At 40.0% G+C, this 144,179-nt stretch overlaps 1 protein-coding gene, 1 long non-coding RNA gene and 3 pseudogenes across 3 annotated transcripts; 2 read left to right on the top strand and 3 right to left on the bottom strand.

The window, feature by feature from the left end:
* Positions 1 to 27,606: 27,606 nt before the first annotated feature.
* Positions 27,607 to 28,535, bottom strand: LOC140628319 (myosin regulatory light polypeptide 9 pseudogene; annotated as a pseudogene).
* Positions 28,536 to 37,401: 8,866 nt separating this feature from the next.
* LOC140628524 (GTP:AMP phosphotransferase AK3, mitochondrial pseudogene) lies at positions 37,402 to 37,874 on the bottom strand (annotated as a pseudogene).
* Positions 37,875 to 77,716: 39,842 nt separating this feature from the next.
* LOC140628523 (centromere protein V-like protein 3) lies at positions 77,717 to 83,699 on the top strand (annotated as a pseudogene).
* Positions 83,700 to 89,064: 5,365 nt separating this feature from the next.
* Positions 89,065 to 132,212, top strand: LOC140628746 (uncharacterized). The gene is made up of 3 exons (XR_012026731.1): positions 89,065 to 89,297; positions 125,317 to 125,488; positions 127,513 to 132,212. It is a non-coding gene; the product is annotated as an uncharacterized lncRNA (long non-coding RNA).
* LOC140628745 (diphosphoinositol polyphosphate phosphohydrolase 3-beta) lies at positions 116,820 to 124,315 on the bottom strand. 2 transcript variants are annotated; one of them, XM_072818257.1, is made up of 3 exons: positions 124,300 to 124,315; positions 122,998 to 123,532; positions 116,820 to 118,911 (listed from the first exon to the last, which is right to left on the bottom strand). In XM_072818257.1, coding segments are annotated over exons 2-3 (495 nt in total). In that variant the 5' UTR covers positions 123,492 to 123,532; positions 124,300 to 124,315; the 3' UTR covers positions 116,820 to 118,910. The 2 variants fall into 2 exon arrangements, with proteins under 2 accessions (XP_072674358.1, XP_072674359.1); XM_072818258.1 differs by lacking the exons at positions 116,820 to 118,911; positions 124,300 to 124,315 and adding an exon at positions 123,820 to 123,942 and having other exon boundaries at positions 120,655 to 123,532.
* Positions 132,213 to 144,179: the final 11,967 nt, after the last annotated feature.

Genomic DNA, 144,179 nt, shown 5'->3' with positions numbered 1-144,179 from the left:
GACTATTTACATAAGGAGATAGTTTTCAGACTACATCCTGGAGCCTATTGAACATGGCTAAAATGCACTTATAGGAAGAGCAATACCCTTTAAAATGCATGTAATTACATAGATAATACATTACATGAGCATCCAACATAAAAGATAAGAAAAACAAGAAGCAACGGAATAAACCTAACAAAAAGGAAAGAAGTACTTAATAAAAGGTATGAAATATTAGTAAAAGGAAAAATAATACAGCTAATAAATCAGGAAGATTGTTCTTTTAAAAAATATTTATGAAGAGTATCCACTAGTTTACATAATCCTGAAGAAAATGAAATAAAGAAGTGTACACACTAAGGAACATGAACAAGATATAACAAAAAGTATTTTATATAATTGAAAGTGAATACGTTCTTGAACTCAATATTTTCAAAATATGAAGTGGTTGATATATTAGGAAAACTTATATATCTCAGTAGTACCTGAACATTGCAGATACTATAGGAAAACTTCCGAAACTTGTCAGAGTTGTCCCTCAGAAGCGCTTACTTTTAGTGAATAATATGATATTGTATACTCGAAAGGTGATGAGAGTAGATCTTAAGCATTCTTACACACAAAAAGTTAACTATATGCAATAATGGATATGTTAATTCCTTATGTTTATCTGGTAACCCACAATGTATACATAGCAAATAATCATGTATACTTGAAATACATATATTTGTCAGTTATTCCCTCAATAAAGTGTAAAAAAGCACTTACTTTTAGAAACAAATGTTTGACTTTTCTAGATATCTTTCCCTCTCTCCATTCATTTACTTTTTCCCTTCCTCAATCCATTCCTTCCATTTTTGTGTCATGTTGTAAGACACGGTATATATGTGCTTCATATTTTAATTTCAGAAATGATGGTGATGACTTAAAACTAATATGACCATGTAGTTTATTACTGTCAAGTGTGAAAAAAGGCATTATTTCTAATCACAGTAGGATTACAGGTAGAAATGGGGACAAATGGTTACCGATCACATATGGGCTAAACTAGCTCAAAAAACTTTTTTGCACTTCTGCACAATAGAGACAAAATGGATGTAGTACTGGCCTTTGTATTCACTTAGCCAAGCAACAATATGACGTTGATTTAGCTATCTTATATTTAGAATGTTATTTCAAGTGGGAGCTTTTATTTTGTTTTTAAAATATTTGTATTTACTTTAAGAGAGAGCACAAGCAGGGGAGTGGCAGAGGGAGACAGAGAGAGAGAGAGAATATCCAGCACACTCACTGCTGAGCATGGAGACCTACAGGGCTTGATCTCAAGACCCTGAGATCTTTCATGAGCTGAGCTAAAGTCTCCAGTCAATCGCTTAACCACCTGAGATACCCTGGTGCCCCCAAGTGGAAGCTTTTAAATGACACATATTTATCAATTTCTTTTGTCAAGGTTTTTTGTGTGTTGTTTGGATTTTAGTAAAAGCATAAGCAATTTTTAAATTTTCATTTAAAACTCCCATTTAGGGGCTCCTGGGTGGCTCAGTCAGTTAAGTGTCTGCCTTTGGCTCAGGTCATAATCCCAGAGTCCTGGGGTCGAGCTCCACCTTGGGCTCCCTGCTCAGCAGGGGAGTCAGTTTCTTCCTCTCCCTCTCCCCCTGCCCCTGCTCAAGCTCATTCTCTTGATCACTCTCTCTCTCTCTCAAATAAATAAATAAAATCTTTAAAAAATAAAACTGCCTTTTAATAAGTTCCATTCCTTTAGTATGTTCTGAACTTGAATAGTCTTCTTGTTTTCTTGCACCAATAGAAAGAGTGATGTGGGGATCCCTGGGTGGCGCAGTGGTTTGGCGCCTGCCTTTGGCCCAGGGCGCGATCCTGGAGACCCGGGATCGAATCCCACATCGGCCTCCCGGAGCATGGAGCCTGCTTCTCCCTCTGCCTGTGTCTCTGCCTCTCTCTCTCTCTCTCTCTGTGACTATCATAAATAAATAAAAAAATTAAAAAAAAAAGAAAGAGTGATGTGTTTAAAAATATTGATTAAATATTGCTTAGAAATTTATCTTATAAAACCAAAACTGTAGTGTTTTTTGTATACCTTTAACATACTATAAATAAAATTCTGCTAAGTAATGTTCCCAACTGCTTTGTTTACCTTACAGGTGAAGGTCAATCACAGATTTATTTTTTAATTTATTTTTATTTTTTTTATTGAAGGTCAATTTGCCAACATATAGCATAACACCCAGTGCTCATCCCGCCAAGTGCCCCCCCTCAGTGCCCATCACCCAGTCACCCCAACCCCCCACCCACCTCCCTTTCCACTACCCCTTGTTCGTTTCCCAGAGTTAGGTGTCTCTCATGTTTTGTCACCCTCACTGATATTTTCACTCATTTTCTCTCCTTTCCCCTTTATTTCCTTTCACTAATTTTTATATTATATTTTATATTCCCCATATAATGTTTGTCCTCCAGGCAATCACAGATTTAAAGGAAGACAAGCTGAAACCATGCAAACTGTTCTTATGCTGGATATTTCACTGTTAAAATTCTCTCAATAAAGTTTTACAACTCTCCGCAAAGAATCATGCAGATATTTTGTCAATCTTATTTCTAAGCATTTGGTGCTATTGAAAATTATATCGTTATTTCATTTATTTCCCTGGGAGAGAACATTTATTGAGCATCTTCTTTGTAACTTTCATGTCATTTTTTTTTATTCAAGTATAATTAACATTCAGTGTTACTTAGTTTCGGGTGTACAATATAGTGATTCAGCAATTCCATACCTCACTTGAGGCTTATCAAGATAAATGTACTGTTAACCCCCTTTATCTATTTCATCTATCCCCTCCACCCACCTCTGCTCTGGCAATCATCAGTTTGTTCTCTGTATTTAACAGTCTGTTTTTTATTTTTTCTCCTTTTTTCTTGTTTTTTTTTTTCATTATTTTAAATTTTATATTGTGATTTATCTGGTATATACAGACATATTTGTAAATTGATGTTATCTCCGGCAACTTTGCTAAACATGCTTTTTAATTTTGAAAGTTTATGTCTAGCTTCTTTTGGGTTTTCAACATACACAGTCATATAACCTTTGAATACTAACAGTTAGCTTCTTCTGTTTTAAACATTATAACTTTTTTTCCTTCTCTCATTTTACAACATTGGACAGACCCACCCAGTACCATGTTGAATGGAACTGGTAATATTGGACATTCTTGTCTTATTCCTGATAGGAAATAGAAATTTTCAAATGTCACCATGTTTACTGTGTACCAAAGAAAGCTCCATTCTAATCTATTTTGCTAAAAATATTTATCTTGGATATATGTTGATTTTTCTCAAACACTTTCAGTGCATTTATTGAGAAGATCATAGGATTTTTTTTCTCCTTTAATCTGTTAATGTTGTGAATTACATAGATAAGTTCCTATGTTTTAACCAACCATACATTACTGGGGGGGATGGTCATGATTTATTATTCTTCTGAATAATCTAAGTCTTAATAATTTGTTTAGAATTTTTATGTATGTCCTCATGAGTGACATTATCCTGTACTTTTATTTCATGTACTCTCTTTCTTGGACTTTGATATCACAGTAATACTAGTTTCATAAAATGAATTGGTATGTAAAACCTCTTTTTCTACTCCCTGGAACTGAAGACCCTGAAAGGCTATGAGTAATGCAGGGCTAGACTTTCCCATGTTTAGTTGATTCTGAATTGCATCTCCTTTTTAGCATTGGACCCTACTTAAAGTATAGTGAATAAGGGGAAACTTCAGGTTCCTATCTTTTCAAGCTTTGTAAGTTGCCCATCTTTTCTATCAAATACCCCATAATAAAGCTGTCACTATGCAAGCTACCTACTCCTGTTTCTACGCTGATACTAATCTTCTATACCTAGAAAGTTAAACATCATGGCTCTGTTAACTTGCCTAGATAATTTTGATCTGTGTTGTATGGTTGTGAATGACTGACCAACCGAGAGCTGTGAACAGTTATAACAGTAACTCCATTTATTGCATTCTTTAATAATAACAGGAGTTATTATAAAAACATGTATTTGTAACATATGTACTAAGTTAGCCACTTCTCTTTCCTAAGTTTCATACATTATGACCTCATTTAATCCTCACAAAAAAGGTCAGAGTGGACCCAAAACTTATGTCTGACTCCAATAAGATTTGGAGATTCAAGTTCTAAGTTAAAAGATTTGCTCTATCACAAAGTAAATATTTCTGAAAATGTTGAATCCATGAAAACTCAACAGTGCACATTATGACTATCATGGTAACCTGATATTTTCATAAAAATTTAGTAATAGTAATTTTTTCGCCATTTGACATTAAAGGTTTTGTTCTTCTCTTGAAGAATATATGATATGTGGCCCACATATCATATAGTATCCCAGATGAAATCATTTATAACAAAAAGAAACATTAAAAATGTTTTAATAACATACTAAGTTACTGTGCTATAGAAAAATGTAACTAGAATACTAAAGCCATTTGGAATGGTTTGCATGAAAAAAGAGAAAGGAACTAATGACACAAGCCCCCATGGCAAAAGACCACAACATTGCAGAATTTCTGACCTCTCTTCAAAAGTTACTTAAAGGCAGGTAGGGAAAAGCCAAATCTTTTTCCCTCTGCATACATCTCCATCAATCTAACAATCACTACATCTCAGAAGCATCTCGAAGCTACTATTAGCCTTACACCTCTATTACTCTGCACAATATAAGAATTCCATCACTGAGTTCCCCCCCGCCCCCCCCATTGCATCCTCATACTCCAAAAAATTACTTCTGCAACTAAGGGCACTACTCAAAATTCACCACCTTCAGGGAATGGCAGGGGATTACAAGCAGCAATTGTTTCCCCACTTTACAGAGGATGAAAAATATTCCCTAGTCAAAAATACTGAAAATCTAAGGTTCAAATTAAAAGTAAGACTAAAGGCAGGGTGTCACACTTTGCCACAAAATACATGAGAGGTCCTAGGTTGTGGAGCTGGATTTTTAAAAATGAGGGCCTAAGTAAAACAAAAGGGAAAGGGGGAATTGCTGAGGCAAATTAACTTGGTTCCTACCTATTCTGTCTCTCAAGGCTACAGCATGAAATACCCATGGGTTTCAATCCTGGCTCTGACAAACACTAACTTGTGTGATGATAGGAAAGGCATTTAGACCCATTGGATCTGTTTCTTTTCTTTTTTTTTTTTAATATTTTTTTTTCAATTTTTATTTATTTATGATAGTCATAGAGAGAGAGAGAGAGGCAGAGACATAGGCCGGGGGAGAAGCAGGCTCCATGCACCGGGAGCCTGACGTGGGATTCGATCCCGGGTCTCCAGGATCGCGCCCTGGGCCAAAGGCAGGCACCAAACCGCTGCGCCACCCAGGGATCCCCATTGGATCTGTTTCATTTCATTACAATATTTACACTGAATGGTTGCTATGAAGAATAAATGAAATAACATATGAATTAGGCATTACATTGCAAATGGATTTGGCTTATCCCTTTTTTTTCATTTAAACTTTCAAATTGTTTTTAATTCATTTATCATCACAATTACATCTCTAGCAAGTGATACTAATTTTGAATTTCAAGTAAGTATGATATAAAGCTAACATTTTAAATGATTTGAGTTTAGAAATTTATTTGATTTCAGTACATTTATTGATCGAATAACAATGTAGCTGGTGTTAGACATGGCATCCATTCTAAAGTGGGTTTGTAAATATCTGAGGTCTGACAAGGTTGCTCTAAGTCAAGAAATGTACTGAAAACGGTGTTCCTTGCTGTGTGTGATGCCAAAGAAAATAAGTCAGTATTCTGGTCATGCAGCCCACACAAGTCAACACCAGAGTCTGTCTGTCAAGTGGTCCCTAAGTAACACTGCAGAAGCCAACAGGACCGCAGGCTAACCACAGCAGCTATTTTGGCTTTTTACATTTCCATAGATTTGACCAGACAGGAAATGGTAAGACCAAATGGATTCAGAAAGTTTATTACATACAGACACAGCAAAGGCAATATCAACTCCCTGCACCAGTAGTTCCCCAGGGACTGACACTGAATGGGAGGTTTTCAGTGACAGGCAACACAGGTGGTAGGTCTCTCTGTCAGTGTGAAGTCTATAGCAGTATCCTAAGGAAGGAAACATTTTTGTAGTCCACAGCTGTATTCTCAGGGGGCACAAGGAGGAATGTCCTGTACCCAATTGAAACCAGAGATGGATGCGTATTGACCTTGTGTCAGCCTCCAGCTAGATAGGGAGGCAGATGAGAAACTACTTTGTAGCAGATCAGGCTGCTTATCTCCCCCTGCTCCAAGAGGAATCACAAGGTGTTCTACCAAGAATCAGGTGCCTGCAGTCTAGCTTTGCCTACAAGACCTAAGAGGGAACATGCAAATTCACCAGGGCACTAAAACTGAGCCAATTCCTGCAGTGTTTGGCACCAAAAAAAAGGTCATATGTATGGTGCCTACAAATATAAAATCTATAATGCTGACTCCTAAATGGAGGAGCTGCTTTTTCTGCTGGGAGTCATCACAAAAGATCAATTCAATACACATGCCTTGATTTTTAGCTTGTCTCAGGAAATATCTGGGATGCCAGAAATCAAAAGACGAAGGACTTGTGGTGCTTGCTGTAAGAGTTATCACACTGGTGAAACAGAGACACATAAACAGAAAAGCAATTTGAATGCCTTTAATGTCTTTTTGTTGTCTGATTGCTGAGGCTAGGACTTCCAGTACTATGTTGAATAGCAGTGGTGAGAGTGGACATCCCTGTCTTGTTCCTGATCTTAGGGGAAAGGCTCCCAGTGCTTCCCCATTGAGAATGATATTTGCTGTGGGCTTTTCATAGATGGCTTTTAAGATGTCGAGGAATGTTCCCTCTATCCCTACACTCTGAAGAGTTTTGATCAGGAATGGATGCTGTATTTTGTCAAATGCTTTCTCTGCATCTAATGAGAGGATCATATGGTTCTTGGTTTTTCTCTTGCTGATATGATGAATCACATTGATTGTTTTACGGGTGTTGAACCAGCCTTGTGTCCCAGGGATAAATCCTACTTGGTCATGGTGAATAATTTTCTTAATGTAGTTGGATCCTATTGGCTAGTATCTTGTTGAGAATTTTTGCATCCATGTTCATCAGGGATATTGGTCTGTAATTCTCCTTTTAACTCTCCCTCTTCGCCGATGACATGATACTCTACATAGAAAACCCAAAAGTCTCCACCCCAAGATTGCTAGAACTCATACAGCAATTCGGTAGCGTGGCAGGATACAAAATCAATACCCAGAAATCAGTGGCATTTCTATACACTAACAATGAGACTGAAGAAAGAGAAATTAAGGAGTCAATCCCATTTACAATTGCACCCAAAAGCATAAGATACCTAGGAATAAACCTCACCAAAGATGTAAAGGATCTATACCCTCAAAACTATAGAACACTTCTGAAAGAAATTGAGGAAGACACAAAGAGATGGAAAAATATTCCATGCTCATGGATTGGCAGAATTAATATTGTGAAAATGTCAATGTTACCCAGGGCAATATACACGTTTAATGCAATCCCTATCAAAATACCATGGACTTTCTTCAGAGAGTTAGAACAAATTATTTTAAGATTTGTGTGGAATCAGAAAAGACCCCGAATAACCAGGGGAATTTTAAAAAAGAAAACCATAGCTGGGGGCATCACAATGCCAGATTTCAGGTTGTACTACAAAGCTGTGGTCATGAAGACAGTGTGCTACTGGCACAAAAACAGACACATAGATCAGTGGAACAGAATAGAGAACCCAGAAGTGGACCCTGAACTTTATGGTGAACTAATATTCGATAAAGGAGGAAAGACTATCCATTGGAAGAAAGACAGTCTCTTCAATAAATGGTGCTGGGAAAATTGGACATCCACATGCAGAAGAATGAAACTAGACCACTCTCTTGCACCATACACAAAGATAAACTCAAAATGGATGAAAGATCTAAATGTGAGACAAGATTCCATCAAAATCCTAGAGAAGAACACAGGCAACACCCTTTTTGAACTTGGCCACAGTAACTTCTTGCAAGATACATCCACAAAGGCAAAAGAAACAAAAGCAAAAATGAACTATTGGGACTTCATCAAGATAAGAAGCTTTTGCACAGCAAAGGATACAGTCAACAAAACTCAAAGACAACCTACAGAATGGGAGAAGATATTTGCAAATGACATATCAGATAAAGGGCTAGTTTCCAAGATCTATAAAGAACTTATTAAACTCAACACCAAAGAAACAAACAATCCAATCATGAAATGGGCAAAAGACATGAAGAGAAATCTCACAGAGGAAGACATAGACATGGCCAACATGCACATGAGAAAATGCTCTGCATCACTTGCCATCAGGGAAATACAAATCAAAACCACAATGAGATACCACCTCACACCGGTGAGAATGGGGCAAATTAACAAGGCAGGAAACAACAAATGTTGGAGGGGATGCGGAGAAAAGGGAACCCTCTTACACTGTTGGTGGGAATGTGAACTGGTGCAGCCACTCTGGAAAACTGTGTGGAGGTTCCTCAAAGAGTTAAAAATAGACCTGCCCTACGACCCAGCAATTGCACTATTGGGGATTTACCCCAAAGATACAGATGCAATGAAATGCCGGGACACCTGCACCCCGATGTTTATAGGAGCAATGGCCACGATAGCCAAACTGTGGAAGGAGCCTCGGTGTCCAACGAAAGATGAATGGATAAAGAAGATGTGGTTTATGTATACAATGGAATATTACTCAGCTATTAGAAATGACAAATACCCACCATTTGCTTCAACGTGGATGGAACTGGAGGGTATTATGCTGAGTGAAGTAAGTCAGTCAGAGAAGGACAAACATTATATGTTCTCATTCATTTGGGGAATATAAATAATAGTGAAAGGGAATATAAGGGAAGGGAGGAGAAATGTGTGGGAAATATTAGAAAGGGAGACAGAACGTAAAGACTGCTAACTCTAGGAAACCAACTAGGGGTGGTAGAAGGGGAGGAGGGCGGGGGGTGGGAGTGAATGGGTGACGGGCACTGGGGGTTATTCTGTATGTTAGTAAATTGAACACCAATAAAAAATAAATTAAAAAAAAAACAGAAAAGCAGTTGAAATTTAAAGGAGAAACACAGGAAGGGACTCAGAAAACAAAACACGACAAAATGAACAAAACAAAAAATAGCGAGTGGGTTGGCCAGGAAGCTGGAGGAAAACTAGGAAAAGGAAGCTCATTGTCAGAATAAAAGAGGCCCCCCGGATTCCCACATCCACTGGTCCCTGAGTTTGCATATATAATCCTACTGATATGAGGCTGGGTAACAACTATGGCTCACACTTAAAACTAAACCAATCAACCTCACACTTAAAAACTAATAGTTGACCCTTGAACAACATGGGGGTTAGGTGCGCTGACCCTCCTACACAGACAAAAATCTGCATATAACTCTTACTCCAAAAAGTTAACTACTAAAAAAAAAAAGTTAACTACTAATAGTCTACTTTTGCCTGGAGTAGATTAATACATATTTTGTATACTGTACATGCTATATACTGTGTTCTTAGAATAAAATAAGCTAGAGAAAAGATGTTATTAAGTCATAAGAGAAAATACATTTATAGTACTCTACTGTATTTATTGAAAAAATCTACATATAAGTGGACCTGCACAGTTCAAACCTGCATTGTTCAAGGGTTAACTGTAATAAGAATGACCAATTTTCATTAAAAAAATAATCTATCTGAGACACCTGGGTTTTGCCTTTGGCTCAGGGCGTGATCCTGGAGTCTCGGGATGGAGCCCCACATCAGGCTCCTGCTTGGAGCCTGCTTCTCCTCTCTCCCCCTGTGTCTCTGCCTCTCTCTGTGTCTCTCATGAATAAATAAATAAAACCTCAAAAAATTATCTATCTGCTTGCTCAGTTATGTCCATTTTATTAAGGAAATAACTGAGAATAAAAAAAGATAAATATCTTATTATTATTTTTTAAGATTCTATTTATTTATTCATGAGAGACACACACAGAGAGAGAGGCAGAGACACAGGCAGAGGGAGAAGCAGGCTCCATGCAGGGAGCCCAATGTGGGACTCGATCCCGGGACTCCATGATCACGCCCTGGGCTGAAGGCAGCACTAAACCACTGAGCCACCCCAGCTGCCCAAATATCTTATTCAAGGTCACCACATTAGTCCTTTTAATTTCTTTGATCAGTATTTTATGGTGTTCACTTGTACAGTCTTTTGTTCCTTTGGTTAAATGTATTCCTAAGAATTTTATTCTTTCTGAGCTATTGTGAACAGAAGTTTTAAAATTCCCTTATCGAAAAAAGAGACAAACAATTAAAAGACCATGAAGATAGATTAAGGGAAATAAACGACAGCCTGAGGAAGAAAAACCTACGTTTAATTGGGGTTCCCGAGGGCGCCGAAAGGGACAGAGGGCCAGAATATGTATTTGAACAAATTCTAGCTGAAAACTTTCCTAATCTGGGAAGGGAAACAGGCATTCAGATCCAGGAAATAGAGAGATCCCCCCCTAAAATCAATAAAAACCGTTCAACACCTCGACATTTAATTGTGAAGCTTGCAAATTCCAAAGATAAGGAGAAGATCCTTAAAGCAGCAAGAGACAAGAAATCCCTGACTTTTATGGGGAGGAGCATTAGGGTAACAGCAGACCTCTCCACAGAGACCTGGCAGGCCAGAAAGGGCTGGCAGGATATATTCAGGGTCCTAAATGAGAAGAACATGCAACCAAGAATACTTTATCCAGCAAGGCTCTCATTCAAAATGGAAGGAGAGATAAAGAGCTTCCAAGACAGGCAGCAACTAAAAGAATATGTGACCTCCAAACCAGCTCTGCAAGAAATTTTAAGGGGGACTCTTAAAATTCCCCTTTAAGAAGAAGTTCAGTGGAACAGTCCACAAAAACAAAGACTGAATAGATATCATGATGACACTAAACTCATATCTCTCAATAGTAACTCTGAATGTGAACGGGCTTAATGACCCCATCAAAAGGCGCAGGGTCTCAGACTGGATAAAAAAGCAGGACCCATCTATTTGCTGTCTACAAGAGACTCATTTTAGACAGAAGGACACCTACAGCCTGAAAATAAAAGGTTGGAGAACCATGTACCATTCGAATGGTCCTCAAAAGAAAGCAGGGGTAGCCATCCTTATATCAGATAAACTAAAATTTACCCCAAAGACTGTAGTGAGAGATGAAGAGGGACACTATATCATACTTAAAGGATCTATTCAACAAGAGGACTTAACAATCCTCAATATATATGCTCCGAATGTGGGAGCTGCCAAATATATAAATCAATTATTAACCAAAGTGAAGAAATACTTAGATAATAATACACTTATACTTGGTGACTTCAATCTAGCTCTTTCTATACTCGATAGGTCTTCTAAGCAAAACATCTCCAAAGAAACGAGAGCTTTAAATGATACACTGGACCAGATGGATTTCACAGATATCTACAGAACTTTACATCCAAACTCAACCGAATACACATTCTTCTCAAGTGCACATGGAACTTTCTCCAGAATAGACCACATATTGGGTCACAAATCGGGTCTGAACCGATACCAAAAGATTGGGATTGTCCCCTGCATGTTCTCGGACCATAATGCCTTGAAATTAGAACTAAATCACAACAAGAAGTTTGGAAGGACCTCAAACACATGGAGGTTAAGGACCATCCTGCTAAAAGATAAAAGGGTCAACCAGGAAATTAAGGAAGAATTAAAAAGATTCATGGAAACTAATGAGAATGAAGATACAACCGTTCAAAATCTTTGGGATGCAGCAAAAGCAGTCCTAAGGGGGAAATACATCGCAATACAAGCATCCATTCAAAAACTGGAAAGAACTCAAATACAAAAGCTAACCTTACACATAAAGGAGCTAGAGAAAAAACAGCAAATAGATCCTACACCCAAGAGAAGAAGGGAGTTAATAAAGATTCGAGCAGAACTCAACGAAATCGAGACCAGAAGAACTGTGGAACAGATCAACAGAACCAGGAGTTGGTTCTTTGAAAGAATTAATAAGATAGATAAACCATTAGCCAGCCTTATTAAAAAGAAGAGAGAGAAGACTCAAATTAATAAAATCATGAATGAGAAAGGAGAGATCACTACCAACACCAAGGAAATACAAACGATTTTAAAAACATATTATGAACAGCTATACGCCAATAAATTAAGCAATCTAGAAGAAATGGACGCATTCCTGGAAAGCCACAGACTACCAAAACTGGAACAGGAAGAAATAGAAAACCTGAACAGGCCAATAACCAGGGAGGAAATGGAAGCAGTCATCAAAAACCTCCCAAGACACAAGAGTCCAGGGCCAGATGGCTTCCCAGGAGAATTTTATCAAACGTTTAAAGAAGAAATCATACCTATTCTCCTAAAGCTGTTTGGAAAGATAGAAAGAGATGGAGTACTTCCAAATTCGTTCTATGAAGCCAGCATCACCTTAATTCCAAAGCCAGACAAAGACCCCGCCAAAAAGGAGAATTACAGACCTATATCCCTGATGAACATGGATGCAAAAATTCTCAACAAGATACTGGCCAATAGGATCCAACAGTACATTAAGAAAATTATTCACCATGACCAAGTAGGATTTATCCCTGGGACACAAGGCTGGTTCAACACCCGTAAAACAATCAATGTGATTCATCATATCAGCAAGAGAAAAACCAAGAACCATATGATCCTCTCATTGGATGCAGAGAAAGCATTTGACAAAATACAGCATCCATTCCTGATCAAAACTCTTCAGAGTGTAGGGATAGAGGGAACATTCCTCGACATCTTAAAAGCCATCTACGAAAAGCCCACAGCAAATATCATTCTCAATGGGGAAGCACTGGGAGCCTTTCCCCTAAGATCAGGAACAAGACAGGGATGTCCACTCTCACCACTGCTATTCAACATAGTACTGGAAGTCCTAGCCTCAGCAATCAGACAACAAAAAGACATTAAAGGCATTCAAATTGGCAAAGAAGAAGTCAAACTCTCCCTCTTCGCCGATGACATGATACTCTACATAGAAAACCCAAAAGTCACCACCCCAAGATTGCTAGAACTCATACAGCAATTCGGTAGCGTGGCAGGATACAAAATCAATGCCCAGAAGTCAGTGGCATTTCTATACACTAACAATGAGACTGAAGAAAGAGAAATTAAGGAGTCAATCCCATTTACAATTGCACCCAAAAGCATAAGATACCTAGGAATAAACCTCACCAAAGATGTAAAGGATCTATACCCTCAAAACTATAGAACACTTCTGAAAGAAATTGAGGAAGACACAAAGAGATGGAAAAATATTCCATGCTCATGGATTGGCAGAATTAATATTGTGAAAATGTCAATGTTACCCAGGGCAATATACACGTTTAATGCAATCCCTATCAAAATACCATGGACTTTCTTCAGAGAGTTAGAACAAATTATTTTAAGATTTGTGTGGAATCAGAAAAGACCCCGAATAACCAGGGGAATTTTAAAAAAGAAAACCATATCTGGGGGCATCACAATGCCAGATTTCAGGTTGTACTACAAAGCTGTGGTCATCAAGACAGTGTGGTACTGGCACAAAAACAGACACATAGATCAGTGGAACAGAATAGAGAATCCAGAAGTGGACCCTGAACTTTATGGGCAACTAATATTCGATAAAGGGGGAAAGACTATCCATTGGAAGAAAGACAGTCTCTTCAATAAATGGTGCTGGGAAAATTGGACATCCACATGCAGAAGAATGAAACTAGACCACTCTCTTGCACCATACACAAAGATAAACTCAAAATGGTTGAAAGATCTAAATGTGAGACAAGATTCCATCAAAATCCTAGAGAAGAACACAGGCAACACCCTTTTTGAACTCGGCCATAGTAACTTCTTGCAAGATACATCCACGAAGGCAAAAGAAACAAAAGCAAAAATGAACTATTGGGACTTCATCAAGATAAGAAGCTTTTGCACAGCAAAGGATACAGTCAACAAAACTCAAAGACAACCTACAGAATGGGAGAAGATATTTGCAAATGACCTATCACATAAAGGGCTAGTTTCCAAGATCTATAAAGAACTTATTAAACTCAACACCAAAGAAACAAACAATCCAATCATGAAATGGGCAAAAGACATGAACAGAAATCTCACAGAAGAAGACATAGACATGGCCAACATGCATATGAGAAAATGCTCTGCATCACTTGCCATCAGGGAAATACAAATGAAAACTACAATGAGATACCACCTCACACCAGTGAGAATGGGGAAAATTAACAAGGCAGGAAACAACAAATGTTGGAGAGGATGCGGAGAAAAGGGAACCCTCTTACACTGTTGGTGGGAATGTGAACTGGTGCAGCCACTCTGGAAAACTGTGTGGAGGTTCCTCAAACAGTTAAAAATATACCTGCCCTACGACCCAGCAATTGCACTTTTGGGGATTTACCCCAAAGATACAAATGCAATGAAACGCCGGGACACCTGCACCCCGATGTTTCTAGCAGCAATGGCCACGATAGCCAAACTGTGGAAGGAGCCTCGGTGTCCAACGAAAGATGAATGGATAAAGAAGATGTGGTTTATGTATACAATGGAATATTACTCAGCTATTAGAAATGACAAATACCCACCATTTGCTTCAACGTGGATGGAACTGGAGGGTATTATGCTGAGTGAAGTAAGTCAGTCAGAGAAGGACAAACATTATATGTTCTCATTCATTTGGGGAATATAAATAATAGTGAAAGGGAAAATAAGGGAAGGGAGAAGAAATGTGTGGGAAATATCAGAAAGGGAGACAGAACATAAAGACTGCTAACTCTGGGAAACGAACTAGGGGTGGTAGAAGGGGAGGAGGGCGGGGGGTGGGAGTGAATGGGTGACGGGCACTGGGTGTTATTCTGTATGTTAGTAAATTGAACACCAATAAAAAAAAAAGAAAAAAAAATAAAAAAAAAATAAAAAAAAAATAAAATTCCCTTATCAATATTTCAGTATTAATTATAAGATAAAACTAGTTTCTGTATGTTTAGTTTATATGCTGCAATTTACTGAAATTGTTTAGTTTCAAAATATTTTTGTTTGAGTCTTTGGTTTTTTTTTCATATATATATATATATATATATATATATATATATATTTTTTTTTTATTGGAGTTTGATTTGCCAACATAAGCATAACACCCAGTGCTCATCCCATCAAGTGCCCATCACCCAGTCACCCCATCCCCCTTCCCACCTCCCTTTCCACTTTCCCTTGTTCGTTTCTCTTTGGGGTTTTCTATACTCGAAATCATATCTTCTACAAATAGCAACAATTTTACTTCTTCCTTCCTGATCTTGAGTTTTTTTGTTTGTTTTTGTCTCCCTATTGCTTCAGCTAGGACTTAAAGTGCTATATTGATAACACTGGTAAAGAGGGGGATCCTGGTCTTGTTCCTGATCTTGGAGGAAAAGTTTCAGTTTTCTCCTTTGGGAATAAGATTAGCTGCAGATTTGTTGTATATGGTCTTTGTTATGTTGTGGTATGTTTCTTCTATTTGCAGTGTGTTGAACGATTTTATTGTGAAAAGACATTGAATACTGCCAAATGCTTTTTCTGCATCTACTGTGATGATCATGTGATTTTTTCAAATTTTAATTCCAGTGGAGTTAATATATAGTGTTATATAAGCTTCAAGTGTACAATACAGTTATTCACTAATTCCATATATTACTCAGTATTCATCAAGATAAGTGTACTCTGAATCCCCTTCACTTATTTTACCCATCCCCCTCCCATCCCCTCTGGTAACCACTGGTTTGTTCTCTAGGGGTAAGAGACTGTTTTTTTGTTTATCTTTTTTCCCTCTTTGTTTATTTGTTTTGTTTCTTAAATTCCACATATGAGTGAAATCATATGGTATTTGTCTTTCACTGACTGGTTTATTTCACTTAGCATTATACTCTCTAGTTTCATTTATGTTGTTGAAAATGGCAAGATTTTGTTCTTTTTTATGGCTGAATAATAGTCTATTATATATATACATACCACATCTTCTTTATGTATTCGTGTGTCAGTGGACATTTGGGCCACTTCTATAATTTATCTATTGTAAATAATGCTGCAATAAACATATAGGTGCATATATAGCTTCAAATTAGTGTTTTCTTATTCTTTAGGTAAATACCCAGTAGTGCAATTACTGGATAATATGATAATTCTATTTTTAATTTTTTAGAAACTTCCATACTGTATTCTACAGCAACTGCACCAGTTTGCATTCCCACCAACAATGCATGAGGGTTTCTTTATTCTCCACAACCCCACCAATACTTGTTTCTTATGTTTTTGATTTTAGCCATTGTGATAGGTGTGAGATGATATCTGACTGTGGTTTTGATTTGCATTTCCCTGATGATGAGATCTTGAGGATCTTTTCATGTGCCTGCTTTGGAGATGTCTTCTTTGGAGAAATGTCTGTTCATGTCTCCTGCCCATTTTTAATTGGATTATTTGTTTTTTGGTTGTTGAGCTGTATACATACTTTGTGTATTTTGGATACTAACCCTTTATCAGATGTATCATTTGCAAATATCTTCTCCTATCAATTAAGTTGTCATTTTTAAAAAAATATTTATTTATTTATTTGAGGGAGAGAGAGAGAGATAGAGATTGAGTAGGGGAACAGGCAGAGGGAGAGAATCTTCAAGCAGACTCCCCACTGAGCATGGAGCCCAAAGTAGGGCTCGACCCCATGGCTCATAAGATCATGACCTGAGCTGAAACCAAAAGTCAGACACTTAACCAACTGAGCCACCCAGGTGCCCCCAGTAGGCTATATTTTAGTTTTGTTGGTTGTTTCCTATGTTGTGTAGAAGCTTTTTATTTTGACATAGTCCCAATAGTTTATTTTTGCTTTTGCTTCCCTTGCCTCAGGAAACATACCTAGAAACAAGTCGTTATGGCTAATGTCAGAGAAATTAGTGCTTGTGCTCTCTTCTAGGAAATTTATGGTTTTGGATCTCACATTTAGCACTTTAATCCATTCTGAGTTTATTTTTGTGTATGGTATAAGAAAGCAGTCCAGTTTTCCCAGCACCATTTGTTGAAGAGGCCGCCTTTTCCCATTGCATATTCTTATCTCTCTTTTCAAAGATTAATTGACCATATAATCAATCGTGGGTTTATTTCTGGGCTTTCTATTCTGTTCCATTTAGTTGATCATGTGATATTTAACTTTTACTCTATTAATGTGATATATTACATTTATTGATTCGCATATGTCTGAACCATCCTTGAATCCCAAGAATAAATCCTACTTGCTCATGGTGTATAATCCTTGGTCATGGTGTATAATGTGTTCTTCAATTTGGTTTGATAATATTTTGTTGAGAATTTTTACATTTATATTCATCAGCGATATTGGTCTATAGTTTTCTTTTCTTGTAGTGTCTTTATCTGTCTTTGGTATAGGGATAGTGCTGGCCACATTCAATGTGCTTGAAAGTATTCCCACCTCTTCAAAATATTCACTGAGTGTGAGGATTAGCATTAATTTTTATTCAAATATTTGGTAGAATTAACCAGTTAAGTCATTTGGTCATGGGCTTTTATTTTGGGGATATTTTTATTTATATTCAACCTCTTATTTATTGGTGTGTTCATAATTTCTATTACTTTGTGATTCAGTCTTGGTAGATTTATGTTTTGAGGAATTTATTCTAAGTTATCCAATCTGTTGGAGTATAGAAGTTCATAGTATTTCCCTTTGATCCTTTGTATTTCTATAGTATCCACTGTAATGTTTCCACTTTTTTCTCTAATTTTATTTCAGTCTTCTTGTTTTCTAACTTGGTCTGCTAAAGATTTATCAATGTTATCTTTTCAAAAAGCCAACTCTTAGTTTCATTGACCTTTTCTATTTTTTTCTAGTTCCTATTGTTTTATTTTTTAAAAATACATTTATTTTTTATTGGTGTTCAATTGACCAATATACAGAATAACACCCAGTGCTCATTCCGTCAAGTGCCCCCCTCAGTGCCCATCACCCATTCACCCCCACCCCTCACCCTCCTCCCCTTCCACCACCCCTATTCGTTTCCCAGAGTTAGGAGTCTTTATGTTCTGTCTCCCTTTCTGATATTTCCCACACAGTACTTCTCCCTTCCCTTATATTCCCTTTCACTATTATTTATATTCCCCAAATGAATGAGAACATATAATGTTCGTCCTTCTCCAATTGACTTACTTCACTCAGCATAATACCCTCCAGTTCCATCCACGTTGAAGCAAATGGTGGGTATTTGTCGTTTCTAATGGCTGAGTAATATTCCATTGTATACATAAACCACATCTTCTTTATCCACTCATCTTTCGATGGACACCGAGGCTCCTTCCACAGTTTGGCTATTGTGGACATTGCTGCTAGAAACATCAGGGTGCAGGTGTCCCGGCATTCCATTTCACCTGAATCTTTGGGGTAAATCCCCAACAGTGCAATTGCTGGGTCGTAGGGCAGGTCTATTTTTAACTCTTTGAGGAACCTCCACACAGTTTTCCAGAGTGGCTGCACCAGTTCACATTGCCACCAACAGTGTAAGAGGGTTCCCTTTACTCCGCATCCTCTCCAACATTTGTGGTTTCCTGCCTTGTTAATTTTCCCCATTCTCACTGGTGTGAGGTGGTATCTCATTGTGATTTTGATTTGTATTTCCCTGATGGCAAGTGATGCAGAGCATTTTCTCATGTGCATGTTGGCCATGTCTATGTCTTCCTCTGTAAGATTTCTCTTCATGTCTTTTGCCCATTTCATGATTGGATTGTTTGTTTCTTTGCTGTTGAGTTTAAGAAGTTCTTTATAGATCTTGGAAACTAGCCCTTTATCTGCTATGTCATTTGCAAATATCTTCTCCCATTCTGTAGGTTGTCTTGTAGTTTTGTTGACTGTATCCTTTGCTGTGCAAAAGCTCCTTATCTTGATGAAGTCCCAAGAGTTCATTTTTGCTTTTGTTTCTTTTGCCTTCCTGGATGTATCTTGCAAGAAATTTCTTTGGCCAAGTTCAAAAAGGGTGTTGCCTGTGTTCTCCTCTAGGATTTTGATGGAATCTTGTCTCACATTTAGATCTTTCATCCATTTTGAGTTTATCTTTGTGTATGGTGAAAGAGAGTGGTCTGGCTTCATTCTTCTGCATGTGGATGTTCAATTTTCCCAGCACCATTTATTGAAGAGACGGTCTTTCTTCCAATGGATAGTCTTTCCTCCTTTATCGAATATTAGTTCACCATAAAGTTCAGGGTCCACTTCTGGGTTCTCTATTGTGTTCCACTGATCTCTGTGTCTGTTTTTGTGCCAGTACCACACTGTCTTGATGACCACAGCTTTGTAGTACAACCTGAAATCTGGCATTGTGATGCCCCCAGATATGGTTTTCTTTTTTAAAATTCCCCTGGCTATTCGGGGTCTTTTCTGATTCCCCGCAAATCTTAAAATAATTTGTTCTAACTCTCTGAAGAAAGTCCGTGGCATTTTGATAGGGATTGCATTAAACGTGTAAATTGTCCTGGGTAACATTGACATTTTCACAGTATTAATTCTGCCAATCCATGAGCATGGAATACTTTTCCATATCTTTATGTCTTCCTCAATTTCTTTCTTAAGTGTTCTATAGTTTTTAGGGTCCAGATCCTTTACCTCTTTGGTTAAGTTTATTCCTAGGTATCTTATGCTTTGGGGTGCAATTGTAAATGGGATTGACTCCTTATTTCTATTTCTTCAGTCTCATTGTTAGTGTATAGAAATGCCATTGATTTCTGGGCATTGATTTTGTATCCTGCCACGCTACCAAATTGCTGTATGAGTTCTAGCAATCATGGGGTGGAGGCTTTTGGGTTTTCTATGTAGAGTATCATGTCATCGGCGAAGAGGGAGAGTTTGACTTCTTCTTTGCCAATTTGAGTGCCTTTAATGTCTTTTTGTTATCTGATTGCTGAGGCTAGGACTTCCAGTACTATGTTGAATAGCAGTGGTGAGAGTGGACATCCCTGTCTTGTTCCTGATCTTAGGGGAAAGGCTCCCAGTGCTTCCCCATTGAGAATGATATTTGCTGTGGGCTTTTCATAGATGGCTTTTAAGATGTCAAGGAATGTTCCCTCTATCCCTACACTCTGAAGATTTTTGATCAGGAATGGATGCTGCATTTTGTCAAATGCTTTCTCTGCATCTAATGAGAGGATCCTATGGTTCTTGGTTTTTCTCTTGCTGATATGATGAATCACATTGATTGTTTTACGAGTGTTGAACCAGCCTTGTGTTCTGGGGATAAATCCTACTTGGTCATAGTGAATAATTTTCTTAATGTATTGTTGGATCCTATTGGCTAGTATCTTGTTGAGAATTTTTTTTTAATTTTTTTTATTTATTTATGATAGTCACACAGAGAGAGAGAGAGAGGCAGAGACACAGGCAGAGGGAGAAGCAGGATCCATGCACCGGGAGCCCGACGTGGGATTCGATCCCGGGTCTCCAGGATCGCGCCCTGGGCCAAAGGCAGGCGCCAAACCGCTGCGCCACCCAGGGAACCCATCTTGTTGAGAATTTTTGCATCCATGTTCATCAGGGATATTGGTCTGTAATTCTCCTTTTTGGTGGGGTCTTTGTCTAGTTTTGGAATTAAGGTGATGCTGGCCTCATAGAACGGCATCTCTTTCTATCTTTCCAAACAGCTTTAGTAGAATAGGTATGATTTCTTCTTTAAACGTTTGATAGAATTCCCCTGGGAAGCCATCTGGCCCTGGACTCTTGTGTCTTGGGAGGTTTTGATGACTGCTTCAATTTCCTCCCTGGTTATTGGCCTGTTCAGGTTTTCTATTTCTTCCTGTTCCAATTTTGGTAGTTTGTGGCTTTCCAGGAATGCGTCCATTTCTTCTAGATTGCCTAATTTATTGGCGTATATCTGTTCATAATTTGTTTTTAAAATTGTTTGTATTTCCTTGGTGTTGGTATTGATCTCTCCTTTCTCATTCATGATTTTATTAATTTGAGTCTTCTCTCTCTTCTTTTTAATAAGGCTGGCTAATGGTTTATCTACCTTATTAATTCTTTCAAAGAACCACCTCCTGCTTTTGTTGATCTGTTCCACAGTTCTTCTGCTCTCGATTTCGTTGAGTCTGCTCGAATTTTAATTAACTCTCTTCTTCTGCTGGGTGTAGGGTCCATCTGCTGTTTTTTCTCTAGCTCCTTTATGTGTAAGGTTAGCTTTTGTATTTGAGTTCTTTCCAGTTTTTGAATGGATGCTTGTATTGCGATGTATTTCCCCCTCAGGACTGCTTTTGCTGCATCCCAAAGATTTTGACCAGTTGTATTCTCATTAGTTTCCATGAATCTTTTAAATTCTTCCTTAATTTCCTGGTTGACCCTTTCATTTTTTAGCAGGATGGTCCTTAACCTCCACGTGTTTGAGGTCCTTCCATACTTCTTGTTGTGATTTAGTTCTAATTTCAAGGCATTATGGTCTGAGAATATGCAGGGGACGATCCCAATCTTTTGGTTTCGGTTCAGACCCGATTTGTGACCCAGTATGTGGTCTATTCTGGTGAAAGTTCCATGTGCACTTGAGAAGAATGTGTATTCAGTTGAGTTTGGATGTAAAGTTCAGTAGATATCTGTGAAATCCACCTGGTCCAATGTATCATTTAAAGCTCTCGTTTCTTTGGAGATGTTGTGCTTAGAAGACCTATCGAGGGTAGAAAGACCTAGATTGAAGTCACAAGGTATAATTGAATTATTATCTAAGTGTTTCTTCAGTTTGGTTATTAATTGGTTTAAATATTTGGCAGCTCCCACATTCGGGGCATATATATTGAGGCTTGTTAAGTCTTCTTGTTGGATAGATCCTTTAAGTATGATATAGTGTCCCTCTTCATCTCTCACTACAGTCTTCGGGGTAAATTTTAGTTTATCTGATATACGGATGGGTACCCCTGCTTTCTTTTGAGGACCATTTGAATGGTAAATAGTTCTCCAAACTTTTATTTTCAGATTGTAGGTGTCCTTCTGTCTAAAATGAGTCTCTTGTAGACAGCAAAATAGATGGGTCCTGCTTTTTTATCCAGTCTGAAACCCTGCGCCTTTTGATGGGGTCATTAAGCTCGTTCACATTCAGAGTTACTATTGACAGTTATGAGTTTAGTGTCATCATGATATCTATTCAGTCCTTGTTTTTCTGGATTGTTCCACTGAACTTCTTCTTAAAGGGGAATTTTAAGAGTCCCCCTTAAAATTTCTTGCAGAGCTGGTTTGGAGGTCACATATTCTTTCAGTTGCTGCCTGTCTTGTAAGTTCTTTATCTCTCCTTCCATTTTGAATGAGAGCCTTGCTGGATAAAGTATTCTTGGTTGCATGTTCTTCTCATTTAGGACCCTGAATATATCCTGCCAGCCCTTTCTGGCCTGCCAGGTCTCTGTGGAGAGGTCTGCTGCTACCCTAATACTCCTCCCCATAAAATTCAGGGATTTCTTGTCTCTTGCTGCTTTAAGGATCTTCTCTTTATCTTTGGAATTTGCAAGCTTCACTATTAAATGTCCAGGAGTTGAACGGTTTTTATTGATTTTAGGGGGGGATCTCTCTATGTCCTGGATCTGAATGCCTGTTTCCCTTCCAAGATTAGGAGTTTTCAGCTAGGATTTGTTCAAATACATATTCTGGCTCTCTGTCCCTTTCGGCGCCCTCAGGAACCCCAATTAAACGTAGGTTTTTCTTCCTCAGGCTGTCGTTTATTTCCCTTAATCTGTCTTCATGGTCTTTTAATTCTCCGTGTCTTTTTTCCTCAGTTTACCTCTTTGCCATCAACTTGTCTTCTATGTCACTCACTCGTTCTTCCACCTCGTTAACCCTTGTCGTTAGGACTTCTAGTTTGGATTGCATCTCATTCAATTGATTTTTAATTTCTGCCTGATTGGATCTAAATTCTGCAGTCATGAAGTCTCTTGAGTCCTTTATGCTTTTTTGTAGAGCCACCAGTAGCTGTATAATAGTGCTTCTGAATTGGCTTTCTGACATTGAATTGTAATCCAGATTTTATAACTTTGTGGGAGAGAGGACTGTTTCTGATTCTTTCTTTTGAGGTGAGGTTTTCCTTCTAATCATTTTGCTCAGTGCAGTGTGGCCAAAAACTAGTTGTATTGGGAATAGGAGAAAAAGAGAGGAGAGAAAGAAGGAAAGAAAAGAGAAAAAGAAAAAAGAAAAAAGGACGAAAAAAGAAAAAAAGAAGAAAAAGAGAAAGAAAAAGAAAGAAAGGGAAAAAAGGGGGGGGAGCAATCATAAATCAAAAAAAAAAAAAAACACGGGGGAGTATCTTTTGAATCTGTATCCTTTAAGTCCCTTGACTTCCCCTGGACCTTGTCCTTTTAGCTGGTCTTCTGGGGGAGGGGCCTGTTTGTTGATTTTCAGGTGTTAGCACTTAGGGGAGCTACTCTGCTCCCTGCCTGGTGCAGGGCTCAGTGGGGGTTGTTTATCCCGTGAGGCCCCAGGAGGAACAACCCCAGTGGCGGAGGCCAGCTCTGGAGCCCTGGATTCAGCCCCCACAGTAACCCCGGAGCTCTCCGTCTGCAGGGCCTGGAGGCTCCGGGGCGGGGCCGCTGATCTTCTCATCTCGGGGCAGGAGCGTCCTTGCTGTCCTGGGCCCTCCCGGCCTCTGCCTGGGCGGGGCAGAGGAGGGAGGCCAGATCCTGGGCTGTGTCCCGGCGCCCTGTGCTCCCGGTCTGCGCTGTTGGATTCGCGCTCCCGCCCCGCAGCCCCCTCCGCGGAGCCGCCCCCCGAGCCCCTCCAGCTGCTCCGGGTCCCGCTGTGTGCGCTGCAGCCCTTAGGGAGCTCGGCGCACTCTCCCCGGGGCGCAGGTGTCTGTTAGTGTCCCAGGGAGCCCGAGGGCATCCCCGCCCTCCTGGGGTCCTGCTCTAACTCCCTGCGGGTGCCTTTCCGCCCGAGAAGGTTGGTGCAGCTCCTGCTTCTCCGGGACGAGGCTCTCCTGTCCTGGGGACACTCGCCCCGGCCTCAGCCTGGGTCCTCGCCGGGCCCCTCCCCCTTGGATGCCTTTTGTTTCTTTATTTCTTTTTCCCCGTCTTCCTACCTTGATAGAAGCGCAAACTCTTCTCACTGTAGCATTCCAGGTGTTCTCTCTTTAAATCTCAGGCCTAATTCGTAGATTTTCAGGATGATTTGAAGGTTATCTAGGTAATTTGGTGGGGACAGGTGATTTGGGGACCCTACTCTTCCGCCATCTTGCCCCTCTCCTTTTGTTTTAAATAAATTTATGCTCTGTTCTTTATTATTTCCTTCCTTCTCCTATCTTTGGGCTTAGTTTATTCTACTTTTTCTGGTTTCTTGAGATATAAAATTAAGTTGTTTATTTGAGATCTTTCTTCTGTATCTTGTGTTCATGTATTGGAAGTTAATATTATTAAAATGTTCATACTATTTAAAGCTGTCCATAGATTCAATGTAATCTTTATCAAAATCTCAATGGCATTTTTAAAGAAATAGAAAAAATGTTTCATTTCATATGGAACACAAAAGAAGAGCCAAAGCGATCTTGCTAAAGAAGAACAAAGCTGGAGACATCAAAATATATTATAAGCCTACAGTAATTAAAACAGTATAATAAAGCAAAAAGGTAGATATAGACCAATGGAACAGAATAGGCAATATAAATACAGGTATGTATGGTCAATTGGTCTTCAACAAGGATGCCAATAACTCAAATGAGGAAAGGATAATCTTTTTGACAAATGGTTCAGTGAAAACTGAATATCCACTTGTAAAAAGATGAAATTTGTTCTCTATTTTACACCATACACAAAAATCAATTCAAGATGGATTGTAAACCTAAACATAAGGTGACCTAAAATTGTAAAACGCCTTGAAGAAAACATAAGGGAAAAACTTCTTGACATTGGTGTGGCCAGTGGTTTCTTGGCTTTGATATCAAAAGACAGGTAAAAAAGCAAAAACAGATAAGTGGGCATCAAACTAAGAAGCTTCTGTACAGGAATGTTGTGCAATCAACAGAGTGAAAGGAAACCTTCAGAATGGGAGAAAATATTTGTTTTTTTTAATAAAGATTTTATTTATTTATTCATGAAAGACACAGAAAGAGAGAGGCAGAGACATAGGCAGAGGGATAAGCAAGCTCCATGCAGGGAGCCCGATGTGGGACTCGATCCTGGAACTCCAGGATCACGACCTGAGCTGAAGGCAGATGCTCAACAGCCACCCAGGCATCCCAGGGAGAAAATATTTGTAAACTATCTATCTGCTGAGGGGTTAATAACCAAAATATATAAGGATATCTTACAACTCAATAGCAATAATACCAAATAACTCAATTTAAAGATATACAAAGGATTTGAATAGACATTTTTCCAAAGAAGACATGCCAATGGCCACCACGTATATAAAAACATCACTAACCTTCAGAGAAATACATATCAAAACCACAATGAGATATCACCTCATATCTATTAGGATGGTTATTTCCAAAAATAGAAGAAAAGACAACAAGCATTGGTGAGCATGTGGAAAATTGGAACTCTTATACATTTTTGGTTGGAATATATATAATGATGTAGCCACTATGGAAAACAGTGGAAAGTTCCCACAAAAAAACCTAAAAACAGAATCACCATATGAGCTATCAATTTCACTTCTTAATATACACCCAAAAGAATTGAAATCAGATCCCTAGGAGATATCTGAACCCCCATGTTCATTGATTGCAACAGTGTTCACAACAGCCATGATATGGAAATAACCCAAATGTCCATTGACAGATAAATGGATAAAGAAAGCATGGTATATAGATGCAATAGAATATTATTCAGCCTTTTAAAAAAAGAAGATCCTGGCATTTGTGATAACATGAATGAACCTGGAGGACATAATGTTGAGTGAAATAAGCCAACTGCAGAAGGACAAATACTGCATAATTCCACTTATATGACTATCAAAAAGTCACTTACAGAAATGGAGAATAGAATGGTAGTTGGCAGGGGCTAGGGAAAGGCAAAATGGAGAATTGTTTTTCAATGGGTATAAAGCTTCTGCTATGCTAAATGAATATATTCTAGAGATCAAGCACCTATGGTTAACAATGGGGTATTCTGTACTTTAAAATGTATTTGATCATAGATCTCATGTAAAATGTTCTTACCAAAACAACAAACATACAGACAGAAACAAAAGAACATGAGGAGATTTTTGGAGGTAATGGACATGTTTAATACCTTGGTCATGGTAATGGTGTATGCATATGTCCAAATTCTTCAAGATGTATACAATAAATATATGCAATTTAAAACTATCAATTAAAAACAAAAAGACAAAGAAAATCTATCCACCAGCAGTAGTTGATATTAGAGAAGCTTGTCTGTTCGTGCAGGGCAGTTGGTCGTAAAATAATAAACTATAAAACAAAAGAAAATATAAGTAAGATAAAATCAGACATCTTGAGGATCAAAAAGAAAAAAATAACAAACAAAACCCCCCAAAACAAAAATACTAGTACTTGGTGTAGCCAGTTTTGAACCTAGGATTTTCAGAATCCCATGTGTACTTTCATTATAGCCATCGTTTTTGCTTAGAAACATGTTTTAATTCAAATTCACCATAAATACTTTTCCTTGCTCTGCTTGCCCCATAAAATTCTTTTTAAAAATTCATCTGAAGTTCTTTTTTACACCTTTATAGCCAAAATGCCAAAATATTTTTTCAAAGTGGGCTTTGGAATTCCAAAGCAATATATGAGGGTTCCAGTTGTTCCACATCCTCACCAACACTTAGTATGAGCAATTTTTAATTTAAAAAAGGTTTGTAGTGGTATTTCTTTGGTATTTTAATTTGCATTTCAACATGTTGGGCACATTTTCACATGCTCATTTGCCATCTACATATAGTCATTTGTCTTGTGTATGTTTTATTGAATGTTTGTCTTCTTGGGCTTTTTTTTTGAGGATTTACTATTTTTTTAGTTATTTTGGGTATTCTGAAAGTTTAAATTAATACCACTTTATCTAATTCTTTATACATTTTTGCTGCATACTCATGATCTTTATTTTTAAAGAGATTTCTTAAAATATATCTTTGATAATTTTCTCTGATTTTTTCTCTGTTCTCAGTAATTGGAAGTTTTCTTGATCTAACTCTAGATCACTTTTATTAAGACCTTTTTTCTTATTGTTTCACTTCTTTCACTTTTTCTTGTCGGCTTTTTAAAATTCAGCTTTATAAAGATTTGTTCAGAGGAGGGGCAAGATGGCGGAAGAGTAGGGTCCCCAAGTCACCTGTCCCCACCAAATTACCTAGATAACTTTCTTTTTTTTTTTTTCAGTGCTCAGACTTCTATTTAAGATTCTGTCTCCCCTGGGTCAAATGTCCAACCTACATGCATCTTCTGGATCACACTCCCGGTGGGGTGGGCTATGTTCTGGTGGCTGAGCAGGGCACAGAGGACATCCTGCCCTCTGAGAAAGGACCTTGGTGAGGTTAGTGGCTGGGAAAGAGCTGTCATGCCCTGCATGGGGGTGCATGTGAAGTTGCGTCCAACAGGACAGAGGGCCTGTCCTGTGAGAAGCAGCCCTGAGGCCCAGTTCCCTAGAAGACAGTTCTCTCTTGGGATGGGGGAGGTCATGGTGGAACACCTGCTTCACGTTGGCTGTGCGCCCCTTGCCTGGCACTATGTTTGCTCAGCCTGTTTCCCCACAAGGAGCTGGGCCCCTAGCCCCTCAGAGGGAGGATCCCCTGAGAGGGTCCTGTAGGATCACGGGCATGGAGCTGATACACAGTGAGTGGGGAACAGGAGTGGGACAGGGGCCTGGGCAGGGGCATCCGGGGTGGCCTAGTCGTCCTTGTCCTTGGCACCATGCTTGAGAATGCGGGTGAACTCCACGTAGTTGAAGTTGCCTTTCTTATCAATGGATGCCTCTCGGTACATCTTCCTCCTCCGTGAAGCGGTCACCTATGGTGGTGAGCAGCTCCCGAAGGTGGTCCTCATGGATAAAACCTGAGGCCTCCTCATCGAAGCAGGCAAAGGCATTTCAGATCACATCTTCAGGGTCTGTGCCATTCAGCTTCTCCCCAGACATGGTGAGAAACATGGTGAAGTTGATGGGCCCTGGGGCCTCACTCATCATGCCCTCGAGGTACTCATCAGTGGGGTTCTTTCCCAGTGAGGCCAGCATGTCATGCAAGTCCTCCTTGTCAATGAAGCCATCTTGGTTCTGGTCAATCATGTTGAAGGCCTCCTTAAACTCCTGGATCTGGGACTGGTCAAACATCCGAAGACATTGGAAGTGGCCCGCTGTGGCCGCTTCTTGGTGGTTTTGGCCTTGGCCCGCTTACTGGACATCTTGGCTTCAGGTGGGTGGGGCTTCCCTGGTGGGGAGAAGGCAGAAGGCGCTCGCTTGCTGCGTGGGGCTGGTGCGGGGCCCCCTAGATAACTTTCAAATCATCCTGAAAACCTACGAATTCGGCCTGAGATTTAGAGAGAACAGCTGGAATGCTATAGTGAGAAGAGTTCGCGCTTCTATCAAGGTAGGAAGACGGAAAAAAAAAGAAATAAAAAGCATCCAAGGGGGAGGGGCCCCATGAGTAGCCGGGCTAAAGCCATGGGGCGAGTGCCCCTAGGACAGGAAAGCCCCGTCCCAGAGAAGAAGGAGCTTTACCAATCTTCCTGGACGAAAAGGCACTCACAGGGACTTGGAGCAGGATCCCAGGAGGGGCGAGGATGCCCTCAGGCTCCTAGGGACACTAACAGAGGACCTGCACCCCGGGGGAGAGGGCGCCACACCCCGCGGCCGAACTCCCTAAAGGGCTGCAGCGCGAGCCTTGGGAGCGGCTCGGGAGGCGGCTTGGGCGGCGGCTCTGCACAGAAGGGGCTGCAGCCCGTGAGTGCAATTCCAGCAGCACAGGCCTTGGAACCGAGGGCGCTGGGGGACACAGCCCAAGATCCGGCGCTCTCCCCAGGACAGGCGGAGGCCGAGAGGACACAGGGCAGCAAGGACACTCCTGCCACTGGGCGGCTGGAGCTGTGCAGATTGGCGGACCCCAACCCGGAGCATCCAGGCCCCTGCAGACTGGGAGCTCCGGTAGTTACTGTGTGAGCTGACTCCAGGGCTGGGGAGCTGGCCGCTGCCACTGTTGTTGTTCCTCCTGGGGCCTCACAGGATAAACTACCCTCACTGAGCCTCACAGTGGCCTCACAGGATAAACAGGATAAACAACTCCCACTGAGCCCTGCACCAGGCAAGGGGCTGAGCAGCTCCCCCAAGTGCTCACACCTGAGAATCAGGACAGAAGGCCCCTCCCCCAGAAGACCAGCTAGACAGAGAAAAAGCAAGTTGTTGACCAAGCAGCACTGGAAAGTTCCAGGGGAAGTCGAGGGATTTACAGTATATAGAATCAGAGAATTCTCACCTTTGTTTTTTGTTTTCTGTTTGCTTCCCCCACCCTTTTTTCTCTTCTTTTTCTTCTTCTTTTTTTTCATTTTCCTTTTTCTCTTCTCTCTTTTTCTCATTTTCCCAGTACAACTTGTTTTTGGCCACTCTGCACTGAACAAAATGACTAGAAGGAAAAATTCACCTCAAAAGGAAGAATCCTCAAAAGAAACAGTCCTCTCCCCTACAGAGTTAAAAATTTGGATTACAATGTAATGTCAGAAAGCCAATTCAGAAGCAAAATTATAAAGCTACTGGTGGCTCTAGAAAAAAGCATAAAGGACTCAAGAGACTTCATGACTGCAGAATTTAGATCTACTCAGGCAGAAATTAAAAATCAATTAAATGAGATGCAATCCAAACTAGAGGTCCTAATGACAACGGTTACAGAGGTAGAAGAATGAGCGAGTGACATAGAAGACAAGTTGATGGCAAAGAGGGAAACTGAGGAAAAAAGAGACAATTAAAAGACCATGAGGATAGGTTAAGGGAAATAAATGACAGCCTCAGAAGGAAAAATCTACGTTTAATTGGGGTTCGTGAGGGCGCTGAAAGGGACAGAGGTCCAGAATATGTATTTGAACAAATCATAGCTGAGAACTACCCTAACCTGGGAAGGGAAGCAGGCATTCAGATACAGGAAACAGAGAGGTTCCCCCCCTAAAATCAATAAAAACCGCTCAACACCTCGACATTTAATAGTGAAGCTTGCAAATTCCAAAGACAAAGAGAAGATCCTTAAAGCAGCAAGAGACAAGAAATCTCTAACTTTTATGGAGAGAAATATTAGATTAACAGCAGTCCTCTCCACAGAGACCTGGCAGGCCAGAAAGAGCTGGCAGGATATATTCAGGGTCCTAAATGAGAAGAACATGCAGACAAGAATACTTTATCCAGCAAGGCTCTCATTCAGAATAGAAGGAGAGATAAAGAGCTTTCAGGGATCCCTGGGTGGCGCAGCAGTTTGGCGCCTGCCTTTGGCCCAGGGCGCGATCCTGGAGACCTGGGATCGAATCCCACATCGGGCTCCCGGTGCATGGAGCCTGCTTCTCCCTCTGCCTGTGTCTCTGTCTCTCTCTCTCTCTCTCTCTCTCTATCATAAATAAATAAAAATTAAAAAAAATCTTTAAAAAAATAATCTAGGAGTCGCATTTGCTGGGTCATGTAGTAAGTGTATGTTTCAAACTATAGGAAACTACCAAGCTGTCTTCTAAAGTAAGTGTATCTGCTGGGGATTTACCCCAAAGATACAGATGCAGTGAAACGGCAGGACACCTGCACCCCGATGTTTATAGCAGCAATGTCCACAGTAGCCAGACTGTGGAAGGAGCCTTGGTGTCCATCGAAAGACGAATGGATAAAGAAGATGTGGTCTATGTATACAATGGAATATTACTCAGCCATCAGAAACAACAAATACCCACCATTTGCTTCGACGTGGATGGAAGTGGAGGGTATTATGCTGAGTGAAGTAAGTCAATCGGAGAAGGACAAACATTATATGGTCTCATTCATTTGGGGAATATAAAAAATAGTGAAAGGGAATAAAGGGGAAAGGAGAGAAAATGAGTGGGAAATATCAATAAGGGTGACAGAACATGAAAGACTCCTAACTCTGGGAAATGAACAAGGGGTAGTGGAAAGGGAGGTTGGGGGGGGGGATGGGGTGACTGGGTGATGGGCACTGAGGTGGGCACTTGACGGGATGAGCACTGGGTGTTATATGTTAGCAAATCGAACTCCAATAAAAAATATACAAAAAAAATAAAGTGAGTGTATCATTTTGCATCCCCATCAGTAATGTATGAGAGCTCCAGTTGTACTGCATCCTAGTGAGATTTTCGTACTTTTGTTATATAAGTTTTCTCTCACTTTAGCTATTGGAATATGTATAGCGGGTAGCTGAATATGCTTTTGATTTCCCTAATGGTTTATGGTGTTAAGGAGTTTTTAATATTTTTATTGCTCATTCATTATCTTCTTTGGTGAAGTGTCCAGTTGTTCTATTTTAAGTTAGTTTGTTACTTTTTAAAATTTTTTTATTGGAGTTCAATTTGCCAACATATAGCAGTCACCCCAATCTCCCACCCACCTCCCCTTCCACTACCCCTTGTTCATTTCCCAGAGTTAGGTGTCTCGCATGTTTTGTCACCCTCACTGATATTTTCACTCATTTTCTCTCCTTTCTCCTTTATTCCCTTTCACTATTTTTTATATTCCCAAAATGAATGAGACCATATAATGTTTGTCCTTCTCCAATTGACTTATTTCACTCAGCATAATACCTTCCAGTTCCTTCCACGTCGAAGCAAATCATGGGTATTTGTTGTTTCTGATGGCTGAGTAATATTCCATTGTATACATAGACCACATCTTCTTTATCCATTCGTCTTTCGATGGACACTGAGGCTCCTTCCACAGTTTGGCTATTGTGGACATTGCTGTTATAAACATTGGGGTGCAGGTGTCCCGGCGTTTCACTGCATCTGTATCTTTGGGGTAAATCCCCAACAGTGCAATTGCTGGGTCGTAGGGCAGGTCTATTTTTAACTCTTTGAGGAACCTCCACACAGATTTCCAGAGTGGCTGCACCAGTTCACATTCCCACCACCAGTGCAAGAGGGTTCCCCTTTCTCCACATCCTCTCCAACATTTGTTGTTTCCTGTCTTGTTAATTTTCACCATTCTCACTGTTGTGAGGTTATTATTGAGATTTGAAGATTCTTTAAATATTCTGATAATAAGTACTTCATCAGATATATGTTTTGTAAATATTTTGTACCCACATGTGACTTGGCTTTTCTTTCTCTTAATCATGACTTTGAAGAGCATAGGTTGTTAATTTTGAATTGCACTTATCAAGTTTTTAAAACATTGTGTTTATGGTGTCTTATTTAAGAAAACTTTGCCTACCTGGGGGTCACAAATATCTTCTTCTATGTTTTCTTCTAGAAGTTTCATTGTTTTAAGTGTTACATTTAACTCTATGATCCATATTAGTTTAACTTTTGCATTTGGAATAAAGTCAAGGTAAAGGGTCTTTTTTTTTTCTTATGGAACCCACTTATTCCAACATTATTTCTTGAAAATTTTATCTTTATCCATTGAATTGCCTTTGCACCTTTGTTGAAAATTATTTGATCATATACTCTTCTGGCATGTCAATTTTTCCCCAATACCACACTGTCTTGATTACTACGAGATTATATTTAGTCTTGGTATTAGATAGTGTGAGTTCTCCAACATTGTCCTTCCTCAGAATTGTTTTGGACATTATACTTCCTTTGCCTTTCTATATAATTTTTATAATCAGTTCTGTGGGTTGAGGAATGAATGGTTTTAGGATAAACTGAAGCAGTTTTTCTTTGAAGGGCACAGATAAATGTGTCAGTAGCTACAGAAGGATATATGGGATGGGGTTAGTATTTTCCCCCTTAACTTGGGAACAAATCAATGTAGAGGAGGTAATTTATGGTTCAAGAGGGAAAAAGCAATAATTTCAGGAGCAAAGTCCCTGGGATGTAGAAGACATGGGATCCTGAGCAGAGGTGAGGAGCTGATTGCAGTCAGGAGCAAGTATGCAGAGAGGTGGCAGAGAATGCCCAAATAGAAACAGATAGATTGGGTTTGGGAAGCTCTGAGAAGTCTCACCTTATTACTTCTATCATCTCAATGAATTATTCAGGGAGGTTACTAGAAAGAAGGGGAGTTGCTAGCAATTGAGGAGTATTGTGGTATAGGTAGAATAAGAATGAAAGTAAGAAGCCATTTATTCATGGTCATACATTTGAGATAAAATAATTAAATATGGTTTTAAGGTTTTCTCATCACTGCTTGGTTCCTCAGACATAGGAATTGTTATATTATTATGTGGTCATTATATTAGTAGTAGTAGGAGGAGGAGGAGGAGTTGTAGCATAATAAATAGCTATAAAATCCACCTCCTCAAAGGTACCGAAAGTATGTGTAGTAGTTTGCTCAGGCTTCCTTAACAAAGAACCACAGACTGGGTGGCTTAAAAACAAATTTTTTTTCTTATAATTTTGGAGTCTAGAAGTCTGAGATCAAGGTGTCAGCAGAGTTGGTCCTCTCTCCTTGGCTTGAGGATGGCCATCTTTTCCTTGTGCCTTTCCATTGTCTTCCCTCTATTCATGTCTGTGTCCTAAATCCCTCTTTTTATAAGGACTCCAGTCATATTGGGTGAAGGCCCACCCTAATGACCTCAGTTTAACTTATTGATCTCTTTAGAAAGATCCTATTTCCAAATATGATCACATTCTGAGTTCCCAGTTAATAGCACTCCAAAATAGGAATTTTGAGGGAACACAACTCAGCCTGTAACAGTACTATTATTTATTCTAATACTATCTTTAGTTCTATTACTAATACAGTTAATTTTATTCTAGTAATGACCTTGTAAAGTAGGAAGTAGTCACTGAAGCTCAGGTATTGTATCTCTTGCCAAACCTCCATAGGGATGCAAATCAAACTGATAAAACTTGTGTGTTTTTTGAGTGGGGTGAGCTGACATTGAAAGTCAATCTATTTATCACCACTTCATTTGTGATCTTTAAACTAGAAATACTCAGCATCACTAAAGAAAATAATAATCAAGGATAATCAAGTTTTATGAATCTACAGATATAGTGGAAATCATACTGGATGTAGAATCCAATGAAATATAGCCAGTCAGGTATTGGAAGTAACCACTACCAAAAGTCCCCACCCCCTGCAGTCCTGAGGCAAATGATTAGCAAAGAAATCCTCAGGCCACTGCAAACATTCATACCTCCACACCTGCCAAAGCCATATATCTGTGATCACTTCTGAGAGGAATGAAAATGGCTTCTACTTCCCTAGAGAAGGGCATATGATTAGCAATACCTAAGACGTTGTGGAGTACCACCTAGAATACAAAGAATCTAGCACTAGCAGTACAGAGGAGATCAGAGAAGGAGGTGGGAAAGAGGAGTAGTGGGAGTTAGTCTTGAAGAGAATCAGCATTGTTTTGTATGGAAACTGCCTCCAGGGAGGCTATTACAGTTTCCTTATGCAATGTAGGGTTAATCTTCTCAGACACAGGTTTAGCTACTTCAATTGGCAAAGAAGACTCTTCAGAATTTAGGAGCTCAATGTCCTCAGCTTCATCAGGGTCTTCTGACATGTTCCCATTCTGACTTTCAGGATTCCACTGTTTTTAATCAATGCCTTCACTTCAGCAGTAGACACCCTGCAAGGTTGGGAGTTCAACTTGTGTTGTAATTCACCCAATCAGGACAATTTTTTTCTAAAATTTAATTTTATTCTAGTACATTAATACCAATGTATGCCTGGTAACCCAGTGATAATTCATAAGTTTAGTATTTTCACAAAATTTTTATAAAGCACGAATATTAACATTCAAACAAGGCTTTATAGAACATTTCATAAAGAATTAAATGTTCACCATAATCCTTTTTAAAAGGATTCATCCATTTTGAAAGATCAACATTGAATTTTTAAAAATCAAAAGAAAAGAAAAGGAATTTATTCCCACAAAATACATAAAGAACCACTTGCTTGCTGACATTTGTATTTTAAGTGCCTGGAACAAAATGGGTCAAATGCTCAAAGGCAGTTAATAACAGCTTGTACAAGGCTTATTTCATTTGTTTTAGCACCAAGTCAGGTAAGAATAAATATGCCATTGAAGATGTAGTTGGGTTTCTTCTCCACGTCTCATTGCCCCACTCTTCCTACCAGGCCACAGGACATAAGTGTGCATCATTGTTGCTCCACTAAGAAATCAAATCATCTTCATTTTTAAGTGGCTACTCAACTTATACACACAGGCAAGGTTCTTTCCCTGCCAGATGATAGGACGGCAGTAAAAGCTAGCAGATATCAACTTCTTTAATTAGGAATAAAGAACTTCTTCAGCAAACTCAATTACTTTCTGATCTTTTTAAACCTGTCTTGTAAATTCTTTTAATTGCTACACCTGTTTCTACTTATGATTGCTTTATATGTAGGGAATTTTCCCCAGGCATACCTGATCTATTTCTATTTCCTAATGACAAAGTGTGCTTGCTTTACTTAGGGCCATGGGTTTTCTTTTCTTTTGTTTTTGTACTTTAATTTGTTACTCATCAAGATGGATCACTCATAGTGATAAAAAACAGAAACTGGCAAGTAGATCCTAAAGCACATACTTCTTAACCTGAGTAACATTTGAAGACATTAAGCTATAATTACATTTTCCATTAAAAACTTGACTTCAGCGCTTTTGCAAGACCTTTTTTTTTAAATTTATTTTTATTGGTGTTCAATTTGCCAACATATAGAAAAATACCCAGTGCTCATCCCGTCAAGTGCCCACCTCAGTGCCCATCACCCAGTCACCCCCGCCCCCCGCCCACCTCCCCTTCCACCACCCCTAGTTTGTTTCCCAGAGTTAGGAGTCTTCCATGTTCTGTCTCCCTTTCTGATATTTCCCACTCATTTTCTCTCCTTTCCCCTTTATTCCCTTTCGCTATTTTTTATATTCCCCAAATGAATGAGACCATATAATGTTTGTCCTTCTCCGATTGACTTATTTCACTCAGCATAATACCCTCCAGTTCCATCCACGTCGAAGCAAATGGTGGGTATTTGTCGTTTCTAATGACTGAGTAATATTCCATTGTATACATAAACCATATCTTCTTTATCCATTCATCTTTCGATGGACACCGAGGCTACTTCCACAGTTTGGCTATTGTGGACATCGCTGCTAGAAACATCGGGGTGCAGGTGTCCCGGCGTTTCACTGCATCTGTATCTTTGGGGTAAATCCCCAGCAGTGCAATTGCTGGGTCGTAGGGCAGGTGTATTTTTAACTCTTTGAGGAGCCTCCACACAGTTTTCCAGAGTGGCTGCACCAGTTCACATTCCCACCAACAGTGTAAGAGGGTTCCCTTTTCTCCGCATCCTCTCCAACATTTGTTGTTTCCTGCCTTGTTAATTTGCCCCATTCTCACTAGTGTGAGGTGGTATCTCATTGTGGTTTTGATTTGTATTTCCCTGATGTCAAGGGATGTGGAGCATTTTCTCATGTGCTTGTTGGCCATGTCTATGTCTTCCTCAGTGAGATTTCTGTTCATGTCTTTTTGCAAGAACTTCTAATGTCAATTTCTAACATAAATCATTTTCCTCAATGCACATGTATTCTCAAAAGAAAATATGTCTTAGGAAAGTAATATTTTCCTATATACTAACTTAGTATAATTTTATAGCAGACTGAAACTTCTGAGTAAACTGAAGGTATGTTTAACAACAAAACAAATAAATATAGCATATATGGCCAAGCTTATGTTTCTTAGTGTAAAGGCAGCAGTGAATTTGCATCCTGAAACTAATCTGCATATCCAGTTGCTTTTTTCCTGAAATATAGTAGGCATGGTGTCTCACAAAACCATGTACCACAGTGCTAATGATGCCAGTTTTTTTGGCATCAGTCTATGCAAATTTCTCCAATGCGATACTTTCCCAAATGGCAAGGAATTTTTTTTAACTTTTTCAGAAAAAATAAATCTTTATCAACCATTTACTCTTCCAAACAAAAATTATACTACTACCAATTGCTCTTTTAATTATGCTTTAGAAGATTTTTCAAAAGTTAAGATGTACCTGATGTTTCTGATTTGCACATCCATAAAAGATAACTGGATACAACACACTAGACTAAAAAATGAATCTTAATATCTGACTTATTTGGCATATCCTTAATTTTCAGAATAAAATCAGAAGTGAAACTAGTAATTTTCAAAGAATTCATACATTCCAGTCTCAGGATAAAGAACTTCTAAATGCACAGAGGAGCCTCTGCCCATCTTACTAGTTATATGCATTTTCCTTTATTTGTGGAATTTTTTGTAGGAAAGCATAGACATAGGGCCAGATTTTGTCAGTTTCTGTTCCAGAGAATGTTTTCAGCATCCCAACACCTCCTTTTTCTGGTAATATTCCAGGACTGCCTCTATTTGGATTTTGTAAGCCTTCAGTCTCTCAACAACTGTCTCTGGCTTATTTTCCTCACACTGAATGAGAGGCTCTCCAGTTACGTCATCAATGCCCACAGTTTGAGGAGGGTTGAATTCCATGTTGTAGACTCAGCCACTGGCTAGATGAACCCAGCAAGAAGTGAGACATTGCTTAATGACCTCAAAAGGCACTTTCAGATTAATTACTGTGTCAATTTGATTAGCTCTATCTGGGGCTTTTGCCTACATAAGTGTCCTTGGAAAACCATCCAAAAGCCAGCTATACTGGGTCAGGTTTTTCAGCTCACGAAGGGCCAGTCGAGTCATGACATCATCTGAGATGAGCTTTCCTTGGTCAATAAAAGTCTTGGCGGGCAGCCCAGGTGGCTCAGAGAGAGGTTTAGCGCCACCTTCCGCCCAGGGCCTGATCCTGGAGACCTGAGATCGAGTCCCGCATCGGGCTCCCTGCATGGAGCCTGCTTCTCCCTCTGCCTGTGTCTCTGCCTCTCTCTCTCTCTCTCTCTCTCTCTCTCTCTCTCATTAATAAATAAATGAATCTTAAAAAAAAAGTCTTGGCTAACACACCAGTTTCTGTGCCTCAAAGCATGTTGTCTTGGAGCAGGTCCCCACTGGAGAGGTGCTTCAGCGTGAAGTGTTTGGTGATACACAACATCATGTTGCCCCCATTATCATTGCACTCAGCAACCTTGCAACCTTGCAGAAAACCCCATGGTCTGAGGGAGAGGCCCAGGCAGAGCCCCCAGGGGGCTCCAACCTGGCTGCATACTTCCCCTGCTCCAGGGCCCCAGATGGCTAGCTGCTGAATGTTAATCTCATACAAAAACACCCTCTAATTTGAAACAAGATTATCTATCTGCCATATATAAACGTAGTGAGAATGAAGATATAACTGCAAGTTGAGCCCCAGAATTGATTAAGGCCATGAAGTTTTGCCAATTTTGCATTTCAGCAGTTGTTAAAATTAATCCAGTACCTGTGCTGTAGAAGCACAAATGTCATTAGTGCCTCTTTATCTTTTTCTTGTATGAATAAATTTGGTAAATTTTGGGTTTCCAATTGGGTCAGATTCTGGACCTTTATTTCATTTTTTTCTTCTCCCTATACCCACTTTTTTCTTCTTTTTCTTCCTTTTTCTCCTCCTACTCTCCTCCTCCTTCTTCCTCTCCTCTCTCTTTTCTTAAACTTTATATTTTAATTCCAGTATAGTTAACATAGTGTATTATTAGTTTCAGGTGTACAATATAGTGATTCAATACTTCCATGCATCGCCTGGTGCTCATCCCAAGGGTACTCCTTAATCCTCAATTCTTTCTTTTTCTCTTTCCTTCCCTCCCTCTCTTTTTCTTTCTTTCCATATAGTTGGAAGCATTATCCCTATCCTATTTATTTATAAATTTCTTCTTCCAGAGAGCCTCAAATTCGTATCATGAGGATTAGGGGCTTCCCACATCACAATATTCGTTTTTTAGGGTTTAAGGACCTGGGCTTAAGTTGGGTTTGAATTAATCTCTTGGTATGCTACAGGAATGTCATTGGCATTTTTCCATAATTATCCTCAGAATTGGGATCTTTTTTTTGGTGACAGGTATAGGCAGCATCAGGAACTAAAGTATTTTGTGGAGTCCTAGCAAGCCATCTGCATTTAGGGCTGTGGACCTCATTAATTCAGATAGCAACTACTCTCCAAATAGTGATTGTTCTTCCTCCACACAAGTGACCACTTGACCAGTTCATAGACTGTATATTATTTCACAGGGTTTAGCCTTTTCTATAAATGCTCTATAGAATGGGAGACCAATGCCTGGTTGATACACACAATTAATTGGTCACAGGGTAAAAGTTATTTCCCTGAGCCTAGTGTTAAGCAACAGTTTATTCTAAATTTGAAACACACCATTCATTTTAAGACACATAGGTGGGTCTGGGCCATGACAAATGTCCCAGGGCTATTTTAAAGAGAATAACAATCCTATACTCCAATTCAAAAATGCTAATTATCTATCAAAACTTTCAACTTAGGTTGGTGAAATCTATAACAGAAACTTGGTAGAACTTCACAAATCCAACAAAAAGGAATACACTCAAAAGGCAAGCCAAGCCAGTAGGTAGCAGTTCAAATTCCATACTTTCTACCAAACAGCAGAACTAGTTATCAAGCCAAGGTAAGAGAAAAAAGATCCCCAGTGGTGGTGGTCATCACCTAGTCTATACTGCTCACATTGCCAATAGTTGTGCCCACTCTAAAGGTACAGGATGGACCCCTCACCCAAAATTAGGTTCGGATATTGCCACCTACACACCAAGAGAATATTCAAAGGTTTAACATTCACATAATGAGGATTTTTGAGAGAGAGCAGGGTGGGCTTCCTAAATGGGTCTGAAAATATCTTGACAGAACAAGAAAAGAAAACTGGCTTGGAGTTTCTATTGTGGTTAGGGGGTGGGATCACGGTGAGTGTCCCTATGCATGATTTAAAACTCCCATTGGCACCAATGAAGGGTACACTTTATCAGCTTGCCCAAATGTGGGTAGATGAGCAAGAGAGAGAGGCCTGGCTTAAAAGTTGCCAGTAGTCCACAATAATATAAAAGTGGAGTCAGATTCTTTATTGCGCCACCCAGATAAATCAATTAATTATACTTATAGGGGATTGTACAAAATCTGCTCTGTTTGACTTAGGCAACACTGGATAAGATTGGCAACTATAACTCCTACTAGATGATTGGAACAATCAGGAGAAGAGACCTCAGCCAGTTGCAGTCAAACCAGTTCAGTACGTAAAAGCAAAGAGTCCAGCCATAACAACATAAGGCTAAGGAGGAGCATATCAGATAACTAGAATGTTAATCTTGTTCTTTGTTTCAAGGCTGTTCTTTCTGGAGTCAGCAGATGTTGGATGGTTTCTGAGAATTTTTAAACTAAGATTTTTTTTCTTGGTCAGCAATTAAGTTATGGGTAATGGTGTAGCTCAGTATTAAATTGACCAGATATACTACGGATAAGAACTGACAAAAGTAGATAGAAATCAATAGTCTCTTTCTCCATTCTTGACCACCCAAGGTCAAAGATTTTCTCTCCCCACCAGCCAGATTGTTATTCTCTTTCCATACTCACATGATTGATGTGACTGGTTCCTGCCGCAATCACTTCACCATTTTTCCCAATCCTTCCAATGTGTACCACCATATCCCTGATTTCGTACCTGTGTGGTTCAGAAATTTCTTCTTTGTATTTCTTCTACCATTTGACATGATCTCATACCCCCTGACATGTGGGCCATGCCCAGATCACCTTAGGGGTTATTACCTCATATTAATGATTGTTATTATCAATATCCACAATTGCCCAAATCTAGCAAGCAGAGCCAGACAACTGAAAAAGCATCAGATTAGAATCTCCCATCCCCACAGTCTTGTTTCTTGCAAATTCTAATAGCCTGATTTCCCAGGAGCAGGTATGGAAGCAACAAACAATAGGGAGAAGAGTGAATTATGTAGTTTGGATTTTCTTACAGCTCATCTGGGCTTCCCCCCCAAAACCCCCCAACCTCATAATTAGGCATTTTATTTGAATGGAAGGTAACCTTCTGAGGAATTACCATATTTAGAGCCCAAACTGCCTATATAAGTGTGTGTTCCACTGGGAACTGAGCCTTCATTATCCAGTTATCTTTTTCACTTTCTCCTTAACGAGTTTACTTTATCTTTCAATTGCCTGGGGATGATATGGGGCATAAGATTTCTACAGAATGCCTATATAGCTTCCCATCATTTGTTATTTTTTGCTATAAAGACAGTGTCAATATATACACATGTTTAGAGAATCAAAATATGCAACATAGTCCACCTAAGAGGCTTTGAATAGTATGGTCCCCATTTGCTAGGTGGATAGGAATGGCAATGCCATACCCAGAAAAGGTGTCTATGAAGCCAATGCCCAGTGGTACTCTCAAGAGGAGAATAGGGGAGCTATTATAGTCTATTTGCCAGGACTGGCTGGATCTAGTACCTCTGGATATGTGCCCCAAAGCTCCTTTTGCCACTTGACTGTGTATCTAGCAGTTTGGGCACATTTGCCAGGCTTCTTAGCCCCATGTACTAGGTCTTGCTTTTGGGGTTCAGCCCTGAATTGTAGATGAATTATCCTGTGCAATGCTATATTCAGATGGATGCTGTAACCAGGTATCCTTTTATGGATACTTCAGATTTGATCAGTATGATGGGTACTTTTATGTGTCATCTTGACTGGATCACAGGATGTCCAGATATTTGAGTAAATATTATTTATGGGTATATTTGTAATGATATTTCTGAATAAGATTAACAATTTAATTGGTAAACTAAGTAAAGCAGATTGCCATTCCAAGTGTGGGTGGCATCATCCAATCTGTTGAGGGCCTGAATAGACTAAAAAAGCAGATGGGGGAAGAATTTGTCTCCTCTCTGCCTTAGTGTTTGAGCTGGGATACCAGTCTTTGCCCTGATACTGAGACTTAAACCATCACCTTCCCCTGGTTCTCAGGCCTTCAGAGCTTTCCTGGGTTTCCTGCTTACAGGTGTCAGATCCTGGGACTTCTTAGCCTCCATAATCATTTGAGCCAATTGTTCATAATAAATTAATGAATAAGTTAATATCCAAATGGTTTTGTTTTTCTGGAGAACCCCGATTGACACTAATTTTGATACTGACAGTGATTCTAGAGGAACAAATGTTAAGAATGAGTTTTATGAACTGTTTCAGAGTTTCTGGAATTGAATCTCCATACTTATTAGATTTAAAGATACTAATGACTATTTCCAGTAGTAAAGAAAGCTATGATAAACATGGCAGGATCTGGCAATACAGATAGGTGAAATATCTGTATTGTATATTCCTGATCAGCCACTTACAAGAAGGAGCTGGGTGACTGCATACATGATAGATTTGAATATTTTTGGAAAATTTGTGAATATAATGAGGTTGGCTCATTAGGAGATTGTTCCTAATGTCATGAAAAAAAAGAATAGGCTGAGGGATTTGAATTCCAAGCTCAAGCACCACATAAATTATCTGAAAATTTCTATGTGTGCCCTGAAGGAGACTCTTATCTCCTGCAGCTGCAGGGCTGAGATTGCTAAAAATCAAACACAAGCAATTAGCTGAATTACAACACAAATTGAACTCCCAGTCTCACAGGGTGTCTACTATTAAAGTAAGGGCATTAGTTAGGAAAGAATGGGATATTATAAGTTGGGATGGGAACATATGGGAAGATCTTGATGAAGTTCAGGACAAGAAGCCTCTAAATTCTTATGAGTCTTCTTTGCCAGTGAAAATGACCTCCCCAACCCCAGTGGCAGCAACTTTCTCACTCCCAGAATTAGCAGCCCTTCCACTCCTGAGATTAGCCCTGCATTACATGAGGAAATTGTAATGTCTTCACCCAGGCAGTTGCCATGCAAGACAGTGCAGATTCTCATCAAGATACTCCCACTACCTGTTTGCTGCTATACTTGTAACTAGATTCAAGTCTCATCAGATCCCTAAACATGAGGTATAAAGCATGACCCATGAAGAGATGTGCTACAATCCAAAAGAAATGAACTACAACTGGAGGCACCACCTGGTTAAGCTTATGATGATCCACTGTCATTCTCCAAGATCCATCTGTCTTCCACATAGGCCAAATAGTCAAGTTGATACACGTGTGCATATGTGTGTGTAGGTCAGCAACAGGGGCTGTAAGTCTTGTGTGATTTGCTGCCATATAATGTCTCTACAGAGGCTCAGACTTAATTATCTAGCCATCATCCTGCCAGACACCACACTGCCACCCTGCTGGCTTTTGCCCATTAGTCAGTGACCATGTAACAGGGTGCATTCTGAGGGGTGTTATACTTTTGAACAAAGTTTCCTTTTTCATGCAGTGCTGTAGTATAGTTTTCTTTGGGGCTGCACAGAAGCAGGCACCCAGTACACCTCATTGGCCTTGATACAGCTGATCCATCTGTGAACCAGGCCCAGGTATCCTCAGGAACCTCAAGTTACTAAAGCCTTCAAGAAGCCCAAGGTGCTGGCATAGACCCCATAATGGAGACAACCTCAACTGGAGAGCGACCAGACACTTTTTTATGTACTATTAGATGCCATAATGTCAATCTTACTTTTCCCCTGAATATACCACTACCAGTTAATAATGGATGCTTTTGTGAAATATCTATTTTGTTTGTGTTTTCATTTCTGATTCATCCCATGGTAGGGATATCAGGGTGTAATAACGTTGTTGCTTTGTTAGTGTCTCAGAGTCCACCAACACCTGATAACAAGCCACTAATAGTCTCTCAAATGAGGTATACCATGTGAGGGAAGTGGGGGAGGTTGTCCAAAACCCTCAGGAACATCATTGCCTGGTGATCAGATCTTTCTGTCACAAGCACCAGTCTGCATAATTTTCAAGTACTGAAACTTGTACCTGAAAGGGATCCTTAGAGCTGAGTGGCCCAAGTGGAAGTCTATACAGCTTGCTAGATAGTTTCTAGGGCCTGTTGTTGGTCAGGGCCACATTCAAAGATGGTTACTGTTTCCTCATATGAGGTACGATGAACTTCAAATATTGAACAAGTCTATCAGATGTCGTGCCCCCTTTTGTTTACTGGGGTTTTTAAGATAATCCGTTTTTCTATAACACATTTAGGGATTATTCTCTGGGCATAAGCCCACATGGTTACCAAGAATGTTGCTTGCATTGCTGGCCACTGATTCTTGTCAGAGTTCATTCTCCAGCCCTGGTTACTCACATATTATAACACCTATCTAAGGCAGTCTGTATGCTGTCTTTAGCCCTTCCAGCCCAGAATAATGTCTTCCATGTAATGTTACTAGAAAAACTGTGGTGTAGTTTCAGTCTTTTCTATGTCTCAGCCTATTCAGTGATGAGAAATCATGGGGGAGTTCAGATCACCTTGAGGCATCACAGTAAACATATATTTTAATCTGACTCACATGATGGCAAATTAGCTTTGATCATGTAGATCCAGAGGGATGCTGAAGAAGAGATCAGTGGTGCTCAACACCACACATCAGAATCCTTCAGTCTTCACAAAAGACTCAGTCATCATTATGCTATCTGGAATTTCAGGGATGAGAGAGACTATTGCATTGAGTTTATAATAGTTCAAAATGAAATATCAAATATTATTGGCCTTTTTCACCAGACACATAGAAATAATATAAGATTATATAGTTTCATTAAGCATCTCTGTCTCCACTAATCCTTGGTATCTTTATTGCTTTACAGTAACTACATGACTAGGCTCAGCACGTTAAGCAGATTCTTGGTTTTGCATTCACATCACCACCACTGTTCTAATTGTGGTATTTCTCAATAGGGAATATCCCTTAAAGTCAAGAAAAGTATGTTACAACAACTTTAGTGGGTATTGGTCCCCAGATGCCCACGTATAAGGTTTTATAAGTCCATTGTCCAATCTGAGATCTATTTCCAAATCCAATTAATTTGAGGCTAATTTTCCTTTCACTGCTATAACAAATTATCACAAACTTAGTGGCTCAAAGCAACACAATTTTATTCTGCTACAGTTCTGGAGGTCAGAATTCTAAAATTAATGCATTAGCAGGCCAGCATTCTTTTTGGAGACTTCAGGGAAGAATCCATTTCCTTGCCTTTTCCATATTCTAGAGGCTACCTGAATTCATTGGCTCATGGCCCCTTCCTCTATTTTCAATACCAGCCATATAGAATATTCTGTCCTTTGACCTTCTGCTTCCCTCCTATAAGGACTATAATGATTCTTATGATCACATTGGGCCTACCTGGATAATCCAGCATAAGCTCCCCATCTCAAGATCCTTACGTTAATCACACCTCTTTAGTTCCCTTTGCCATGTAACATATTCACAGGTTCTGGGGATTAGGATGTGAACATTTGGGGGGGGGGCAGGCATCATTTAGCATACCATACTGGCCATGCTCATGGGTGCTGCTCAGCACCATAGTGCTATGTCCAAGAGTTGAAAAGTTTTGGCAACCTTCATTTCCATCATGTCCCCAATACCCCCTGACCAGTGCACAAGGCCTTCAGACCCTCTTAGGGAAGGAAGGATCCTGGCCTTTGTCCCAATCTTGTTTGTCTTGAAGGTTGGTAAGGTCTGGGTAAAGAGGTGATATTGAAGATGTTGGATCAATACTAATTCAAGTGGCACAAACTTGAGCAAGGTCCTCTTAGGCCTCCTCCTATTTGTCCACAGTAAATTCCAAAGGAACACTCCCTACTACAGCCAGAACTTTAAGTTTTGTAGTCCTCTTATGGTCTGATAGAAAGTTTCCTTCATGGGTGCAATGAACCGAGTGTTTATGTCCCCCCAAAATTCATATGTTAAAATTCTAATCCCCAGTGTGTTTGGAAGTGCAGACCAGGATGTGATTAGCTCATGAAAATGGAGCCCTCATGAGTGGGACTAGTGTGTTTATAAGAGAGACCCCATAGAGCTCTCTTAACCCTTCTGCCATGTGAGGCCACAGCAGGGAGATGGCTATCTATAAACCAAGAAACAGGCTCTCGCACTAGACACTATATATGCTCGTACCTTGATCTTGGACTTCCCAGGCTTTAGAACTGTGAGAAATAAATGTGTGCTGTTTAAGACACTCAGTGTATAGTATTTTGTTATAGTCACATGAATAGACTAAGACAACGGGCAAATTGCCACTCTCCCCTATGAGTTCCCCTGGCATAATAGTCTGTTCCACATGGTCCTTTGGCATAGAACTTCAATTTTTTTCTCTTCGTTAGCCTAAAAGACATTTTCTTAGTCTTGTATCCAGGCTTCCATTCTGACAATTTGTTGGACAGAATCTGGAAGTGATCTCTGGGGTGCAAGAAAAGATGTTATTGTTTTTGATAGCCTGGTACTACCAACTAAACAAACAGTTTGACCCTGGATCAATATTTCATTTGAGCACTCATGTTTTCCATTATAAATCCAGGCTCAGGTTACAGTGACCATAAGTGAATTTATAACTTTCCCCCTTCTCATCCATGTGTGTTTATCAGATGACAGAAACTCATCTCAGGTAGACCACCATTTTATTATAAATGTAAAGGCCCACACTGCAACAAGCCCTGATTGGTCTTTACATGTTTTTCCAGGCTCATGTCATCCATCAGCCAAGGTGCATGTGGCATGCTTGGCTTCAAGCAGGGGCCCATTTTTAGGTAACCTAGTGGTTTCCATCCCCTCTCACCCATCGAAACTAGTATGGCTCCCTGACCTGTTGTCAAAGGCGCCAAGCCTCTGTAGTTTCATTAGGTTTTTGATCAAAACTATCTCTAATTTCCCACATTTCTTAGTCATGGTAAGAGTAGACCGTAACACTTCTCTGAGTATCTGACAACTCTTGATTATCAGGGAGTACTTTATCTGTGGTTATAGCTAATGATCAGAAGGAAATAATTTTGCTTATCCAATAGCATGGATACTTTGTTTGGCTTTATAAGGTTCCCTCCTCCTATCTCTAACCGTAACTACTGATGGAACTCATTAGGGTTCTCATCATCATGATGATCAAGCACCAGTTGTCTACCTTGAACTGAACACTTCAGTAACTAGATCTGCTACTACCCACCAAGGTTCCATTCCATACCTGGCTACTCAACCTGAAGGGTCTGACCTATTTTTTTTCTAAGAGGGCATTTCAACCTTAGAGGCCTTTAAGGGGTGGGGGTTAAAAATCTGAATGGAGCCAATCTTCCAGGAACCTGTGGGGCCAAAATCCCCTGTAGTATCATCTCTCTTATTGTAAGATAAATGGGAAGCTTTTGCGGAGTTACAACTTTTCTATCAGGAACATACTGTTTTTTTAGTGTGCAAAAGACAGTTTTTCTTTGACTTCCAGAGAGTTTCAATGTTGTGAAGTTGCTATTATTTGAAGAAATTTTTCTTGCCAAGCAGGCCTTGAATTTTGTTGGGGGCTTATCAGTCACTCCTGCTAGTGGGCAGCCAAGGCCACTGAGAATGAGATCTTTAATTTGCCAAACAACAAAACATCACTATACAGTGAAAACTTTGGATATCAAAAGAATTTTCTAATACTTTCTAAACATTCAAATTTAAAATATGTATCACATTTCAAACCAATTACACATTTTTACAACTATACATGCAATGAATCATCCTGAACCTCACTCACAAGCTACTTTAACTTTTTTTTTAATTTTTTATTTATTTATGATAGTCATAGAGAGAGAGAGAGGGGCAGAGACACAGGCAGAGGGAGAAGCAGGCTCCATGCACCGGGAGCCCGACGTGGGATTCGATCCCGGGTCTCCAGGATCGCACCCTGGGCCAAAGGCAGGCGCCAAACCGCTGCGCCACCCAGGGATCCCGCTACTTTAACTTTTTAAAAAAATTCTCCATGGCAAGTTTCCTCACACTCTATTAGGTGCTTTTTTCTCTTTCTTTCTTTCCTTTTCTTTTTTAACAGAAACACAGAACAAAGAGTTTTAACTTAGGCACTTCTGGATTACACTGTAGCTAAAAGCTCAAGGGGTGGAGGAAAAGGGTGGCACAGAGGGAGCAACTTGCATGATAAACATATCTTCCTTCCCATTTACTTTTGGTTTTAAATGGCCATTCACAGGTCTCAGCAATATACTTCTAATAAAAACATCAATTGAGCAGCTGATTTTGATCTTATTTCTAGCCACTTGACCTCCAAACATTTATCAACGGGTAACACTAGTGGATCCCTGGGAGTCTTATAACCTAACCTGGCTCACAAGGCTCCTGTGGGAAAACCCTGATTCCTCTACCCTTGCTCACTTCCTAGGCCAAGGGCTGCACTACCTGATCATGAGGAATCTTACCTGTCCTAACAGGTTCCATATACTCCCTTAGTAGGAGGGCCCTATTTTCTCTTCTGTGCACCACATAGGTGAGAGCACATGCTACCAGATGCCAGGAAATCTATCTTATCTCCTAACCTGGCCTGTGCAGTCCCATGTTCTCTAAAAGGACATTTTAAATTTTCCAGCCCCACACTGGATACAAAATTTGTCAAGCTCACTAATTAAAAACAAGGCAAGGCCAACGTTAAGGCCTGACTACTTTGATTTGAAAAGATGCAATGAGACACTTTTAGATTTAGACATTTTATTACTTACATAGATAGTGAAAGGAAGATTAACCAAAGGTACCAGCAACCTGTGATCTTTGTCCCACACATCAAAAAAGGGTAACAGAAAAAAGGGGGGCAGGAGATTACAATACAAATTGTGAGGTACTTATTGCTAGGAGCCAAATCTAGACAACAGCTAAGTGACTTTATATTTCCTAGCTCTATCTTGAGGAACACAGGACAGAAAGCTTCCTATCTCCTCAGAATCCGGGAGGAGATGAGAAATTGTCTCCTGAGAGCCTCCGAGGGGAGATAGGTATGTGAGTAAATGGCCTTGTAGCAGTTCCCTCCCTAGCCTCCCATGTTCTTGTGTTCTGAGAAGATCACAAGGTGTTCTTATAGGACTCAGATTAGCTGTGGCTTAGGCCTTTGCCTATATGTATACATAAAAGGGCACCAGGACACCATGATAGAGCCATTTCCCTATGGGTAAGAATCAAAGATGTGAACCCACTGATTGATAAAATTACTAAGTATGCTTAGAGCTTTCACATTCATAATGAGACTGATTTCCTCATTTCCCTTCTCCTTTACCCACTTATTCAATTTATTTCATTGTATCTTCTTTCTCTTTTTCCTCCCTTCTCACCACTATATACAGATTTCAAATTCAGTAGCTATAGTCCCTTGTTATGCCATTCTGTTAGTACTTGCAAGAACTTTGAGAGAGAAAGAGAGAGAGAGAGAGAACCCAAACAAGCAAGGGGAGGGAAGAGGGAGGGAGGAAGAATCCCAAGTATACTCTACACTGAGTGCAGAGCCCAATGTGGGGCTCAATCTCATGATGCTGAGATCATGACCTGAGCTGAAACCAAGAGTCAAGCGCTTAACTGACTGAGCCACCCAGGTGCCCCTAAAAAACACACTTCTGAACAATCTATGAGTGAAATAAGTCAATCAGAGAAAGATAATTATCATATAGTTTTACTCATATGTGGACTATGAGAAATAGTGAAAAGGACTATAAGGGAAACTGAGTGGGGAAAAATTAGAGAGGAATACAAACCATGTGAGACTCCTAACTCTGGGAAACAAAGGGTTGCAGAAGGAGAGGTGGGGGGATGGAGTAACTGGGTGACAGGCACTAAGGAGGGCACATGATGAGATAAGCACTGGGTGATCTACTATATGTTGGCAAATTGAATTTAAATAAAATATTTTTAAAACAATGAAGAAATCAAAAAGGAAATAAAATACATCTTAAAACAAATGAAAATGGGAACCCAACATACCAAAACCTATGGGATGCTGCAAAAGCAATTCTGAGAGGAAATTTATTTTATTTTATTTTATTTTATTTATTATTATTTTTTTAATTTATTTTTTATTGGTGTTCAATTTACTAACATACAGAATAACACCCAGTGCCCGTCACCCATTCACTCCCACCCCCCGCCCTCCTCCCCTTCTACCACCCCTAGTTCGTTTCCCAGAGTTAGCAGTCTTTACGTTCTGTCTCCCTTTCTGATATTTCCCACACATTTCTTCTCCCTTCCCTTATATTCCCTTTCACTATTATTTATATTCCCCAAATGAATGAGAACATATAATGTTTGTCCTTCTCCGACTGACTTACTTCACTCAGCATAATACCCTCCAGTTCCATCCACGTTGAAGCAAATGGTGGATATTTGTCATTTCTAATAGCTGAGTAATATTCCATTGTATACATAAACCACATCTTCTTTATCCATTCATCTTTCGTTGGACACCGAGGCTCCTTCCACAGTTTGGCTATCGTGGCCATTGCTGCTAGAAACATCGGGGTGCAGGTGTCCCGGCGTTTCATTGCATTTGTATCTTTGGGGTAAATCCCCAACAGTGCAATTGCTGGGTCGTAGGGCAGGTATATTTTTAACTGTTTGAGGAACCTCCACACAGTTTTCCAGAGTGGCTGCACCAGTTCACATTCCCACCAACAGTGTAAGAGGGTTCCCTTTTCTCCGCATCCTCTCCAACATTTGTTGTTTCCTGCCTTGTTAATTTTCCCGATTCTCACTGGTGTGAGGTGGTATCTCATTGTAGTTTTGATTTGTATTTCCCTGATGGCAAGTGATGCAGAACATTTTCTCATATGCATGTTGGCCATGTCTATGTCTTCCTCTGTGAGATTTCTCTTCATGTCTTTTGCCCATTTCATGATTGGATTGTTTGTTTCTTTGGTGTTGAGTTTAAGAAGTTCTTTATAGATCTTGGAAACTAGCCCTTTATCTGATATGTCATTTGCAAATATCTTCTCCCATTCTGTAGGTTGTCTTTGAGTTTTGTTGACTGTATCCTTTGCTGTGCAAAAGCTCCTTATCTTGATGAAGTCCCAATAGTTCATTTTTGCTTTTGTTTCTTTTGCCTTCATGGATGTATCTTGCAAGAAGTTACTATGGCCGAGTTCAAAAAGGGTGTTGCCTGTGTTCTTCTCTAGGATTTTGATGGAATCTTGTCTCACATTTAGATCTTTCATCCATTTTGAGTTTATCTTTGTGTATGGTGCAAGAGAGAGGTCTAGTTTCATTCTTCTGCATGTGGATGTCCAATTTTCCCAGCACCATTTATTGAAGAGACTCTCTTTCTTCCAATGGATAGTCTTTCCTCCTTTATCGAATATTAGTTGCCCATAAAGTTCAGGGTCCACTTCTGGATTCTCTATTCTGTTCCACTGATCTATGTGTCTGTTTTTGTGCCAGTACCACACTGTCTTGATGACCACAGCTTTGTAGTACAACCTGAAATCTGGCATTGTGATGCCCCCAGATATGGTTTTCTTTTGTAAAATTCCCCTGGCTATTCGGGGTCTTTTCTGATTCCACACAAATCTTAAAATAATTTGTTCTAACTCTCTGAAGAAAGTCCATGGTATTTTGATAGGGATTGCATTAAACGTGTATATTGCCCTGGGTAACATTGACATTTTCACAATATTAATTCTGCCAATCCATGAGCATGGAATATTTTTCCATCTCTTTGTGTCTTCCTCAATTTCTTTCAGAAGTGTTCTATAGTTTTGAGGGTATAGATCCTTTACATCTTTGGTTAGGTTTATTCCTAGGTATCTTATGCTTTTGGGTGCAATTGTAAATGGGATTGACTCCTTAATTTCTCTTTCTTCAGTCTCATTGTTAGTGTATAGAAATGCCACTGATTTCTGGGCATTGATTTTGTATCCTGCCACGCTACCGAATTGCTGTATGAGTTCTAGCAATCTTGGGGTGGAGACTTTTGGGTTTTCTATGTAGAGTATCATGTCATCGGCGAAGAGGGAGAGTTTGACTTCTTCTTTGCCAATCTGAATGCCTTTAATGTCTTTTTGTTGTCTGATTGCTGAGGCTAGGACTTCCAGTACTATGTTGAACAGCAGTGGTGAGAGTGGACATCCCTGTCTTGTTCCTGATCTTAGGGGAAAGGCTCCTAGTGCTTCCCCATTGAGAATGATATTTGCTGTGGGCTTTTCATAGATGGCTTTTAAGATGTCGAGGAAAGTTCCCTCTATCCCTACACTCTGAAGAGTTTTGATCAGGAATGGATGCTGTATTTTGTCAAATGCTTTCTCTGCATCCAATGAGAGGATCATATGGTTCTTGGTTTTTCTCTTGCTGATATGATGAATCACATTGATTGTTTTACGGGTGTTGAACCAGCCTTGTGTCCCAGGGATAAATCCTACTTGGTCATGGTGAATAATTTTCTTAATGTACTGTTGGATCCTATTGGCCAGTATCTTGTTGAGAATTTTTGCATCCATGTTCATCAGGGATATTGGTCTGTAATTCTCCTTTTTGGTGGGGTCTTTGTCTGGCGTTGGAATTAAGATGATGCTGGCTTCATTGAACGAATTTGGAAGTACTCCATCTCTTTCTATCTTTCCAAACAGCTTTAGGAGAATAGGTATGATTTCTTCTTTAAACGTTTGATAAAATTCCCCTGGGAAGCCATCTGGCCCTGGACTCTTGTGTCTTGGGAGGTTTTTGATGACTGCTTCAATTTCCTCCCTGGTTATTGGCCTGTTCAGGTTTTCTATTTCTTCCTGTTTCAGTTTTGGTAGTTTGTGGCTTTCCAGGAATGCGTCCATTTCTTCTAGATTGCCTAATTTATTGGCGTATAGCTGTTCATAATATGTTTTTAAAATCGTTTGTATTTCCTTGGTGTTGGTAGTGATCTCTCCTTTCTCATTCATGATTTTATTAATTTGAGTCTTCTCTCTCTTCTTTTTAATAAGGCTGGCTAATGGTTTATCTATCTTATTAATTCTTTCAAAGAACCAACTCCTGGTTCTGTTGATCTGTTCCACAGTTCTTCTGGTCTCGATTTCGTTGAGTTCTGCTCAAATCTTTATTAACTCCCTTCTTCTCTTGGGTGTAGGATCTATTTGCTGTTTTTTCTCTAGCTCCTTTATGTGTAAGGTTAGCTTTTGTATTTGAGTTCTTTCCAGTTTTTGAATGGATGCTTGTATTGCGATGTATTTCCCCCTTAGGACTGCTTTTGCTGCATCCCAAAGATTTTGAACGGTTGTATCTTCATTCTCATTAGTTTCCATGAATCTTTTTAATTCTTCCTTAATTTCCTGGTTGACCCTTTTATCTTTTAGCAGGATGGTCCTTAACCTCCACGTGTTTGAGGTCCTTCCAAACTTCTTGTTGTGATTTAGTTCTAATTTCAAGGCATTATGGTCCGAGAATATGCAGGGGACAATCCCAATCTTTTGGTATTGGTTCAGACCCGATTTGTGTCCCAATATGTGGTCTATTCTGGAGAAAGTTCCATGTGCGCTTGAGAAGAATGTGTATTCAGTTGAGTTTGGATGTAAAGTTCTGTAGATATCTGTGAAATCCATCTGGTCCAGTGTATCATTTAAAGCTCTCGTTTCTTTGGAGATGTTGTGCTTAGAAGACCTATCGAGTATAGAAAGAGCTAGATTGAAGTCACCAAGTATAAGTGTATTATTATCTAAGTATTTCTTCACTTTGGTTAATAATTGATTTATATATTTGGCAGCTCCCACATTCGGAGCATATATATTGAGGATTGTTAAGTCCTCTTGTTGAATAGATCCTTTAAGTATGATATAGTGTCCCTCTTCATCTCTCACTACAGTCTTTGGGGTAAATTTTAGTTTATCTGATATAAGGATGGCTACCCCTGCTTTCTTTTGAGGACCATTTGAATGGTAAATGGTTCTCCAACCTTTTATTTTCAGGCTGTAGGTGTCCTTCTGTCTAAAATGAGTCTCTTGTAGACAGCAAATAGATGGGTCCTGCTTTTTTATCCAGTCTGAAACCCTGCGCCTTTTGATGGGGTCATTAAGCCCGTTCACATTCAGAGTTACTATTGAGAGATATGAGTTTAGTGTCATCATGATATCTATTCAGTCTTTGTTTTTGTGGACTGTTCCACTGAACTTCTTCTTAAAGGTGAATTTTAAGAGTCCCCCTTAAAATTTCTTGCAGAGCTGGTTTGGAGGTCACATATTCTTTCAGTTCCTGCCTGTCTTGGAAGCTCTTTATCTCTCCTTCCATTTTGAATGAGAGCCTTGCTGGATAAAGTATTCTTGGTTGCATGTTCTTCTCATTTAGGACCCTGAATATATCCTGCCAGCCCTTTCTGGCCTGCCAGGTCTCTGTGGAGAGGTCTGCTGTTACCCTAATGCTCCTCCCCATAAAAGTCAGGGATTTCTTGTCTCTTGCTGCTTTAAGGATCTTCTCCTTATCTTTGGAATTTGCAAGCTTCACAATTAAATGTCGAGGTGTTGAACGGTTTTTATTGATTTTAGGGGGGGATCTCTCTATTTCCTGGATCTGAATGCCTGTTTCCCTTCCCAGATTAGGAAAGTTTTCAGCTAGAATTTGTTCAAATACATATTCTGGCCCTCTGTCCCTTTCGGCGCCCTCGGGAACCCCAATTAAACGTAGTTTTTTCTTCCTCAGGCTGTCGTTTATTTCCCTTAATCTATCTTCATGGTCTTTTAATTGTTTGTCTCTTTTTTCCTCAGTTTCCCTCTTTGCTATCAACTTGTCTTCTATGTCACTCACTCGTTCTTCCACCTCGTTAACCCTCGTCGTTAGGACTTCTAGTTTGGATTGCATCTCATTCAATTGATTTTTAATTTCTGCCTGATTAGCTCTAAATTCTGCAGTCATGAAGTCTCTTGAGTCCTTTATACTTTTTTCTAGAGCCACCAGTAGCTGTATAATAGTGCTTCTGAATTGGCTTTCTGACATTGAATTGTAATCCAGGTTTTGTAACTCTGTGGGAGAGAGGACTGTTTCTGATTCTTTCTTTTGAGGTGAGGTTTTACTTCTAGTCATTTTGCTCAGTGCAGAGTGGCCAAAAGCAAGTTGTATTGGGAAAAAGAGAAAAAGAGAGGAGAGAAAGAAGGAAAGAAAAGAGAAAGAGAAAAAAAAGGGAAGAGAAAAAAAATCGAAAGAAAAAAAAGAAGAAAAAGAGAAAGAAAAAGAAAGGAGAAAAAAAACGGGGGGTGTGGGAAGGAAACAAATCAAAAAGCAAAACAAAACAAACAAAAAAAAAAACAAAAAAACAAAACAAAACAAAAAAAAGAACCACAGGGGAGTATCTTCTGATTCTGTGTTCTTTAAGTCCCTTGGCTTCTCCTGGAAGTTGTCAGTCTAGCTGGTGTTCTGGGGGAGGGGCCTGTTGTGCTGATTTTCAGGTGTTAGCAGTTGGGGGAGCTGCTGTGCCCCTGCCTGGTGCAGGGCTCAGTGGGGGTTGTTTACCCCGTGAGGCCGCAGGAGGAACAGCCCCAGTGGCGGGGCAGCTCTGGAAACCTGGATTCAGCTCCGGCAGGAACTCCGGAGCTCTCTGTCTGCAGGGCCTGGAGGCTCCGGGGCGGGGCCGCTGATCTGCTCAGCTGGGGCAGGAGCGTCCTCGCTGTCCTGGGCCCTCCCGGTCTCTGCCTGTCCCGGGGGAGGCCGGATCCTGGGCTGTGTCCCGGCGCCCTGTGCTCCGGAGCCTGCGCTGGTGGATTCGCGCTCCCGGGCCGCGCAACCCCCTCCGCGGAGCCGCCGCCCGAGCCCCTCCGAGCTGCTCCTGGAACCGCCGTGCGCGCTGCAGCCCTTAGGGAGCTCGGCGCACTCTCCCGGGGCGCAGGTGTCGTCAGTGTCCCCGGGAGCCCGAGGGCATCCCCGCCCTCCTGGGTCCTGCTCCAACTCCCTGGAGCCCCTTTCTGCCCGGGAAGGTCGGTGCAGCTCCTGCTCCTCCGGGTCGGGGCTCTCCCGTCCTGGGGACACTCGCCCCAGCCTCAGCCCGGCTCCTCGCGGGGCCCCTCCCCCTTGGAGGCCTTTGTTTCTTTATTTCTTTTTCCCCGTCTTCCTACCTTGATAGAAGCGGGAACTCTTCTCACTGTTGCATTCCAGCTGGTCTCTCTTTAAATCTCAGGCCGAATTCATAGATTTTCAGGATAATTTGAAGGTTTTCTAGGTAGTTTGGTGGAGACAGGTGATTTGGGGACCCTACTCTTCCGCCATCTTCATAGACTCCACCCTATTTTATTTTTTAAAGATTTTATTTATTTATTCATGAGAGAGAGAGAAAGAGAAGAGAGAAGAGAGGAGAGAGGAGAGAGAGAGAGAGAGAGAGAGGCGCAGGCAAAAGCATAGGCAGAGGGAGAAGCAGGCTCCATGCAGGGAGCTTGATGTAGGACTATTCCCGGCACCCCGGGATCACACCCTGAGCCAAAGGCAGGCACTCAACCACTGAGCCACCCAGGCATCCCCTGAGAGGGAAGTTTAAAGAGATAAATGCATATATTGAAAAATTAGAAAGATCTAAAATAAAAAAAAGTGCCTCAAGGAACTAGAAAGGGAAGAACAAATTAAGCCCAAAGTTAGCAGAAGGAAGGAAATAATACCAATAATAGTGAAATAAATTAGAGATCAGAAAAACAACATACAAGATTAACAAGCTGCTTATTAAAAGATAAAACTGACAGACCTTTAGCTAGACTAAGGAAGAAGGTGGAAACAAATAAAATTAGAAACGAAGAGGAGACATTACAGAGAAAGAGAGAGGATAAGAAGAAACTACTGTCTTCAATTACATACCAACAAATCAGATAACTTAAAAGAAATGGATACATTTCTACAAACCTACCAAAACTGAATCAGTAAGAAATATAAAATCAGAACAGGCTAATAGCAAGTAAAAAAGATCGAATCAGTAATAAACCTCTGAACACAGAAAACCCCAGGATGAGATGGCTTCACTGGTGAATTCTACCAAATATTTAAAGAAAAATAAATGCCAATCCTTCTCAAACTCTTCCAAAAATTTGAAGAAGAGGGAATACTCCAAACTCAGTCTACAAGGCCAGCATTACCCTAATACCAAAGCCAGAAAAGGACGCTATAAAAAAAAAAACAAAACACAAACCCTAGAGGTTAACATGCCTGATGAATATAGATGTAAAAACTCTCAACAAAATATTAGCAAGAATATATTAAAAGGATTATACACCATGACTAAGTAGGATTTATCCCTAGGATGGAAGGATGGCGCAACATACATGAATCAATAAATGTAATACACCAAATTAAAAGAATAAAATTACATGATTATCTCAATAGATGCAGAAAAAGCATTGACAAAATACAACATCCCTTCATGATAAAAATTCTCAACAGACTGGGTATAGAAATAACATACCTCAACATAATAAAGGCCTTATATGACAAACCCACAGCTAACATTATACTCAATGGTAAACAAGACAAGGATACCCACTCTTACCACTCTTATTCAATATAGTACTGAAAGTCCTACCTAAAGCAATTAGGAAGGCAAATAAAAGTCATCCAAATCAGAAAGGAATAAGTAAATTTCTCATTATTTGGAAATGATATGATTTTGTATGTAAAAAAAATCCCAAAGACACAATAAAAAATCGTTGGAATTAATCAATAAATTCAGTAAGTTACAGGACACAAAATCAACACACATAAATCAATTGCATTTCTATACACTAAAAATGAAACATCTGAAAAAGATGTAAAGAAAACTATCCCATTCACAATAGCATCAAAGACAATAAAATACTTAGGAATAAATTTAACCAAAGAAGTGGAAGATCTGTATAATGAAAACTACTAGACTTTGTTGAAAGAAATCAAAGAAGATACAAACAAATGGAAAGACATCCCACATTCATGAGTCAGAAGAATGAATATTGTTAAAATATACATACCACCCAAAGCCATTAATAGATTCAATACAATTCCTATTAAAATTCCAATAACATTCTTCACAGAAATAGAAAAAAAGATTCTAAAATGTGTATGCAACCACAAAAGGCCCCGAATAGCCAAAGCAACCCTGAGAAAGTAGAACAAAGCTGGAGGCATCACACTTCTGATTTCATACTATACTCCAAAGCTATAGTAATGAAAACAATATGGTACTGGCATAAAAATAAACACAGAGAGCAATGGAACAGAATAGAGGGCTCAGAATTAACCCCCCATATATAATGTTAACTAATATTCAACAAGGGAGCTAAGGACACCTAATGAAGAAAGGGTAGTCTCTTCAACAAATGGTGTTGGGAAAACTGAATAAACACATGCAGAAAAATGAAACTGGACTTCTATCTTACACTACTCACAAAAATTAATTTGAAATAGATAAAAAATCTTAAACATAAGACCTTATGCTATAACACTCCTAGAAGAAAATGTAGGGAAAAAGCTTCTTGACATTGGTCTTGGCAATAATTTATTGGATATGGCACCAAAAGTACAAACAACAAAAGCAAAACTAAGAAAATAGAACTACATCAAAGATTCTGTAAAGAACAACAACAACAACAACAAAAAACCCAACAAAATGAAAAGGCAACCTAAAGAATGGGATTAAAATTTTGCAAATCATATATTGGGTGAGGGCTTAATATCCAAAATATAAAGAACTCACACAACTCAATAACAACAACAAAAATCCAATTCACAAATGGGCAGAGGAATCAAATAGATATTTTTCCAAAAAAGACATTCAAATGGCCATAGGTACATAAAAATATGGTCAACATCAATAATCATCAGAGAAATGCAAATCGAGGGATTCCAAATAGACCCCAAAAATCTTGAAAAAGAACAAAAGCAGAGGATTCACACATCCTGATTTCAAAACATATTACATAGCTACATTAATCAAAAGAGTGTGGTACTGGCATGAAGACAAACATAGAACAATGGAACAGAATATAAAGCCCAGAAATAAACCCTTGCATATGTGGTCAAATGAGTTTGGACAAGGGTGCTAATAACTGTCAATGAAGAAGAAGAGTCTCTTCAACAAATGGTGTTGGGATAAGTGGAAATCCACATGCAAAAGAGTGAAGTTGGACTCTTAACTTATACCATATACAAAAATTAAGTCAAAATAAATCAAAGACCTAAATGTAAGAGCAAAAGCTATAAAGCTCTTAGAAGAAAACAGGGGAAAACTTCCATAACATTAAATTTGGCAATGATTTCTTGGATATGACACCTAAAGCATAGACAACAAAAATAGATAAATTGACCATTAAAAACAGTGTATCAAAGGACAAAATCAACAGTGAAAAAAGCAACCTACAGAATGGGGGAAAATATTTGCAAATCCTATGTCTGATAAGAGGTTAATATGCTGAATATATAAAGAACTGCTATAATTCAACAACAAAATTAATCTCACTTTTAAAATGGTAAAGGTCTTGAATAGACATTTCTATAAAAATTATATATATATTGGCAGCAAGCTTATGAAAAGATGCTCAGTATCGCCAATCATTAAGGAAATGCAAATCAAAATCACAATATCACCTCACACCCATAGGATGGCTGCTCTTAAAAAAAGAATGGAAAATAACAAGTGTTGTCAAGGATGTGAAGAAACTGTACATTCTGTGCACTGTTGGTAGAAATGTAAAATGATGCAGTCACTGTAGAAAACATTAAGCGCATTCATTAAAAAATTAAAATTAGAGTTACCGTAGGACCTTGTAATTTTATTTCAGGGTATATATCCAAAAATATTGAAAGAAAGTCTTGAAGAGATATTTGCACACCTATGTTTAAAGCAGCACTATTCACAATAGCCAACTGGTAGAAGCAATCCAAGTGTCCATCATTGGATAAATGTATAAAGATAAGTGTATAAAGATAAGTACATGCAATGGAATATTATTCAGCCTTAAAAAGGACAGAAATCTTGACTTATGGTACTACAAGGATTAACCTTGAAGACATTATCCTAAGTGACATGAGCCAGTCACAAAAAGACAAATACTATATGATTCCACTTATATGTCTAGGGCAGTCAAACTCATAAACAGACAGTATTCTGTTTGTTAAGGGGAGGGGGAAATAGGATATTGTTTTATGGTTATAGTTTCCATCTTGCAAGATGGAAAAGTTCTGTGGCTTTGTTGCACAACAGTATTAATATATACTTAACACTAATGACTTAAAATTTTAAGATAATAAAATTAAAATTTTTTCATTTTAATTTTTAAATAAAATTAAAATGTTTTAAATTTAAATTTTCAGGTAATAAATTTTATATATATTTTACTACAAAAATTGTTTAAAAATTGTTAAACAACCATTTAATGAGTGCCTACTATATGTCAGCCATTAAGCTCTGTTCTTTAATAACATATTTTAAAAACAGCTTTCCTGTGTGCAAACTCCTATGTTGCTCCCCCATTTTATGGACATTGAAATTGAGTCCCTAAGCAATTGTGTGATTTTTGTGATATTATAACATGTTGAGCTTAGCTTCAGAGTTAGACATCCTGGATTTCAATTCCAGTTTTACCATTCACTTGCTGTATGGTTCCAGACAAATTTGCAAACCTGGGATCCTATGTTTTCTCATCTGTCAAATGGGCACAGTTGTAGCACATGCCTTCTAGATTTTTGTAAGGATCAAAATAGATGGTATATGTTAAGAGCTCAAACAGTATCTGGCACAATAAAGAGGGATTTTGTATGATTAGTATTATTATCATGTACCCAGATATTTCTGGTCCCAACAGCTAGACTCTTCCACATGATGCCAGAATTTGTATATTCCTTAGGGCTAGATCATCATACACTCAGATAAAGATCAAATCTGTATCAAGAGGCACCTGGGTGACTCGGTCAGTTGAGCATCTGCCTTTGGCTCAGGTTATGGTCCCAGGGTCCTGGGATCGAGCCTCACATCAGGCTCTGTACTCAGTAGGAAGTCTGCTTCTCCCTCTTCCTCTGCCTGCTGCTCTGCCTGCTTGTGCTCTTTCTCTCTCTCATTCTCTGTCAAATAAAGAAAGAAAGAAAATCTTTTTGAAAAATCTGTATCAAGAACACTGGAATTTGGTATATTTTGTCTACAGTTATAACATTTATTATTTCACATTTTCCCTTATGAATAGCAAAATGTGCATAAATAATAATTTTTTCCATTTATTGACAGATGCTGTATACCTGGACCATGCTAATCCCTAATGCTCAAATGATGTATGACAGAAGTAGTAGCTAACATTTACTGAAAGCTTACTGTCAAACAAGCTGACAGTTTTGGTAAGTAACTACAAGCCCAAATAGACTCAGTTTGTTTCTTACCTCGACAGGAAAAGTAATATAAACATGGTGTCACCTCCCACTTCCCTTGTTCCACAGGATGATATCATCCTGTGATAGCCAGATGCAAGGCATCATCAGTGGTATGGAACTGTGTTACTTAGGAATCACTTCCATATTGCAGCTAGGCCTTGGGCTATTCTATAGCTTTCACCTGTACTCTAAGGTCGAGGGAAGGGAGGAATCAAGATGAAAAGTATTGGAACCAGAGAGGTAATAAGGGAGATGGTGAGAAATGATCTTATAGCAGGATATCAGAAACTAGCCTTTCTTTCCATGTTCCTGGAGGACAACAGGGCATTCTACTCAGCTCCACTTTAAACTTTTGAAGATTATATGGCCCATATACAGGTTTGTCAGTGTGCTGGCAAAGAGCAGTTTCCCTACATATACTCTATGTACCAGAAATAATCTGATGCTTGTGACAGCCTACAAACTGCCTTCAGTTTTACCAGTGTACAAGGTAGATATGCACCATCATTCCAACAGGACTATAGGATCTTTGAATTTAGAGAGCAAGATTTAACACACTCCTACACTGCTAATACCTAACTCAGTGCAAACAGATACTCATAGAATAATTGTTGACTTATTGACATTAATTCATTTTGTACTTATTTGTCCCACTTAATAGAGTTCAATTGTTTATAATGACAATTTGTTACACAATCTCTGTAACACATGGCTTTTTTTTCTTAAATGGAGCAATAGGAGAATAACTGCGTAACTTGTTGACAATAATAATAATGACATACCTTTTTCCTGAGAGAGGACAGAGAGAGAGACAGAGACATACAGGGACAGAGAAAGAGATTTATTTTTTCCATCATAAGGAAAGTAACATAGTAAAATATTTGACTGTGGATTCAGAATATCATATAGATTTGATTTTAGGTACTGTGATTTTTTGCTAAATAATCTTGGGTAATTTGATTAAACTTCCCTATAGCTATGATTCATCATCTCTAAAATGTGAATAAGACCAATACTTACTGGTCTTGGATATATTGAGAATTAAACTATATGTATATCCATACATACATACACACTTTTATACATTTACACACATTTATATATGTGTGCATATGTATATGTATAAATATATACACAATGATTGGCACATAGTGATTGCTCATTAAATTATGTATTCCTGGGCCACATGTTACTGTGTCACAAAACTGTCTCTTTTTTTAAAGATTTTATTTATTCATGAGAGACACACAGAGAAAGAGAGGCAGAGACACAGGCAGAGACACAGGCAGAGGGAGAAGCAGGCTCCATGCAGGGAGCCTGACATGGGACTCGATCCCGGGTCTCCAGGATCATGCCCTGGGCTGAAGGCAGTGCTAAACCGCTGGGCCACCCGGGCTGCCCAAAACTGTCTGTTTTGAAATCACCTCAAATTGTAGTAGCATTTGCAGAATTCCTGGGATGCGTCTTCTAAATTTCTGTTTCCTTATTTCATTCTATTTGAGGCCTGAAGTCAACCTGACCTTAAGGGAAAGAGCTTATTTTTAAAAACTCTATGTTAGGGACACCTGGGTGGCTCAGTGGTTTGGCACCTGCCTTCAGCCCAGGGTGTGATCCTGAAGTCCCAGGATCGAGTCCCACATTGGGTTCCCTGCTTCTCCCTCTGCCTGTGTCTCTGCCTTCTCTCTGTCTCTCATGAATGAATAAATAAATAAATAAAATCTTAAAAAAAACCCTCTATGTTACATTTGTTATGGGCTGAATCTTGTCACCCCCAAATTCATATGTTGAAGTCTTAGTACCTCAGGATGCAACTGTATTCATGTAAAAGCCTTTAAAGGAGTGACTAAGTTAAAATAAGGCCCTCAACACCAGCACCCCAATGTTCATAGCAGCAATGTCCACAATACCTAAATTGTGGAAAGAGCTCAGATGTCCATCTGAAGATGAATGGATAAAGAAGATGTGGTTTATACATACAATGGAATATTACTCAGCCATTGAAAAGGATGAATACTTACCATTTCCATTGACATGGATGGAACTGGAGGGTATTACGCTGAACAAAATAAGTCAATCAGAGAAAGACAATTATCATATGGCTTCACTCATATGTGGAATATAAGAAACAGTGCAGAAGATCATAGGGGGAGGGAGGGAAAACTGAATGGGAAGTCATCAGAGAGGGACAAAAACCATGAGAGACTCTTAACCATAGGAATCAAACTTAGGGTTGCTGGAGGGGACGTGGGTGGAGGGATAGGGTAACTGGGTGATGGGTATTAAGTAGGACACTTAACATGATGAACACTGTTATATGCAACTGATGAGTCATTGAATGCTACATCTGAAACTAATAGCCAATATGTTGGCTAATTGAATTTAAACAAAAAAATAAGGCCCTCAGGGTGGGCCTTGATCCATTTTGACTAGTATCCTTATAAGAGAGAATTTGGACAAAGAAACACCAGAGGTATACACGTACACACAGAGGAAAGACGTGTGAGAACACAAGAACACAACAAGAAGGCACCCATGTGCAATCTGAGAGGCCTCTGAAAAAAACAAAGTTGCCAACACATTGATCTTGGACTTCTAACCTCCAGAGCTGTGAAACATTTTTCTGTTGTCTAAGCCATCCAGGCTGTGGCACTTTGTTATGGCAGCCCAGGCAGACAAATATAATACAATGTGCTTCTTTTTCTAGACTGAAGTCAAGAAGTATGCCTGATTCTTCTCTCTCATCCCAGTGCACACAGACTGGCACACAGTAGGTACATAATAAAGAACTCACTGTACAGTGCCAATGAAGTAGACTAGGAGATGGGACTATTGTTTACTGAATATGTAATGTGGCAAGAATAATAGTGCGGGGGACACCTGGGTGGCTCAGTCAGTTTAGGCATTTGCCTTCGGCTGGGGTTATGATCCCTGGTCCTGGGATCGAGCCCTTTGTAAGGCTCCTTGCTCAGTGGGGAGTCTGCTTATCCATTCCCTCTACCCCTCTTCCTTTCTTGTTCTCTCTCTCTGATAGATAGATAGATAGATAGATAGATAAATAGATTCATTAAAAAATAAAAATAATAACAGCATGGGGATAGATTATGAGTGGAGAGATGTGAGGTCATACAGACCTGGACTTGAATCTCGACCCCGAACTTTATAGCTGAGGGGCTTAAATAAATTCATAAAAAAAGAATAACAGTGTGGGGATAGGTTAAGAGTGGAAATATATGAGGTCATACAGACTTGGACTTGAATTTCTACCCTGAACCTTATAGCTAGGGGCTTGGCCAAGTTCACTGTCCTCCTCCATGTAGTGAACTGACTTACAGAGCATACTCTGGGGTCAGGCTGCCTGGTTCATATCAGCTTCATTGCTAAATTTCAGTGTGACCATTGGATATTCTTTGAACATCTCTGTAACTCATTCTCTTCATCCATAAAGTAGATAATAATGGCTGCCATATCTTGGAGCTGTCTTTAGGATTAAATGAAATGATGACATGATGGAGTGCTTAAAACTGTGCCTAACTCAGTATAAGCAGTCAATAAAGCTCTGAAAATGTACATACCTCACAACAAGCAATTATATAAACTCAATAAACGTTGGTAATTAATATTAGTTTATGGCAATTGTTACTAACATTATTTCATTTAGTTCTTCTAACAATGAAGCAGTATAGAGAATAATATATGCCTCCTATAGAAATTGAGTTGCAGTGGTTAGGAATGCAAACCAAATGCCCCCTAAATGAAACTATTGGTCAAACAGGGAAAAGTTACATGTGTTCAAAGATAGTGTTACTAAAACATCAATATAGTTCTAATCCTAAATTTTTTTTCATCCTAAAATTTCATCTCAGGTAGATTGACGCCAGTTTTAATGACTTTTCAGCTTCATTGAAAAGTAACAAACATGAAGGAGAACTGAATATCCTGCATCATACATGAAAAGTGGAATTTTTTTAATAATAAAATTATTTTTTATTGGTGTTCATTTTTCCCACAGAATAACACCCCGTGCTCATCCCGTCAAGTGCCCCCCTCAGTACCCGCCCCCCAGTCACCCCCACCCCCCGCCCTCCTCCCCTTCCACCACCCCTAGTTCGTTTCCCAGAGTTTGGAGTCTTTATGTTCTGTCTCCCTTTCTGATATTTCCTACCCATTTCTTCTCCCTTCCCTTCTATTCCCTTTCACTATTATTTATATTCCCCAAATGAATGAGAACATATGTTTGTCCCCCAATTGACTCATTTCACTCAGCATAATACCCTCCAGTTCCATCCACATTGAAGCAAATGGTGGGTACCTGTCATTTCTAATGGCTGAGTAATATTCCATTGTATACATAAACCACATCTTCTTTATCCATTCATCTTTTGATGGACACTGAGGCTCCTTCCACAGTTTGGCTATTGTGGACATTGCTGCTAGAACATCAGGGTGCAGGTGTCCCGGCATTTCATTGCATCTGTATCTTTGGGGTAAATCCCCAACAGTGCAATTACTGGGTCATAGGGAAGGTCTATTTTTAACTCTTTGAGGAACCTCCACACAGTTTTCCAGAGTGGCTGCACCAGTTCACATTCCCACCAACAGTGTAAGAGGGTTCCCTTTTCTCCGCATCCTCTCCAACATTTGTTGTTTCCTGCCTTGTTAATGTTCCCCATTCTCACGGGTGTGAGGTGGTATCTCATTGTGGTTTTGATTTGTATTTCCCTGACGGCAAGTGATGCAGAGCATTTTCTCATGTGCATGTTAGCCATGTCTATGACTTCCTCTGTGAGATTTCTCTTCATGTCTTTTGCCCATTTCATGACTGGATTGTTTGTTTCTTTGCTGTTGAGTTTAATAAGTTCTTTATAGATCTTGGAAACTAGCCCTTTATCTGATACGTCATTTGCAAATATTTTCTCCCATTCTGTAGGCTTTTAGTTTTGTTGACTGCATCCTTTGCTGTGCAAAATCTTCTTATCTTGATGAAGTCCCAGTAGTTCATTTTTGCTTTTGTTTCTTTTGCCTTTGTGGATGTATCTTGAAAGAAGTTATCGTGGCCGAGTTCAAAAAGGGTGTTGCCTGTGTTCTCCTCTAGGATTTTGATGGAATCTTGTCTCACATTTAGATCTTTCATCTACTTTGAGTTTATCTTTGTGTATGGTGAAAGAGAGTGGTCTAGTTTCATTCTTCTGCATGTGGATGTCCAATTTTCCCAGCACCATTTATTGAAGAGACTGTCTTTCTTCCAGTGGATAGTCTTTCCTCCTTTATCGAATATTAGTTGACCATAAAGTTGAGGGTCCACTTCTGGATTCTCTATTCTGTTCCATTGATCTATGTGTCTGTTTTTGTGCCAGTACCACACTGTCTTGATGAACACAGCTTTGTAGTACAACCTGAAATCTGGCATTGTGATGCCCCCAGCTATGGTTTTCTTTTTTAAAATTCCCCTGGCTATTCGGGGTCGTTTCTGATTCCACACAGATCTTAAAGTAATTTGTTCTAACTCTCTGAAGAAAGTCCATGGTATTTTGATAGGGATTGCATTAAACGTGTAAATTGCCCTGGATAACATTGACATTTTCACAATATTAATTCTGCCAATCCATGAGCATGGAATATTTTTCCATCTCTTTGTGTCTTCCTCAATTTCTTTCTTAAGTGTTCTATAGTTTTTAGGGTCTAGATCCTTTACCTCTTTGGTTAGGTTTATTCCTAGGTATCTTATGCTTTTGGGTGCAATTGTCAATGGGATTGACTCCTTAATTTCTCTTTCTTCAGTCTCATTGTTAGTGTATAGAAATGCCACTGATTTCTGGGCATTGATTTTGTATCCTGCCACACTGCCAAATTGCTGTATGAGTTCTAGCAATCTTGGGGTGGAGGCCTTGGGTTTTCTATGTAGAGTATCATGTCATCGGCGAAGAGGGAGAGTTTGACTTCTTCTTTGCCAATTTGAATGCCTTTAATGTCTTTTTGTTTGATTGCTGGGGCTAGGACTTCCAGTACTATGTTGAATAGCAGTGGTGAGAGTGGACATCCCTGTCTTGTTCCTGATCTTAGGGGAAAGGCTCCCAGTGCTTCCCCACTGAGAATTATATTTGCTGTGGGCTTTTCGTAGATGGCTTTTAAGATGTCAAGGAATGTTCCCTCTATCCCTACACTCTGAAGAGTTTTGATCAGGAATGGATGCTGTATTTTGTCAAATGCTTTCTCTGCATCTAATGAGAGGATCATATGGTTTTTGGTTTTTCTCTTGCTGATATGATGAATCACTTTTATTGTTTTATGAGTGTTGAACCAGCCTTGTGTCCCGGGAATAAATCCTACTTGGTCATGGTGAATAATTTTCTGAATGTGTTGTTGGATCCTATTGGCTAGTATCTTGTTGAAAATTTTTGCATCCATGTTCATCAGGGATATTGGTCTGTAATTTTCCTTTTTGGTGAGGTCTTTGTCTGGTTTTGGAATTAAGGTGATGCTGGCCTCATAGAATGAATTTGGAACTATTCCATCTCTTTCTATCTGTTCAAACAACTTTAGTAGATTGGGTATGGTTTCTCCTTTAAACATTTGATAGAATTCCCCTAGGAAGCCATCTGGCCCTCGACTTTTGTGTCTTGGAAGGTTTTTAATGACTGCTTCAATTTCCTCCCTGGTTATTGGCCTGTTCAGGTTTTCTATTTCTTCCTATTCCAGTTTTGGTAGTTTGTGGCTTTCCAGAAATGCGTCCATTTCTTCTAGATTGCCTAATTTCTTGGCGTATAGCTGTTCATAATATGTTTTTAAAATCGTTTTTATTTCCTTGGTGTTGGTAGTGATCTCTCCTTTCTCATTCATGATTTTATTGAGTCTTCTCTCTCTTCTTTTTAATAAGGCTGGGTAATGGTTTATCTATCTTATTAATTCTTTCAAAGAACCAACTCCTGGTTTTGTTGATCTGTTCCACAGTTCTTCTGGTCTCGATTTCATTGAGTTCTGCTCGAATCTTTATTAACTCTCTTCTTCTGCTGGGTGTAGGATCTCTTTGCTGTTTTTTCTCTAGCTCCTTTATGTGTAAGGTTAGCTTTTGTATTTGAGTTCTTTCCAGTTTTTGAATGGATGCTTGTATTGTGATGTATTTCCACCTCAGGACTGCTTTTGCTGCATCCCAAAGATTTTGAATGGTTGTATCTTCATTCTCATTAGTTTCCATTAATCTTTTTACTTCTTCCTTAATTTCCTGGTTGACCCTTTCATCTTTTAGCAGGATGGTCCTTAACCTCCACGTGTTTGAGGTCCTTCCAAACTTCTTGTTGTGATTTAGTTCTAATTTCAAGGCATTATGGTCTGAGAATATGCAGGGGACAATCCTAATCTTTTGGTATCGGTTCAGACCCGATTTGTGACCCAATATGTGGTCTATTTTGGAGAAATTCCCATGTGCACTTGAGAAGAATGTGTTTTCAGTTGAGTTTGGATGTAAAGTTCTGTAGATACCTGTGAAATCCATCTGGTCCAGTGTATCATTTAAAGCTCTCGTTTCTTTGGAGATGTTGTGCTTAGAAGACCTATCGAGTGTAGAAAGTGCTAGATTGAAGTCACCAAGTATAAGTGTATTATTATGTAAGTATGTCTTAACTTTGTTATTAATTGATATATTTGGCAGCTCCCACATTCGGCGCATATATATTGAGGATTAAGTCCTCTTGTTGGATAGATCCTTTAAGTATGATATAGTGTCCCTCTTCATCTCTCACTACAGTCTTCGGGGTAAATTTTAGTTTATCTGATATAAGGATGGCTATCCCTGCTTTCTTTTGAGGACCATTTGAATGGTAAATGGTTCTCCAACCTATTATTTTCAGGCTGTAGGTGTCTTTCTGCAGTCATGAAGTCTTTTGAGTCCTTTATGCTTTTTTTCTAGAGCCACCAGTAGCTTTATAACAGGTCTTCTGAACTGGCTTTCTGACATTGAACTGTAATCCAGATTTTGTAACTCTGTGGGAGAGAGGACTGTTTCTGATTCTTTCTTTTGAGGTGAGGTTTTCCTTCTAGTCATTTTGCTCAGTGCAGAGTGGCCAAAAACAAGTTGTACTGGAAAAAAAGAGAAAAAGAGAGGAGAGAAAGAAGGAAAGAAAAAAGAAAAAAGGAAGAAAAAAGGGAAAAAAGAGAAGAGAAAGAAAAAGAAAGGAAAAAAGGGTGGGGAAAGCAAACAGAAATCAAAAAGAAAAAAAAAAAAAAACAACACGGTGGGGTTATCTTCTGATTCTGTATACTTTAATTCCCTTGACTTACCTTGGAACTTGTCCCTCTAGCTTGACTTCTGGGGGAGGGGCCTGTTGTGATTTTCAAGTGTTAGCACTTGGGGGAGCTGCTCAGCCCCCTGCCTGGTGCAGGGCTCAGTGAGTAATATTTATCCTGTTTATCCGGTGAGGCCACTGTGAGGCTCAGTGGGGCTTGTTTACCCTGTGAGGCCCCAGGGGGAACAACCACAGTCTCGGAGGCCAGCTCTGGAGCCCTGGATTCAGTTCCCGCAGTAACTACAGATCTCTCCGTCTGCAGGGGTCTGGATGCTCCGGGGGCGGGGCCACTGATCTGCTCAGCTCCGGGCAGGAGCGTCCTTGCTGTCCTGGGCCGTCCTGGCCTGTGCCTGTCCCGGGGGGAGGTCGGATCCTGGGCTGTGTCCCGGCGCCCTGTGCTCCTGAGCCTGCGCTGTTGGACTCGCGCTCCCGGCCGCGCAGCCCCCTCCGCAGAGTCACCGCCCGAGCCCCTCCGAGCTGCTCCGGTCCCGCCCTGCGCGCTGCAGCCCTCTAGGGAGCTCGGCGCACTCTCCTGGGCATGCAGGTGTCTGTTAGTGTCCCAGGGCGCCTGAGGGCATCCCCGCCCTCCTGGGGTCCTGCTCTAATTTCCTGCGGGAGCCTTCCCGCTGGGAAGATTGGTGCAGCTCCTATTTCTCCAGGACGGGGCTCTCCTGTCCTGGGGGCACTCGCCCCGGCCTTAGCCCGGCTCCTCGCGGGGCCCCTCCCCCTTGGATGCCTTTTGTTTCTTTATTTCTTTTTTCCCCGTCTTCCTACCTGATAGAAGCGTGAACTCTTCTCACTGTAGCATTCCAGGTGTTCTCTCTTTAAATCTCAGGCCGAATTCGTAGATTTTCAGGAAAATTTGAAGGTTTTCTAGGTAATTTGGTGGGGACAGGTGATTTGGGGACCCTACTCTTCCGCCATCTTGCCCCTCCCACCGATGAAGTGGAATTTATATTGGTTTCATACTCTGATAGGACACTACTGGGTTTTAGACTTGGTCTTAAGGACTAACTTTCCTCATCTGTAAAACGAAGGTGACCACACCTATTTTAAAGGTATGTTGGGAGGTTAAAATTGAATAAGGTACATAAACCTCCCAACTTACAGTATGTACTACATAGATTTTTATAAATGGTTACTTTGAGGGGTACCTGGGAGTCTCAGTTGATTAAGCATCCATCTCCCTTCAGCTCAGGTCAGATCCTAGAGTCCTGGGATTGAGCCCCACATCCAGCTCCCTGCTCCACAGGGAGCCTGCTTCTCTCTTTGCCACTCTCCCTGCTTGTGCTGTCTCTGTCAAATAAATAAATAAAATATTTCTAAAAATTGGTTATTTTGAGATATCTTTGTATTCCCTATATATGTCACAAAGCCTGTTACATGGCAAATGATGTGCTTTAAATAATTTTTTTTAAATGAATGAACTAGAGCAATGAATCTCAAACATTTTGGTCTCAGAAATCCTTTATACTCTTAGAATTTTTTGAGGATGTTAAAGTGCTTTAGCTTATGTGAGTCCTATCAATTGATGTTTACTATATTAGAAATTAAAATGGAGAAATTTTTCAAATACACGAATATACAAACACACATTCCATTAAATGTCAGAGTGATGGTGTCATCACAGGTCCATTCATCTCTGGAAAAATCTGCTATCCATTAGAGAGTAAGGATGGAAAGGCAACTAATATTTCGTATTATTATAAAAATAATTTTGACCTCTCTAACCCCATGAAATGGCCTTATGAACCCCTGACCTAGAGGGAAATATTCTGAATTGTGGGAAACTATAAATTCAGGGAAATCTATCTGGCAAACTAAAGCTTTGACTTAGGACCTGCCTTTAGGATTCACTGCTCTCCAATAAAGCTTTACCCTGTCTTCAGAAGCTGCATGAATTGATGAAGGAGACTTGATGCTGTGGTAATTGAGGTATTTGGTCCAAGGAATCATAAATAGTTATAAAACTAGTATAACTCAAGAGAATAAATAAAGTGAGGGTGAGGAAATGTGGAAAAAGGAGTAACATTCTTCAATCTGGACTTCAACTAACTGGTGGAAGACTGGTAGTCTTGTTTACCTTCACAAAATGGCTAAAAATAATATGTGTGTTCTGAGTATATCATTGTACACAGATTAAGAAGTAAATAATTTTCTAATGCATGGGTTGACTAAACACTAGATGAGTGTACAAAAACACTCTAGTTTTGATTCTGAGATTCCAGGAGACATATGTAAATCAGGGGATAACTCTGTAAAAATTACATTCTAAAGTTTTATATTTAGTTGTTTTCTTAAGAGGATGTCTCCTCCCAAGGGAAAATAATGTACTTATTTACTTAGAAACATTTATTTCCACTATTAAATTATAAATAATTCTTCTTATTTTTTATTTATTTTTATTTATGATAGTCACACAGAGAGAGAGAGAGGCAGAGACACAGGCAGAGGGAGAAGCAGGCTCCATGCACCGGGAGCCCGACGTGGGATTCGATCCCGGGTCTCCAAGATCGCGCCCTGGGCCAAAGGCAGGCGCCAAACCGCTGCGCTACCCAGGGATCCCTTCTTTTAGAGTGAGCATTAATACTTGCATTTATCCAAGTTGCATACATGAGTTTTTTCGTGTGTTCTTTGTTTTCTGCCTTGGCATGTGATGCATCTTTGAGGTTGTTAATAACAATTCATAAGTTTCAATATAATATTTAGGAAACTAGTAGATAATTGGTTTCTATGTTTGTTGGATTATAGCTGATGCCAGACAACTGAACTAAATATCTACCTCCAACTTTTAATTTTGAAAATTTTCAAATTTACAGAAAAAACTTACAGAAAATTTGAAAGACCTAAAAGAAAACTAAAATGAGTACCCAAAGGGGCACCTGGCTGGCTCAGTCTGTGGAACACATAACTCTTAATCTTTGGATTGTGAGTTCAAGCCTGACATTGGGTGTAGAGATGATGTAAAAATAAAATCTTAAAAATAAAATCATAAGATGAATAGCTGAAGACAAATGTTAATAATCTTCCATATTTGCATGCACATACTCTATTATTTTTATCAATCATCTTATCTATAAACTATCTAAACTTTATGGTGTATCATTTGGAAGAAATAATAAAATATTACAGCACTTCTAAATATTTCAGCATTCATCTTGTAAAAATAAGGACATTCCCTATGTGACTTTTAGCAAAATTAAGAAATTAAACATTAATTCAATGATACTATATAAATATTGATATTATATAAATATATTTTTAATTTTCTCAAATGACCCTCAAATATCTTTTGTAGACCTTATTTTCCCTAATACAAGATTCAATCATTTGATCTGTTGCACATATGCCCTTATTGTCTTTTTTTAAGGATCTAGAACAAATCCCTCAACCTCTTTTCATTTTTCATGACATTGGACTTTTGAACACTCCAGCCAGTTTTCCTTTAGAATGTCCCACAATCTATATTTTTCAGTTTCCTCATGATTAGATTCTGGTTAAATTTTTGGCAAAAATATTACAAAAGTGGGATTTTATATTTAATACTGTAAATCAAAAGGCATGTAATGTCAGTTTACCTCAATTTTGGTTAAACTGGTAACTAACTACCTTTCTAATAAAATGCACATTTTCCCTTAGTAATTACTAAGTAGCCTGTGAGCTAATAACTTCAATATCATATTCTCCAATAATTCACTCAATGATTTTATCATTCATTGATTACCCTGGCCTAGGGCAATTGCTACATTATATACTGCATTTATTAATTAGCATTCTTATTTTAAGAATAATTATTTCCCCAACTTTTACCTTTAATTCTTCACTCTTTTTAAAAATCTCTTGCATTAGATTATAAATTTTTATTTTATTTTATTTTTTTAGATTATAAATTTTTAAAAGCAGAGGCTTCTTCTATTCTTCCACATGCCTTTCTTAGAGTATCTTGTGTCTTACTATATGTCCTAACTACACTAAAAAATATTAACTAGATGGATGGGCATGAACCCGAGAAATCACAATCCTGCTTCGTGTTACTAATAACATTTAATAATAAGTGTTTCCACTACTGAGAACTCATTATATGCCACACACTAAGCTGAACACTTTAAATTCATTATATTTGTTAATTATGACAACAATTCTACAAAGTAGACATTCTTACCTGGTTTACATAGGTTATAACTGAGGCCCAAAGAAATTAATCACCTCTGAGAAAGTTATTTTATAATTAATTGCTGATGATCACAACAACTCCTGAAATCAGAGAGTCTGACCTGACTCTGAGCTAAAATCTAGGCAGAAAAACATAATTATTCCTAGTACGATAGCATATTTAGGGCTCTGTGAAACTGAATTTTATAAGGACCTAAAAAAAACCTATCTTAACAATGTTATAAACTAAGTCGAAGATGTATTAGTCTGCTTTTTTAAAAAAATGTACATTCTGCACCCAGCATGGAGCCCAGTGCAGGGTCAGAGCTCACAACCCTAAGACCAAGACCCGGGCCAAGAGCAAGAGTTGGATACTTAACTGACTGAGCCACCCAGGTGCCCCTAGTTTGCTCTTTTCTAATAGTACCCACTAAACGATTATATGTCCCATTGTTGGATATTCTGAATACATACCAGGCATTTTATATACCATATCTCTTTTAATCTCCATGTGATACCTCAAGTAAGTTTCAATTTGATGTCAACAGAAACAAGGGTGCGGATACAAAATCAATAGCTTTGAAAGAACTGCCAGACTGTCTTCCAAAGTGGTCATATAATTTCTCATACTAAACAGCAGTGAATGACAATTCCTGGTTCTCCACATCCTTTTCTGCATTTGGTATTGTCGGTGTTTGGGATTTTAGCCATTCTAATAAGTGTGCAGTGGTATCTCACTGTAGTTTTAATTTGCAATTTTGGCTTCACTGGCAAATTCTACCAAACATTTAAGAAAGAATTAATACCAATCTTTTTAAAAGTCTTCCCCCCCAAAAAAAAAACTGAAGAGGAGGAAAGATTCCCAAACTCAGGGGATACCTGGGTGGCGCAGCGGTTTAGCGCCTGCCTTTGGCCCAGGGCGCGATCCTGGAAACCCGGGATTGAATCCCACGTCGGGCTCCTGGTGCATGGAGCCTGCTTCTCCCTCTGCCTATATCTCTGCCTCTCTCTCTTTCTCTCTGTAACTATCATAAATAAATAAAAATTTTTAAAAAAGGAAAAATAAAAGATTCCCAAACTCATTTTTATTTTGATTTTTTTTGTATATTTTTATTGGCCAACATATAGTGTAACTCCCAGTGCTCATCTCATCAGGTGCCCCCCTCAGTGCCCGTTACCGAGTCACCCCATCCCCCCACCCACCTCCCCTTTCACTACCCCTTGTTTGTTTCCCAGAGTTAGGAGTCTTTCATGTTCTGTCACCCTCTCTGATATTTCCCATTAATTTTCTTTCCTTTCCCCTTTAATCTCTTTCACTATCTTTTATTTTTTTTTTTAATTTTTATTTATTTATGATAGTCACAGAGAGAGAGAGAGAGAGGCAGAGACATAGGCAGAGGGAGAAGCAGGCTCCATGCACCGGGAGCCCGATGTGGGATTCGATCCTGGGTCTCCAGAATCGCGCCCTGGGCCAAAGGCAGGCGCCAAACCGCAGCGCCACCCAGGGATCCCTTTCACTATCTTTTATATTCCCCAAATGAATGAAACCATATAAAGTTTGCCCAAACTCATTTTTAAAGGATTTGCTATCCGGATAACAAAGTAAGACAAGGACACTATAACAAAAGAAAATTAAAGGACAGTATCCTCGATTAATATAGATGCAGAACTCTTCAATAAAATACTAGAAAACTAAATTCAACAGCACATTAAAAGGATTACACAGCATTGTTAAGTCAGTCTTATTCCTGGAATACAAGGATGCTTCTACCCATGCCAATCAATAAATGTGATATGTCACATTACCAAGATGAAGGATAAAAATCATGTGATCTTTTCAATAGATGCATTTGACAAAATTCAACATTGTTTCATGATACATATTCTCAACAAATTAGGTATAGAAGGAATGTACCTCGACAAAATAAAACCATAGATGACATATAACAACCTACTCAACAGTGAAAAGCTGAAATCGTTTCCTCTAACATCAGGAATAAGACAAGAGTGCCCACTTTCACCACTTCTATTCAACATAGTGCTAGAAATTCTAGCTAGAGCAGATAGGCAAGATAAAGGGAAAAAAAGCCATTCGAACCCTAAAGGAAGAAGTAAAATTGTCCCTATTTACAGATGACATTATCTTATAAGGAGAAATTCCTAAAGATTCTGCACAAGACAGCTAAAACTAATAAATGAACTCAGAAAAGTTGCAGGGTACAAAATTTACCCACAAGATTCACCAGGGTTTCTATATACTAACAATGAACTATCCAAAAATACCTTAAGAAAACAACCCCACTTATAATAGCATCAAAAAAGAATAAGGTACTTAGGAGTAAATTTAACCAGGAAGTTAAAGATCTGTACACTGATAACTATAAAACATTGATGAAACAAATGAAGATGACACAAAAAAATGGAAATATATTTGGTGTTCATGGATTAGAAGAATTAATGTTGCTACAATGTCCATTTTGCTCAAAGCAATCTATAGACTTAGTGCAATCCCTTTTAAAATTCCAATGGCACTAGAAAAATAAAAATAAAAAAAAATAAAATTCCAATGGCATGTGATGTGATGAGCAACAGGTATTATATGCAACTGATGAATTATTGAAAATTACATCTGAAACTAATGATGTTGGCTAATTAAATTCAAATTTTAAAAAATTCAATGGCATGTTTCACAGAAATAGAAAAAAATAATCCCCAAATATTTATAGAACCATAAATGTTCCCAGAAATGTTGTTCAAGTAAAGTAATCTTGACCAAGAATAACAAAACGAGGCCTCACACTTACTGACTTAAAACTTATACAAAGCTATAGTTATCAAAACCATATGACACTGGCATGAAAACAGAGACAGAGGCCAATAAAATAAAGAGCCCAAAAGTAAACACACACACACACAAATATAGTCAACTAATATTTGACAAGGGAGCAAAGAATACTAAATGGGGAAATGATAGTCTCTTCAGTAAATGGCGCTGAGAAAATTGGATACTCACATACAAAACAATGAAATTAGACCCTTATATCAGACACAAAAATCAACTCAAAGTGGATTCAAAATTTAAATATAAAACTTGAGGGTACCTGGATGTCTCAGCCAACTAAGCAACCTGCCTCCAGCTCAGGTCATGGTCTCAGGGTCCTGTGATCGAGTCCCACATTGAATTCCCTGCTCAAGGGGGAGTCTGCTTCTCCCTCTCCCTCTACACCTTCCCCCACTTATGCTCTCTCCCTCTCTCTCAAAGAAATAAATAATATCTTGAAAGAAAGAAAGAAAGAAGAAAAGAAAAGAAAAGAAAAGAAAAAGAAAGAAAGAAAGAAAGAAAGAAAGAAAGAAAGAAAGAAAGAAAGAAAGAAAGAAAAATCTGAAATCATAAAACTCCTACAAGAAAACTTGGGGGTAAACTCCTTGACATTGGTCTTGACCATGATATTTGGAGGGATTTGACAACAAAAACACAGCCAACAAAAGCAAAAATAAACAGGTTGGACTACAGCAAACTAAAATGTTTCTGAATAGCAAAGGAAACAATAAAAGAGAGAAAAGGTAGGGACGTCTGGGTGGCTCAGCAGTTGGGCACCTGCCTTCGGCTCAGTTCATGATCACGGGATCTGGGATTGAGTCCCACATTGGGCTTCCTGCAAGAAGCCTGCTTCTCCTTCTGCCTGTGTCTCTGCCTCTTTCTCAGTCTGTGTCTCTCATGAATAAATAAATCATTTTTTAAAAAAAGAGAAAAGGCAAATTATAGAATGGGAGAAAATATTTGCTAACCATAATCTGATAAGGGGTTAATATCCAAAATATATAATGAACTCATGTAACTCAATAGCTAAAAAAACGTAACCCAATTAAAAATGAGCAAAGGACTTGAATACACATTTTTTCCAGAAAAGAAAAATAGGCATAGGTAAATGAAAAGGTGCTCAACATCAATAATCTTCAGGAAAATGCAGATGAAGACTCCAATGAGATATCACCTCACACTTCATACAGTATTAGCAAAAATTCAAAAGGTAAGTAGTGATGAGGGTATGGAGTAATGATAAGGATATAGTGAACCCTTGTACATGGTTGGTAGGAATGTAAGTTGGTGCAGCCATTATGGACTACAGTATGGAGGTTCCTTGAAAAATTAAAAATAGGACTCCTATATGATCTAGCAATCCCCCTTCTGGGTATATATCCAAAAGAAATAAAATAACCATCTCAAAGATATAGCTATACTTCCATATTTATTGTAGCATTATTTACAGTAGCCAAGGTCTGGGAAAAAACCTAAATGTCCATCTAGAGATGAATAGATGAAAAAATGTGGATACTTATATACAATAGAATATCATCCAGTCTTTAAAAAGAAGGAAATCCTGCACTTGGGACAACAGGTTCATCTGAACCTGGAAGTGAAATAGCTAAGTGAAATAGCTCAGACACGGAAAGACAAATATTCCATAATGTCACTTATATGTAAAATCTTAAAAAAAAAAGGGAGAAAAAAGTTTAACTTATAGTAACAGTCTGTTGAATGGTAGTTACCAGAGTCTGGGTGGTAAGGGGAAAAGGGAGATATTGATCAAAGGGTACATGCTTTCAGTTATAAGATGAATAAGCTATGGTGATCTAATGTATAACAAGGCAATTATAGTTAATAATAATGTGTTATATACTTGAAACTTGCTAAAGGAGTAGATCCCAACTGTTTGCATTACCCACAAAAAAGTTAATTATGGGAGGGGATAAGTATGTTAACTAGTTTGATTATGGCAATCTTTTTACAATGCATACATTTATAAAAACATTACAATGTATACCCTAAATATACATATTTTTATTTGTCAAAAATAAATAATGCTTTAAAAAAAGGAGGGTAAAAAAAAAAAAAAAAAACCTGAACTGATATTTGAGCACTTACTACACCACAGTGGAGATGGAATTTTCCATTTGATTTCAGCCAAGTTAACTACTTACCAAAAATGGGTAACATATATAATCAATAAATATTCTGAAAATAAAACTATGTCATAATTTAAATACATTTTAAAAACATAAGTAATAGGTATTAGGAGTATGATAGAGGAAATAGAGGATGTGGGCATTGATGGGGGGCACCAATCCAAGATTCAGATAGGGAGCCATGAAAGTTTTCCTAAAGGAAATGAGATCTAAGCTTAGACTTGAATGAAACATGAAAGAGGTATAACACACAAAAATAAACTTAAAATGGGTGAAAGACCTAAATGTGAGACAAGAATCCATCAAAATCCTAGGGGGGAACATAGGCAGCAACCTCTTTGACCACAGCAACTTCTTGCTAGATATTTCTCCAAAGGCAAGAGAAACAAAAGCAAAAATATTGAGACTTCATCAAGATAAAATGCTTTTACACAGAAACAGTCAACAAACTAAAAGGCAATCTATGGAATGGGAGAAGATATTTGCAAAAGTCTTACCAGATAAAGGGCTAGTATCCAAAATTTATAAAGAATTTATCAAACTCAACACCCAAAACCAAAAAATTCAGTCAAGATCTGGGCAGAAGACACGAACAGATGTTTATCCAAAGACATACAAATGGCTAATAGAAACATGAAAAAACTGCTGCACATCACTTTCCATTAGGGAAATACAAATCAAAACCACAATGAGATATCACCTCACACCTCTCAGAATGGCTAAAATGAACAATCCAGGAAATAGCAGATGTTGGCAAGGATGCAGAGAAAGGGGGAACCCTCGTACTGTTAGTGGGAATGAAAACTGGTGCAACCACTTTGGAAAACAGTATAGAGGTTCCTCAAATAGTTAAATAGAGATACCCTACAACCCAGCAATTGCACTACTAGGTATTTATCCAAAATAAACAGACATAGTGATTCCAAGGAACACATCCATCCCAATATTTATAGCAGCAATGTCCACAATAGCCAAAATATGGAAAGAGCCCAAATGTCCATTGACAGGTGAATGGATAAAGAAGAGGTGGAATGAATATATATGTATACACACACACACACACACACACACACACACACCATGGAATATTACTCAGCCATCAACAAGAATGAAACTTGTCATTTGCAAAGATGTGGATAGAAATAGAGGGTTTTAGGCTAAGTGAAATAAATCAGAGGAAGACAAATATATGATTTCACTCATATGTGGAATTTAAGAAACAAAACAGATGAACATAAGGGAAGGGAAGGAAAAATAAAATAAGATGAAAATAGGGAGGCAGGGATCCCTGGGTGGCGCAGTGGTTTGGCGCCTGCCTTTGGCCCAGGGTGCGATCCTGGAGACCCGGGATCGAATCCCACGTCGCGCTCCCGGTGTATGGAGCCTGCTTCTCCCTCTGCCTGTGTCTCTGCCTCTCTCTCTCTCTCTGTGTGTGTGTGTGTGACTATCATAAAAAAAAATCTTAAAAAAAAAAAGAAAATAGGGAGGCAAATCATAAGAGATGCTGAACTCTAGGAAACAAACTGAGGGTTGCTGGAGGGGAAGTGGGTGGGGGAAGGGATCAATGAGTGATGGGCATTAAGCAGGGCACTTGATGTAATGAGTACTGTGTATGCAACTGATGAATCACTAAATTCTACCTCTGAAACTAATAAAAAAGAAAGAAAAAGAGGTATAAAAGTGTAAGGGGCACCCAAGAAAGTAGTTATTAGGACTCCCCACATATGAGAGCCAGTCCTCTTTGGATATTTCTCCTTTGAACCCTGCCTTTTGTTGGGGCAGGATTTGTAAGAATCTGGATGAATAACCCACCACTCTCAAATACAACCTAGATTCCAGCTTATTTATCACACTGGGATAAAACTCCCCTTTTCCCCATAGGACACATCTATCCCAATGGGTCAGGTTCTGGCTATGGGAAGGCTTGGCAGGGGGAAGTCTGATCTCAGTCTGGCTAAGACAATAGAAGTACCTTTGGCAAGTCTGAGAGTGAAAATGCCCAGGGTTTGCTAGCCTCTGGGACAAGAAATTATGGTAAAATGTAAAAACACTTCCATATCCTAATCCTTCCATTAGTTTATATGGGAAAGGGGACTTTGCAAATGTGAATAAGTTAATGATATTGACATGAGGAGGTTATCTTGGGCGGTCCAGATGGTTATAATGTAATCAGAAGGGTCCTTATAAAAGGTAGGCAGAAGGTCCAGTAAAGAGGAGACATGCCAAGGCACCATGGGATGAGACAGAGGGAGGAAAAGGGAGGGAGGGGGGCAAGGGAGAGAGAGGAGGAAGAGGAAGAGAGAAGAGGAGGAGGAGAGAAAGAAGAGGGGGGATGGGGTTAGAGAAGAGAGGAAAGGGGGAGAGAGGGAGGAGGGGGGGAAAGGGGAATGGAAGAGAGGGAGGAGAGGAGGGAGGAAGGGGAGGAAGGGAAAGAGGGAGAGGGGAGAAGAGGAGAGAGGAAGGAGGGCAAGGAAGGAGAGGGAGGGGGAAGAGAGGGGCAGGCTAGAGAGGGAGGAGGGGAAAAGAGGAAAGAGGAGGGGGAGGGGGTATAGTGTGGAAGAGGGGAGAGAGTGGGAGGAGAGAGAAGGGGGAAGGGGAAGAGGTAGGGGAAGAGGAGAGAGGGAAGGGGGAGAGAGAGGAAAGGGGGAGTGGGGGGAGGGGGAGAGATGGGGGAGTGGGTCAGATTATCTAGATCATATCAGCTTTATTACTAACTTCCAGTGGGACCATGGAAAATTCTGACCATCTTGTGTCTCAGTTCCCTCATTTGAAAAATAAACTTAGTAATACTTCCAAATGGTCCTCATTTGTGTTCCTAGAGCCCCCTGCTCTTTTTATTTATTTTTTTGGGTGAAAGGCACAGATATTTTTCAGGATTACACTGATAGAATCAAGAACATGAACTCAAAGATAAGTGGAATTGTCACTTCACACATATAAGGATATGGCTTTCTCTGGTATCCTGTTTCTTCTTTGGCCACTCATCTCCAGTCCATCCCAGTATGTAGCTTCTTCCTTTGTGTCTCTACTTTACATTCTCATAATACCCCTAAAAGACTGATAATTCTTCATGGTAAACCCTTTCATGTAATTTATCTGTTTGCTATACACTAAAAATTGAGATGCTTTAGGAGAAGGATCAGATTATGCGGGCTTTTTCCCATCCAGCATCCAGAATACTTCCCAAATCTTAGCATAGAAGAAAACTAAAAATAAATCTAATAAAAAAATTTAAAACTAAGGAAAATATTGGGAAACGAATTTAGAAATAACATAGATATAATAAATCTAATTCTTTTCTGCTGTATTAAATACTTAAAATATGTTCTTGAATTTACTGCCCCCTACACTCGAAATATAGTGTATTAATTACCTTTTTCTCATAGAAGATTACTGGGATTCAGAAAACTGCAGGGTCATGTCAATGGTTCCAAGGCAGGTATGTGTAACAAACTGAGCAAGGATATAGGCAATCTCCAGTGTCTACAGACCATGTTAAAAAAAATCTCTTAGGAGAAGGGGCTATGAATACAGCTTACCAACATGTTATCCCAATAAAGTTATTTTAGGGTCAGGGGAAGGGTCTTTTGGCCTCATTTTTAACAAGTGGGCAACCGTGGTAATGCAGACAAAAGGGTAGCCCCAAAAGTTCTTAGAACCCAAGCACTCCCCTGGACTTCCACCCCCCATCCCCCCACCCTCTGTCCTCCAGCCAGCACTGCAGGGTGACAGCTTAGCCAGATTTACATTTATGGCTGAGGATGCCACACTCAGGATAAGGAATAGGACTGCCCCCCAACCGCACAACAGAGTGACCCAGGGATCCCTGCTCCCGGTTCTCCCCGCTGCCCACCTCCACCCTCACCCTCACTACAGCTCACCAGCTCAGCCACGGGTCCTGGCGCCTGGCGCGCACGGCTGCCTGTTAGTCCAAGCCAGGGTCAGCAGCTTGGCTGTGGCAAAGAACACGGCTGGAAGAAAGCCAGCAGGCCAGTGAAGAGGGCTACAAAGAACACTGCCATATACTCCGCCCTAGCGCCCTCCCAGTCCCTCAGTGAGCTGGACCTGGGCGCGCAGCGGTAGCGCCGGGAGACGTTCAGGAAGCGGCGGGGCCTCATCGGCGAGGGCGCCGCCAAGTTCCTGCTGGACACCTTCGAGTACCCCGGCCTGGTGTATCGCACCGGCGGCTGCCACTGCGGCGCGGTCCGCTTCGCGGTCTGGGCGCCCGCAGACCTGCGCATGGTGGATTGCAGCTGCAGGCTGTGCAGGAAGAAGCAGCATCGACACTTCCTCGTCCCGGCCTCGCGCTTCACTCTGCTGCTGGGCGCCTAGAGCATCCTCACGTATCGGTCCCACACGCACCCGGCGCTGCACAGCTTCTGCAGCAGGTGCGGCGTGCAGAGTTTCCACGCATCTGTCTCTGACCCCGGCATTTACGGCGTCGCCCCGCACTGCCTGGACAAGGAAACATTTTTACTGGAGGTAAAGCCTACAAACACGTGGAGGCTCCCTTACTATCCTAGCAGTACAGGCTCAGCTTTAAACAATTAATCAAATTTATCATTTAAGTGTTCTATGTTTATGGCTCTAGACGCATGTGCTCCAAGTAAGCAAATCGTGGTTGTTAAATCTGTTTTTAAGGATTGCCCTGCAACCTCAGTTTTCCAATGGGTTAAAAAAAAAAGTTGATTCAGTTTGTACAAAGTCTTCTTGTTATAGGAAAGGGGGTGATGATTTCCAGCCTCTTCACACAAGTGCGCTGAAACCAAAAGTCCTCATTTGTGGCCATTTTTTTTTTTTTTGCAGTATGCTAAAATCAATATAAGGCTATGATTTAAAAAAAAGGCTATGATTTAGAAATAATATGGTAAATTTCGGAGAGACAGAAAAGATGAAAGTCTCAGCTAGAGCAGAAGTGAGGTGTGTAGGGCTGGGGGTGATTTCATGAAAGGCTAGAGTCACTATTTAACTTTAAAAATCTTGTATGGGGGCGCCTGGGTGGCTGAGTTGGTTAAGCATTTGTCTTCAGCTCTGGTCATGATCTCCGAAGGCTCCTAGGATGGACTCCCCTGTTTGGCTTCCTGCTCAGCGGGGAGTCGTCTTCTCCCTTTCCCTCTCTTTTTGCCCCTCCCCCGCTGCTCTAATGGCCTCTCTCTCTCACTCTGTCTTAAATAAATAAATAAAATCTTAAAAAAATAAAGATCTTGTGTGTATGTTATTTTGAGAAAATTAGTCTAGGTAATGCATTTTATATAAAAATAGTATATAGAAATTCTATGTAGAAAAATACATTATAATCAGCTTAATTTCAGGAAAATTAAATAACTGCTTAAACGTGCATACAATTCCTAAAAGTTATTGCCTCCCTTTTTTTTTAGTTTTTGTTTTAATTCCAGTTAGTTAACGTACAGTTTAATATTAATATTAGTTTCAAGTGTAGAATTTAGTGATTTAACACTTCCATACATCATCCAGTGCTCATCACAAGTGCACTCGTAATCCTCATCGATTTAACCCATCCCCCACCATCCTCCTTTCTGGTAACCATCAGTTCCGTATAATTAAGAGTCTGTTGCTTGATTTGTTTCTCTTATTTTAACCTTTATTTGTTTTATTTCTTAAATTCCACATATGATATTGAAATCATATGGTATTTGTCCTTTTCTGACTTATTTCGCTAAGTATTATACTCTTTACCTCCATTCATGGCATTGCAAATGGCAAGATTTCATTCTTTTTACGGCTGAATAATATTCCATTGTAAAAGTATACCACATCTTCTTTATCTATTCATCAATAAATGGACACGTGGGCTGCTTCCATACCTTAGCTATGGTAAAGTAATGTTTCTATAAACATAGGGGTGCATATATCCCTTTGAATTAGTGTTTTTGCTTTCTTTGGGTAAATGCCAGTAGTGCAATTGCTGAATCATAAAGTAGTTCTATTTTTAAATTTCTGAGGAACCTCCCTACTCTTTTCCACAGTGGCTGCACCACATTGCATTCCCACCAGAATGCACAAACATTCCTTTTTCTCCACATCCTTGCCAACACCTGTTGTTGTTGTTTTTTTCTGTTGTTGATTTTAGCCCTTCTGACAGATGTAAGGTTGTCTCTCCCTTGTTGATGTTAATTGTGAATATTTGTAAATTAACACGTTTTACTCTTTTTTAAAAAATATTTTATTTATTTATTTATTTATTTGAGAGAATGAGTATGAGCAGGGGGAGAAGCAGACTCACCACTGAGCAGGGAGCCTGATGTGGGACTGGATCCCAGAACCCCAGAATCATGACCTGAGCCAAAGACAGATGCTTAACTGACTGAGCCACTCAGGTACCCCACACATTTTACTCTTGATTCCATCAGGTTTGCGTATTCATTAACTTCAGTAATAATGAGAAAATTACACTTGGCTAAATTTGGGATAAGCAATGCAAGAGGAAATTCCTATTTCCCAAATGAAGAAAATCAGGCTTAGAGGATTAACTTGTTGAAAGTCATACACAAGGATGCCTGGGTGGCTCAGCAGTTGAGCGTCTGCTTTCAGCTCAGGATGTGACCCTGGGGTCTGGGATCAAGCACCACATCCTACTCCCTGCAAGGAGCCTACTTCATCCTCTGCCTATGTATGCCTCTCTCTGTCTCTCATGAATAAATAAATAAAATCTAAAAAAAAAAAAAGAAAAAATCTAAAAAAAAAAGAAAGTCATACACTAAGTAAGTGGTGGAATGGGGACAGTCACCCAAATCTATCTGAGGTCAGCATCCATGTTATTTATAGTAGTAACTCTCTCTCTGTTTCCTGGAATACACATCTTCTGATACCTACCCCTTTGTCAGAAAATGGTGTGATTCTTTCACTGGGCTTGGGAACCAAAATTTCTGTTGAATACACAAGGAAAGTTGAATAATGTCATCCCATTCTTTTAATGGATCACAAATCCCTAAAACAATAAAAATGTTGTTTAGAAGCTAGAAGAAAAGATAGAAATCTTCCAAATTTATTTAATGGAGTCCAACCCCTGATTCCAAAACCTGGAAGTCATAATATTCTATACACATAGAGAAATATGGATCTATTTTGCTTATTAACATAGATTAAATTTTTATCAATAAAGTTTGAATAAAATTCAACAATATGTAAAAATCTACCATACCCTGGTATTTTCCTGGTCATGAGAGCATGGTGTAATATTAGGAATATTTTAACCTTTTAACAATCCATTATACCAATAAGACAAGAAAAATCATATAATCATCTTAAGTGCTGAACAAAGAATTCGATAAATTCAAACTGCAGTTTTTCTTAGTTCTTGTTCAGTTCTTGATCTGTCATCAGCTGACAGAATAATGTAAAAATTCTGTACTACTATATATGTATACTTATCTAAAAGTCTTGGGACTAAATATTTCAGAATTCATACACCATACATTCTATAAGATCCAGAGCAGGATCTGGAATAATACTACTACATCTAATACAACAATATTTCTGCAGTGAAACATATAAATAATCACTAAGGTATATAAAGATTGCAAATAGCTTCATGCCAGTTCAGGTCAAATTTTATGGGCAAATGAGTCCAGGAAATTAGTTATCAAAACATTTTCAATTTTAAAATTGCCTATAAGGGATTGTGAGTCTGAAGTATATGTCCATTCTTCTTGCCTTTTATAAGGTTTTTCCTTTTACATTAGCTTTTATTTGTCAATGAAGTAGAACATATAAAAAGAAGAGTACATAAATTATAATAGGCAACAACTTGATGATATTTTACAAAGTGAAAACAAGCAAGCACCCTATGCACCCTAATATTTATAGCAGCATTATCAACAATAGCCAAATTATGGAAAGAGCTCAAATGTCCATCAATAGACGAATGGATAAAGAAGAGGAGGTATATATGTATATACAATTGAATATTACTCAGCCATCAAAAAGAATGAAATCTTGCCATTTGCAAGGACATGGATGGAGCTAGAATGCATTATTTTAGGTGAAATTAGAGAAAGACAAATACCATATGATCTCGCTAATATGTGTAATTTAGGAAAGAATATAGTTGAACATATGGGAAGAGGGAAAAGAGAAAAAAGGAGAGAGGGAAACAAACCATAAGAGACTTTTAATGATGGAGAACAAACTGAAGGTTGATGGAAGGAGGAGGGCAGGGGAGGAACTAGATGGGTGATGGGTTTTAAGGAGGGCACTTGTTCGGATGAGTGTTGTACATAAGTGATAAATCACTAAATTCTACTCCAGAAACCAATATTGCACCATATGTTAACTACCTAAAATTTAAATTAAAAATAGTATAAAATACTATTATTAAAAAAATCAAAGTGAGAACATGAATCACCAAGATTAAGATATAGAACATTACTGGAACCCCCAGAAACCTATATTATGCCCTCATCTAGTCATTACACCTGACTTAACCACTATTCTGACCTATGACACTATATATTCATTTTGCCTGTTTTAAAACTTTATACAAACAGAATTACAATTGGTTCCCTTCACCCACTATTATGATTTGGTAATCTGTTTATATTTAATGTATATAGGGATATTTGCTTGTTTCGTGTCTGTATGTCTACCATGAGTAGAGAACACTGTATTCATTCAGCTGTTGATAGATGTTCAGATTGTTTCCAGTTCATGACTATTATCAATAATGATGCTGTGAACATTTTTATTCAGGTGTTTTGGAGAACATGTTTGCAATGCTGTTTGATACGTACATGGATTGGGTGGTAGCCAGAATTCTATGATGATGACCAGTGACCCTTGTCTTTGCACAATCTCCTCCCATTGGGTGCGGATGATGAGCTAGCACTCCCATGATTATGTGAAATTATATAGTAAAAAGGATTTTTCAGGTGTAATTAAAGCCACAGATCAGTTAACCTTAAGATAGGGAGATAGTACCTGGTGGACCAGACCTAATCAGGGGAACACTTACAAGGGCAGAGGCCCCACCTGAAAGAGAGATTGGAGCCATTCGCAGGTATTCACAGGGAGCCACATGGTGAGGAACTGAAAGCAGCTTCTGGGAGAGGAGTACTGTCCCCGACTAACAGCCAGCGAAAGAAAGGGGCTCAGTCCTCTAGCAGCCAGGAACCGAATTTAGCTGACAACATGGATGTGTTTGGAAGGGACTCTTCCCTTTAAAAACTTCCAGAAAAGAGCACAGCAAGTCCACTGCCATCTCACTCTGGCACAGACTTCTGACCTGCACAACTGTGAGCTAGTAAATGGGTGTGATCATCTATTCCACAACAACAGGATACTAATACAGATGTTGGTACCTGAATGTGGGGTGCCACCATTGCAAACAGCTAAAGATGTAGGCGTGGCTTTGGAACTGGATGGTGGGCGAGGGCTGGAGGAATTTTGAGGTGCATGCTAGAGAAAGCCTAAGTGGCCTTAGAGAAAGCCCTGATTGCCTTGGACAGACTATTAGTAGAAATCAGCTGAATTTCCAAACTGCTTTGGACTCTTAACTCCTCTCTGCCTTTCATTCCCATCCTCCTGCCCCATATTAAATCATAATGTTATAGGCCTGTCCCAGCACTGTGTGTCAGAGTAAAATTGTTTGTCACTTTAGTGTCACTAGGGCCAGTTGGAAAGGGATTGTGCCATGGGAGTTGTACTGCATGGATTTTACCCAGAAAACTCATCTATGCCTGATTTAAATGACTGAGATGAGATTCTAGACTTTGAGCTGATGAGATTTCAGTGAGCATTTGGAATTGAGCTGATGCCATACTACTATGAGAAATTTGGAAATTGTGGAATGGGATGAATGAATTTTGTATGTGGGACAGACTGGATCCCTGGGGGCCAGAGGGCCCACTGTCCTAGGCAGAATTCTAAGATGATTCCTTTTTTTTTTTTAATCTAAGATGATTCCTAATGACCTTTGACCTTGTATAATATGTAGTGTTCACTTCCAGAGAGATTAATCTGTGTCGGGGTGTTTGGAGGGATGAATGTGGCAAGGAACTATGAGAAATCTCTAGGGGATAAAAATGGAACTAAATGCTGTCAATACCCTAAATGAGCTAGGAAATGTGTTCTTCAAAAGAGCCCCCAAAAAGAAACACAGCCTGGTTGTCTTAAATCAGCTTGGGTTGCTATAACAAAATACCATACACTGGGTGACTTAAACAAAAAGCATTTCATTCTCACAGTTCTAGAAGCTGGCAAGTCCAAAATCAGGTGCCAGCAGTTCGATGTCTGATGAAAGCCCACTTCCTGGTTTGCAGATGGCCACTCTCTTGCTGTAACCTCACAGGCTCTGTTCTTTTTCATCTCCTTATAAGGGCACCAGTCCCATCATGGGGCCACACCTTCAGGATCTCATCCAAACCCATTTACCTTCCAGAGGCTTCATCCCCAAATACCATCACAATGGGGATTAGGGTTTGAACTTGCAGACTGTAGAGGACACAAACATTCAGTCTGTAGTAGCACTGGCCAACTGATTTCTCAGGCTGATTTCACCTTGTAAAACCCTGACCAGAGAACCCAGCCATGCCACTCATGAACTTCTGAAACTACAGAACTGTGAGCTAAAAACAGACACTGTTTTAAGCCACCACGTTTGTGGTAATATAGTATGCAGAAATAGAAAACTAATACAGATGGAGTTGCTGGGTTACAGAAAATGTATAAACTCAGCTTTGATACTGCCAAACAGTTTTCCCCCACAGAAGTACTGACACTCCCACCAGCAGTTAATAGTTCCAGTTTCTATTTTCTCCAACTTTCAATATTGGTAGTGATTTGGGGTATCCTGGGAGATGTTTATAGATATTTCATTATTTCAATTTGCATATCCTTGATGACTGAGTTTGGGCAATTTTTATTGGATGTCCCATTTTGTGAAGTACCTGTTAACATTGTGCCAATGTTTAATTGCATCTACTTTTTTTCTTCTTCACTTATTTTCTTCTGTATGTAAGATATTTGTTGGATGTATGTAGGAAGACTATATGTGAGTGTATGAGTGTGTGTGTATAGTCTTCTGGAACTAGTTTTTGTGTATAAGTTGGCCAAATTAAATTTTTTCCATATGGATGGATAGCCAATTAGTCCAGCTCCACTTACTTTAATGACTATCCACTGCATTAGTACATTTGTTGTAAATCAGGTGACCATATATATGTGACCATATATGTGTCTGTGGGCTCTTTGTTCCATCAGTCTATTTGTCTATTCGTGTACACGAATCACATTATCTTAATTATTTTGCCTTTATAATGGGCCATGTAATCTGGCTGTGAAAGTCCATTAGATTTCTTCTTGATGGCTTTGGCTATTCTTAAATCACTGATATCCAAAAATATTTTGGAATCAGTTTACCAGTTTTCATTTACAGAATACCAGCTGGAATTTCAACTGGGATTATATTGACGCCTTAGAACATTTTGATAAGAAATCTCTTTAATTTTAATAATATTGTCTTCTAATCCATAAGCATGATATATCTCTGATTCACCTAGGTCTTCTCTAATTTCTCTCAGAAGTGTTTTTTTTTTAAAGATTTTATTTATTTATTCATAGACACAGAGAAAGAGGCAGAGACACAGGCAGAGGGAGAGGGAGATGCAGGCTCCACGCAGGGAGCCCGATGTGGGACATGATCCTGGGTCTCCAGGATCACACCCCAGGCTGCAGGCGGCGCCAAACCGCTGCGCCACCGGGGCTGCCCTCTCTCAGAAGTGTTATGCAGATTTCTGGGCAGCAATCTTGTGATTCTTTTTTCTTTCTTAAGATGTTTTTGTTTTGAGAGAGACAGCAGAGTGATAGAGCATGTGCACACACAAGCAGGGGGGAGGGGCAGTAGGAGAGGGAGAAGCAGGCTCCCCACTTATCAGGGAGCCCAACTGTGATTCCTTTTTTTTAAAAAAACATTTTATTTATTTATTCATGATACACACACACACACACACACACACACACACACACACACGAGGGGGAGACACAGGCAGAGGGAGAAGCAGGCTCCATGCAGGGAGCCTGACGTGGGACTCAATTCTGGGTCTCCAGGATCAGGCCCTGGGCTGAAGGCGGCGCTAAACCGCTGAGCCACCCTAGCTGCCCATGAGCCACCCGGGCTGCCCCTGTGATTATTTTATTAGATTTGTCCCTAGTGATGTTTTCTGATTCTATAATAAAAGGCATAACATTTTTTCTTCATAATTTTTATGCTAATATTTAGAAAAACTACTCAATGTTGTAATATTAACCTTATATCCAGCAATTGTACAAATTCACTTATGAATTCCAACATGATATATAATTTTTAAGTAATTTTATGTAAGCAATTTATATCTTATTTTATTTTTTATTTTTTTATTTTTTTGGTAAGAGCGGAGAAACCTTTCTCTAAAGACCCCAAGGCATTTTACATTTATACCTTATAAACTACAACTGGGAAACATCCATTTGCAAAACAGTCACTGGAGTGGTAGTGAGATTACCATGACCTGGTTAGTCAAACATATTGCCCTTTATATATTAGAAATGTTACATTATGATTATGATGCCCACAACTTTTTAAAGCAAAATATATAAATATTTAGAAATTAATGCTTTTAGTAGAGTGTTGAGAATCAGGTCATAGAGGAGATGGATTGTTATTTGTAGAATATTCCTCCATGTAAAGGAATTGAAATTAAATCTTTTTTTTAATATTTTATTTTTTTAATTTTTATTTATTTATGATAGTCACACAGAGAGAGAGAGGCAGAGACACAGGCAGAGGGAGAAGCAGGCTCCATGCACCGGGAGCCCGACGTGGGATTCGATCCCGGGTCTCCAGGATCATGCCCTGGGCCAAAGGCAGGCGCCAAACCGCTGCACCACCCAGGGATCCCGAGGAATTGAAATTAAAATTAAGTTATATAAGTTCTTTTTTAAAGATTTTTAATTTATTTATTCATGAGAGAGAGAGAGAGAGAGAGGCAGAGACACAGGCAGAGGGAGAAGCAGGCTCCATGCAGGGAGCCCGATGTGGGACTCAATCCTGGGTCTCCAGGATCATGCCCTGGGCGGAAGGCAGGCACTAAACCGCTGAGCCACCAGGGCTGCCCAAGTTATATAAGTTCTTAAGCAATGACTAAAATATTTCATGTGAAAACATCTGTAGCTTGATTTTTTTAATGAATTAATTTCAAAAAGCATCTTTTTGCTGTTTAAAAAGCATAAGATCATCATAGAAAATACACATATCAAATTTTTAATAATAGTTATCAATCACTAGAAAGATTGTGATTTAAATTTTGTCTTGAACTTTTCTGAATTATCTAAATGCACTACAGCAGAGTTTGTCAAACTGGACAGCTTTGGCATTTTGCATCAGATAACTGCACGTTGTTAGAGACTCTCCTATGCATTGAATTAACTGAGAGTATCCCTTTCTTCTGCATACTAGATGCCACTAGTACCTTTCCCTCTCTCCAGACATTTTCAAAATTCCCCCCAAGGGGCAAAATGCCTCTGGTTGAGAAAAACTGCACTATAGTGAATGAAATTCTAATATATGTAGAGAGCTTGGTAGATAAAAAATACAGAGATGTAAATATAGATCAGTAGATATACACCATGTACTTTTTGTATACCAAAGATATTTTCCCATGGTATTAAATTTTTTTTCAAAAACATCCTATAAAAGCTGTATGTTTGGGGCAGCCCGGGTGGCTCAGTGGTTTAGCGCCGCCTTCAGCCCAGGGCGTGATCCTGGGGACCTGGGATCGAGTCCCACGTCGGGCTCCCTGCATGGAGCCTGCTTCTCCCTCTGCCTGTGTCTCTGCCTCTCATGAATAAATAAATAAAATCTTAAAAAAAAGCTGTATGTTTATTCAATGGACACCCAATATCCTATTGCAAAGTGAGATTGTTTCAGATTATTTTAAATAAATAACACTATAAGAATCACCTCTGAGCATATAACATTGTAAGTCTATGAATATTTTATTTTTAAAAAATATTTCTTTGAGGAGATCCCTGGGTGATTCAGTGGTTAAGCGCCTGCCTTTGACCCAGGACGTGATCAGGCTCCCTGCATGGAGCCTGCTTCTCCCTCTGCCTGTGTCTCTGCCTCTCTTTCTCTGTGTGTGTCTCTCATGAATAAATAAATAAAATATTTTAAAAAAAAGATTTATTTGAAGGAGAAAAACAGAAATAGCAAGAGAACACAGGGAGAAAAGGGAGAGGTAGGCTCCCCACTGAGCAGGGAGCCTGATGCAGGGCTCAATCCCAGGACCCTGGGATCAAGACCTGAGCCGAAGGCATACACTTAACTGACACAGCCACCCAGGTGCCCCTAAGTTATTTCTTTAGAATTAATCCCCAGAAGAGAAATTGTAACATTAAATGGACATGTTTAAGACTTTTAATTCTTTTTTTAAGGTTTTTTGTTTGTTGTTTGTTTGTTTATTTATTTATTTATTTATTTAGAGAGAGCAACTGTGTGTGCAGAGGAGAGGGAGAGAATCTCAAGCAAACTCTGTGCCGAGTGTGGAGCCCAATGTGGGGCTAGACCCCATGACCCTGAGATCACAAACCGAGTTGAAATTAAGAGTCAGCTTAAAACACAAACATTAAAATTGTTTTAAAAGTTCAAACAAACAAAAAGAAATAAAAGTTCAAACAGCTGTACTTTTTAAAGAAATATGCTCATTGAAAATATTTGGAAGATAAGGTTGAGAGAATAAAACTCACCCTTCCAGATATTTTTTCTATGAGCACATACATACACATACACTATCTCTAAACAAGAGCACAGAGAAAGAAGGATAAGGCCCTGAAGACACACCAACGGAGCTAAAGAAGAGAATTTAGGGACTTCCTTAACATAAAGTTTGAGATCTTTAGAGAAGAACAAATCAATAAACAGAATGTCTATTATATGACTCCTTTATATATATTTTTCTATGTATACATTATTTTTCATGTAAAGGATATATATAAAAGGATATATGTATGTGTGTGTGTGTGTGTGTGTGTATATATATATATATATATATATATATATATATATATATATGATATATAAAGAAAACAAGGATAGATGAGAGTATTTTAATTATTACTAAGTTAGGATCATGACTAAGGCCCCTGAGATCCCAGAAAAGAGTAAAGAAAAGATCTCAGAGAGTAAATTGAAATGACTCCCAAGAGGAAACTGGACTTATGAAACCAGTGAAAGGTGACCTATAGAATTAAGAGAATGGCTATAAGGTGAGGTTGGTTCATAACCCTAAATGACTGGGACAAGTACAGAGGGTATAGTGGCCAATATGGTCAGAACAGGATCACCAATCTCCACTGTGTCCATAATCTGCAAGCCTTCCCTTTTCAGGAAGTGGGACCACTGTCTGCCCAGATACTGTGGCCAAAATCTAGGAGTCATCACAGATTGCTGTCCTTCCCTCATGATCTCACAGATATTTAAGTTTTCCCAGCTGAGGTCTCAGATAATGACATCATAGAGCAGAAACAAGCCATTCCTGCTCTACCCTTTCTGAATTCTAGCTTTATTTAATCCATGAATATAATTAAATGTATGTTGCTCCACAATACTATAGAATGGTAGATGACCAGAACACATTCATTTATTCTTCATTTTAAGTCCATCCTTACTTCATCATTATTTTCCACATTGTTTTTATTCAAGTTCCATTCTATCCTTCATAATCTTGTATTCCATATTCCATTCCATCTTTTTATGGTATTTCAAAATCTATAGTATTTCATAGTCCATTTATTTTAGGCCATTGCTTATTTTATTCCATTTTATAGTCTTTCCTATTTCAATTTCCTTCTATTTACTTATTTCACATGATACTCCATTCCTTTTTCTTTTTTTTTCATTCCTTTTTCATATAACATTATATTTTTCTGTTATTCCATATGCTATTATATATTTATTTCTATTGGGCATTCCATTCCATTTTGCCATTATATTTCATTCCATTTCAATCCCATTCAATTTCCCATTTCACCTCCACTGCAGTCTCCACTTCATCCCATTCTGCATTCCTTTTCAAATCTTTTCCATTCTATATTATTTAACATTCCAAATACCATTCCATTTTTGAGTTGTGTTTCAGTCCAGTTACTCATCCGTCCCACTTTGTATCCATTCTACTCTGCGAAAATTGCTATAACAGCAAGTTTCAGGAGAACCAGTTACCAATATTTTTTATCAAAGAATCACAGGTGTGTATGGCCTGTATCAAGAATTTTCTTTTTTTTTCTTTTTATTTTTTTTTTAGAATTTTCTAGGAATTTATTCACAGTGAGGTCATATTTGAGGATATGGGTAATTTTTAGCAAAAAGGATATGTCTCACACTAATGTGTTTATAGAGTAAAAAGTTGGGAGACGTGTTGATCATTACAGCAGTATTTGAAAATGTAAGCTTCCTCCATAAAAGGAATATTTTGTAGTTAACTGGCTTTGTGGAAACCTATTTGTTATGGGAAGTGTCTTGTCTAGACCCAAAAACAGGTTACAAAATAGTACGTATAAATAATTCCATTTTATGAAACAATAACTACTAATTATTTTTAAATGGCCACTCTACCAAAAATAATTAAAACATTACCAATATTTACCCATGGATATGTGGGAATTTAGGTTCTAGTTATCCTAGTTTAGGTTCACTTTGCTTTTCTGTTTTGGTTTCTGAGTACACAGTAATAATTTTTGTAATAGTGACTAAAAATTAGTGTCTAAATATTAAACTCTAAGTCTGTGCATCACAGCATAATAGAGAACTGTAGCCAAGAATGGAGACTGGCTCATATAAATTAATATACATGCATCAGTGGATTACTATACAGCCCATACAAATGATGATGTATATTTAAGGACCATGTTATCTTTAATTCGGGCAACTCCAGCTCAAGCCTCAGGAGATAAGGCAGGGGGAAACATGTTACTTCAAATTCCCCCTCTGGTACATGGCAGCAGTGCTGAACATCCCAAGGCATGACAGAGTGAGCCCCATCCATTTCTTGATTTCAGGCGGCTTTTAAGACTCCAGCCGGGAGGCGTTCTGGGACTGTCGATTCTGGAGTCACACATGGGCCCAGTGTCTTGACTGGATTCCAGGAGGGACACTCAGCACAGAGGTATCTCCTGTTGGCCAGTGTGGTGTTTCTTTCAAGCCACTGCTTCAAAGTTTAAGCACCAGAGTGATGCTGACAAGCTGAACTGATTTGGGGTGACTCAAATTGTTTATACAGACAGCATCGCCGCCCCCACCCCTTCCCTCGACACACACACACACACACACACACACACTCTCTCTCTCTCTCTCTCTCTCTCATAGGGGTCAAGGTATGGATGGGGAATTCACATCGTGGAGCCTGCAGTAGCGACCCCCCACAATAGTGGAGCACTATTGTGGTTTGGCGCGCGGGAGCTAGGTTGGCTCGCCCCCTTTAAGACAACAGTCATGTGACAACCAGCCGGCCAATCAAAAGCAAAAATCCGACCAGGGCACGCCCATCCTCCTCACTGCTTCAGCCAGAACTCTACCTAGGCAGCCATCTGCAGCCACGCTTTCGAGTCTCTGAGCGAGAATCTAGCATTATGGCCACCCCATTGTCCAAGGAGAAGGCGCAGAAGCAACAGCTGGGTGAGGTGCCCCCAGGGCCAAAGAATGAGGTCGCCCTTGCTCCTGGCGATGCCTGCGGGGTCAGCAACCCCGATCCCGGTGCTTCGGTCCCCTCGGTCTCGAGCGACCTGTCTCCATCAGGTGGTGGCGCCCTGCACAGCGGCACAGCAGGTTCCTCCGCCTCCGCCCTGGCTGCCGTGGGTGCTATTTCGATCACTGGCGAGGGCCCATGGCTGCCCTTTATGGGCTGTGTGCCAGAGAGGGAGCGAGCTAACCTCCAGGGTGGCCACAGTCCCCGCGCCGAGCTGAAATGTGTGGTGCCTGAGGCAGGCCAAGGTCTCCAGACCTCACACGCGGGCAGCGTGGCCACCATGGTGCAAGCTATGAGGGGTGTGGGCCCCGCCAGCGGGCCTCCGACCCAGGCCATTAGCCCAGGGAAGGGCCATGGGAGGGAGCTGACCAGCCACGAGGAGACTGCTCAAGCTCAGAAGCCTCCGCGGCGGCGCTGTCTGTTTCCTGGGCCTCAGTGCCCCGTGCCTGTGCCACCATCTTCTCCGACGTCTCAGCCCCACGGCCGCCGCCGTTCTCGGGCTTCTCTGTGCGGTCTCGCATCCCAGCCAGGCCCTGCCCTCCGAAGTCAGGCCAGACCAGGCCCAGCTCTCCGCAGTCAAGCAGCCAGGCCAGGCCCTGCAGTCAATAGTCGTGGCACCCCGCCAGGCCCCGCCTTCCATGGCCATGCTTCCGGGTTGGGCCCTGCTCTTCGCAACCGTACATCTGCACCAGGCCCTGCTCATCGTCGCCGTAGTGCATCCGCACCAGGCCCCGCTCTTCACTCCCGTGCATCTGCGCCAGGCCCTGCTCTCCAGCATCGCCATGTGCCTGGGTCGGGCTCAGCTCTCCGCAGCCACCGCCATGCTTCTTCTACGGGCCCAGCTCTCCGCAGCCACCGCCATGCTTCTTCTACCGGCCCAGCTCTCCGCAGCCGCCTCCATGCTTCTTTGCCGGGCCCAGCTCTCCACAGCCGCCGCCATGCCTCTTCACCGGGCCCAGCTCTCCGCAGCCACCGCCGTACTTCTTCGCCAGGCCCAGCTCTCCGCAACCGCCGCAGCCACACATCCGTGTCGGGCCCTGCTCTCCGCCGCCGTACTTCCGCGCCGGGCCCAGCTCCCCAAGGTCGTGCTTCCGAGTCAGGTCCTGCTCTCCGCCACCGCCGTGCTTCCGCGTCGGGCCCTGCTCTCCACCGCCGTGCAGCCGCGCAGGGTCCAGCTTACCGCCGCGGTGCAGCCACTCCAGGCTCTGCTCTCAGCCGCCCTGCTTCCAGTAGCCGTGCATCTGGGCCAGGCCCTGCCGTCAATAATCACGCCAGCCCACCAGGCCCTGCTCTCCGCAGCCGTGCATCCGGGTCCGGCCCTGCCCTCCGAAGCCGAGCCAACCAGATAGGCCTTGCTCTCCGCAACAGCTTCCCGACTCCAGGCTTTGTCCTGCGGAGCCGCACCATCCTGAGGTCATCCCCTAGAAGCCACGCCTCTCTACCTGTGTCTGCTGGCCTGAGTCCTCCTTCTTCCTCTGGGTTAGCCTTACGAAGGCTAGTCTGCCAGAGTAGGTCAAGCTCTCCTAATCCTGAGGCTCCAAGCCTTGCTGCCCAACCTCATTGGCATGCAGTCCGTATGCGTGCCTCCTCTCCGTCACCTCCTGGTAGGCTCTTTCCTTTCTTTGAGCAGTGTGGTGGGAGTTCCTCCTCTGCCTCCGGGTCTCCTGGCCAGAGCCCCTCCTCTTCCTCCTCCTTTTCTTCCTCTTCCTCTTCTTCCTCCGCCTCTTCCTCCACTAATTTTTCTGGCCAGAGCCCCTCTTCCCCTACGTTTTGTGGCTTGGGCTCCATTTCTACTCCTAGTCCTGCAAGCCTGAGGCGTGCCTTGCTGCCAGAGCTTGATGCCCTGAGCCCTCTTTCTGCGGAAGAGCAGGCTGAAACAGGGAGCATGCCTTCCTCCCCTACACGTCCAGTGGTGTGACAGCCGCAATAGGAATTAGCATGCACCCACTAACCTGAAAGGGGTGCCTGTTCTGCAGTTACCTGTGAGGTTTACAAGTGTTCTAGCTATTAACCAACATAATTTTGATGCTATTGTTTGGAGACGCAGTTTTAAAGCCTTTCCTTCCCATAATGGCACTGCCTAGCACTTACTTGCTATTGACCCTTGATTCCAGGCCCACATTTTCCTCAAAGAGGCCTGCTTTTGCCCCTGAGTTGAGATTTCCCTTTTCCATGTTACCTTTAGATAATGAAATTTTTGAATGAATAAAATAAAAATGTTGACTTCATTTTTAAGATGTAGTGTTTTTTTTTATGTCCAAAAACCTGGATCCTACATCTGATTTAGAGGATTAAAAAAAGTTGTTAGCATGCTAGCTGAATTCTTTGGAAGGGAGAGGGAATAAAATATTCTAGCAATCATTTATTTCTACTATCTAAGTGCATTTTGTCCAGGAAATTCCCATTTATGTGATATATACCCTCTTACCATAGGTGATTTGCAAACTTAGACAAGAAAAGGGAGCAAAATTCAGCCCAAGGAGGGGTGATGGAGATATCCAGGGTCAGGAAAGAGAACATGATTGTGTGTGTGTGTTGGGGAAATACTCCCCAGATGGAAGTAGGGAGTGCCGGAAAGAAGTCTCAGAAAGGAGGAGAACAGCAAGAGTTAAGAGTACCAAGAGGAAAGGTTTCAGTTTCTAGAGGAAAAAAATTGTATACTGGGAAGGGAACTCCTGAGGTCTGTGTGAGGGAAAGCAAGGTCTGGGAGGGTGATTCAAGGTTAATAATCTAATGAAATAAGATTTTTAGTGAAAAATGTGTTAATGAATAATCTCATTAAAAAATAATTGTGACTGAATTTGTGAGCAGGTATGTAAGGGTGTGTGTGTGTGTGTGTGTGTCTGTGTATGTGTGTATAGATCTATTTGGCAAGAACTGGATGGACATGCACCATCATTTTGTGAATAGGATATATACAGTTTTTGGAATAATTAACGACATGGTCTTTTATGTACTACATTTTACACCTTGATAATATTGCTAGTTCTGTAATGAAATTCAGCTGTTTTTTAAGAAGTTGTGGAAACACAGTGGGGGACTACAGGAAAGGAATGGAATGAAAAAATAAACCAAACCAGTAAAAGGAACTCCCTCTCCTTACTTTGCCAGATTTCTCTTCTCTTTGCTTTTCTAGTATAAGGCCAAATCTGGCATAGACTTGGCCAAGAAGGGCCCTCTTTCTGGGGCCCCACATATTAGAGGTTTCTGCCTCTAATATGTGGCCATCTTCTCTAATAACAGACCATCTTCATGCTGTATTCGGACTACAAAGCTAGGAATCCACAGAGACAATGGTATGCCCACCAGGTCCCAACACCCTGCAATTTTTGTGGAAAATATTTTAGGTTCCCTTATTCCCCAAGGCTGCTTCCAGATTCTGTAAGGCCCTATTCTCCTAGGGAAGGGAGGTCTAGGCCTGTGGAATATATACTCTTAGGCCTGAAATGTTGCCAGGAGGCAACTGTAAAAGCAAAGGATATGCAAAATTTGATGTAGACAGGTGTTCTCAGGGTTGGGTGGAAGACACCTCTTGTCATAAGACATAGCTGGCAATGGGAAGAGATGGAGGTCATGGGCCTTAATTTGTACTTTAGCCACTGCAGATGTTAGTGACTGGCCTGTATATATAATTAGCTCTGTAGACTAGCCCCAGAGAATTAGAGACCCCCCATAGATACATATCTAGGAAGCCATACCTTGTCCCTGGAGGTGGCTCTGACCACACAGCATCCCCTATTTATCTCAGATATTGAGGGAATCATTAGTTCAGGTACTAGGTCTGGTTCCTTCCTATAGTGAGCTGGCATTCAGTGGGCTAAATAAGAGATGCCACTACCATACTGCATGCTAGTGTTTTAGGAGATATCTGGGCAGTTGGTGTGCTTGGGAGTGGACCTTAATCCAATGTCCTTAACCCAAGCTCACCATACCAAAATCCATATACCCCTATTGACTACAGGCTCTTCTTTTGACCTTTGGTCCTTCTAATGCTCCCTCTTTATGGAAGTACCAAATGCCATCACAGAGTAGACCTCTGTACTACAAAATGTAAAGGGTAATTTTTAAAAATGTTTATTATGGGATCCCAGCAGTTTAGCGCCTGCCTTCGGCCTAGGGAGTGATCCTGGAGTCCTGGGATCGAGTCCCGCACCAGGCTCCCTGCATGGAGCCTGCTTCTCCCTCTGCCTGTGTCTCTGCCTCTCTCTCTCTCTCTCTCTCTCTCTGTGTGTGTGTTTCTGATGAATAAATAAAATCTTTAAAAGATTAAAAAATACATTACAGTGTATGTGTACACATGAGAGGGGAGTGTGGGAGGGTGGGTAGGGCAAAGGGAGAGGAAAGCAGGCTCCCAGCAAGCAGGGAGCCCAACCGGCAAATGGATCCCAGGACCCAGAGATCATCATCTGAGCCAAAGGCAGACACTTATTACTTTTTTGGCAACATATGACACCATTGATCATTCTCTTTTCTTTAATGCATGTTCTTCCTTAGTCTTTAAAGTCTCTTTGTGTTCACCCCACTTTCTCCTAGACTTTTCTCATTTTCCACACCTCTTAAGTATTAGAATATCCAAGGCCTCAGTTTTTTGCCTATAAATATATATATATTTACTTCCTAGGAGATCCCATCTAGTTTCATGTCTCTAAATATTGTTTTAAGCTGGTGAATCAAAATATTGTATATCTATTCCTACCCATCCACTTGTACTCCAGTTATGGATAGCCAGCTACGTAATTGACTTTTCCATTTGAGATGTCTAAAAGGCATAACAAACATTGGTAATAGGGATTTCTGTCCAGTAGAAAGAACATTAGCCACACATGTAATTTATCATTTTCTACTAGCTAAATTAAAAAAATGTATAAAGGAACACATGGAATTAATAGTTTCCTTAATTCCATCTATCCAAAATATTATTTCAATATAAATTTAATCAATATAAAAATTGAGATATTTTATTTTCTTACTAAATCTTCAGAAGCTGGTATGTAATTTACACATACAGTATATCTCAATTCTGACTAGGACATTTCAAGTGCTCAAAATAGCCACAAATGTGGACATCTCTGTACAGCAGTTTTAAACCTTCTTACTTCCTTAGTCTCTCTTGTTCATTTCCTATTGAATTGTGATTCTGCCTCCAGTAGTTTCTCCTAATTGTGGGCTCCTGTCAAGAGAAGCCTGAGGTGCCAGTTTTAAGAGTTCACAAAGGCTCTGATGCTTCTAGCACCTCTAGTGCCTCTTGAGCTGGGCCCCCTGTACTCACCTGATATAAAAAACTCTGAGAATTTCTGCTGATCTTTCTGGTGAGTTGTTTTGTGGTTCTATTTGCAAGTTAGGCAGATGCTATTCCAGCACTTCTTTTTTCCTTCTGCACAGACACTGGAACCATGTAGGTAACATGACTGTTGGTGACTTGTCCTCATATACTTGAATTTGGGCGTTTTAAGGGATGTCTTATAACCTAGATTTGCTGAAAATATTATCTATGGATTCTGGTTTTGCTCTTGAGTTGTTCTGTTTTTATGTGTTTGGAAAGATTGAAAAATTATATAGCCACTGCCACCACCATCTTCTGAGAACCTTTTTCACCAAGTGTCCTTCCTCCTTGAAAAACATGCCACCTCCTCTTTAGGTGTTGTCCCAATATCTATTAATAACAGTGTGTACAGTCAACCCTTTCATGGCTCTCAAAGGAACACAACAGGAACCATCATCTGTACTAAACTGGAATAAAAGGATAAAAGAACTACATTTAGGAATCAGAACAAAAAGGATTGGGAATTCCACTAAATATATTTATAACTAAAGGAAATATTTTGGGTAACACATTTCTAAGGCTTTTATTTTCTCACATTACTTTGTTGATTCACAAAACTGGACCCTGTACACAGAAGGCCAGCAGACGGCAGAAAGGGGAAGACCACTCCATATTGGTAGGTGGCAGTCTTAATAAGCAAGGGAACTTACATATGAGGCTTGTATTGGGCAGCCACAAGATGAGTAAATCTCCTTACCTACCCACAGGAATCTTAAAAGTTTATTTAGAGTCCTGAACTGGGTTCAGTTGCATATGCTGACAGGATGGTCTTGACAGCACATTCCTTGGTCTTCAAGGCTGCGTTCTTGAAAACAGCTCCAGTTGTGGGAATGGTTGGCAAAACGTGTGTTCTAAGGATGGAGAGGGGGTTAGGGGTTGGGGGGTAGGACCCTCTGATTTCCCAGGACAACCTCATATGTCAGCCAGTGGTCTCTTGATCTCCAAAACACTTATTTTTTTAAGATTTTGTTTATTTGAGAAAGAGAGGAGCATTGATAGGAGAGCACAAGCAAGGAGGAGAGGGAGAAGCAGACTCTCCACTGAGCAGGGAGCCTGACACAGGGCTAGATCCTTGACACAGGGATCAACCTGAGCCAAGGTAGACACTTAATCGACTGGGCCACCCAGACGCCCCCCAACAAACTTATTCTTGAATAATTCTACAGATGACCAAAGACTAAAACAAGAGATAGACACTTTTACTGCAACAATTCTTTTTTTTAATAATAAATTTATTTTTTATTGGTGTTCAATTTACCAACATACAGAATAACACCCAGTGCTCATCCCATCAAGTGCCCACCTCAGTGCCCGTCACCCATTCACCACCACCCCCCGCCCTCCTCCCCTTCCACCACCCCTAGTTCGTTTCCCAGAGTTAGGAGTCTTTATGTTCTGTCTCCCTTTCTGATATTTCCCACACATTTCTTCTTCCTTCCCTTATATTCCCTTTCACTATTATTTATATTCCCCAAATGAATGAGAACATACAATGTTTGTCCTTCTCCGATTGACTTACTGCACTCAGCATAATACCCTCCAGTTCCATCCACGTTGAAGCAAATGGTGGGTATTTGTCATTTCTAATGGCTGAGTAATATTCCATTGTATACATAAACCACATCTTCTTTATCCATTCATCTTTCGATGGACACCGAGGCTCCTTCCACAGTTTGGCTATTGTGGACATTGCTGCTAGAAACATCGGGGTGCAGGTGTCCCGGCGATTCATTGCATCTGAATCTTTGGGGTAAATCCCCAACAGTGCAATTGCTGGGTCGTAGGGCAGGTCTATTTTTAACTCTTTGAGGAACCTCCACACAGTTTTCCAGAGTGGCTGCACCAGTTCACATTCCCAACAGTGTAAGAGGGTTCCCTTTTCTCCGCATCCTCTCCAACATTTGTGGTTTCCTGCCTTGTTAATTTTCCCCATTCTCACTGGTGTGAGGTGGTATCTCATTGTGGTTTTGATTTGTATTTCCCTGATGGCAAGTGATGGAGAGCATTTTCTCATGTCCATGTTGGCCATGTCTAGGTCTTCCTCTGTGAGATTTCTCTTCATGTCTTTTGCCCATTTCATGATTGGGTTGTTTGATTCTTTGGTGTTGAGTTTAAGAAGTTCTTTATAGATCTTGGAAACTAGCTCTTTATCTGATACGTCATTTGCAAATATCTTCTCCCATTCTGTAGGTTGTCTTTGAGTTTTGTTGACTGTATCCTTTGCTGTGCAAAAGCTCCTTATCTTGATGAAGTCCCAATAGTTCATTTTTGCTTTTGTTTCTTTTGCCTTCGTGGATGTATCTTGCAAGAAGTTACTGTGGCCAAGTTCAAAAAGGGTGTTGCCTGTGTTCTCCTCTAGGATTTTGATGGACTCCTGTCTCACATTTAGATCTTTCATCCATTTTGAGTTTATCTTTGTGTATGGTGCAAGAGAGTGGTCTAGTTTCATTCTTCTGCATGTGGATGTCCAATTTTCCCAGCACCATTTATTGAAGAGACGGTCTTTCTTCCAGTGGATAATCTTTCCTCCTTTGTCGAATATTAGTTGACCATAAAGTTCAGGGTCCACTTCTGCGTTCTCTATTCTGTTCCATTGATCTATGTGTCTGTTTTTGTGCCAGTACCACACTGTCTTGATGACCACAGCTTTGTAGTACAACCTGAAATCTGGCATTGTGATGCCCCCAGCTATGGTTTTCTTTTTTAAAATTCCCCTGGCTATTTGGGGTCTTTTCTGATTCCGCACAAATCTTAAAGTAATTTGTTCTAACTCTCTGAAGAAAGTCCATGGTATTTTGATAGGGATTGCATTAAACGTGTATATTGCCCTGGGTAACGTTGACATTTTCACAATATTAATTCTGCCAATCCATGAGCATGGAATATTTTTCCATCTCTTTGTGTCTTCCTCAATTTCTTTCAGAAGTGTTCTATAGTTTTTAGGGTCTAGATCTTTAACCTCTCTGGTTAGGTTCATTCCTAGGTATCTTATGCTTTTGGGTGCAATTGTAAATGGGATTGACTCCTGAATTTCTCTTTCTTCAGTCTCATTGTTAGTGTATAGAAATGCCACTGATTTCTGGGCATCGATTTTGTATCCTGCCATGCTACCAAATTGCTGTATGAGTTCTAGCAATCATGGGGTGGAGGCTTTTGGGTTGTCTATGTAGAGTATCATGTCATCGACGAAGAGGGAGAGTTTGACTTCTTCTTTGCCAATTTGAATGCCTTTAATGTCTTTTTGTTGTCTGATTGCTGAGGCTAGGACTTCCAATGCTATGTTGAATAGCAGTGGTGAGAGTGGACATCCCTGCCGTGTTCCTGATCTTAGGGGAAAGGCTCCCAGTGCTTCCCCATTGAGAATAATATTTCCTATGGGCTTTTCGTAGATGGCTTTTAAGATGTCGAGGAAAGTTCCCTCTATCCCTACACTCTGAAGAGTTTTGATCAGGAATGGATGCTGTATTTTGTCAAATGCTTTCTCTGCATCTAATGAGAGGATCATATGGTTCTTGGTTTTTCTCTTGCTGATATGATGAATCAAATAGATTGTTTTACGAGTGTTGAACCAGCCTTGTGTCCCGGGGATAAATCGCACTTGGTCATAGTGAATAATCTTCTTAATGTACTGTTGGATCCAATTGGCTAGTATCTTGTTGAGAGTTTTTGCATCTGTGTGCATCAGGGATATTGGTCTATAATTCTCCTTTTTGGTGGGGTCTTTTCTGGTTTTGAATTAAGGTGATGCTGGCCTCATAGAACGAGTTTGTAAGCATTACATGCCCTTCTCACTTTTGGAACAGCTTTAGTAGAATAGATATTGTTTCTTCTTTAACCATTTGATAGAATTTCCCTGGGAAGCCATCTGGTCCTGGACTTTTGTGTCTTGGGAGGTTTTTGATGACTGCTTCAATTTCCTCCCTGGTTATTGGCCTATTCAGGTTTTCTATTTCTTCCTGTTCCAGTTTTGGTAATTTGTGAGTTTTCAGAAATGCATCCACTTCTTCTAGATTTCCTAATTTATTGGCGTATAGCTGCTCATAATGTTTTTAAAATCATTTGTATTTCCTTGGAATTGGTTGTGATCTCTCCTTTTTCATTCGTGATTTTATTAATTTGAGTCTTCTCTCTCTTCTTTTTAATAAGGCTAGCTAATGGTTTATCTATTTTATTAATTCTTTCAAAGAACCAACTCCTGGTTTTGTTGATCTGTTCCACAGTTCTTCTGGTCTCTACTTCATTGACTTCTGCTCGAATCTTTATTGACTCTGTTCTTCTGCTTGGTGTAGGTTTTATTTGCTGTTCTTTCTCCAGTTTCTTTAGTTGCAAGGTTAGCTTTTGTATTTGAGTTTTTTCCAGTTTTTTGAGGGATGCTTGTATTGTGATGTATTTCCCTCTCAGGACTGCTTTTGCTGTATCCCAAGGATTTTGAATGGTTGTATCTTCATTCTCATTAGTTTTCATGAATCTTTTTAATTCTTTTCTAATTTCCTGGTTGACCCTTTCATCCTTTAGCAGGATGGTCCTTAATCTCCACGTGTTTGAATTTCTTCCAAATTTCTTCTTGTGAGTGAGTTCTTGTTTCAAAGCATTATGGTCTGAAAATATGCAGGGGACGGTCCCAATCTTTTGGTATTGGTTAAGACCTGATTTGTCATCCAGTATGTGGTCTATTCTGGAGATAGTTCCATGTGCACTTGAGAAGAATGTGTATTCAGTTGCGTTCAGATGTAAAGTTCTGTAGATATCTGTGAAATCCATCTGGTCCAGTGTATCATTTAAAGCTCTCGTTTCTTTGGAGATGTTTTGCTTAGAATCTCTGTCATTTGTAGAAAGTGCTGTGTAAGGTCTCCTAGTATAAGTGTATTATTATCTAAGTATGTCTTAACTTTGGGTATTAATTGATTGATATACTTGGCAACTCCCACATTCGGGGCATAAATATTCATGATTTTTAGGTCCTCTTGTTGGATAGATTTTTAAAGTATGATATAGTGTCCCTCTTCATCTCTTACTGCAGTCTTTGGGATAAACTTTAATTTATCTCATATAAGGAATGTTACCCCAGCTTTCTTTTGAGGACCATTTGAATGGTAAATGGTTCTGGAGCCTTTCATTTTCAGGCTGGAGGTGTCCTTAGGTCTAAAATGAGTCTCTTGCAGACAGCAAAGAGATGGGTCTTGCTTTTTTATCCAGTCTGAAACCCTGCATCTTTTGATGGGATCATTTAGCCCATTCACATTCAGAGTTACTATGGAAAGATATGAATTTAGTGTCATTGTAATACATATTCAGTCCTTGTTTTATGGATTATTTCTTTGGGCTTCCTCTTTCTTTTACAGGGTCCCCCTTAATATTTCTTGCAAAGCTGGTTTGGTGGTCACACATTCTTTCAGTTTCTATCTATCTTGGAAGCTCTTTATCTCTCCTTCTATTCTGAATGAGAGCCTTGCTGGATAAAGTATTCTTGGCTGCATGTTCTTCACATTTAGGATCCTGAGTTTATCCTGCCAGCCCTTTATGTCCTGGCAGGTCTGCTCCCCATATATGTTAGGTATCTCTTGTAGGACAACTTTTCATGTGCTTATTGTCCACTTCTATATTTCTTGGAGAATTGCCTTTTCAAATCGTTTCCCCATTTTTAAAATTTACTTAATTATTTAATTATTATTGACTTGTAAATGTTCACTAATATTCTGGATACAGTACAGATTGTATTTCATTTAATTTTTTAAGTTTTTTTTTCACCATATCATTATTTTTAATGTCTAGCATTTATAGTATGAGGGCTAGAACTTTCTACCCAACTCAAGTTTATAAATTTTCAATTGGCTTTGAAGCCAATAGGGATACTTCTTGTCTAATTTGGTTTCTGGGAAGACTTTATTCACGTCCTCAATTGTCATCTGATCAAATGGAATTATTTTCTTCATCTTCTCCAGCTCTTTTTCATATTCTTCAATCCTGGCCTTTGAGAGAAACAAAAACTCGGCAGAGCTTGTCACATCTTTTTCCTCAGCATCCACTGGGATAGCGTATTTATCCTCCAGCACAGAAAAACTTCAGGGCATTAAACTGCTTCTCAAAGTCATCTACCAAGCCAGGCTTTGCCACATGGCCTTGTAGTAAGCCCAGTTGATAGCAGATGGTTTCTCAGGAAGAGTAGTCAACCTGGAGGTAAGCTTGTCATTCCAGGATTTCAGAGAGTTCACAATGCCCTTTTGGTTTTGGGGTGTGAGCTCTCTAAATGCTACCCAGTCAATGGTTTTTAGAGCACATTTTCACCCAGCCATCTTGAGATCCTTCACTGACCCCGCTTAAAAGTTTTTATTTAGGGATGCCTGGGTGGCTCAGTGGTTGAGCATCTGCCTTTGGCTTGGGGTGTGATCCTGGGATCACAGGATTGAGTCCTGCATCTGGTCCCTGCAGGGATCATGCTTCTCCCACTGCTTATGTCTCTGCCTCTCTTTCTGTGTCTCTCATGAATAAAGAACTAAAATATATATTTTTTAAAGTTTTTATTTAGGGGCAGCCCAGGTGGCTCAGCGGTTTAATGCTGCCTTCAGCCCAGGGTGTGATCCCAGGGATCCGAGATTGAGTCCCACATCAGGACCCTGCATGGAGCCTGCTTCTCCCTCTGCCTGTGTCTTTGCCCCCCACCCCCTCTGTGTGTGTGTGTGTGTCTGTGTCTCTCATCAATAAATAAATAAATAAAATCTTTTAAAAAAGTTTTTATTTAAATTCCAGTTAGTTAACACACAGTATAATATCAGTTTCAGGTGCACAGTATAGTGACTCAACACTTCTCTATAACACTCAGTGCTCATCACTAGTGTACTCCTTAATCTTCATCACCTATTTAACCCATCCTCACACCCACATCCCCTCTGGTAATCATGAGTTTGTTCTGTATAGTTAAAAATCTGTTCATTAATTTGTCTCTCTTTTTTCTTTTTCCCCTGTATGATCATTTCAATAGATGCAGAAAAAGCATTTGACAAAGTACAACATCCATTTATGATAAAAACCCCAAACAAAGTAGGTTCATAGGGAACATACCTCAACATAATAAAGGCCATATATGAAAAACTCACAGGTAATATCATCCTCAATGAGGACAAACTGAAAGCTTTTCTTTATGGTCAGGAATAAGACAGGAGTGTCCACTCTCATCACTGTTATTTAACATGGTACTGGAAGTCCTATCAGACAACAAAAAGAAATAAAAGGCATCCAAATCAGAAAAGAAGAAGTAATACTTTCACTCTTTGCCTATGACACAATTATATATATAGAAAACCCCAAAGACTACACCAAAATATTGCTAGAACTCATAACATGAATTCAGCAAAGCTGAAGGATACAAAGCCAATGTACAGAAATCTGTTGCATTTCTATACGCCAATAATGAAGCAGCAGAAAGAGAAATGAAGGAATCATTCGCATTTTCAATTGCACGAAAAAACCACGTAAGACACCTAGGAATAAACCTAACCAAAGAGGTGGAAGACCTGTACCCTGAGAAGTATAAAACACTTATGAAAGAAATTGAAGATGGCACAATGAATTGGAAAGACATTCCATGCTCATGGATTGGAAGGACAAATATTTTCAAAATGTCTATACTATCCAAAGACATTTATACATGTAGCACAATCCCTATTAATATGCCAACAGCACTTTTCACAGAGCTAGAACAAACCATCCTAAATTTTATATGGAACCACAAGATCTCAAATAGCCAAAGTAACCTTTAAAAAGCAAAGCAAAGATGGAAGCTGTCAGAATGACTAAAATCAATAACATAAGAAAAAACAGGTTTTGGCAAGGATGTGGAGAAAGGGGAACTCTCTTGCATGGTTGGTGGGAATGCGAACCAGGAAGTCACTCTGGAAAACAGCATGGAGGTTCCTCAAAAACAAAAATAGAGGGACACCTGGGTGGCTCAACGGTTGAGCATCTGCCTTTGGCTCTGGATGTGATCCTGGAGTCGTGGGATCGAGTCCCACATAGGGCTTCCTGCATGGAGCCTGCTTCTCTCTCTGCCTGTGTCTCTGCCTCTCTGTCTCTGTGTCTCTCATGAATAAATAAATAAATAATCTTTAAAAATAGAATTATCCCAAACAAACAAACAAAAAAAGAATTACCCTATGATCCAGCAATTGCACTACTAGGTATTTACCTAAAGAATACAAAAACACTAATTCAAAAGGATACATGCACCCTGATATTTATAGGAGCATTATGTACAACAGCCAAATTATGAAACAACCCAAGTGTCTTAACTGATGAATGGATAGAGAAGATGTGGTATATATACATGATGGAATATTACTTGGCCATAAAAAATAAAATCTTGCCATTTGCAATGGCATGGTAGGAGCTAAAGAGTATTATGCTAAGTGAAATAAGTCAGAGAAAGACATATATGATATGATTTCATTCACATGTGGAATTTAAGAAACAAAGAAGATTGATCATTTTACTTTTAAAGATTTTATTTGTTTGAGAGAGAGATATAGAGAGCAAGCATGGGGAGGGGCAGAGGGACAGGGAGAGGCAGAGAATCTCAGGCAGACTGCACTGAGTGTGGAGCCCAATGTGGAGCTTGATCTCATGGTCAAGATCACGACCTGAGCCAAAAACCGTGAATCACTCAACTTGACTGAGCAACCCAGTTGCCCCAGATTATTGATCATTTTAAAGAGCCAACTTTTTCTATTGTTTTTATAATTTTTCATTCTATTCTTTTATATTGCCTTCTTTTTTTAAAAGTAGTTTCTACACTCAGTGTTGGGCTCGAACTTACAAGCCTGAGATGGAGTCACATGCTCTAGCAACTGAGCCAGCCAGGCACCCCGTATATCACCTTCTTTTTTGCTTGCTTTGTGTTTACTTTGGTCTTCTTTTTATAGAAACTTATAATTATGAATTGTCCTTTAAGCTCTCTGCTTTAGCTGAATCTCAAGTTTTGGTGTTTTGATTATATCCATCTCAAAGTTTTTTTCTAATTTCCATTGTGACTTTTTTCTTTGATCCATTGGTTATTTAAGGATGTATTGCCTAGTTTCCACATATTCATGAGTTTCCCACATTTCTCTCTATTGTTGATTTCTGATTTAATTCCATTTTTGTTAGAGAACATAATTTGTATAATTTCAATTTTTAAAGTCTGTTGAGGCATGTTTATAGCCTAGCATTATGGTCTGTTTTGGAAAATGTTCCCTCTACTTGACAGAATGAATATTTTGCTGTTGTTGGTGGAGTGGTCTTTAGATGTATGTTAGTTTAGTTGTTTTATAGTATTGTTCCCTTGTTTAAACTAGTAAGCTGGAACTACCAGGTCCTTCTTAATTACTCACCATTAAGATTCCCATTGTTTCAAAAATGCTCTTAGGCATGAATTTTTCTAAGCTCTTTCCCAAATAAATTCAGTCCCTACAAGCAAAGCTTCTGTGCTTAGTTCTCATGACTTGCCTCTTCAACTAGGCAGAAACTCCAGACAACTGTACTGGAACAGAGGGTGGTTATAGGAGGCCACTTCTCCTGCAGTAACAGCTCACTGGACACTGAGGGAGAGAAGGTAGTCCCTGGTTATTTCAGCTTGCCTGTCTCCATGTAGAAACTTTGCCATACAAAGGTGCTGAGGCAGAGAAGAGTGGGATTCCACTATTCTTGGCATGTCATGCCTAAGGGTAAGACATCATTCTGTAATTGGGAGTTTGTCCTCTAGCCCAAGCTTGCTTGGAATATCACTTCTGCAACAGCACTTCTGCTGCGGGGAAACAGAAACACTGATGGCCTTGTCCTGGAGTGAAGGCATAGCCCTAGACTAGCAGCTGGGGGGATTGGGAGCCCCCATCTTCTTGGGCACATCCATATCTGGAGTAGAGCTTGTCACATGGAGCTGGGGGAGATGGCATAGCTCAAATGCCACAGATTCTCATGATTTTTATAGAGATTTAATAGATTTTCTTGAACAAATCTTTATTCACTTGCTGTGTGCCCTTATGGCAACTTCTTGGGACTTTAAATGTATGTGTGTGTGTGTGTGTGTGTGTGTGTGTGTGTGTGTGTGTGTATGTATGTATGTATGTAATTGTCACCAATAAAATGGTATTTCATAGGGGAATGGGTCCACCAAGATCCTCACAGAACCCTTCTGGAAGTTCTGCACCCATCCTTGAATGTTCATAATCTTCACTGTCCCCTCTCTACAGTCTCTCCTAGATGACATTGTATATACCTACCTTTTCACCCACTGCTCATTTACTGATGACTCCAAAACCTCTATCTCCAACTCATTCTTCTTTTCTAAGCTGCATGTGTGTGTGTGTGTGTGTATTTCCAGCCTTGTGGACATCTCCAAGTTAATATCCTTTGGTTACCAGAAACTAGCAGTTATAAAATTAATCCCATGTTCTTTTCATCCCCAGGGAATGGTATCATTAACTCTGTTCCTCCAGTGAGACAGATCAATGATATCTACCTCTCTTTCATTTCCAAAATCCAATTAATCACCTTATGCCCCTTTAAACCCTAAAATGTAGTCATTTCTATCAACGTGGTCAACATGCTTGTTCAGGTCACCATCATTTCTCACCCATACTATCACCACAATCTCCTCTCCCTTTCAAACAATTTTCTACTCTTCAGGCAAATTGATGTCATGTCTCCTTTCCCCAAATCCCTGAAAAAGTTGCATCAGACCCTCTATAATCTGGCTTTTCCTTACCCCACTGGCTTCATGTCTAGAAGATCCTTTCTTCTTCTCTGAACCTTCAGATTATGTTCTAGACATAATGAGAAAGTTCCTATTCCTAAAAGCACCATATTTTTATCTAGCTTCCAGAACCTCACATCTGCTCTTCTCTCTTCCTGGAACACCCCCACCCCCAACTATTTCTCCTAAGACCTGTTCATCCTTCAGGTGTCAAATTATATGGCGTTTCCTCTGAGAATATTCTTACCAAACTAAGTTAGTTCCCCCACTATGTGCTGGCAGAGCCCACAGAATCCCCACTATCATAAAAACACTTGGTACATTTTGTTGGGATTTCTGTCTCTCCAATACAGTGAGAGCTCCATGAAGACAGGGGCCATGTCTGATTTGCCCAATTCACGTACCTCTAGAAGTAACAGAATTCTTGGCCTAGAGTTCTAATAGTTCTGAATAGTTTAGTTTATCACATCTAAAGCTCAGTTGTAGGGATGGAGATACCATATAAATGCAAATACTTTCCTATTTATCTACCAGGTTAGATAAAAAAACACAACTTAAAGAACTAAAAATTTACTGATTGGAACATGCTAGAGAATCTTTCTTCTTATATACAACATATTAATATTTAATTCAGGATTAGAATATGGTAATTCAAAATAGATTTGGACAGTGGGGTATCCTCAGGTAGCAGAGTATTCCTGGGAAAGGTTTCTTTGCTCTAAATAGAATACACCAAGGATTGGGCTAATTCATAAAATGTCCACTAGGGAGATAGATGTCACTGCTGGTACCATATACAGGTTTCCCCCACTATCCAACGGTAGAGCATTCCTATGAAATCTTTCATAAGCTGGCAGAAAGTGGAGAAGAGATTACCATTCATTTATATGGAAAAATTTTTGAGTGTTCCCAGACCCAAAAATAACCTCTTGGGTTTTTCTGATACCTTAAGACACATCTTGCTAATAAATGTAATGGAAATAAAGTACAGATGCTCACAGATACATTTCAAAGCTATTTGTGGCTTCATGCAGAAATGTTGAGTATAGTTCCCAGGGAAGGAACTTGGTGGGGCCACTCTCACTGCTGGGGTGTACACTGCCCTATAAGGGGTTGCTGCAAAACAAACACTGAACACTATTGTTGCTTTTTTCTGCCTTTTTTTTTTGGTAAAAGCAAGAATTCTCTTCAGATTTCTTTCATTTAGCAAAAACAGGTACAATAGTCCCTCCTTATTCACAGGGAATATGTTCCAAGGCCCCCAAGTGGATACCTGAAACCAAGCATAGTACCAAACCCTACATATACTGTTTTTTTCCTATACATACATATGATAAAGTTTAATTTGTAAATTAGGCACAGTAAGAGATGAACAATAACTGATAATAAAATACAAGAATTATAACATAAGTTATGTGAATGTGGTCAAAATAATCTTCTTGTACTGTACTTACCCTTCTTGTGATGATGTGAGATGATAAAATAATGCCTACATGATGAGATAAAGTGAGGTGACTTATACAGGTATTGTGATGTAGTATTAGGTTACTATTGACTTTCTGATGATAGGTCAGAGGATTATCTGTTCCTGGATCATGGTTGACTGTGGGTAAATAAAATTTCAGAAAGCAAAACCATGGGTAATGGGGGGGGGCTACTGTACTGTAGGTTTTTCATAAAAAAGAAGGGCCTAATCTGAACTTTTGAAAAGTGGAAGATACCTATACTAAGAATGACTCTGCAGTCTATTTGTCTTTTTAACAGTCAAAAAACAAGATCTAAGTTTGAGTGGGTAGACAAAAGGAAAAGAGAATTGTTACCAATCCTGTTCTAAATCCTCTATACCCTCAGCACTGGCCCCAAATAAATCTAAACTTCCAGAGGTCCTGATCTGCTTCTTCATACTGCTGTGTAGGCTTGTACAGGGAAAGGTGTTAAGTCTTCTTGTACTGTGGGTGGGCTTTTTGGTTCCCCATGTTTACCATCCAGAAGGTAGAGCACCAAATTCACTATATTGTCAGTCTTATCTTTTTTAAGATTTTATTTATTTATTCATGAGAGACACAAAGAGAGAGGCAGAAACATTGGCAGAGGGAGAAGCAGGCTCCATGCAGGTAGCCCAATGTGGGACTCGATCCCAGGACTCCAGGATCACGCCCTAAGCTGAAGGCAGACGCTCAACCGCTGAGCCACCCAGGCCTCCCCAGTCTTGTTTATTCTTAATATAGAACATGAACTTTGGAATAATATAAAACTGAACTTCCATCCCCAACCCATCACAGCTCCTTGATCCATTCCATTAATTTCAGGTTCACTTCTTTGATTCTGGGACTATATATTTAACATACCTTAAGTACTGGTTAGAGATTGAGTTGCAGGAAAAGCTCTCCCTTCTCCAGGGTATGGTAATCATTTTGTACAAGATTTGAAATTGTACTCTCAGCTCTTGGTAGTGATGGGGAATGGGGGATGGAAGATGTCCCTAGGCCATTTGGTCAGCCAGTGCTAGGGAACTAGTCTAGCATTGGAACCTAGAAAATGTATGACCTATGAAATAGTTATAAATTGTGCTTTTGTATTACATTTCCTCACATAACCTGGTAATCTTCAGTAAAATCTTATTAAAATTTAATCTGGTCTCTTGTGTGTTGCAGGAAATTAGGGAAATATGAGGATACATCTTGGAGTAGAAAGAAGAGGGAGAACAGGATTCCATTCCCAGAGTCCAGAATAGTGGTGTCCTTGTTTAACAGTTAAAAACCACTGTGCCCAGAGGGGCAGCAACCTAATGAGGATCAGAGGCTACAGAGAGATAGTGATATGGTAGCTTGCTGAGGATCCAGAGAAGATAGAAGGAACTTCCTGGAAAACAGAAGAGTAGCAAGCCTACTTTAGCCAATATATTGCAACTGTGTGATTTATTAAAGTGGCACCACCTCTGAATCGATGCCTCTCATTCCTACCAGTTTGGTGAGCAGAAAGTGTATGTGGAAATTAGGAAACAAAAAACCAAAAACAAAACAGGGCTATTCTGTCATGCATCAGGAGTAAAAGGCATGGTTTGGATTTCAGACTCAAGTTTTGAGCTGCACATGCACAGAAGTAGCAAAAATGGTGTAATGGCCCTAAGCATTAGCCTAAAAAATTCTGAGGAACAAGCTACTACCTATGTGGTACATGCTTAACAATTAAAGGGGTCATGGATTTTTGAAAATATTCTGGTGGGAAGGGGGCTCACTTGTGCCATCTGCTTGGGTAACATATATTTGAAGAGAAAAAGGCTGGAATATATTTATATATAGATATATATTTGTCAAATATGGCTATTCTGGGTAGGGGGATCATGTGTGATTTTTTATTAATTTGCTCTGGAGGGAATTCTCCAAATTTCCTGAAATTAAGATAAATTAATTTCCTAATCAGAAAAAATTTAGTTTTTTTTAAAGCTAAATTGTAGAGGGGTACCTGGGTAGCTCAGTGGTTGAGCATCTGCCTTTGGCTTAGGGCATGGTCCCGTGGTCCTGGGATCGAGTCCCAAAACAGGCTCCCTGGGGGGAGCCTGCTTCTCCCTCTGCCTATGTCTCTGCCTCTCTGTGTGCCTCTCATGAATAAATAAATAAAATAGTTTTTTTTTTTTTTAAAAAAGCTAAATTGTACAATGGGAGTACTGTCTCACCTGGAACCTAAGTTCATGTCCACCATTGGGGTTCAAAGTTTTCTGGTCATGTTTGGCGTGTTGATGAGGCTAAAAGTCTTTTTGCAAGTTGAACTGGGAGACTTCCAAGGAAATAATTCATATTAAAGGAAGAGCAAGTCTACCAATATGTTTAGTTCAGGAACAAAACCTAGGTTTTTGAAGAGGAGGGGTGAGTGTGTCTATCTGGGCTATAGATCCGACTTCTAACCAGCCTTCCCTACTTAAGTTTTAAGGATAGCAAGGGCCTACAAATAGACAATGAAGAATTGTTTTTCAATTTTTATTATGGAAAATTTCAAATATATACAAAAGTATAGAGAACAGTATAATGAACTCCCAAATATCTGTTACATGGCTTCAAAAATTATAAACTTACCACCAATCTTATTTCATCTATATGCTCACCTACCCCACCCTCAGATTATTTTGAAGCAAATACCAGTAGCATATCATTTCATCTGTAAAATTTATGGTACGTTTCTTTAAAAGATAAAGATTAAAAAAATATATATAACCAGAGTACCATATCACATCTACAAAACAAAACAAAACAAACAAAAAACAATAAATTGGGAAATGTGTGATTTCAATTCTGTAAGGACTGAGTTAACAATTAGTTAACTTTTTTTTTTCCTTTGTGGCATCTTTATTTTTCTATCTGGTACACGAACAAAGCGAACACAGTCAGAAAAATCAGCTGCACTGGAACACTTCAGCCAATCGTAAAACAGAGGGCACACGGACATGGATGGGCAGGGGTGGCAATTCCAGACCGGCTTCCCCCAAAGGGCTTGTGCTCCAAGCCCGCAACCAGAGGGTGCTCTGGGAAAGACTGTGCAGCGCATCTCTGGTGAGGAGAGACAAGGACCAGTTACAAAGGGACTGCAGCCGGGCATGAGTTTATTGGCTTCTGGCCTCATGCTCCTGCTTGATGAAGTTGATTAGCCCGTTGGTAGAAGAGTCGTGAGAGGTGACTGGGCTACTGCCATCAAGTTCAGGCTCAATTTTCTTGGCCAGCTGCTTTCCCAGCTCCACCCCCCACTGGTCAAAGCTGTTGATGTCCCAGATGACACCCTGAACGAATATCTTGTGCTCGTACATGGCAATCAAGGCTCCCAGAATGAATGGCGTGAGCTTGGTGAACACAATAGAGTTTGTTGGGCGATTTCCTTCAAAGACCTTGTGTGGCAACAGCTTCTCTAAGTCCTCTGGACTCTTTCCTGCGGCCTGCAGCTCCTTCCAGGTCTCCTCTGTCAACTTCCCCTTCATCAGGGCCTCAGTTTGGGGCAAAAAGTTGGCCAGGAGGATCTTGTGAAATATTTCACTGGTACCATGAGGGTGTAACACTCACCTAAAATGGAACTCATGTTTTTTCTGATGTAATTGCTTTTATAAATGCAAAGGAAAGAAAACTACCATATTAAAGCCACTTTGAGACCTTTGCAGGAAGCTGGGTAAGAGTGCTGACATTACACATCCCATGGCAAAACTCCATAAGACTATCCCTAAACATCTTTGTCCTTTTCTTAAAGTTGCTCTCTGGAGACAGCTGACCCAAGTCCTCCCTATATAAATTCTTCATATTCTGTTCCCACCTCTGACAGGAATTTTTTTCTTCAATGCCTTTTCTAAGTGGTAACAATTCAGCTGTCTCTCAGTCCTCCATATTCTCACATGCAGAGACCAGGTAGAACGAGAACCCAGCTAAGTGTGTTGGAAAGGGGTTGAAAATTGGCCAACAGAATCAGTAAGAGACGCAAAAGAAACCTAGGCAAATAAGTGGTATAATTAACTTTGGAAACTACCTGTACTGCAGTTTTTGTTGGCTCTGGCATCAAATAATACAGTATACTATACTGAACCTATAAAATGAGAAAAACAATCTTCTCTAAAGGCATGTTAAGATTACATGAAATAAGTGCTTAGGGCATTGCAAAAACATTAAATAAATCATTTGTATATTATCTTAAAATTTATTTTTATAAAAATTCACAATATTGTGTTCACTGTATTTTATAGCAGTTTTATAGCAAGTGCTATTTTTCGAATAAAAATTTCAGCAAAGTAACAACAGTACAAAAATACTGAAGTTGTTACACAAAGGAGTGATTCTACAAAATATTGCCCTATGTGATAGGGTAATCTCAAAATGGTGCTAGCCACTGTGTGATATGACATAGAAATATGAGTAATAATTCTTGTCCTTGAACATCTTACAACTGGCTTGAAAAGTTTCTGAAACACCTGATACAGGAAAGCCACATACATGATGCCTAGACAGCAATATATTCTACTAGCACCAGATTGAAACAGGAATGTTCTGCCATATGGTGATAACAAAATATGAATTGAATCAAAGAATCGGTGATGTCACTCATATTTCAAGTAGTGTTTCATATACAGAATATGCAAAGATTAAGAAATCCTGGTCTTTGCTCTCAAGGATATCAGTCTAATGGAGAAGGCAGACACATTAAAAAAAAAAAGCACAACAAAAGGCTATAGGTGTTGAAGTAAGAGTGTTCATGTACAATAGTATAACAACCAGGGCAAGAGTTGTCAGTGGAATAGATGGATAAGGAGTGTCCCAAGATGTAGGAGGAAAATCAGATGAGCTGTCTCCTTGGAAACGCTCACCTCTACTTGAAAAGTCCATTGATCAATGGTTCACATCAATGATTCTTTCAAGCAATACTGAAATCTTTGCTGTTCATCTGGAAAAACAAACCAACATATAATTAGCAGGTATATATACTAATTTAACAGTTCCTCCAATTGACAAATTTATAAAGGGCCTATTATCTGCATCACTCACTTTGCCTTGGGAAAGTCTTCACAGAATAATCTAATGCAGGTGCAATTTAAGTCTGAATCAGTAGCTGAGGGAGTTCCAAGTTATATTATGAAACAGAAAAGTCAGGAAAGCAATGCTACTACAAGTTTTGCAGAAAAGATAGGTAGTCATGTAAAACAAAAAATTTTAAATTCCATGTTCTGGACTATAGGCTTATGGAAATAATTCAGGCTAGTCCCCACCCATCAAAAGGTCTGTGGTCTAGCCACACAACCATGCAAATAAGTAAACTGTGAGAACCATGAACCATTACACACAGAAGAAAGTATCTTAATCCAGTGGTCAGGAAAGACTTCCCATTGGAGTTTATAAAGTATCTATTTTTATTATCTCAAATTTTATATTTTAAAAAACCCTGAGCATCAGATAGTTAGATAACTTGGTTGAAGTTAGGGTGAGCAAGAACTGGAGCCAGGTTTCCAACCCTAAGCCTGTCTAACTTAAAAACCACAACTGTAGTTTGTATCACACCAAACTGTCTCCTAAAAATATCATGTTTTACTTGTTATCATAGTGACTTTTCCAGTTCTCATAGTGTTCTTTGCCCAGGAACATTTAAAATCTGCTAAATACAGTATAACAGTTTATCAGGAGACAGCTGCCAAGAAAATATTTAAAAACTCTGGTGGTGCCTGGTGGCTCTCCCACATGGGATGCCTGTAAGTAAAAGCTCTTGCTTAGCCAAATATACTGTGTGTGTATGCATGTGTGTGTATATATACACACATCATTTCTTGAAAAAAGTACACTTTATATACAGAGCATCAAGTATTTCCAGTTCACCAATGTGTCTATATTAACCCCCAATGTGAAAACATTAACAAGAATAAACTATTTGACCTGCTGAAAATGTAAGCCATTTATAAAACATGCAGAAAATAAATTTCTGATGCATGTCTGCAGCCTTAATTATCTGTGGAGTACTCCTTTCCCTTTTTTATCAAGGGGAGAGCTGAAAAACCAAACAATGTTCAAGTGAATTTTTAACAATCTTAGAAGGAAAAGAAATCCAAACTGTGCCTCAATTTTTGGAGTGCTGAGGTGTTGGAAATTTTCTATATACTAACTCTGGTTACCTGTTTTGGCCTGAAATTCTTGGTCTTAAAGAGAAAAAAAGAATCTCCTTGGAACTTTTAACTATTCTGACAAGGCTAGGCTCCAGAAAGTATTTCACAAAAACCACTTAAATGAACCTGACAGTCTATCCTGAAAAATATGACTTATTCTAAATGTTTGTCAAAAAGGAAGGAAAAAAAGCTCACAACATGTTTATAGGCTAATAATTCTTAATATTATTAACCTATTAGGTTAATATGAACACTGGATTTTTGCCTTTGTTACATACTTAAGAACCAAATAAAATAATGCAGTATTACCTCCATGAATAACAAGTACAAGTTAAGTAAGCCTCCAAGACATTTGTGGCAGCATTTCAGGAGGAAGGGGTTTTCATTGACAAAAATATATAAAATAAAAATCCAACATGTCTGCTCTGTTAAGGTAGAACTTAAGAATCTTCTTGAATAACTAGGTTGCTGGGGAAAGATATATTAGGGTCAATGTGAGGTTGTTTGAAATTAAACGTGCTCAAATAGATATTAAATACATACCACTTTTTAAAAAAGATTTTATTTATTGATGAGAGACACAGAGAGAGAGGCAGATACATTGGCAGAGGGAAAAGCAGGCTCCATGCAGGTAGCCTAATCTGGGACTCCATCCTGGGACCCCGGACCACACCCTAAGCTGAAGGCAGACGCTCAACTGATGAGCCACCCAGGCATCCCTACATAACACTTTTTAAGAGAAAAAAAAATAGAAAAAAATTAAATAGCCATATTTTATCAAACTATATAATTCAGATGATGAAACTGTCACTGGTTTTAAAAACTTACTCATTTTTTAGTTTACTTTGATAGCTTTACTACGGAAAATATTTTGTGAATTGAAACCTGTACTTCATCTGTGCTTAAATTTGTAACAAGACTTGTTTCCAAAATAGTGGCATCAAATTTCTTTAGACAGTACAACAGTTCCAAAAAAAGAAAGTACAACAGAACTCACTTTTTAACACCAATTTATAAACGTATTGTAATTTGTAGAATTACAGTACAAACCAAATGGAGAAAAAACTGAGTCTTTCGAAAAGTAAAACAAACAACACAAGGGGGCAGCACAAAAAAAGTTTATAATCTAAATCTCAACCGATAAATTTCAAAAATAGAACTATTCTATAGTCTTAAAAGATAAGAAAGCAAATACTAATTAGGAGGAGAAATGCAATTGCCTTTGAGTTACAGGTAATGTTAATTTCCTAATCTGAATTCTGGTTACATACATGTATTTACTATCTAAGAATTGATTAAGCTGTACAGTTAAGATTTGTGCATCGCTCTGTGTGTTGAAAAACAGCATAATAACTTTTAAGAAAAAGTAACTTAAATTTTCAGCAGTAATTGTGTTTAAAACAGGTTATTTTGACTAACAAAATTTTAAATGACCATTATTTTCTACTTTATATTCATTAATAACTACTGGAATGTTTTAAAAATGTTTTAGTGTTATATGTGGCATTAACTTTCCATCCTTAATACCCTCTTCACAAAGGTTTTACTTCTACCTAACTGCTGACATGGCTAAGAGAATAAAGGTAGTTTAAGAAGACAGACCTATGCATTTTAAACAAGATTCCTGATTTCAAACAACTACTGAAGCAAATGCAAGAGCTTTTAATTAGATGCCCCCCAAAAGTTTGACCTGTGACACACAAAAAAATTATCCTAAATCTTTAAGAGAGATTGTTCAGGGGTTTGGACAGTTTAAGAAGTCTGTAAAAGCTGAGTAGCAAGACGGGTTCCTCACTGGATTGGGATGTAATCACCATATAAATTCCACTCCTATGGTTACTGGTAGTCAGGAAGGTTAACTGGAATGTCACAAAATTCAAATATGTGAAATAACTTTCTTTCAAAGACTAGTTTATATTGAGAAAACCATGGTTGCTCTACAGTATTAAGAAATGGGCAATGGAGTTGGAAGCTGAACACGCTAAATTACACTCGATGAATACAGTTTTCATGACAGTATGTACATATCAGGATATGTTTGGCTAACAATACTTTCCCAAGAAGATACCCAGTGTATAAAGTAATATAATCTGAAACTACATTTGGGCTATATGGGAAATGGCCATTTCAAATATGCAGCAACAAATGACCAGTGGTCAGAATTCTTTTGAAAATGAAATCATAAAAAAAAAGGAAAAGAAAATGAAATCATGTACGTATGGGTAAAGAAACTTCTGAAAAGGGCAAATTAGATCACATTACTGAACCGAAAATTGTTGCCCACTGTGGAAAGACCACAAGATGTAAAATTTCTTAAATACTTTAAATATATATATAGATCTATATCTATCTGATCTTTAAACCAATTTCCATCACAAAAGGGCTTGCTAGCAAGGTCTAATGGTGCGAATGAGAAAGCAAAAAATACAGATGCCACACAACCAAGATGTTCAGATTTTAAAGGCCTTCACTCCAAAACAAACCACAAGATTGGTACCAAAAACACGCACGCGCACACACACACGTGTGTGCAATGTAATAAACTACAGCATCAACACACACACACAAAGGGCTGGGCAAGCAGTTAAGGCACCTTAAAAAAAAAAAAAAAAAAAAAAAAAAACATGTGGTTTAGGATTTAGGAAATCTGTTACAGTGCTACCAAGCAGCAATTTTGAAAGCATCTGAAAAACGTGCAAATTGTCTGAAAACAGTGTCTGGCAACCGAGACAGTTTGCAAGCGTGATTCAGAGGTCTGCCAAGGAAACAAAAGAAGCCCCCCTCCTCCCCGTGAGACCGCAAAGGAATGAGAGGTGCTCCGGGCACTATGTATTCTAAGATAGGCGGAAAGCAGAAGTCTGTGCAGGAGCCGTACATACTAGGGATCGCTCTGTGGCAGGGACGCGGCCACGGAGTTTCCATTGGTTGGGGAACCGCCCAGCTTTAGTTTTTCCAGATATTCGGCATGCACGGGCTTGTGGCACTGGAGAACCTTGATCGCATCTTCGATTTTGAACCACTCTCGCTTCCTCCCAATGCTAACCGAATCTTCCCAATCCTCCAGAATCTCAGTGACAGTCAGTACGTACACGTACGTTCTGTGCTTGCGGTCTTGGTTCTGCTCGAAAATGCCCAGGAGCCGGCCTAACTTCCCCTTCACTCCCGCCTCTTCGTACACCTCTCGGACTGCTGCACCGCCCGGCTCCTCCTCGGGCTCCATGCCCCCGCCCGGCACAATCCAGCGGTCCGGGTACCGACTGCTACTCACTAACAGCACCTCGTCCTCGCGCTCGCTCCGGAAGCACAGGCACGCCGCTCGCTTCTTGAACCCCTCCGGGTCGTAGGTGCGCGTCTGGTTCGGCTTGCACTTCATCCTCTGGGCCGTCCGCTCCCGCCGCTCGCTGCCGCTGCTGCCTGAGGTGCCGGGGAGAGAAAGAGCTGAGTAGAGGTGCAAGGAGAGAAAGCGCTCTAGCCCTGAGTCCCAGGAACCCGAGGAGAGATGGGGCGGGGGCGGGGGCGGGGGCGGGGGCGGGCGAGGTACGTCAGTTAGCTCGTCCCTCGTGCGGGCCGGAGGGTCCCGAGCGCAGCCGCCTGAGTGGACGAGGCGCCGCCGCCCCCCGCGCGCGCCGCCGCGCCCGCGCCGCCGCCCCCGCGCCTGCCGCCGCCGTCGCGGCGGGTCTGCCACTCCGCACACAGCCCACCCGCGGCTCCTGTGGGCGTCTTTTTCCCTCCTCAGCCGCCCGGCAGGGGTTGAGTGAGGTGAGGCGCATTCGCGTGCGCGTCCGCGTCCACGTCCACATTCACGTGCGCGTTCACGTTGGAGGGCGAGGGGCGGAGGCGGGGGTCTCGCTGCTCCCGCAGCGCGTGAGGCGCCTCGGGCCCACTGCGCAGGCGCCCCGCACCTCCCAGGCTGGGAATCTCTTTCCTCAGGGAGTTCAATTCCCGCGCTGTGACTGTGGCCGAGATCGTTTCCACGTGTGCCTTTGCGTGGAACTTGGCTGTGGCGCGGCCAGACCTTTCTCCTCATCCTCCTCAGCAAGTTGCATGAAACACCTACACTTATTTTACAGACGATAAGGTCAAGGGCATCATCATCGCCCCATAATGAATGCTACTGACTTAAGGTTTATGAGGGCCCGTTGTCGTCAAAATGGTCCTCAGTATTCTTGGCAAAGCAGTACCTAATCTTTGCTGAGTCATATCAGTCCTTTCAGTTCTTCAACAGGTTTGTCCACCTAAAAGGTAAAACAGCCGGTTATAGTTTATCAGCAAAATGGGTTTATTTGGGTGTAGCAGAGGAATTGCAATTCGGGACATGCAAACTATGGCACCCCATAGGCCAGTCTGGAGATGAGACCAGAGGAATCTTTGGATTTTTGGAACTTTCTGGGGAAAAGGAGGTGGTTGGGAGGGACTGCTGTGAAGGCAAAGTCGACACAAAGGACAGCAACAGTTCTAGGTGCTGACGGTTTCTCATTAGCCCAGTTGTGGTATTTCCCTATTGGCTGAGCTTGTTGCTGGGCGAGGAGAAATTCTTTTTTTCTCTTGCTGGAGTAGGGAAAGTAAGCTTCTTCCTGTTGGGAATGCCAAGCAGTTTGTCTTTGTTGGGGTCTGCAATGGCCTGCAGTGGTAGGGCATGAGAGCTCTCCCTGCTGGCCTCCCGACTCCATTTGAAATGAGGTCTCCTTTATTCAGGGTGTCAGGGTCTTGGCCTTGCTGGGCATGTTGGCACAGCCCATAACTTAACACTTTTCTTGAACTCCTATTGACCTCTTACCTAACCTCTGTTCCTCAGTTTCCTAACAGTAAACTTCTCGCCTACTTGTATCAGCCCTTGGCACTTGGAGTCCCATTCACCCAACAGCTGCAGAACCACCCCAAGTCTCCTTTTATTAAGTCCCAACAATCTTCACCCTCCACACCCTCTACCCTTCTCTCTCTTTCTCACTGATGGGTGCTGCTTTGGGTTTTGGAAAACATACCTATGGAAAGCCCTTAATAGTTTTCAGTTTGATGTTTACAAGGCTCCTAGTGTGGGACTCCAGCAAAGCCACTTGGTGCTCCCTCACCACCTCTCTGTTTGGTCATGCTGTCCTCTTGGCCAAGAAGTGGTCCATCCCAGTAAAACTTTAACAACCAAAAGCCTTCCCTCACCTTTTCTTTTTCTTTTTTTTCTTATTGTTTCCCTGCTCTAACAGTAGCCTTATGGAAAAGACCTCTGATGTCCCCCAACTTTTGCCATACTGCAGCTTAGGCATCTTTGTCTCTCTCTTACCCACAATCCCTCTGCTGGCATCAAGCAACCAGGATCATGGAAACTCACTTTTCCAGGGAAATAATCCCTCATCAAAGGGAAATTGAATCTGAAATGTAAGTGCAAAGGAATTTTTGTTTGTTTGTTTGTTTGTTTGTTTGTTTGTTTAGAGAAAGAGAGAGAGAGGGAGGGAGGGAGGGAGGGAGAGAAGGGGAGTGCGTGAATGGGGAGGGGAAGGGCAGAGGGATGAAGAGAGAGAGAGAGAGAGAGAGAGAATCTTAAGCAGGTTACACGCCCAGTGTGGAGCCTGATAGGACCCTGAGATCATGACCTGAGCTGAATCAAGAGTTGAACGCTTAACTGACTGAGGCACTTATGTTCCCCAACAGCCCAATTTTTATTTTAAAAATTTTCCCTTTTTAAATTTAAATTAAATTAATTAACATATAGTGTATTATTTGTATCAGAGGTAGAGGTCAGTGATTCATCAGTCTTATATAATACCTAGTGCTCAATATATCACATGCCCTCCTTAATGTCCATCACCCAGTTACCCCATTCCTCCACCTCCTCCCCTCCAGCAACCCTGTTTGTTTCGTATAATTAAGAGTCTATTATGATTTGTCTCCCTCTCTGATTTCATCTTGTTTAATTTTCCCTCCCTTCCCCTATGATCCTGTTTTGTTTCTCAAATTCTATATATGAGTGAGATCATATGAAAATTGTCTTTCCCGAGTGACTTATTTCGCTTACCAGCTCAATTTTTACAGCTCAATTTTTAAATAACAAGTTGGATCAGCTTCTCAGGTTCTGTTCTACTCCATTTATGCCCAGAATAGCTCATAAAAACGATCCTGTTCCCAGTGGCAACAGACACCTGCAATATCTAGAGCATAATATGACTAAACGTGTGGGTTGCATATGAAGAAAATGATAAAATGGAGACATAAAGAGAATGACTTCAACCAATAGAGATACTACTACTATTGACCATATTTTAATGTTATATGGATGGTCAAAGAACAGTTGAAGGAATGTGACATCCTGTAATTAAAAACAAAGTAGGAACATAGATATTAGCAGGCTGTATTCTTCAGTGTGTGTAATAGACAAATACACAAACGATGTTAAACAACTAGAAGAAATTCCACTACAATCAGGATCTGGGCAAATTATCACCAGTATGATTAAATTTTGCTTTATATGGTCTTTCCAGTGTAAGGAGAATGTAAAGAGAAAAAAGCATTGTTACAGTAAAGAAGACAAAATTTTCATTTTTTCCAAATGATATGAATATCTTCTTGGAAAAAGCCTAAGAAATGATGTAAAAATGAATTCTTTCCAATGGCAGAATGAAATATTAATATTTAAAGTATGGATGCTTTCATGTATTCCAGTAGTAATCATATAGAAAATATAATAGGGAAGTGATAGTATTCAGAGTAGCAGTATCAACCATCACACAATAAATAAAATACCAAGGAATCCTGAACAATATAGTTGGGATATTGTAGTAGAAAATGATAGAGCTTAGACTCAGCTTTGAAAGATAGTATGAATGAATCCAGAGGAATTCCAGCAAAGCCCGGAGGTGGGATTGATGTCTGTGGGGAGGGGTGGCCCAACCAGGCCCTAGCCACATCACTAGTCTACTTTATAGTTACCACATCCTATCTCCTCATTGTACCAGAGGGGCCGCTTTTCAGTCTAAGTCTATCACTTCCACATCAGAGGATGCCTATGTAGTAGGTCTCTGCTGGGGCCATATTTTTTGGAAGGGAGAGGAATAGCAAATTAGAATATGGAAAGAGGTTCAGGAAGAATTATTACTGGCAAAGTCACAGCACATTTCTGGATAAGGGGATCCCCAATTGACGGTTTGGTACACTGCCAGGAAAATTTCAAACTGTTTTTTTGGCAAAATTTCATACAATGAATATATTATTCATGTATTAGATCGATAATAGGGCAAGATAGCTATTAATTTTTCTGCAGAAGATTAAAAATCATTTTTGGGAGACTAGCATTCCACTGTCTGGGTCACCCATAGTTAACGATTTCTCTAATGATGAACGTGGTTGTTTCACAAAGTATGGTAACAGTAGACTGTTACAGTAATGACTGTAATTTGTGCATGCAGGCCTGTATCTCTTCCCACATTGCCCTTGGCCTTGGCGATGGAATTTGCTTTGTCCGATGGAACCATAGCAAGTGTGAAGCCAGCAGAGAATTGAAAAGCACTTGCACACCACGGTTTGCCCCCTCTTGCTGCTCTTGGCACAGAGAACAACAATGTGAAGAAGTGTGGGTGAGGTGGATGATGAGAGGCCCAGGACCCATGTATTCTCTCCACCACAGCTGATGGTGAACCAACTGCCAGATGTGGGTGAGACCATGATAGACCATCTAGCCCCCAGCAGAGCCAGGGGCTCTCACCACAGATGCATAAGCAGGCGTTCTGAGAACAGCGAAAGGACCACTCAGCTTTGCTCAGCTGAAATTGTTGACCTGCAGAATTACAAACAGAATTTGGTTGTTTAAAGTCACTAAATTTTGGATGGTTTGTGGTACATCAAAATCTGGCTGGCACAATTGGTAACTGCCACCCATCAAAATCCAACCAAAAATAGGAGATAGATAAAATACTTTTCATAGTAGAAATATAGCCTCTGCTTGCAAAAGTTGACAGTGAACTTTCCCTGGAGTCTTAAGGAAAGGGATGAGGTTAAGATGTGTGACATTTGTTGGATACGATCTGTTTGCCAAGCCCTGGGTTGACCCCTGTATCCTGTTTAACAGCCCATTAAATCTTAGAGAGGAGATTACTATTTGCAATTCATAGAAGAGAAGACTTAGAGTGGAGTTTGTATTTGAATTCAAGTCTTCGTGTCTCTACAGCAGATTATTTTTATCAGGAGCTATGGTTTGTTGTGTCATTTTTTGGATGATGTGGAGAATTGACTTCTTACATGAGGTGTTCTTTTGCTAAGAGTCACTGGGTTCAAAGAAAGGTATTTTCATCTGGATGTTCTTCTCCTGCACAATCTAGTGAAAAGAACACCTAAGTGCCTACCTCACTTCCACCAATCAAGTGTGTCACCTCGACATGTTACTTGACCACTTGAAGTTCAATAACTTCTGCACACAGAAAATGGAATTAAGTGATGCAGAAGAGAAGATATTGTTTCATCATCACTCTAGGCATTGATTTTGATCTATTGGTGGTCTGATTGGTTTTACATACTTAATATGTATCAACCAACAAATCTGAACAATGAGTATCAGAATCTCCCTTCAACAGATTAAGAAACCAGCTGACATGCGCTTAAGTAAGACAGTAAGTGAGGGAGCTGAGATTCACACCTTGGTCTGTGTGACTCCAAAGGCAATCCTCTTCCCTTCTCTATGACACATGTCATGGATGTTGAGAGTTGCTGACATGCACAGCCCATGCCATTCCTGTGATACAGATGTCTTCCCCTGGGAGAATGTTAGAGACCTTCCCAGAGCCCTTTAGCATTCACAGCCAGAACCAACTTTCAGGAGAGTGACCACAACATATCTGAGAGGATTTCAGGAGATAGTAAAGGCGAACAGTCAGGTGAAGTGATTTTAGTAGTAGTCAATGAGAGAAAACATGATGTTTTACAAACAATAGTCAATGAGAGAAAACATGATGTTTTACAAACAAATGACCTAGAATTTAAATCTGGCTCTCTCAAGTAGTTTTGCAGCCTGAAGCAAGGGAATATCTCTGACTGTATTATTTCTCATCTGTAAACTGGGATTATAAAAGTACCTACCTCATTAACCTCACCTTGCCTGAAAGGGCTTTCCTGACCATGTGTACCCACCCTCCACTTACACTAAGATTAAATTACCTCTCCCCCCCCCCGCTTTTTTTTTAATTTTTGAGGCTTCCTTGACTTTAATTCTGTCACTGCTCTACCCAAGGAGCTCTGTAATTGGCCTGCATGTTTGTAAGAAATTAAAGGCTGGGGGCCAACCTGACACATATCTATACTCTCTGAATCAGGCCAGTGCCTGACCTTGGTGTCCAGGAAGGATTAAAAATATATTGTTTGAGTGTAAATGTTGACGGAAGTTACATGGATCAAAGGCCAGTGATTAGTGTACCTGTTAATTGATTATTAGCGATATAAAATGAAAGATGAGTGAACATAGGCATCTCCAATATATCTTTTCACATGGGGAGGTTGGATGGGTTGTGTTCTTCAGATCACTCTCCATATGCTCCCCAATTTGTTGCTTCTTTGTCTGTCTTGGATACTGTTTTTCCCTGGATCACAGAATTGGCTTCATAGTGCGTCTATGGTAGATAATTCAGTAAAATCTTCCCCAATACAAAGTGATTGGAGCAAGAAATACCTCTCCAAGTTTTCCCTTTGATTAATGAGTGAATCACAGGGTGAATACAGGCCTTTTACTTTTGTGGTTTTGTGAGTAATGGCTCAGTGTGCAACCAAGGGTGTGAACACAAAGATCAATGGATATCAAGTCCAGGTGAGTGCTTCCATTCTCTCCGAGAGGCAGCACTTCTTGATTTCTTCTGCTTCTTTGGTCACTCCCTCTAGTTCCCTGACTGCTATGTTTCTCCTTTGCACCGACATTGTCCCTGTACATACTTCTCATTCAGCACCTAAGCCTTTCTAGTGCTCCTCTGTTCATGTGTCAGAGTCAAATGCTAATGAAAATCTACAAGCACCCCCCAACCCCTATTTTATATTGCTAAGTGCACTCACCTTTTCCACCCCACCCCCATATTCCTGATCCCCTTTTCCTTGGCCTGAGTTATCACCTAACAGACTATGTTATTTACTTCTTTCTTATGCTTATTGCTTATTTCTCTCCCCACCCCCTCTATAGCTCCTGCTTGAATAGAAGCTCCTTGATCTTAGGGATCCTTGTCTCTTGCCCACTGGTATATCTCAAGCAGCCCAGAACATTGCTGAGCACACACTCTAGTCATCTGCATCATATCTATTGATATAATGGGCATATCTGTCTCTCTTGCTACATTGTGACACCCTTGAGAGGCAAGGGCCACATTTTATTGGTCTTTGTCAATCCACCATCCAGGACAGTTTTTCATTCAAGTGGAAAGGCATCGCTGAATATCTGTGGAATCAATCCGTTAATTAATCTTTTGAAAGTGACACTAATAGGGAAAACATTCTGTTTCCAAACCGCAGTTATTCTAGTAGGTGCCATCGGTGTCAGCACCATGTATGTATCAGCTGCCGTGCAAACTATGTTAGGCAGCTGGGAGATGTTTGAGGGCTAGAAGTCTGACCCATTTTTTTGTGGGTCCCTCAAAGGGCTGGTACCATTCTTTCTGCACAGCAGGATTTAGAGGGGTGTTTCAGATAGCCATTCATCACCTGATGATTTTATCTGTGCAGGACGTATACTATAATTTACCTAATTTCTTTTAAAATAAAACTGTATCCTTGAGAATAAAACATATAATTAAGCAGACAAAATGAAAGCAATATGCTGACATGGTTGAAATAAATGTTGAGGCTAATGTGAAGTAATAGTGCACATAATGATGGGCGCTACACTAGGCTCTTCATCAATCTTTCATTTAGTCCTAATAAAAGTACTTCAGGGGTATACTGTCATTTTCACTTCACAAGGGAGGATATTGAGATCAAGGACATAGTGGAAATTGCCCAGGACCTGAAAGCTTGTAGGTAGGTACACGAGGTGGAAACTCAGGGCTCATTGATGATAACACCCCAGAAAGTCTGCAGTATAGGCCTGCCCCCAGCAGTCCTGTCTGGTTCCCCTTCCATTATTTGCTGGTGCAGCTCTGCACTATCTCATCCTATCTCCCAAAATTTCAGAAGCCCTTCATCCCAGAGATCTTTTCCCTGTTCCTTGGGCCCAAATGTTGATATATTCAACACTAATTCTGGCTGTGACAGAAGAAAGATGATGGTTTTGAGCCCTTGTAGAAGACTAGAATAATTGTTACTTACCACTCCTTCGTGACTTTTGATGATTGTGGATCCTAAGGAAGGCCCTTTGTTGCAGAGCTGGTTTCCTTGTGTGAGAATCCTGTGTTTGGCAGGATGCCCTTCCCTTCCACAAAGGCATCCAACCTGCCCAGGAAGGAAGATAGTTTACTTGTCAATGACGCTGCGCACCCACAGGCCCAGGCACCATGAGACCAGTTCCTTCAGAGGCGAAACAGGTTTCTCAGGGTCACCAAGCTGTTCCACAAATTTCACGGGCTCCTTAGATAAAGACGCATACAGCTGATGTTTGGTATCAATTTGGGAAAAGGAAAATAACTGCAATCCTTCTTTCACAGTAAAAGCCTCAAGTACCTTGATCAGAATTAGCCTGTTCTGGAAAGATGCACCATTAGTGAGCACCATGTATGTATGTAGCTATGACCAAAGCAGTAGCTATGACCAAAGGTTCTGAGCCAGGCATCCATCATTCCCTGGAATTTGAGATTGGTAGGAAAACAGCTTTTCCTTCTCTTGTTTTCCGTCTTCTTTTGGGCTACCTATTTCAAGGCAAGTTTGAAAATTAGTGGTTTTGTTAGAAGTATTCCAAAAATACAATATTGTATCTCCTAGTAGAGGACACCAGTTAGACTCTTAGTTTCTAAACTTCACTTTAACTTTGGTCAAATAGCTTTTTCTACCAGCCTACATGTCAAAGGAAGTATCCTAGATTTGTTGCTCTGGATGAACTTCCTGGTGTATGTCATTCCCAAAATCCTCATAAAGGAATCCTTCTTGGTTTTTTTGTTTGTTTTTTAACTGCTCTATCAGAAGAGATAATAAAAGCTCTTTGAGGGCCTACGGTGTTTCAGGTGTTTTGCATATCTTGCTGGTCACCTTCATAATATTCCTATAACATAAGTACCATTATTCCAAGTTCACAAATGAGGACATTAAGGCCCAGAAGGATAAATATATTGGCCCTGATGCATGGCTAGAAAGTGGCAGACCTGAGATTTAGGACTCCTGTCACAACCATTGCCTGCATTGGTCAGCATATTCTGACGTTTAAACAAAATGCAAATAAATCCCTGTGTTTTTGAAAGTCACCAACGTCAGTTAAAATATTCTCTACCATTGCTATGTTATCAGTCTATTTACTTTGAGTCTTGCTCTTGCAAATAATACTTTTCCTTTACATGAGATACTGAGTTTATGACATTATAGTCAGGAGTGGCAGATATGAAAAAGCATATACATGACTAAGGCCCCTGGCGTTGTTACTGTAAGGCATATTGTGTGCTGCTGAAAAGAATGCTATGTGCTATATAGAGGCACATGGACAAACAGACCAGATTTCCATTCCTCCAACACCTCTTCTAGAGGGGCTTCTATCTTCTAGAAGGGCTTGCATGGCACCTGAGACTGAAAAGCCACACATACAGCACTGCTATGAAAAATATCGGCCGTACTACCTGCAGATTGGAAGTGGGCATTTTTGTTGTCAGTGTTTCTGTATGAAATAGATGAATTCAACAAACCACGTTTCATGTAGTCTGCTTCATACAGGATATGCAAAAAACAAACAAAACATGGTCCCAGCACTTAAGTACCTCACAGGTTTCCCTGTACTTTTGTTTTTCAAACAAAAAAACGGAATGTAATTTGTGAATTAGAGGTCTCCATAGGGTACACTTGCAGTGCACGAGAGGAAAAGAGGAAGAAGAGACAAAGAATTGGACTGAGAAAGAATAGCGCAATAGGAGCAGGAGTCAGATCAGGAGAACTGAGTCCTCGTGACTATGAACACGTATGTCTGTACCTCAAAATTCCACTCTTTGGGGACTCACCAACGTGATCCCATGTTCTTGAAAGTTTATAAATTTCACCAAATAATAATCACATTACCAACCTTATATTTATTAACTTATTTCTCCAGTTAAACTTCTTTACAGGTGTGAATACTGTGTATCGATCACTTTGCATTTGAAAAGCCTAGGAGAATTTCAAAACTTCTCCCACTGTGAGGACATTTCAGAAACTGAAAAATTATTAGAAAGGCCAGCACTGATTATGAAGTCAGGAGGTCAGCAATACACTGGTACTGGAAGCTATTGAACATAGGGAATGGGATGAAAGTCAGATAATCCATATGTACCACACACTTTGGTAGGCTCTGGGATTAGAGGGATCATTCAAGCTGATCCAGCTATCTTAGTACAGAAAATCATACAGGCGGATCTTAACCCCAGTGGTCCGTAAATATTTGTCAAAATTCTTTATCAGGGAAGTGTTTTACACACACACACACACACACACACACACACACACACACACATTAAATTAGAATTCTGGAACTCAACTAGGCTCACAGAGTATTGGAGCCAGTCTGTCTGACTCTCAAGCCTGAAAGAATGTCTATGACATCAGACCCTTTTACTTCTTAAAGACTGATCAATTGGGGGGGGGAGAGAGAGAGAGAGAGAGAGAGAGAAGAAGAAGAAGAAGAAGAAGAAGAAGAAGAAGAAGAAGAAGAAGAAGAAGAAGAAGAAGAAGAAGAAGTAGGAGGAGGAGGAGGAAGAGGAGGAGGAGGAAGAGGAGGAGGAGGAAGAGGAGGAGGAGGAGGAGGAGGATGGGGGAGGAGCAGAGGGAGAGAGAGAGAGTCCTAAAGCAGACTCCTTACTCATCATGGTGCTCATCACAGGGCTCAATCCCTGGACCCTGAGTTCATGACCTGAGCTGAAACCAAGAGTCAGCTGCTTAACAACTGTGCCCCCCAAGAGCCCCCAGGACCCTTTTTCATAATAATTTATTTAAGTTTAATTCAGAGCCCTTATCTACAATTCCCCTGGCTGTGCATGTCTGTTGTTGCCCCATAAGATATCCTTGGAACTGAACGTTCTGCCTTATCTAAAGGGCAGAGACTGAGTGGGCAGCTCCAGCATGGAACTCCTTCACACTAAGTATGGCACGCATCTTACTGGGACATATCCTTCTTGTTACTGTCATACTTCAAGCTATCCATTCTTGCCTCTATATTACAACTAATCTTCACTACACAAGAGTTAGAATTCTCTGCACTGTGACTTTGGCTGTGCTTATTTTAATTTGCACCTTAGAGCTACATGTGGTTATGGCTGGGACAGAAATTATGTCCCATTCTCTCCATTAAGTTGGATAATACAGAGAATTACCTTAACCACAACAGGTTCAATGCAGTAATAACTTAAATACCTGATATCAGTTTTTCTGTGGCTGCACAACAAATTGTGACAAATTTAGCATCTTAACCACTAATTTATTAGTTCACAGTTTCTATGGGCCAGTTGTGTGGCATGGATCTAGTGAGTTCTCTGCTTGGGGTCTCACAGGGCTGAAATCAAGGTGTCAACTGGGCTGGGATCTTACCTGGAGGCTCTGGAAAGGAAACTATTTCCAAGCTCTTTCAGGTGGTTAGAGGAATTCAGCTCCTGTGGAGCAGGATGTTGTTGGGGCTGCTCTCAGATTCTAGAGGGGCTGGCTGTAGTTCTCGTCCTGCAGTTCTCTCCATCTTCAAACAAGCAATGGTGTGTCAGGTTCTTCTTCTGCTTCAAATCTCTCTTGCTTCCCCTTCTGCTGCCAGCCAGAGAAAGGTTTAAAGAGCTCCTGTGATTAGATTAGGCTTTTTTGTATAATCTCTCTATTTAAGGTCATTGTTTAGTAACTTTCAGTACACCTGTAAAATCCTTTTAGCCATGTAACAACACAAATATGCACAAGATAATTCATCTTATTCATGGTATCTGAGATTGTGGTGGGAAATGTTAGGAGACCAGTTTTAGAAGTCTACCTACCACAACCTCGAATAACCATCATTTGATTATTTATGTAAACCTTTTTTTTATGACCCTGGTTGTCTGAGTCCTATGAACACAATGCCCACTCTTTACGGACTTAGATCATGTTGTCATGCAGTTGTACTTTTAACAAGTGGCTTGTGCCTTCCCAAGTGTATTAGTCAGAGTTTTCCAGATGAACAGAATCAGTAGCATCGTGTGTGCTTGTGTGTGTGTGTGTGTGTGTGTGTGTGTGTGTAGAGAGAGAAAAACAGAGAGAGAGAGAGAGAGTGTGTGTGTGTGTGTGTGTGTGTGTTATTGTGATGAACTGGCTCACATGAGTATGGGAGCTAGGAAGACCAACATCTATGCCAGCAAGGTAAGAGGCAGGAGAACTCTAGTGTAGTTCCAGCCCAAGTCAAAAGGCCTGAGAACCAGGAGAGGCAATGCTTTAAGTTGCAATCCACCAGCTGCTGGGGTCAGTTCTCAAGAAGTTTTGATCTTTCACTCCACGTCTAAAGGCAGGAAAAGACAATGTTCTACCTCAAGCAGCCAGGCAGGATAGATTCCGTCCTGCTTGAGGGAAAGTCAGCCTTTTTGTTCCACGTAGCCTTCAACTGATTGGATACAGGACACCTACACTGGAGAGGGCAGTCTGTTTTACTCAGTCTACCTATGCAAATATTAGCCTTGCCCGTAAACACCTTCACAGACACACACACTCAGAATAATGTTTGACCTAATATCTGGCCACCCTTTGGCCCAGTCAAGGTGACACATAAATTTATACATAACACCAAGCATCTTGACAGTCCATTGATTAACATTTATTTTTAAATTTCCTTTGTATCTTAAATACTCTATTTCCATGTTTCCCAATGATAAAATGCATCTGTGAATGATCTCACTTTTAGTCACATGTTAACTATTTACGTTTTAGTTTATATGTTGATAGGGAAAACAGATCTGCAAGCAGTTTACATTCTTTACTGTAAAGGGGAAATTTGCATCACGCTGCATGCAAATTTAACAATACCTAATATTTATGAAATATTTACCATATTTGGCAAGTTCTTTTGTCAGCTCTGTAGGTGCTTTACCTCATTTAGTCAGCACAATACCATGACATATGTGTCATTAACAGCCCCATTTTTATATGAAGAACTTGAATACAGAAATTAGGTAATCTTTCCACTGTGACAGCTTGTAAGTGACCGGCCCAGGTTTGGAATCTATGGCTTCAGAACTGATGTTCCTAACTAATTCATGTGCCTATATAATTTATCATCCAAACTACGTAAAATTTATTATCCGAGCCAGAATGAGAGCACTTTTTAAAATTATACCTGCTCAGCAATGCCTGGATGACTCAGCGGTTGAGCTCTGCTTTCTACTCAGGGTGTGATCCTGGAGTTCAGGGATTGAGTGCCAGATCGGACTCCCTGGGGGAGCCTGATTCTCCCTCTGCCTGTCTCTCTCTCTCTCTCTCTCTCTCTCTCTCTCTCATAAATAAAATCTTTAAAAATAAATAAATAAAATCATACCTGCTCAATAGGCATAAAAGAGCAAAGTTGTAGATATGTCAAGACATTGCTTACTTGGTTAGTGATAATTCTTTTTGTCACAACTATCAGAGAATTCTCACCTAGACTGGCTAAACCAAAAAAGAAATCCATGATCTCAGGGCATTTGTAAGATCATCATCACTTTCCCTCCCTCTGTTAGATTATTCCTGTCAGCATACAAACTGGTGTTGTTTTCGTATTTGAAATACAACAAAACAAAATCCAAAACAAAACAAGCAAAAAGCCTTTTTTAAACTCACTGCTTCTACCACCTGTGAGACCATGTATCCTCCCCTGATATCAAACCTCACAGGGAGAGAGTTTTCTACACTGGCTGTCTCCAATTCCTCTCCTTTTCTGTCTCAATCGTATACCAATCGAGCTTACACACCTTCTACTAAAGTGAAACTGTTCTGGTCAAGGTAACATTTTCATCAGTATTTCTAAATCAAGTGGTTGTCTCACAGTCCTCTCCTCAGTTGACTTATCAGTAATTTTGGACAGAGTTGACCACTCACTCCTTCTGGAAGTACTTTCTTTCCTGGTATATTATTCAGGGTTTGCTAGGGAAACAAAGCCAAGTTGACATATATACACCTGGGTTCCAGGACAATACTTTTCTGGTTGTTCTCTGACCTCCTCAATCTCCTTTAGCTGGCTCTCTTCCTCTCCTTGTGACCTCCTGACATTGACCTGCCTTGGAACTCAATCCCTTAGTCCCTTTATCTTCTCTGCCTATACTCATTCCTTTGGTTATGGTGTCTAATATTGTGTCTTTATATGCCGTCTACACCCTCAAGGGTATACCCAGGGACAGAAAATTCCTGTTTTACTTGACCCAATACTTCAGTTGTTAATATTTTGTGTATTTTTGGCTCTCTTATTCTCTCTCCTTCCCTCTCTCTGACTCTCTCTTTGTCTTCTCTCTTACCTTTTCTTCTCCTTAAACACACCGTATACTGATACATATACATACAAATTGTTTCCAAACTATTTGAAATTAAGCTGTAAATATGTCCTTCTACCCCTAAATACCTTAGAGTACCTTCATGAGAACAAGGATATTCTTTTGTGTAAGCATACTACAATCATCAAAATCAATAAATTAACATTGATACCATATTATTATATATCTCATTTACAGACCTTATTCAAATGTGGCCAATTATCTTAACAAAGTGATTTATATGAGTGAAATTGTATGGTCTTTGTCTTTGTCTGACTGATCTATTTCTCTTACCACAATACACTGTAGCTCCATCCATGTCATAACAAATGGCAAGATTTCATTCTTTTTGATAGTTGAGTGATATTCCATTAGATAGATAGATAGATAGATAGATAGATAGATAGATAGATAGATAGGTTCATCAGTCGGTGGACATTTTGGGCTCTTTCCATAGTCTGACTGTTGTTGATAATACTTCTATAAACATCAGGGAATTTAAGAAACAATACAGATGAACATATGAGAAGGAAAAAAAGATAGAAGGAAGCAAACCATGAGACTCTTAGTGATAGAGAACAACTTGAGGGTTGATGGAGAGACGTTAGTGTGGGTTGTGCTAAATGAGTGATGGATGAGTATTAAGGAGAGCACTTGTTATGATAAGCACTGGGTGTCATATGTAAGTGATGAATCATTAAATTCTACTCCTGAAACTAATACTACACTATATGTTAACTAGAATATAAATAAAATTTTGAAAAAATGTCATTTATAGAAAATTTTATAAATTTTATGGTTTGTCCATTCTTCTCTCCAGTGTAATGTAATGTAATGTAATGTAATGTAATGTAATGTAATGTAATGTATCTAGTTATTATTTCACTTTTTTTCTTCAATCCGGAACAAGTTCTCAAACTTACTGTCTTGCATAACCATTACAGTTTTGAGAAGTATGAACCATTTACTAGAGTGTCCCTCATTTGGGGTTTACCTGATTTTCTGTTTTCATGATTAGATTCAGCTTATGCATTTCTGCAAGGAAGACCAGAAGGTGATACTATATCCTTCTCATTGCATTATATCAATTAGCACATGATATCCATTTATTTCATCATTGATGATACTATATTTGTTCTCTTGGTTAAGGTTGTATTCATCAGATTATTCCAAAGTAAAATTAATATTTTCCTTTTGTGCACTTAAATATTTTGTGTGGAGATACTTGGAGACTATGGAAATATCCTCTTCTATCATCCATTAATGATTCTCTACTGAATCCATTAACACATGATGTTTGAAAAATTATATGTTTCCAACTTTATCATTTTTCCCCGTTTACTACTAAGGATTCTTCTGCAATGAAGAGCTTTCCTCTCACCCACATTTATTAACTATTCATGTCTTAATTTGTTTCAGTATGGGTTCATGAATGTATATTTTATTCACTGTGTAATAAGCCACTACCATCATGATTGATTTCGATGCTTTAATTTGCCCAGATTTGGTCACTGGAAGCCCCTTGATTTCTGTTCCCATGTCCTTTGATATGTGTCCATTTTTCTTTGAAACCTTTTTTGGTGCAACAAGATGTTCCAGGCTCTTTTTGTACTTGGCTGTTCCAGCCCTGGACTCAGCCATTTTCCCAAGCCCTGGTTTCTTATAGTGTAGAATGGTGTTTGGAATGGAATCTTGCTTTTAAGCATCATTTTCTATTGGCACTATGACTTGACAATCTCCTACATTTCCTTTAACTCATTACCCAATATGTGGAATTGGCATAAAAATAGGATATTTTCTCATAGGTATGTGGCAAGGTTTAAACATAGTAAAGAAAGCATTTAGTATAGTGCTTGGAACACAGGTGATGTTTTAAAATGAGACAATTTGAGCATCACAGTATGTAATAATAATAATAGATTATGACCCAGTGAATAAAATAAGAATCTATAAGTATACTTGAAAACAAGTATACTATTTTTATCTTTTTATTTTTTTACTATTAAATACTTCTGGTTATAGGTAAGATCTACCACCTCTGGGAAAAACCTCAGGATTACAATATTTGTCTTGTCAAGTCAAGGCCAGTTCAAGCATTGCAGAGCCTGTAAGAATAGAAACATGAAGAATGATTCCAGAAGCGGACTTCAAGACTTGTTAACTGACAGACTTCAATATTAGGGACAAACAACATGAAATGAAGAACATCAACCTCTCCTAACAAACCCTGCTACTAAAACCCAGTACTTTCCTTTTTGTGGCCCTAATACCACTGTGCTATAAACAGACAATTATTTTTCTGCTCATTCATTAGACCGTGAACTGATAGATGTAACTTGTTTATGACTTACCCTTGATACCCAAAACAGTGCCTTTCAGTATAGGAGACATCCAATAAGTATGTTCTGAGTGAGTAACTGACTGACTGAATGAATGAATGAATGAATGAAAATATTGAGCAGTTTCAAGTATCTCATTAGCATAACAAGAGGAGGAAATTAAGGCTGACAAAAATAGAGAAGCATCCCCAAAGTCATACGCTTATAAGAGATAGAGGTAGAGTTCCATCCTGGTCTGAATCTAGAAGCCTGAAGCCTTAGTTGTATTGCCTCCTTGGATGATGGGCCTTCCCAGAAAGAAAAGTCTGCCCAGTTCCCATGTTTCCAGAATTCAGGTGGAAGCCCTGTATGTACCAGACTGTGTCTCCTAGACTGGTTCAAGGTTCAGGTAATTAATTCAACAAATATTTATGGATCACTTACTATAGGTCTCTCAGATTTTGGAGATATAGCTGAGAACACAACAGATTCCCTGCTCCTGTCAATATTTCATTCTAGTGTGGAGAGTTAGATAATGAACAAGGGGACTCATAATATTAGGAATGATGGAGAAATTAAACCTTGATTACAAATAGAGAATCACGGGATCCCTGGGTGGCGCAGTGGTTTAGCGCCTGCCTTTGGCCCAGGGCGCGATCCTGGAGACCCGGGATCGAATCCCATGTCAGGCTCCCGGTGCATGGAGCCTGCTTCTCCCTCTGCCTGTGTCTCTGCCTCTCTCTCTCTCTCTCTGTGACTATCATAAATAAATAAAAATTAAAAAAAAAAACAAATAGAGAATCATCCAACATGTGTGTGTAGAGAAGGAAGTGTGAATGTGGAGGAGAGAGAGAGCTTGCTGGGTTCAGAGAACTTGGAATAGTTTGTAATAACTGGAGGTAGAGTGGAAATATAGGCTGGGGGTTCAAGTGGGAAATTAGAAAGTAGTATCCACAAGAAAATGAGTCACTTAATTTCTCTGGGACTAAATGTTTTTGACAAGAAAAGAGGAATGTAGACCTCTGAGAAAATGTGTGGCAAATGTCTAAAGCTCAAATCTAAAAACAATGCTCTTTTCTTTTATTGAACAACAATGACATTAATTATAGCTGGTGTCTTTGAGTTTGCTCTTTATTAGTCACTGCACTAGTTGCTTTATGTGTTTATTTATTCCTCTATAAAGAAGAGTAGTGGGGATTTTTATAGTTTACAATGTTGGGTAGCAGTAGATGGCAGGTATTAGAATTAAATCCCAAATCTGTCTAATTTCAAAGAGCTTGTTGTTTTGTCTAAATATTTCTCTTTTCTTTTTTCTAGAGGTTGCACTTAGGCAAGAGGTGGCAACCGAGGTGAATTGAGTGGTACATAAAGTTTAAAATGAGAGTTATGGGAGCTCCTAGGTGGCACAGTTAAGTGTCTGACTCTTGATTTTGGCTTAGGCAGTGATCTCAGGGTGGTGAGATCAAGCCCCACCTCTGGCTCCATGCTTAGCACAGAGTCTGCTTAAGATTCTTTCTCCCTCGCCCTCTGAACAACCCCTTCTCCCTGCTCTCTCTTTCTAAATTAAATAAATAAATCTTTGAAAAAATAAAACTAAATGACAGTTATGAAACTAAATAACAAAGCATTTCCACAGTGTTTAGTAAAAGGGAAATCAATTAAGTTTATTATTTATATTTCATTCTTAATATTTTAGCCTTTGTGGTTTTTGAATTAAATTTTTTATCCTTCAGAATTTTTTTATAATAACTTTTACTCAGGCAGGGCACCTTGGTGGCTCAGTGGTTGAGCATTTGCCTTTGGCTCAGGCCGTGATCCCAGAGTTCTGGGATTGAGTCCCACATCAGGCTCCCCACAGGGAGCCTGCTTCTCCCTCTGCCTATGTCTCTGCCTCTCTCTGTGTCTCTCATGAATAGATAAATAAATCTTTAAAACAATAATTGTTACTCATCCTAGAGAAATGAAACCTGTGCTTAATGAAATATATATTTAGGGACATGTAATCTAAATTTCTAAAAAGATAGTGTTTATAGGTTGTAAGACCTCTGATGATATCATGTGCCATTCCCATTAATAAAGAAAAGTCCTTCCTGAACCCATCTTCCCCAATATGGAGACCCTGGGGAGATGTTGACAGGGCACCTGTGAGAAACCAAGGTATAAATGGATATGTGTGTATGTGCTGGTGGTTTTAGAATATGAACATGAATTCTTGGATGCTCCTCCCTTTAAAAGGTGGGCCTTAAACCCCTCCACTTTAAGTATGAGATGGACTTAGTGACTTGCTTCTAAGAAATAAAATGAAGTAGGAGTGATGGTGTACAACTTTAGAGAGCAGGTCCTTCCTCTCTTGGACCTGAAGGAAGCTGAGGGAAGCTAGCTGCCATGTCATACCCAATAGCCCAGTGGAGACATGGAACCAAGGCCTCCTGCCAACAGCCCTGTGAGACGGTCATCTTATACGTGGGCCATTGAGTCCCTATCAAGTCTTCAGATGGATGTAGGTCTGACTGACTTCTTGAGAAAAACCTCATGAGGGGCGGGTCAAGATGGCGGAGGAGTAGGGGTCCTCAACTCATCTGCCCCACCAACTTACCCAGGTAACTTTCAAACCATCCTGAGAACCTACGAATTTGACCTGAGATTTAAAGAGAGAACAGCTGGAGTGCCAAAGAGAGAAGGGGTTTCGCTTCTAACAAGGTAGGAAGGCAGAAAAAAAATAAAAAAGAATCAAGTGGGGGAGGCGCACCACAAGGAGCCAGGCTAAAGCCTGAGGGCGAAAGCCCCCAGACAGGAAAGCCCAGCCTCAGAGAAGCAGGAACTTTAAAACATCTGCACCGGATTCTTTCCAGTCAGAAAGGCGCTTAGTAGGGAAATGGAGCAGAATCGCAGAAGGGACAGTGGAGCCTCCAGTTTCCTGGAGTCACTAATAGGGGCAGTGCACCCCAGGAAAGAGTGCCACAAACTGGGCGGATATCTGTAAAGGGCTGGAGTGCGCACCCGGAGGGGCATCTGTGAGAAGCCTGTGGCTTAGGCGGGCGGCTCCAGATGGAGGGAGGGGTCTGTGCCCTGCTGCCTTAGGAAGACGTGCCCGGGAACATGATTCCAGCAGCACAGGCCACAGATCCCAGGGCGCCAAGCAGGCACAGCCCAGGATCCTGCGCTCCTCCAGGGACAGGCAGAGGTAGGGAGGGCACAGGACAGCGAGGACTCCCTTGCCGCCAGGTGCCCCCAAGCTGAGCACATCAGTGCCCCCACGCCGTCGGGGAGCATCAAGGCCAGGGTTGACTGGGACTGTGGTAGTTACTGCTGGAGCTGACTCCAGAGCTGGAGAGCTGGCTGACGCCAGTGTTGTCATTCCTCCTTGTATCCCCCCTATGCCTGGGAGGGTCGGGGCCACCAGGGAACAGAGGCCTCACGGGGTAAACTGCTACCACTGAGCAGTTTACCCCGTGATAAACCCCTCTGATACTCAAGAGGCATGGCAGCTCCCTCAGGTGCACACACCTGAGAATCAAAACAGCAGGCCCCTCCCCCAGAAGACCAGCTGGAAGGACAGGGGAAAAGCAAGTTATTGACCAAGCAGCGCTGGAAAGTTCCAGGGGAAGTACAGGAATTTACAGTATATAAAACCAGAGGGTACTCCTCCTACTTTTTTCTTTTTCCAGTACAACTCGTTTTTATATAAGACTATAAATTTCCTTTTTTCTCTTTTCCAACCTTAACTACAATATTTTACCATCTCTTCACTTTTAAGATTCTTCCTTTTTGATTTATATACTTCTACAATTACAAGTCCTAGATATATTTTCCACTTCTAGATTCCCTTCAACAAACTCAACTTAGTTTTGGGAGATATACAAGATATTTTTGTTTGTTTGTTTTCTATTGTTTTGTTTTGTTTCTCTGCCTCATTTTGTTCTACAATGGTGGAAGTTAATACATTCTAAAACACGACAGGTATGCACCCAGAACCAAGTGGTATACCGTGCTGGTTCATTCTGTGAGATTCCTCATTCCCATTCTGCCCCCCCCCCTTATATCTCATTTATGTTTTGGTGATCAATGTTGGGGCTTTCTACAAGTATTTCTGGTTTATATACATTTGGAACTGAGTTTCTTCTAACATACAGAACTTAATATACTCAGAGCCAAGAGGATCACCCTCTAGAACCCCTCAGG

This window comes from Canis lupus, chromosome X (assembly GCF_048164855.1).
Source record: "Canis lupus baileyi chromosome X, mCanLup2.hap1, whole genome shotgun sequence".
In the NCBI taxonomy this organism is placed as follows: Eukaryota; Metazoa; Chordata; class Mammalia; order Carnivora; family Canidae; genus Canis; species Canis lupus.
The sequence above is the reverse complement of the archived record's forward strand: the minus strand, read 5'-3'. Positions and strand labels throughout refer to the sequence as shown.

Bases quoted from the DNA above. Each gene is read 5' to 3' on its own strand.
- LOC140628745 (XM_072818257.1), bottom strand. From the start codon at position 123,491: ATGAAGTGCAAGCCGAACCAGACGCGCACCTACGACCCGGAGGGGTTC.